Source organism: Populus trichocarpa, chromosome 3, assembly GCF_000002775.5.
Source record: "Populus trichocarpa isolate Nisqually-1 chromosome 3, P.trichocarpa_v4.1, whole genome shotgun sequence".
NCBI lineage: Eukaryota > Viridiplantae > Streptophyta > Magnoliopsida > Malpighiales > Salicaceae > Populus > Populus trichocarpa.
Genome location: NC_037287.2, coordinates 17,101,350 through 17,242,050, shown reverse-complemented (window position 1 = coordinate 17,242,050; position 140,701 = coordinate 17,101,350). Strand labels below are relative to the sequence as shown.

General features: G+C 33.9%; 14 protein-coding genes, 2 long non-coding RNA genes and 1 pseudogene across 33 annotated transcripts in view; 7 read left to right on the top strand and 10 right to left on the bottom strand.

Annotated features, from left to right (window-relative positions):
- Window positions 1-5,677, bottom strand: part of LOC18097103 (histone-lysine N-methyltransferase, H3 lysine-9 specific SUVH4) — a 14,081-nt gene extending 8,404 nt beyond the window's left edge. For both annotated transcript variants that reach the window (XM_052450978.1, XM_024596742.2), the window contains exons 1-7: window positions 5,462-5,677; window positions 4,174-4,913; window positions 3,269-3,334; window positions 2,567-2,629; window positions 2,156-2,210; window positions 1,950-2,059; window positions 139-318 (exon numbers count right to left, since the gene is read on the bottom strand). In XM_052450978.1, the coding sequence (XP_052306938.1) occupies window positions 139-318; window positions 1,950-2,059; window positions 2,156-2,210; window positions 2,567-2,629; window positions 3,269-3,334; window positions 4,174-4,890 (1,191 nt within the window). In that variant the 5' untranslated portion in view covers window positions 4,891-4,913; window positions 5,462-5,677. The remainder of the gene's footprint in view (window positions 1-138; window positions 319-1,949; window positions 2,060-2,155; window positions 2,211-2,566; window positions 2,630-3,268; window positions 3,335-4,173; window positions 4,914-5,461) is intronic.
- A 2,187-nt stretch (window positions 5,678-7,864) lies between these two features.
- Window positions 7,865-9,035, bottom strand: LOC112326812 (uncharacterized). The gene is made up of 2 exons (XR_002980715.2): window positions 8,855-9,035; window positions 7,865-8,181 (listed from the first exon to the last, which is right to left on the bottom strand). It is a non-coding gene; the product is annotated as an uncharacterized LOC112326812 (long non-coding RNA).
- A 5,929-nt stretch (window positions 9,036-14,964) lies between these two features.
- On the top strand, window positions 14,965-23,002 carry LOC7481178 (protein MEI2-like 4). Of its 6 annotated transcripts, none has more exons than XM_024598322.2 (15): window positions 14,965-15,393; window positions 16,075-16,270; window positions 16,455-16,500; window positions 17,462-17,782; window positions 17,957-18,387; window positions 18,501-18,659; window positions 18,834-18,950; window positions 19,035-19,183; window positions 19,581-19,678; window positions 19,752-20,144; window positions 20,530-21,178; window positions 21,442-21,526; window positions 21,655-21,723; window positions 21,963-22,142; window positions 22,401-23,002. In XM_024598322.2, the coding sequence occupies exons 2-15, from the start codon at window positions 16,193-16,195 to the stop codon at window positions 22,557-22,559; spliced, it is 2,934 nt and encodes a 977-aa protein (XP_024454090.2). In that variant the 5' UTR covers window positions 14,965-15,393; window positions 16,075-16,192; the 3' UTR covers window positions 22,560-23,002. The 6 variants fall into 6 exon arrangements, with proteins under 6 accessions (XP_024454090.2, XP_024454086.2, XP_024454087.2 ...); XM_024598318.2 differs by having other exon boundaries at window positions 16,455-16,521; XM_024598319.2 differs by having other exon boundaries at window positions 14,965-15,431; window positions 16,455-16,521.
- Window positions 23,003-24,292: 1,290 nt separating this feature from the next.
- On the bottom strand, window positions 24,293-27,592 carry LOC7496530 (OVARIAN TUMOR DOMAIN-containing deubiquitinating enzyme 1). Of its 4 annotated transcripts, none has more exons than XM_052451816.1 (10): window positions 27,345-27,592; window positions 27,095-27,242; window positions 26,908-26,973; window positions 26,729-26,812; window positions 26,502-26,624; window positions 25,758-25,810; window positions 25,488-25,537; window positions 25,315-25,415; window positions 24,686-24,969; window positions 24,293-24,602 (listed from the first exon to the last, which is right to left on the bottom strand). In XM_052451816.1, the coding sequence occupies exons 2-9, from the start codon at window positions 27,230-27,232 to the stop codon at window positions 24,703-24,705; spliced, it is 882 nt and encodes a 293-aa protein (XP_052307776.1). In that variant the 5' UTR covers window positions 27,233-27,242; window positions 27,345-27,592; the 3' UTR covers window positions 24,293-24,602; window positions 24,686-24,702. The 4 variants fall into 4 exon arrangements, with proteins under 4 accessions (XP_052307776.1, XP_024454094.1, XP_024454093.1 ...); XM_024598326.2 differs by having other exon boundaries at window positions 24,293-24,586; window positions 27,345-27,590; XM_024598325.2 differs by having other exon boundaries at window positions 27,095-27,246; window positions 27,345-27,588.
- A 5,010-nt stretch (window positions 27,593-32,602) lies between these two features.
- LOC112326810 (eukaryotic peptide chain release factor subunit 1-2-like) lies at window positions 32,603-34,300 on the top strand (annotated as a pseudogene).
- Window positions 34,301-41,102: 6,802 nt separating this feature from the next.
- LOC112327039 (uncharacterized) lies at window positions 41,103-43,424 on the bottom strand. Its single transcript, XR_002981114.2, has 2 exons — window positions 43,276-43,424; window positions 41,103-42,529 (listed from the first exon to the last, which is right to left on the bottom strand). It is a non-coding gene; the product is annotated as an uncharacterized LOC112327039 (long non-coding RNA).
- On the top strand, window positions 43,298-46,981 carry LOC7481177 (ethylene-responsive transcription factor ERF113). Its single transcript, XM_024598403.2, has 2 exons — window positions 43,298-43,737; window positions 46,100-46,981. The coding sequence occupies exons 1-2, from the start codon at window positions 43,596-43,598 to the stop codon at window positions 46,660-46,662; spliced, it is 705 nt and encodes a 234-aa protein (XP_024454171.1). The 5' UTR covers window positions 43,298-43,595; the 3' UTR covers window positions 46,663-46,981.
- Window positions 46,982-55,470: 8,489 nt separating this feature from the next.
- LOC7496528 (E3 ubiquitin-protein ligase ORTHRUS 2) lies at window positions 55,471-60,115 on the bottom strand. Its single transcript, XM_002303710.4, has 9 exons — window positions 59,568-60,115; window positions 58,243-58,775; window positions 57,745-57,870; window positions 57,209-57,308; window positions 57,052-57,113; window positions 56,870-56,972; window positions 56,632-56,779; window positions 56,269-56,483; window positions 55,471-56,107 (listed from the first exon to the last, which is right to left on the bottom strand). Exons 1-9 carry the CDS (start codon window positions 60,006-60,008, stop codon window positions 55,814-55,816), a joined length of 2,022 nt encoding a protein of 673 aa, XP_002303746.1. The 5' UTR covers window positions 60,009-60,115; the 3' UTR covers window positions 55,471-55,813.
- Window positions 60,116-67,737: 7,622 nt separating this feature from the next.
- LOC7496527 (glycine--tRNA ligase, mitochondrial 1) lies at window positions 67,738-72,284 on the top strand. The gene is made up of 9 exons (XM_002304603.4): window positions 67,738-68,346; window positions 68,595-68,977; window positions 69,131-69,248; window positions 69,496-69,690; window positions 69,773-69,997; window positions 70,209-70,268; window positions 70,386-70,466; window positions 70,551-70,956; window positions 71,735-72,284. Exons 1-9 carry the CDS (start codon window positions 67,849-67,851, stop codon window positions 71,965-71,967), a joined length of 2,199 nt encoding a protein of 732 aa, XP_002304639.2. The 5' UTR covers window positions 67,738-67,848; the 3' UTR covers window positions 71,968-72,284.
- A 2,971-nt stretch (window positions 72,285-75,255) lies between these two features.
- On the top strand, window positions 75,256-77,531 carry LOC7481176 (cytochrome b-c1 complex subunit Rieske-4, mitochondrial). The gene is made up of 2 exons (XM_002304602.4): window positions 75,256-75,581; window positions 76,693-77,531. The coding sequence occupies exons 1-2, from the start codon at window positions 75,407-75,409 to the stop codon at window positions 77,334-77,336; spliced, it is 819 nt and encodes a 272-aa protein (XP_002304638.1). The 5' UTR covers window positions 75,256-75,406; the 3' UTR covers window positions 77,337-77,531.
- Window positions 77,532-78,153: 622 nt separating this feature from the next.
- Window positions 78,154-81,413, bottom strand: LOC7496526 (uncharacterized). 3 transcript variants are annotated; one of them, XM_052451402.1, is made up of 7 exons: window positions 81,256-81,413; window positions 80,480-80,699; window positions 79,822-80,080; window positions 79,595-79,631; window positions 79,300-79,405; window positions 78,971-79,081; window positions 78,154-78,449 (listed from the first exon to the last, which is right to left on the bottom strand). In XM_052451402.1, exons 2-7 carry the CDS (start codon window positions 80,615-80,617, stop codon window positions 78,333-78,335), a joined length of 768 nt encoding a protein of 255 aa, XP_052307362.1. In that variant the 5' UTR covers window positions 80,618-80,699; window positions 81,256-81,413; the 3' UTR covers window positions 78,154-78,332. The 3 variants fall into 3 exon arrangements, with proteins under 3 accessions (XP_052307362.1, XP_052307363.1, XP_052307364.1); XM_052451403.1 differs by having other exon boundaries at window positions 80,480-80,682; XM_052451404.1 differs by lacking the exons at window positions 80,480-80,699; window positions 81,256-81,413 and adding an exon at window positions 80,222-80,379.
- Window positions 81,414-84,069: 2,656 nt separating this feature from the next.
- LOC7496525 (probable beta-1,4-xylosyltransferase IRX10) lies at window positions 84,070-87,663 on the top strand. The gene is given in 5 exon segments (XM_002304601.4): window positions 84,070-84,343; window positions 85,003-85,391; window positions 86,314-86,555; window positions 86,972-87,416; window positions 87,418-87,663. Coding segments are annotated over 5 exon segments (1,242 nt in total). The 5' UTR covers window positions 84,070-84,246; the 3' UTR covers window positions 87,487-87,663.
- Window positions 87,664-91,457: 3,794 nt separating this feature from the next.
- On the top strand, window positions 91,458-94,455 carry LOC7496524 (uncharacterized). The gene is made up of 7 exons (XM_002304600.4): window positions 91,458-91,776; window positions 92,259-92,430; window positions 92,652-92,701; window positions 92,863-93,163; window positions 93,418-93,606; window positions 93,706-93,888; window positions 94,043-94,455. The coding sequence occupies exons 1-7, from the start codon at window positions 91,607-91,609 to the stop codon at window positions 94,286-94,288; spliced, it is 1,311 nt and encodes a 436-aa protein (XP_002304636.1). The 5' UTR covers window positions 91,458-91,606; the 3' UTR covers window positions 94,289-94,455.
- A 6,753-nt stretch (window positions 94,456-101,208) lies between these two features.
- LOC7481174 (sterol 14-demethylase) lies at window positions 101,209-103,947 on the bottom strand. Its single transcript, XM_002303708.3, has 3 exons — window positions 103,762-103,947; window positions 102,795-103,282; window positions 101,209-102,473 (listed from the first exon to the last, which is right to left on the bottom strand). The coding sequence occupies exons 2-3, from the start codon at window positions 103,260-103,262 to the stop codon at window positions 101,475-101,477; spliced, it is 1,467 nt and encodes a 488-aa protein (XP_002303744.1). The 5' UTR covers window positions 103,263-103,282; window positions 103,762-103,947; the 3' UTR covers window positions 101,209-101,474.
- A 5,426-nt stretch (window positions 103,948-109,373) lies between these two features.
- LOC7497577 (E3 ubiquitin-protein ligase At3g02290) lies at window positions 109,374-112,940 on the bottom strand. Of its 6 annotated transcripts, none has more exons than XM_024598037.2 (6): window positions 112,825-112,938; window positions 112,288-112,336; window positions 111,644-111,866; window positions 110,442-110,874; window positions 110,227-110,336; window positions 109,374-109,722 (listed from the first exon to the last, which is right to left on the bottom strand). In XM_024598037.2, exons 3-6 carry the CDS (start codon window positions 111,761-111,763, stop codon window positions 109,696-109,698), a joined length of 690 nt encoding a protein of 229 aa, XP_024453805.1. In that variant the 5' UTR covers window positions 111,764-111,866; window positions 112,288-112,336; window positions 112,825-112,938; the 3' UTR covers window positions 109,374-109,695. The 6 variants fall into 6 exon arrangements, with proteins under 6 accessions (XP_024453805.1, XP_024453802.1, XP_024453804.1 ...); XM_024598034.2 differs by lacking the exon at window positions 112,825-112,938 and adding an exon at window positions 112,617-112,818 and having other exon boundaries at window positions 112,060-112,336; XM_024598036.2 differs by lacking the exon at window positions 112,825-112,938 and adding an exon at window positions 112,617-112,818.
- A 1,128-nt stretch (window positions 112,941-114,068) lies between these two features.
- LOC7497575 (uncharacterized) lies at window positions 114,069-120,580 on the bottom strand. Its single transcript, XM_024597322.2, has 5 exons — window positions 119,117-120,580; window positions 118,322-118,893; window positions 118,005-118,224; window positions 115,938-117,323; window positions 114,069-114,282 (listed from the first exon to the last, which is right to left on the bottom strand). The coding sequence occupies exons 1-4, from the start codon at window positions 120,344-120,346 to the stop codon at window positions 115,977-115,979; spliced, it is 3,369 nt and encodes a 1,122-aa protein (XP_024453090.1). The 5' UTR covers window positions 120,347-120,580; the 3' UTR covers window positions 114,069-114,282; window positions 115,938-115,976.
- An 8,989-nt stretch (window positions 120,581-129,569) lies between these two features.
- LOC7496523 (indole-3-acetic acid-amido synthetase GH3.17) lies at window positions 129,570-132,453 on the bottom strand. 2 transcript variants are annotated; one of them, XM_024597154.2, is made up of 5 exons: window positions 132,137-132,449; window positions 131,780-131,942; window positions 131,551-131,652; window positions 130,577-131,436; window positions 129,570-130,382 (listed from the first exon to the last, which is right to left on the bottom strand). In XM_024597154.2, exons 3-5 carry the CDS (start codon window positions 131,622-131,624, stop codon window positions 129,796-129,798), a joined length of 1,521 nt encoding a protein of 506 aa, XP_024452922.1. In that variant the 5' UTR covers window positions 131,625-131,652; window positions 131,780-131,942; window positions 132,137-132,449; the 3' UTR covers window positions 129,570-129,795. The 2 variants fall into 2 exon arrangements, with proteins under 2 accessions (XP_024452922.1, XP_024452921.1); XM_024597153.2 differs by having other exon boundaries at window positions 131,780-132,453.
- Between the last annotated feature and the right edge of the window lie 8,248 nt (window positions 132,454-140,701).

The window sequence follows — 140,701 nt, the reverse complement described above, 5'->3', positions numbered from 1 at the left end:
ACCCTAACCGCCCTGTCTCTCTCTTCATATGAAGGCCTTAAAGTTTTACTTTGCGCTCGTTAAAAAACATAAACTAATAATGTAATATAACAAGAATATAGATCAATATCATTTAACTACCATAAACGCTTATAATACCTCAAGAGCCAAATTACTACAATGCATAACTTGATCTTTAGTTTGACTCTTACTACCATTCATGTTGTTTCTGCCTTGGCCTGTATACACTACTTCATTTAAACAATCAACACCATCTTGATATTGTCCAGACAAAACGATTGCTACTGCTACCAGGCTGCTATACTCGTTGTGCTTACCCTGCACATATTACAAGAGATAATTGAACATTAAAGAGGTGCAAAAGTTTGCATTGAGTATAGTTTTCATAAACCCTAATGAAGTTAAAACATCTGGAAAGCAGCAAGCATTAAACCAGAAAAAGGGAGCAGTTTGAACAAAGATTTAAATAGCAAGTAGAAGTGTCCCTTTCTTTTTTCTGCTTTAATGAAGTTAAAACATCTGGAAAGCAGCAAGCATTAAACCAGAAAAAGGGAGCAGTTTGAACAAAGATTTAAATAGCAAGTAGAAGTGTCCCTTTCTTTTTTCTGCTTTAATGAAGTTAAAACATCTGGAAAGCAGCAAGCATTAAACCAGAAAAAGGAAGGAGCAGTTTGAACAAAGATTTAAATAGCTGGTAGAAGTGTCCCTTTCTTTTTTCTGCTTTAATGAAGTTAAAACATCTGGAAAGCAGCAAGCATTAAACCAGAAAAAGGAAGGAGCAGTTTGAACAAAGATTTAAATAGCTGGTAGAAGTGTCCCTTTCTTTTTTCTGCTTTAATGGTTTAATGCTGCTTGTTTTCCAAATATGCTAGTAGTTCGCTTGTACTTGGATTTGACTGAATTTTTGTGCAGAAATTTGGGTTTAGAGGCAAAAGAAGCCCATATTTGTTTATTGGTTCCACTAAAAGTAAGCTTAAAGAAATTTTTTCAGCCAGTTGCAAGAAAACCTTACTTCATTGATGATGATGCTCAATTCATTTGACAAAATGTTTCAGCTGTTGCAATTTTCATTTCGTTAACTATTGGGTGCTATTTCCTATTCCTTGGAGTGCTTTTATCACCTTTAGTTCAGCTTATGTTTACTCTACTGCAAACAGGGTCACAATTTCATGAGCAATCCCAACCAGGACCGCATTTCATGGGCAAGATTGCTTATCACTTTAATTCTTCACTTTGTTTGATAAACTAATCTTCCTGGATGATGAATAAGCAGAGGGAACACAAATAGAATCATAAAGAATTTCTAGCAGATAAATACCTTCAACAAATACAAACATCATCCCTCAAGTAAGCAGAAATTAAAGCATAACCAATTTCTTTTCACATTTTTCACATAGTCATGCATGTTTTGAAATGTTCTAAGCTACTTCACATAGCAATTCAACTATATGCCATGAATTTATGAAGCAATTGTAGATTAATTTTTTTCCTGGACCCACTGCTCTTCATTGATGCATGGACACCTCTCAAGTCTCAACTCTTAAGTGTCTAGGAAAATTCATGTAAAGGGATGTTCTAATCATAGATATAAATATAACTTCCAAAATTTTCTTCAAAACATGTAAGAGATGATAAAACTAATTTGACAAGTCAGTTATTAAAGCACCACAACTTGAACAAAAATGGCAGAAAATGCCATTAAAGCCCTATAATCTTAAAAGGAAAACAATTGATTATTAGGGGATGAGGTTCCAAGAAATAAGGGTGGAGGTTTCATATCACGTATTAAAATGAGAACAGCCAAAATACCACGTTTCACTATGTATGACTTCCTAGCACAGGAAAAATGAATCCAGCAGACCAGAGCTATGAAAATTAAATGAGTATCATAAAGGAAACAGGAAAATGTATTTCTTGCAATCCAAATAAAAAGAAATGTAGATGCAAACCAATTTGCCACAAAGCTTGCGTATGTAATCAATTCCATTCAACCAATGTCCACGGAAACCTGTAGCCACCATATCATCTCGAGAGAAGAATTTATGCCCAACAGTAATACCTGCAAGATGCTCATAGCTAAGATATATTCATGCATATCAAGGCAAATCAATGCAAAAAAAAAAAAAAAAAGCATGATGCAACTATGATTACCCACCAGGTAGATAAGCAACTTGTTTTTCAGTGTATGATTGTTCATTCTTCTTTGACGCCTACCATGAATGACCAAAAAAGAAAGAAATCATCATTGTTCCATACATAATAACAAAAGAGAATGATTCAAAACTCCAACATTATATGAGAGAAATAGACGGAACAGATTTTCAAAATGATTTTGACAAATGGTCAGCTCATGCAGCTGGGAACTAGCATTAGCAACACAACATAGCATATGTGCATGATAAAAGACTAATCGTTCATTATGATTAAATACTTGCACGTCTGCTGGTTATGCGTATTCACCACCTTTACATCAAAATAAAGCAAAACAAATCTTGCAAAGCATTTCATTTTTGTTGGCTAATCCACAGCTATAAACTTGAAGGAAGTAGGATTGCTATAAACTTGCCTCGGAAATTTCCTTCAGAATTGGTTGCTTTGAAGTACACTTAGCAGTGGATGAATTTCCCTTCTGCAAAGTTTTCATAGCATTAGCATAACAATCTCAAAGACCAAGATCTTCCTCCAGAGAGAGAGAGAGAGAGAGAGAGTGGGGAGATGAATGGAGAAAGCTGTCTCTAGAGAAGTGGGCACATGATAGTCAATTTGTTCGACATAAATGGTTCTATTCACCAAATAATTTTTCCAAAAGAAAAGGCATAATTTTTAAAAAATATGAGATATGATAAATTACAAGAGGAAAAAATGGGAAGTTATTAGTAATTTTTACCTCAAATTATAGCAAATACTGTACAGCTTTAGTCATACAAATGGCAAACAAAAAGCATATGGTAGAAGAAGTTTAGTTAAAGGCTTAAGCACAAGAGCACAAATGAACTGCAATGTGCTTCCATTCCATGTTCACCCGTCATCTTTTTATGGAGAAAATGTTAAGTGGAACCAAGGAACAAGAATCTTAACACCTATTTGCATTAGTCCAAAACCTTAATTAAAAACAACAAAAAGGGAAATGCATGTTACCATAACTTTTTGAGTATATTGACTAGCGTCCCAAGTTTAAGATTTGAATATAGTCTTAAAGGAAAAGATCAAAGCCCACCAGAGAGAAAACAGAGGGAGGGAATGAAAATGAGAAGGCTCGCATACTCACATTATCAGTATAATCAGCAACCTGAGGATCTCTGGCCTCTACCTTCTCATATCTCTTCTCTTCTTCCTGCGTTAGCACCAAGTAGCTGTTTAGCATGATCCCAGATTAAATTACTTACAAAGAGAAATCAAGAAATGGAAGCTATCAATTCCCCAAAATAGTGAACTACGGGTTTTCTTGAAAAAATTATATTTCCAAATAAGGTTATGACTATTTATCAAAAATTAATTAGCTATTGAGAAACAAATAATTTTTTTTTTGTAAAGCTAGCTAAAAAAAAGATGCATCGTCACACTTTATCACACAAGCAATGTTACAAGTCAAATTTAGCATTAGTATTGGGATCACGTATTCCAAAGTACAGTATATTCAGAAATTTATCAATGCTGAATGAAACTCTGGATGCCACTCCGTCTTAGACCATTAACACATCAAGCTAAAAGGCTGAGAAGTAAATTTCCTAATTAAGTTAATGAAATGAAACACAGTAATCGGATTATTCTGTAAATGCAAAAGCTACTATTTCAGCGATTTGTTTGAACTTTTCCCCAGGTAAAAGTTTTGAGAGCATCATTAAATCAATGTACACCAGTTATTGTTGCAACATCACTTCCTATTGACAGCATTCCATTTTGTAGTTTAAATCGCAGCTAAAACACAGACCAGCTATTTTTTTTCAGTCCAGTTAAACTACAGTCACTGTTTCATTCTTTTATTTGCATTCCATAAACATTCAAGTCATTGCATTTAAAGTTGCACTGCCACAACAAAACAGTGCCTTACCACTATTTAGCCAAGAGGAGGAAACAGCAAAGGAATATTTCATGTAATTTTTAGGATTACTAAAACAAATACATAAGCACCCACTTATCAGTTCCATAAAAGATCCTTATAAAAGAAATCACCTGAACACAGCTAAGGTGATGATTATTAAAAGTCCTTGCTGTCTCTTTCACTGCTGTACAGGCCTTCTGTTTGATACTATCAGCTACAAAACTTTGATAGTCCGTCCATTTCAGATTAGCATTGTTTTCTAACTCAATTTCTGTGTCATCAAATTTAAAAGGCAAGGAACCAAGGGCCAGACCACTTCTTTTGAGCCCATCTTCTACGCCTTTTCTATCGATATCAGGTAGCCATTCTTGCATTGGATGATTAATGTAGCTCCTTCTCTTGCCAGCATTATCTCCAGGGGATTCTAAATGTCTCTTCCGATTATAATCTCCAGTTTCTTTCTTGCACACATCATGTTTAGGAGCATCTAACTCCCTCCTCTGATCTCCATCATATAATGGCCTGCTCTTATCAGGTATACTTTCAAGTCTTGGACACCATCTTCTCTCTCCAGGCCCTGTTGACTCTCCTTCAACTTCTTTCTTGCAGATATCGAGTTCAGGAGCATCTAACTTCGTGCTCTGACCTTCAAAATAGCACGGCCTTTTCTCTTGAGGCTTATTTTTAAGCCTAGGGCTGCATCTTCTCTCTAGAGACCCCCTGGACTCAACTTTTTGAACTCGCTGTGCAATGTTCTTTGTCACAGAAACGTCAATTGCTTCACTTGAAGGATCTTGCTTAATACATTCATAACTGGGAATCTTGCTTTCTTTGCAAGGACTCTTCATCAGTTAATCCCAATATCCGAATTCTACAGTTAGAAAAACAATCAGCATGTTTTCCAAAGCAGGAATCAGGAACTGGCAACCCTACTAGATCTACCTTCTAATTCACATATTCGGTATTTCGAGACTCTACGCATTTAATCTCTTATAGAGACAAAAAAAAAAAAAAACAATGGCTATATATATATATATATATATATATATATATATATATATATATATATATATATATATATATATATATATATAGTACTTTCAAGAACCCAAAAGAAAAAAGACAGAGAGACTGGATAAAAGAAAAACCCAAGTCCTCAAATATCCTACATTGCATTAAAGTAGTAGTGCCGATTAATTTCCTAAAGAAAATTCCTCCTGCTCAGTGCAGTACATTAACAAGCAAAATCGAAAGAAAAAAATTCTGTATCCAGGATTTGCTGAGATTCAAAAAAGAAAGTTAAGAAACGGATCAATGCAAGTATAAAATTGAGTTGGTCGTCGAAAGTCTGAGACTTTATTTATAATAATAAAAAAAAAATTGCTATGTAAATTGAATTTCAAGTCAAAAGGAACGTACCAGCAGGAGCAATTCCAGAGAGAACACTGGAGAGAGGTACGGAGAGTGGGAGAGAGAGACAGAAAGCAGAAAACCTCGGGACTAACGTAACGTAGGGTTTTTAAAAACCAGCGGAATTTGGATTTGAGGATCATACACGGCAAAAACACCCGGCGGGAATTCTAGCCAAGAAGCAAATACTTACGCTGTCCACTCCACTCCTTGCTGCTAGAAGGAAGGGGCGTTAAATTGTTGTTTTTGGTTGATTTTTAAAATATTTTTAATTTAAAAATATATTAAATAATATTTTTTATTTTAGAATTAAAAATATAAAAAAAATTATTAAAATTCTGGTACAAACACAATCCCAAAAATTATACTAATAAACCTTTATTTTTATTTTTTGACCGGTGTTGGGACTTGGGAGGGTTGATGTAGATCAGTTTATTAATTTTGAGGTCAGGAATTAAACCTGAAATTAACCACAAAAAATAAAAAAAGAAAGTTTTTTATATCAAAAAGATTTGTTACCCGGCCTGTGGTACTAATTTATTTATTTTTTATCATAAAGGTAATCATCATGTTTTCTTAAAATACTCAGAAAATTATTTATAAACATTTTTTTTTGTATTAAAATGTGATGTGAACTGCATGGGCCATGTCTCTTTTAACTAGAGAGGGCATGCCCCTTCGAAATTTTCTATTTTTCGATATTAATTCCTAAAATTAGCTATTTTTAATCACAATCCCTTAAAACATTTTTGTTTTTTTCTCTTTAAACTCGTACACTGTCTTAACTTCCCCACTCTCAGATAAATATATTTAAGCTTTATAATTTTTAAAAAATAAAATAATATTATTTTAATATATTTCTAAATTAAAAGTATTTTAAAAAGTAATCGCAATCACAATACCAAATATATTAGTCCATCCTTGATCAACTTATCATGAATAAAGTATAATAAATGATTGATCTCATATAAATAAAATAATTCTTGTATTTATAAAAATTTTATATAATTTAATTTTTTTTGTTTGTATGAAATTATAATGAAATAATTTAATTTTTTTTATTAATTTCATTACGTGCTATAAAACTTAAATTTTATCATGAAGATTTGATTTATTTATTTATTTTTGTTGATTCAACTTAAAAATCTTTTTTCTTCAGATATATTCATTGTGAGAAAGTAAGGTACATTTTTCAGATTGGTGGCATGCTTGCAACATAGAGCTGACTTCCCATTGAAGCCCACTTGATAGCTTGGGCCGGTCAAGATAAATTCATGCCACCAGTAGATATGCTTGCCCAATAATAAATCCACCCGAGGAGCAAGATAAACTGGATCGAGGTTTTCTATGAATGTTCTGCGCTATATATTTTTTTTTTCCTTGAGAAAATCATCAACATAATGGAATGAAATCTGAGTATAGTGCTAATTAAAAAGAGGATAATAGTTATTACTACATCATTTATCAGCACTACGTTTGCGGGCTTGATTAATTTATAAAAAAATAATATTAAAAATAGCATCTTGTTTTTAAATATTAATATCAATATATTCAATCAAAGTAGTCAATTCAAGTTAATATATAAAATCTATAATCTAAATTATAAGACCATAATAATTTAATTAAAAAATCAAAAAACATTTTAAAATCTAAATTCTCAATTAATCAAATGTTAAAGAATTAAATTAAAAAAAATCAATTAAAAAAAAGAAATGACCCTAGTTAACCCGAGTTAATCTGTCAAACATGAATTATAAGATCGAGATAACCCAATAGAAAACAAATCAAGATAAACTATAAAGTCTAATCCTCAATCAATAAAATATTGAAGGATGGAATTAATAAAAAAATCAGTTAAAAAATTTTAAAATAATAAGATTCGTGTCAACAAGGATTAACCCGCAAAACCCGTGACTCGGGTCATAAAACTATGATAACATCATAGAAAGAAAATTGAAATAAACTATAAAACTTAATTCTCAACCAACCTAATGTTAAAATATGAGATTGAGACAAAAAATTCAATTACAAAAAAAAACCCAAAAAAACCCGAATTAATTTGGTTAACCCATGAAAGTTGCGATCCCAAGTCATGGGATAGCTCTATAAAAAAACAAAATAAAATAAATTATAAAATTCAATCTCCAATAAATTTATTATTAAAGAATAAAATTAAAAAAAATATTATTTATTTAAAAAAAATATTATTTCAATGAAAAATACTCTTAGATTAGACAGAGAAAATGACTCTTTCCTCAATTAGTTTTTTTATAATTTGTAAATTATTCTACCATATCCTTTGCACCTGATAATTTTTTAAAATGTTTTACTCTTCTCTAATACTGAACATAAATTTTTTCAACAACAAAAAAAAGAGAGAGTAAATCCCAGAGAGAGATTAGCCTGCGAAGGTGCGTTAATTAAGCAAGTTTTTAAGTTAGTTGGCTATGAAATGGATCTAACCGGATGAGTACAGGAATATTGACACAATTGCTATCTTAACTCGTCATTCACCTATGCGAAAGCCAACTCTTGTGCTGGTGGACTGGCTAGTGCCGGAGCTGACTTGACCTGGGAAGAATATACATCTTAGAGCCTCCGAGGTTTTCCAGGGAGATCCTCGCGAAGGATTTTTGGTGTGGAGGTGAGCTCAGATCGTGTTTATATGCTCTGCTGAATTCTTTCTCTTTGGGCACTTGGCCATTGTTCATCATCGCTGGCCTCAAGCCCTGTCCATCCATCAGGTGGAAACAAAAATAAAAACAGGTTAATTCGTTTTTTTCATAATTAAAAAGGTGATTCATATAATTTTCAAAGGGAAGAGTATTTTTCTACAAGGTGTTCGATTCAGCGCTGGAAAAAGAGGGGAAAAAAACACAAGGCCATCTCGTGCTCAAATTAAAAGGAAAAGAGAAGTGTAATTATACACCTTGTCCATATCAACACTTCCATTCAGTCAAATATTATACAGCTAAGCATATAGATATAGTAATAATTAATAAAGGCAAAGCATCAATGGCTATCAAAAACCTTAAAAAAAGCTGCTTAATTCAAAAGAGAAACCAATCAAAAGCAGGGAAGTCCCGAAAATCAACGGCTGATGGTCCATGAAAAATAATTGAAAGAACCAATAATTTCCCTGGATTTTTTTATATAGGAAAATATTAAAATGTATTGGGATAGGAGTTAGCAGGGATTAGATATATAAAAACACACGTGAAAGTAAATATAGGAGAGAATCTCATAGGGTGGCCATGGCTAATCGAATAGAGACAGCAACGAACCCTGAGCAATCTATCATTACACTCACATGCTTCCCTCTCTAATCATTCTCTCTATTTTAATTCATCAAGCTCGATTCTTTAAGCCCTTTATTCTGGCAGACAGTAATGTTCCTTGTACCTCAGACAATGTTGTTTGTTGTCCTGGCATTACCACCTGTTTCGTAAATTCACGAAGCTGGCCATCCTTGTCAATTTCTTTTCTTTTCTCACAGAGACCAGGCTGTCTGTGTAGTGGTCATATACAGACATTTTAGACGAGGAAGGAGATGACTTCCATCTGGGAAAAGGTCGTGAAGCAATGAAAGTTGACATCGTCATGTGACTAAACAGCATCGGATAATTAATACTGTCCAAGTCTTCGATCAATTCATTAATTTCAAAGTTTCTACCGCGTCAAATCATCACCCACTTTATTTTTTCAATATTAAAGCGTATTTATCACAACTCTTATTTTTAAAAAAATGTTTTAGTTAAAAAAAATATTAAATTGATATTTTTTAAGTTTTTTTGTGATTTTAATATTTTGATGTAAAAAAATAATTATAATATATTTTCAAATAAAAAAATAATTTACATCATAGTCTCAACCACCCCTGTCACTACAAATTTGATCTACTAAAATAAATAGATTTTCCTGAAATACGCTCTTAGCACAAATGTCAAGTAACCAGTGAAATTTTAAAACAAAAGTTTTCTTACGATATTATTACATACCATGAGTCAAAACAGAGTAGGTAACCATTGGTGTGTATTACGAACACGCGTTATCCATAAAAAATTTTCAGGAAATGTAAAGTAATGGCAAAGATTTTGAAATCTGTATAGCAGGTTTGAGTTCGAATAAGACGTGCATCTTTTATAAGATCCTGCAGGAATAGCCGGGATTTTACTCATTTATCTGAGCCTACAAAGTATATTTTTCAGAAGATGATGTTTTCTCGAATTCAAAAAAAAAAGTTATACAGATAAAATTGTTATCTATTCGGAAGATGATAAAGTATATACGATCATGTGTTTTTATTACTTTGTATTTTCATTAATAAAAATATTTATTGCTATCAAGATATCACAAGAAAAAAGAAAATCAAAGTACAAAATCACTGGAATTGGTCGGAAGGAGTCTTGCGGTGCTGCATCGGGGTTGTATTACATTCATGGTAATAAACCATCTTGTAGACAGTTTAATAATAAAAATTTGTATAAAAAAATTTATTTTCCATGTGATTTTAAGTTTAATCGTTATAATTGTTAATATAATAACCATTAAAAACTTATATAATTGTTAATTTTAGAGTCTATGAAATTAATCGAGATGCATGCAAACTGACCCGGACACCTACATTAATAAAAAAAAAACTAATTACAGTAACAGTACACTAATTTTCTTGGTTAAATATATAAATTTTTTTTTCGTTTGAGTGCTATTTTTTTGAAATTTTTCGACGAATTACTTCTGTCTACCTTCTATCAACTACTCCACTGTACGATAAATTAAATATCCTTTGATATTAACTCATTGTTGCTGCATAGACTTTCACCTAGTCTTAATAGAGTACTCACTTTAATCTTTTTTTTATTTTGTTACCAATTTTTTATTGTGCCAATTATGTACTCTAATCAATTGTTTTTATTTTCCAATGTGTTTTTTTAATAAAAAAATACCCTCCAAATCGATGTTATATTTAATACAAAAATATTTTTAATTAAAAAATTCTTTCAATAATAAAAGCCTTGTAATTGTTGATGAGCTATATAAGTTTTACTTCGAGATTAAAAACTATATATTTAATGACCAGTCAAAACTAGTAAATAAATTTTTTATACGAATTTGAATATTTATTTTTCTAAAGAAAATCAAGCATTTGAAAAATAAATAGAAAAAATAATGAATTTTTATAAAAAGTATTTGATTGGACGTTGGTGTGCTAAAATAAAAAAAATTAACACATTAGAAAATCTGAAAGTTGATGCATTAACACTGCAATTATTCCTTAGTAAAGGTCAAAGAACATATAAGTGAAGCATTAAAATAATTAAGTAATTGATTAGAATTTTTAAAAATGATGTACTAAAAGAAGAAAAATTAAAAATTCATGTATTATATTGAGAAAAAGTCTTGGTGCTTTGTATCTAACATTCGTTGGGCTTCCCTCTTTGTATGAAATTAGTATACTAATAATGTAATTATCTCATAGTAATTAATTAATGTATATGCACGCTGTCTACTTGTATCTTTGAAATAATTATTTCTTCTTTTTTTTACTTGAAAAGGAAGTATTGTTCTCTCGTCCAGTATTTTTTTTTTATTATTAACATGGATATCCGAGCAAGCTTACGTGTACCTCAACTAATCCAATGGGTCCTAAAATTAACGACCATGTAAGTCTCCAGTGACCATGAAGTTTGTGAAACTCAAACTAGTAACCTCTAAAAGAAAAACTTAAATACAAACAAACAATGTAAGGTTACGCGCATCTCTTATATTAACATGATACATCCGAAACAATGGATAATAATAAATTCAAGACCCGTCCTCTATCTTTCCTCTTGCACTGTACGCATGTATAGACTATAGTGATCGACTATTCATATCTTTCCTTGAAAGAGAATATTTCTCACAATATTGACGATAATTTATTTAATTCTATCATGAAGAATAAATTAATTGCTGTGCAATTTTCAACCCGTAAATCTGTTGAAAATTCAGTAGTGAAGTCGTCACGGAAACTTAGGACTACGAATGCGTGCGAACATTTGATTTGAAGGGCATTAATCATCAAGTGCGGCTAGGGATTTTGTATTCCACGGAGAAGATCTGAGCAGGAAAAAGAAAATATGCCGAACCAGGAACTTTTTCCACATGGAAAAGAAAGGAGGAAGCGAATGAGTCCAAATATCAGTAACTGTGTCGGTTTCAAAATCAAGACACGCCTTCCCCTTTCAGGAAAAAACTATATGTGCTTGCATGTAGTTAGGCTGTCATTTTATGCAATGGCCAGCCTAGCTATACGAAGAGTAGGGTTGTTTTTTATATATTTTTGAAAAAATTTAAATTTTTATTTACTTTAATTTTTTTTATTTCAAATCATTTTAATATATTAATGTTAAAAATAAATTTTAAAAAAATAAATAAAAAATTATTTTAATAAATTTTCAAAAAAACAATACATTAAAAAACAAAAAAAAAAACAACTAGACGAAGCTGCTGTGCAGGTCTTCAGGCGTGACACATCATTGGCTGCTTGTGCGCCAAATGGTGATCCAAGATGCATGGTCAGGTGCGAATGATCCGCGACTGCTTGTTCGTGCATGTACTACATCACAAAACCACAGTAGCGCACCTGGCTACATAACCGGTACTAGTCTTGTCATGACAGGTAAGGCAACACCTAAGTATAATGAATTTTATTGTATAATAAGTTCCTTTCACCGTTTCAATTTCATTATAATTTTATTTTAAAATCATAAAAAAAGACTTATGTCTATAACTATTCCTAAGCCGTGGTTTTTCAATTAATATATTACACAGGCTAGTGGGATATAAGCACTCTGTGTGCATGTTATTATTATTTTTAATGTACTTTTAAATTTAAATCCTAGCAAACAAGAATATTTAATCATTTATTGTGTATGATTGTAGATGTAATGAAAAAAAATAAAATCTATGCATACTTGTCTCTAATGAATATATATATATATATATAATACGTTATCTTGAATCAGAAAAAACTATTATTTGTATTCATTAGTGAGATATTATTGAAATTTCATATCTTATCATTATATCTCTGTGATAATAGTGTTTTCTATTCTTCTTATTATTATTATACCATAGGATATAAATAATATTCTTCGTGTTTTTATGTTAGCTTATTAACAATTGTGGCAGGACAGTGTATTTTTCGTTGAAGTTACAGAAAATCATAGGATTGCAAATGTTGCCAAGCATTATATATAATTCTACCCTATTAATAGTTACTATTATGATTTTTCATTGAACATATATAAAAGATTGCGTCGTCGACTCTGATCACACATTTTAAATTAAATATTTATTAATCATACATTTTCAATCTCCTTCGCCATTGAAGACAAGTAAGAACGTGATTAAGTTGAGTTTAGTTTGATGTTGTGATAAATATTGTTTAATTTTAAGTTGTTGAGATTTAAACACAAACCGAAATCAAATTTATAATTAAGTTAAAAAATGTGTACGCAAGCTCAGTGCTCACTCTTTGCACGAGTTTAAATTTGTCCACGAGTATATATAGAAGATTAGAACTAGTTCAAAGACGCATGAGATTTGATAAATGCTTGCAATTTGAATATTTTATAATTTACTTTGATACATATGTATGCTAGAAGTCAATTTTTTTTTTGTTGTCCCATCCGGGCATGCATTTTTTTCCTGAACTTTATCCGTGCACGCATGTTTGCAATTATTATATATGAAGAAATAAATGGCATATTTGTTATTTATTAAAAATAATCAGCAAAAGATACACTCAGCGCTCATCAATGCTTTAAATTGAGTATTAAATTGTTCTAAATTCTATCTTGAAGCCATTGAATCTCAAGGACACGATCATATCAGTTTGTTTCGTGTTAAATTGGTCTAGATTCTATCTTAAAGCCATTGAATCTTAAGGACTCGATCAAATTGAGTTTGCTCCGCTAATTAATTAATTAATAATTAAGCTAAAACAAGTATTAATGAGTAAAAATCTAGCTAAACTCAAGAGGTTCGGTTTGTCTTTTTTTTTTTTTTAGTTTAATGTGGGTGTCCGGGTCAGCTTGCGTGCACCTCGACTAATCCCACGGGCCCTGAAGTTAACGACCATGTAAGCCTCCAGTGACCATCATATGAGCAACCACAGGGCTCGAACCTGAGATCACAGAGGGAGCAAACCTCTTGATCCCAAGCTCTTATCACCAAGCCACCACCTAGATAGTTATTCGGTTGGTCTTTAAGTTTTATGATGATAGATATAAATATATTGATCTGTAATAAAATTCAACTAATGTAATAAAAAAAATTAAGAAAAAAAAAAAAGCAGAGATAACTGGAATTGGTGTCCCCTGTCAAAATAAAGAAGAAAAAAAGTAGGACAAAGTTTTAGCATCCACCCAATATTCGACGATCCGAACTCAGGCCAGCCAATCGATTTTGTCTAATATTCGCTACCCAAAAAGAGAAAAGATATTCTAAAAAAATAAATTGATTTTGCACACGTGCCAACTAATTTTCACAAATCTATTTTTTTTACATTTAACTCTGCGAATGTTCTGTACTGTAATACAGATTTTTTTTTAATTTTAAATTATATTAAAATAATAAATATTAATTTAATATTTTTTAAATAAAAATCATTTTAAAAAAGTACTTCTACGGCAAGAAAAACACTCACGATCATTTCTTAAGGACACGCTCTCCGTTTATCCAGCCACGTTACATCAACCATGATTATTCAAAAAATTCAGGGGAAGTAAAGTTCCTCCACTCTTACTGTACCATCACATTCCCATCCACTCACCAGTCTACGCGTGGCAAATAAAATCTTGAAACTCTTCTTTCTCCGCCACAAGTTTCCCACGCTAATCATCACTGCTTCACAGGATAATTTCTCAATAATAAAAATATTTAAGTATTCTCCGTTTATCTAAGAATTTAAACACCTCACGAATCTCAAGGCCCACTAAATTAAGGAGGAGTTCCAAAACGGTACCGATCCTGTGACCTCAACCATCACACCACCACCAATATTTTACCCCTACCCTGGTAAAGTTTTTTTACCGCAATATTTTGTCCTTGTTATGTATCTTCAAACGAAATATAGGTAAAAGAGTTATTTTTTATTTATGTTTTGAAACAAAAAATATAAAACTAGTGAAAAAATATATATATTTTTATCATTTTTATTTTAAAAATACAGAAAATTATTCTAAAATTTTTATAATATAAAATTTATTTTTTCACATTTTCTTTGACTAATTAAACATATATTTAATTTTTTTATATTTGTATATGTTGTCCAAAAACTAAAGAAACGCAATTTAAAGTGATAACCGTTTCGGAGGCTCAATCACAGCAGACCATGTCCATTCTCGTCATTTCATAATTCAAATTTAAAATTAACCGGCTTTAGAGAAAATGCCAGCGTGGCATTTCAAGTCTTTTTAGTAATAATCTATTCAATCTAATTCTATGCATAGCAAAGACAGAAAGAAGACCTCTCTCTTTCTTTTACTAACAACGGATTATTGGACTTTCATGCTTAACGGCGTTAGAATTAAGTCTTAACGGTCTCCCAGCCTCATCTCTCTCTCATGGTCTCGTGTTTGTAGGAAACTGGTCTAGTTTTTGCAACCACCGTCATTTTATTTTTTTCATTTTTATCTCCGTTAAGGGAAAAAACAACCACGCCCATTCTCTCTCTTTCTGGCGAGAGGTCTCAATCTCGCCGGAAATTCTGTTTCTCACCGCCGGAGAATCTGATTCTTAGCTGAAGAGAGAGGAACTTTGTAATTAAAAAAATTGAAGAAATAAAATATAGGGGAGGTTAACGTGCAATGCAGGGAAATTAAAAGAGAATCAAGGAAGGAAGGCAGTGTTTGGTGGGAGGATCTTACACGGCAAAGATGCTATGCTACTAATAAGTTGATACCTTCTTCCTTCAATTCCCTTTCCTTTAGCCGTAATTTATTCGATCTCTCTCGTTTGAATTCTCTCTGTTTAAATTCTTCTCTTTTCTTCATTTCTCCGCTATGTATTTTTTCCCTCCTCCTCTCTCTCTCTCTCTCTCTCTCCGTGAATTGGAGTCTGTTTCTGTTTTTTAATAATTGAGGTCCGTTTGCTGGTTACATTTGTTTCGCTCCAAGGTGGGCTTTTGTAATTTTGATTATCTGATCGGTTATTTTTCTGGAGTCCAAAAATGTTTAAGGTAACTGGATTTTGTTAAATTTAAGCTGTTTTGGATCTTTTTGAAAATTGCACCTGCAAAATTTGCATTGAATTAACAATTCCGTGTTTAATTTTTATTAATGTTTTAACTTAATTTAATTTATTTTTCTATGTTTGGTTGGTGTGAATCATGAGAGGTTATTATTATTATTATTATTATTATTATCAAATGAAGGAATAATTAATTTTGTTTTTGTTGTTTTGACTTGCTATAATTGCTTACTTTCCAATTAAGAGCTTAAGCTGAAACAACTTGCAGATTTTGGTATAAATGAAATTAATTATTTGTAATCCTATCATCTATACTGTGCTTTTATCAAGTTGCCTAGTTTTGCCTTACTTTGCTATCTATAACTGTCCAAATTTTTGCCTTGCAGAGTTTCCGTAGAAGCATCTGAGATATTTTTTACACAAGTGTTAATGCAACAGCGGAGATCGAGTTTTTTCTTTGGGTGGGGGGGTTTTATATAGTCTTGTTTTAGGCATCAAATCATAATGCCATCTGAAATAATGGACTTACAGGGTTTGTCCTCATCATCATTTTTCTCTGAAGATGCTTCCTTTCCCAGTGAGGTACAACTGGTGGTGCATTTTTGTGTTTCATCCTTTAGTTTAATCATTTCCGATTTTGTTTGATGGTTAGATTGCATGTTTATAAGGGTTTATTTATTGGTGTAGATTGTAGTGCTTAATTGATTTTTTTATGTGGTTTTTGTTTGAATTGTTATTGATTGATTTTGTTTTCTATGTGTGGCAGAGGCAGGTGGGGTTTTGGAAGTCAGACACAATGCCTGATCAACGCGGTCAGTATATTCGAGATACGCGTAGGTTTTACGGTTTTGATTCATCAGATAGACTGCCATTACATGGATCTTTTTTTTTTGTTACCTTTAGATCTTTTTGATTGAGAACTTGCAATTGTTTGTATGGCAGCTAAGCAGTATGTTGGTGAATTCCTAGGACATAACACAAGTGTTTTCTTATAGTCAGCCACTTTTTAACTCTTTATCTTTCTTCCCAAACTGGGATCTGATCGTTTCTAGATTCTCACCTTTTTGTTGACTCATGATTTTGTTGTGTGGTTTAGAAGGTTGGATATATCTTTCAATTCTGTATCCCAGATCCCTAATAAGCCACGTGTACATTAAATAATTTATTAAGCATCTTGAATTGGCAAATGAAGAATTAGCTCCATGGGATGATGTAAGCTGCTATTGATGACGTGTATAGGGTGATGTAAACTGCTATTGATGACATCTATAGGATGACGTATTCTGTTGTTATTGAGAATATAATGGTTTAATTTTGTGAATATGGTTTATTGACCTGCCATAGTTTCTACCATGTTAAAGATATTATTAGTTAATGAATATCTAATCTGATCCGTCAATCAATCATGTGCCTCTAATAATCTTGTAGAAAGAAGGAACCAGAAGGAAACATAAATCGGATACTTAATCGGCTCCTTTCACTTGGATTTTCTGCTGTCCTCGAAAGTGTTTTAATAGAAGCACAATGTAGTCTGTGTGCTCAGTTTCGATTGGTATAGGCGGGGCTGGTTCCATATTGAAATTTAATCAGAATTTTAGAATGTACTCTACCATGGAATTAATTATTGTTGTCTCTAAATTCTGTAGCAAACTAGTCTTTTTAGTGCATGATCAGTTTGTGAAATTATGTCATTGCTAGGTGAGTATAGCTCTTCTATTATGGTAAGCGAGTTTTCTTATGGAATAGAAACTGATATTATTTGTTGAAGAGCAGTTGGGAAATCATATGTCTTGTCACCCAGTGAGAAACTTGTAGCTGTGGAGTCAGTTCAATCGCTTGAACATCCTCAGCCTTCCCTAATGCATGACCAGAAAATGAATCATAGCTTAGATAAGCATGCAGTGGGAGCAGAGAGAGCATTAAACCGGTCCTTCACTTTGTTGAGACCCGTGGACAACGATACTGGTACAGGGACCAGTTTGAATGTACAGCCAACATCTTATTTTGCAGAAGTTGGCAAAGTGAATGCGATGGCAACTCAGCACGAGAATAGTCTCTTCTCAAGCTCGTTATCAGAATTATTTAGTAGGAAGTGTAAGTTTTTTTTTCTCAGTTGGCTTGTTTTTGCACACCTTGTCCGCAAACTTCCATGTAAATTTAAACTGTGTGCCACATGCCAGCCTTTCCCATATCCAGATTTGGTTTCTAGGATGTAGTCTCCTTTTGGGATACCGCAATCTGATCTACAGTTTCATGCTCTTGATGCAGTGAGATTATCTTCAACCAATTCTCTATATGGCCATTCCGTTGATACCATTGCCTCTCACTTTGAGGAAGAGGAACCTTTTCAGTCTCTTGAAGAAATTGAGGCCCAAACCATTGGAAACCTTCTTCCCAATGACGATGACTTGTTTAGTGGGGTGACTGATAGAGTAGAAAATATCAACCATCCCAGTGGTGGAGATGATATGGAGGATTTGGACTTTTTCAGCAGTGTTGGAGGGATGGATTTGGGGGATGATGGTTCTGTGGCCCAGATTGACTCTGAATTTCATGGAGGAGCTTCTAATGGTCAGCTGGGGGCATGCAATCTTTCAGTGGCAGGAGAACACCCTTACGGTGAACACCCTTCTAGAACGCTCTTTGTGAGAAATATAAATAGCAATGTCGAAGAGTCTGAGTTAAGGGCTATATTTGAGGTATGTGTTTGACATGGTGCTTTAATTTGTCTTCCACCCATGTTATTAACTTGAGCTATTTGTCTTCAAAGAATGTTTCACTGATTTTTATTATTTTTATATTGAATGAGCAGCAATATGGTGATATTCGTACACTTTATACGGCTTGCAAGCATCGAGGTTTTGTTATGATATCCTACTACGATATTAGAGCAGCCAAAAACGCGATGAAAGCACTACAGAATAGGCCTTTGAGATGTAGGAAACTTGACATTCATTACTCAATTCCAAAGGTGGATTTTGCTGCCTTTCCTGGTTGTATGGTTGTGCATAGTCCATCATCACTTTACTTTATCAGAATGGCAGTCCCTTTGTTAGGATTTGTACTCTCTTGCATACTTTTGACATTTTTTTACATGCATCAATCTTGTTACGTGACCTGTTTCCTTTCTAATTACTTTTGTCAGGACAACCCTTCAGAGAAAGATTTTAACCAGGGCACTCTTGCTGTGTTCAACCTTGATTCTTCTGTTTCAAACGACGATCTTCGTCGGATATTTGGCGTCTATGGAGAGATCAAGGAGGTGAGCTTGGTTGCTGATTTTCATATATTGTTGTTGAGAAACTCTACAACCAAGGCATGAACCCACATTGCTCTTGCATTGCAGATTCGTGAAACCCCACACAGAAATCATCACAAATTTGTTGAATTTTATGATGTGAGAGCTGCAGAGGCTGCTCTTCATGCATTGAACAAGAGTGATATTGCTGGGAAGCGGATTAAGCTTGAAGCAAGCTGTCCAGGGGGTTTGAGACGGTGGGTATTGTCCAACCATACTAACTCTCCATTTATTTTTCCCCACATACTTTCTTTCTTTCTACTTTTGCTTTTGTTTATTTTGATTACCTATCCAATATAAGTGGGCGAGTAGCAGAAATATTTCCTCTCTTTCCATGTTTGGGTGGGATAAAATAGGCCAAAAACATTAGTTTTAAGCAGACAGAACCAATGGGTTTCCCAGTTCGCATTTACATTTTAATATCTATACTTGCTTGGCAAGATTGAAATGCAAGACCCGCTCCATCCTCACCGTTTATTACTTTTTGTTGTCAATATTCAACTAATAGCTGGTTCATCATTTCTGCTGAATGGACCTAGACTTTTCTTAGGATCTGTTGCTAAAGTCTAGGTTTATTTTGGTTTTTGGCTGCAGTTTATTGCACCAGATTCCTCCTGAGTTGGAACAAGATGAATTTGGGCCTTTCGTGCAGCAGAGCAGCCCTCCCAATAACTCAACTACTGAATTCTCTGGTAAGATTGTTGGAAATGAGATATCCTACTCACTAAATAAATATCCATGTCTCTCATGAAGCATTGTTAACAGGAACAGTTATATCCACTGGCATGGATAATGGGCCTATTTTGGGAGCACACTCTGCAACACAAGCCCCGTTTTTTGAATCTGCATTGCATCATGGAATCTCTTCTAGCGTTCCTAACAGCATGTCCTCACTTTCAAGAGTTGAATCAGCTGGCAATCAAACTGGCTTTGCTGAGCTCAGTCACTCACCAGGTCATTTGAAATTTGATATCCAGAGCACTTTAAATTTTCATCCTCATTCACTTCCCGAGTATGATGGTCTAAATAGTGGTGTTCACTGCAACTCTCCTGGAGCAATGGCTGCAAACATCAATCCAAGGCTACTTGAAAGAATTGATACCCGGCATTTAGCCAGAATTAGCCCAAATGGAAACCCAATTGAATTCAGTGAAGGAGGTAATTGCAAGGGATACCTTGCTGAAGTTGTCTTTTCATTTGTTTTTATCAGTTTTCTGACTCATATAGCTGGCAAAGCCCAGTGGTGCTACTAACAATACTGAAAGTTTTCAGTTGGTTTGACTCACAAAAACTAAAATTTCACACTTCCCTATCTTGTCCATGGAACTCCAGGAATTTCTAGATCAAGGTTTATAGGTTTCGTTGCGTCCATTTGATTCACTTATTTGCTAGTTTCACATGCAGATAATTAAAATTGAGATGTTAGAAAGATATACATGTTAAACGATTGAGTTTCTGGCCCAGAAGAATACTGGTGATTATTTGTTGCAATTTTGAATTCTCACAAAGATTCATTTGTCTGGCCTTTGCTCCATTTTATCAGTTTTTGGATCTGCCCGAAATGGAAGCTGCTCTCGACCTGGACATCACTATACATGGGGTAACTCCTATCATCACCAGCCCCCAGGCATGATTTGGCCAAACTCCCCATCATTTGTCAATGGAATTTCTGTAGCTCATCCTGGACCACGGCTGCATGGACCTCCTAGAGCACCACCTCCTATGCTGAATCCTGTTTTACCCATCAATAACCAACATGTGGGATCTGTGCCAGCTGTCAATCCTTCTCTCTGGGATAGACAACACGCATATGCAGGGGAATCTCCTGATGCTTCTGGTTTCCATCCCTGTTCTCTTGGGAGCATGAGGATTTCCAATAATTCGTTGCACTCCATGGAATTTCTCTCCCCTAAGATGTTTCCTCATGTGGGGGGAAACTGCCTGGAACTTCCAATGCCCCCTCAAAATGTTGGGTTCCAATCACAACAGCAGAGGTCCATGGTGTTTCCTGGCAGAGGCCAAATGATTCCCATGATTAATACATTTGATGCTCCTGGTGAACGTGCTAGAAGCCGTAGAAATGAAGGCAGCACTAGTCAGGCAGACAAGAAACAATACGAGCTTGACATTGATCGCATATTGCAAGGGGAAGACAACCGAACAACACTTATGATAAAGAATATTCCTAACAAGTATGTGGTACCTAACTTCAATACGTGATTATATTCTGCTTTTTGGCTACTATTTATTTATTGCTGGAACTTTGTTTTTGGAACAGTAACTTGTATTCCATGAAAGTGTGAAGTCCTGGCATGCTCAATGATTTCTACTTAGAACAAACTTCAAAAAACAAGAAAGACTTGCACTATTACTACATTTCAATTAAAATGTTGCCAATAATTCTTTTTTGTCTATGTTATTTTTTTGAACACTGACAATGTGGTGTTGGTGGCAGGTATACTTCAAAAATGCTTCTGGCTGCAATCGATGAACGCCATAAAGGAACTTACAATTTTGTTTACCTACCAATTGATTTTAAGGAAAGTGCATTTTTATCTTAGAGAGGTTGCCCTTTAATTTCAAGGTTAAAGATGAATTGTGGGAAAACCATAGTATTCTAATAAACTTTCATTCAATATGCAATGCCTGACATTAACAACTCTTGCAGAACAAATGCAATGTTGGGTATGCGTTTATCAACATGATTGATCCCAGACAAATAATTCCATTCTATCAGGTTTGTGATGTGTAAGCTGTAATGTTGTAACAGATTGGATAAATTACTTTGACCACCCTTGTTATTCTTGACCACTCCAATTACCCTAAATGTTACGGTGAAGTGGTCATCTTGCAACATGATCATGAAGTAGGGGTGGGTAGTGTAGTTATAGAAATAAGAAGGGTGGCCAATGGCAAATTTATCCCTAAAGGTTACATGCAAAGACTAAAGCTAAAAGGAAATTAAAATTATGGCAGGCATTTAATGGAAAGAAATGGGAGAAATTCAATAGTGAAAAAGTAGCATCGCTTGCATATGCCCGCATACAAGGAAAAGCAGCTCTCATTGCACATTTCCAGAATTCAAGCTTGATGAACGAGGATAAGCGATGCAGACCCATTCTCTTCAATACCGACGGACCCAATGCAGGTGACCAGGTATGCACATCACAGAAAGTCAGGCAATTTGGATTTAGTTGTGTTTCATTGTTGACTCGAACATAAAACAGAATGTAGAAATCCTGCTAAATGTGGTTGGAATTTTGTGCTTCTGAAAAATTTTCATTTATTGTGATGCCCAGAAAATGGGCCTCAGTCTTGTAGAGCAACCAAATCCCCCTTATTTAATGGTACTATGGTAGAGTCGTAGAGAAAAGAATGAAAGTAATTTCATGCTGACCCTGTCTTTATTGGCAGGTGCCCTTTCCAATGGGGGTTAATGTAAGAACTAGACCTGGGAAACCCCGAACCATCACCCATGAGGAGAACCAGCAAGGAAGCCCATCAAATCTGGCAGGTGGGGAGGATTCTTCAAATGGGGACGCTTCCTCAGGTTCTGGAAAGGAGTCTGATTAAGCAAGCCACTTGTTTTTGTGGGCTCTAACCTCGTAGGACTGAGTAATTTAAGATCGGCGCCACCCCAAGTCTTTACGGCGCTGTGGTGGCTGATTAAAAAGAGACTTTTTTCATCTTTTGAGAAGCTTCTTAAAAATTATAGAGGACCTAGCCAGACCTAAAGTGAATTTCCAATTTTATTCAGATTTTCATAGAATTCTGAAATGGTTAGACAAAGAAGCATCAGGTGGGGCTTCGAAATTTTGGATGTTGTTGAGAGTAATCTACACACACACACACAACATAGTATGTATAGGAGTTTCTGAGAAAATAAGGGATCTTTTTGCCGAGGTTCCGGAGGCTTCTGTATTTCCCGGGGTTTTGTTTGCTTTTGAATGTTTGCTTGTATCCCATTTGTAATTTCTCGCTGAAATATACCGAAGTCAGGGACCTTTGTTTTTAAATTTTTTGAAGCGGTGAACCCGTGTGTGCCATTGTTGCTTAATGATAGTGCCCATAGCTTTTTATGTCTGTTCCTTTTCTGGAACCACGCAAGTTTATGGGCTGTTTATTGGAACGTGATGTTGCATCCTAGTTTATGTCTATGATTGATTCAGTGAAGGAATTCTTTCTGTTCAGCAAGCACATAGAGGCATAGACTAGGTGGTAGGTTGACCGGCCTATGCTTGCACCGCCGCCTTCTTTGGGGGCCACCGTTCTCGGGATAAGGTGTATTAATTTCTTGTGCTATTTGCTTGGAGTCCTTATTGGCTGGTTGAGTTATCTTCACCTCCAACATGTTGTGAAATGCCATGCCCCATTCTGTTTCACCATTACAGGTTGACCGCGTTGAGAAACCTTTACTCAAAAATACCTTTCCCTTTCCTTTTGTGTTTTTTCTTTTTAAACGAGGACTGAAAAACATGAAGGGATAGGTATCATCCCAAACACTGAGAATATGGCAGAATAAAATATTTTCGACAATTGATTTACCACTGTGATTGAAGGCGTAACAAAAAAAAGAAGAAGATAATAGCAAATCATTACAAGAAATAAAAATAGTATAACAGTTAAAAAGGATGTCGATAATTTACTTGGCAGAACATGGAAGTTAAATTTTCAAAATTAAATTAAAAGACCTTGCATTGTTTGTTGTAACCTAGAAATGTAGAAATAGATTCTTAAAAATAAAGTACTTTGGCGGCATGGAGTGTTTTGTTAGATTATTGTTGGCTCAAATGGATGCCGGAGCATGTTCGAACTCCGACCTTCTTCCACCAGAGTACGATTGCAAATTAACCAAATCAGTTTTTATCTTTGATGTGTTCTCATATTCATAACGAGTTGAAAGCATAAAACTCCCATCGTTTAAAATTTATTGTGCTTGGATTCGAGTTCAAACCAAGACCTTGACAAGCGGAGCTTTGAGCGACTCAAGAGGGAGTCTGGTCATTTGCAGCCCTCCACCATAGGGCGGTTTTAGGAGGCTGCAATTAGCTTCAGATTTAGCTGAATTATTAAAGATTGATAGATTATAACCCTCGGTAAAGCCTCAAATTTCACAGAACCAAAAAGCGAGCACTTTACACCTATATGACAAGCTCCAAAATGGACCAAAGAGGCGAAAGACCATTCCTGCCTCTATGCATGTACTTGAGCCTCCATTATGGCAGCTCAGATTTGCCCATGTTTGATGCCTTTGAAAAAGTGGAGCAGGAAAATAGCGATAGCATGCATCGAACAGAATGAAAAGATTTTCCAGAATCACCAGTGTTTCTTTTCCTTTCTAAGCAAATAAAATTTCACAAAGATGATTAAACACAGGTGAGGACATGCTCAATCCTGAATTGTAACAGATGACTGCCCGCAACTTTCAGGCAGCCTTGCATTTAGGTCTCCACTCAGAGAATTCAGAAGCATTTGAACATTTATCACAAGGTACAGCACAAATACAGATGAGGATAAGTACTTTGCCTTGCAACCTTGTGTTTCTTGTCACCATTCAAATTTACCTTGTCAGCATCCATCACCTGGACATCATTAATGGCCTGCAATATACACAAGCTAGACTCAATAACATAAAAATATGTCCACCCGCCCACCCATACCCAGGCACCATGACGACCAAAAGGATGAGAGCAGCTTACCATAATGGCAAAAGGTATCACTTTGGGTAGAGAATGTCATAGTGACCTGGACGATAAAGCAAGGTAATGAAGGGATTGATGCTCTCAGAACCAGCACCAGTAGCACTTGGGAGATTGCGAGGTGTAGGAATGAAATCATGATGATTTACACTGACACCAGCTGCATCACAAGAGCTGCGGTCGAGATATACAACACGAATTGGTACACCCAATGCATCAGATAGTGCAGTAATGTGCACATGGTCACTTTCTTCACCCATAGGTTCCACTGATGACTTGCAAAACTAAGGCAAAACAGATAAATCAATTGGGAACTCCAATATTTTATGCATTCATTATCAGATTTCTGAAATATATGATACTGAATTTCTTATCATAATAAACTTGTCACCAAGAAAAGCCATCAAAATAGTAATTAAAAAAAATTATGGTTTGAAATGTACAACTTTGAAAAAGTTAACACAAAGGGCCAAGCAAGGAGAGATGTGGACTAGATGTAAAGGACATTGGTTTAAGCTATGCTAGTGAAAGCTAACAATTCATCCTTGTTTTTTAGAAAATGTACAAAACTAAGAAAGCATGGAAAATGTTTGAAAGTAATACCAGAAACTATAGTACATTGAACAGACCTGCTCAACTGTAGTGTTTGTCAATCCAAATACAAAGGGTTCAAAAAACTCTGAGCGTCGTCTTATTTCTCCAGAGGTCACAAATCTGAAAAACATGACAACTAACCAACCGAATTTGTTAGGAGAGGGAGCCAAAACATCAATCCATACCATCACTTTATCAAGTAACTCACCATAGTCTGATACGGACTGATCACGACTCCTATTTAGAAGCTCTTCATGACTGCAAGAGAAAACAGAATTAATATTTAGAAACTCGAAAGGTCAATTGACTAGCATTAATAAACAGAACCTAATATTTTGGCCTTAAGTAGCACTACATCAGCTCATGTTTGTAAATAAAAATGCAGGATCTGGGGAGTAATTAAGAGAGGTTAAAATCCCAAAGTAAGTTGTATTTCCTAAGCTGCTAATGCGCACAGTATAGCAGGGAAAAGGGGCACCTTATTGAAGTTTCATTTCCTTGAAGGACATCATCCAGCTGCTCAAGAAATAACTGCAATTTTTTCACAAAGAAACCAGAGTTGCAGATCATTTGCATAAAAGCCTTGAAGGAAGGTATGATTTTGTAGGAAGCTTTTATGAAGAAAGCTTGATACAACTTAAAATACTTTTGCTTGAAAATTAAAAAAAAAACTAATCTTCTCACATCAGCTTTTCAATGAAACATTAAAACTTTAAAACTTACATTAACTCAACTGAATTCATCTGTGTCTCACACATAGAATAAATATTATACCGGTCAATCTTTGTTTTCCATAATGTTTATGTGACCAAGCTATTCAAGCAGTTCTTAACATCGACGTCCACATTTCCTAATAATCCACCTCATATGAGGTAGAAATAAAAATTCAAGCGAGCATATTCAAGTAAAATGAACAGAACACAGCTCCATCATATCTCAAGGTTGTCAACACTGAAAATATTACTCCAAGTCATCAAATCAATTGAACTTACAAGAATGGAGTTCAAATGTCCACATCATATTCTAAAACTCAGTTTTCTACAAATTTGTTTGTACATTTGCATTAATATTGACTTTGGTTCCCTCTAGGAACTAATTTGTAAACAATGTCTTTGTTGCATAACTGGCACACAGTGAAACATTTTAAGATGTCAAAAAATGCTCAAAAAAGGATAATGCATACATCTTGAATAGAGTAACAGAGTGCAAATGATAAATTTACCGCAAAAAAATCCTCGAACGTGAAGTCCACATAACCCAAACTCTGCAGTGTTTTCCTACATTCTTCAACATTTGCTTTGATACGATCAACTTCCGCACGGTCTTGTTTCTCCAAAATATGCTCCTATCTCAAGAAAACCACGGCTCATTTAAGAGGGTAAATTACAAATATGGTGCTCCCTCCAACAAAAAGCACAAGGATAGAAACCAAAAAATACAATGACATACTAGGTATGAAAACATAAAGCTGCGAAAGAAGCAATTCCCATCTCCACGTGTTCGCCTAATTGCAACATACTTGTCACCAAGCACCTACACAAGCAGCAGCAATCAATCAATCATTAAATTCAAGAAAACCATAAAGAACAAACAAGAAAACGCAATGATGATGATAACAAGAAAACCACCTTTATTTTCTGAAGTAAAATAGGACTGCCTGATTGATATTCAGCAGCCAATGCAGACAAGGGCTCCTGTAGTAGAGTAAAATTCAATCACCCAAAATATCCTTCAATTGAAAAACAAACAAGCTGAACTAATAATACAGGAATTGAAAACAAAAAACAAAAAACAAAAAAGAAGAAGACGAATTGCCTTGTCGCCAACAAATGGAACACTGGATTGCTGCTGCATAATATCATCATCTCCTCCTCCAAAATTTGCCCAATCTTCGATTTCACAAGTCACTTCTGTTTCTCCATCTGCTGCTAACTGTCCTTCCTGATTCTGCATCTTCTTCTTTCTTTCTTTATAACAAAAACAAAACAAAGCAAGTTGATTTTGCAAAAGATGAAAGTGCAGATAGCAATGTTGACGATAATAACACACAAACACACATATATACCTGAAAATCAAGATTCTGGTCAATAGAAGGGAAGAACTTGAAACCCTAACTACAATTAATTCTTTCTCCTAAAAATTGGATTTTATTTTGCTTCGGTGATCTACTTTGAAAGCAAGAAACCGATTTCTCTCTCTCTCGATATCAGTACCTGATTTTTATTTTATTATCGCTCTCTACTTAGATTTTATATTAAGAGGCAAATTCGCTTTTTTATTTTTATTTTATTTGTTAGCAGCAGGGAACAGGCGATTAACTTAGGCATGGATGGCGTTTTTACGTGGGGCTGCTTACCCCTGCCCCCGTCCAAATTATCCTGTAAATAAAACAAAACAATAATAAAGAAAAAATAATTCCACTGCAGTTAATTGTTGCCGATATTGAACCGACGCTTCCTTGCTCATTGAAAAGGCCTTTGTTCCTATGACAGGAGAGTCATGATATTACTGTAAGAAATAGGTCACAGAGAAATTTACTAAGGGTGTGTTTGGTATTGCGGTAGCTGTTGTGGTTGTGGTTTGAAAAAAATTGTTTTATAAAAAGTATTTTTAGTTGAGGTTGGTTTGAAAAAATAGGTGTTTGGTTAAAACTGTGGTTGAAATTGAGGTCGAAGAAAAAATAGTTTTAACGTGTTTGGTTAAGAATGCTTTTGAAATTGAGGTTATAAAATAATTTTAAAAAATATATATTAATATTGATGGTTTTTAATTTAAATATTGTGGATTTAACTATTGCTATTACATCATAAAATAAATCACATTTTATATATAAAAAAAATTACTTCAACAAAAAACTATCTACAATTTTATTACGTACAAAATTCATTCGACAAGAACTATAAAATTAGGTAAAATATTATCAAGAATAAAATTAAGATTACAGTACGAGTAAATTTAATTCACCTTAAACTAATTTAAAAAAAAAATAAAAAAAAATTATTGTTCACGTTTATGTAATAATACGAGTAAAATCAATTAACTACACTGGTTTTTTTTAAAAAAAAAATTTGTTCAGTGAACAGTGGTGTTCTGAATACAACTCGGGCTCCTCCTCTGGCTCTATTTCTGGGTCCACTTCAAGCTCCCCGGTGGTGTCTGGGAGTATCATCAAACATGTCTGGGCGTCGTTCCTTTCTTTCTTACTTGAGTTAAAGGAGCTTGTGCCTTTAGCTTTCTTGTATGCGCCATTCTCTGGCTGGTCCAGATTGAAGTTTCCACTGCTGACATTGTTGGTTTTTTTCTTACCTTGCTCAGTTGAGCTTGGCATGACAGAGGGAAGCAGAGTGGAGAGAGCAGGGGAAGATTGCAGAGAGGAAAATGCAGCAGGAAGGAGATGGTTATGTGTGAGGTTGAGAGAGGGAAGCTGCGTGAAGGAGGACAAATCCATGAGACGAGGGAAGCACAATGGAGGTCAAAGCTGTGGAGGAGGACAGACGATGGAAGCACAGTGGAGGAGGCGAAGCTGTGGAGGAGGACAGACGATGGAAGCCACAGTGGAGGAGGAGACAGTGGAGGAGGACAGATTGGGCTAATTATTTTTTGAATAATGAACATTAATTACAACAACGTTTTCTGAATAGCAGCCACGGCGAAAAGCAAGTCAGACTTGCTTTTGCTACATCTGCATTTCGAACGTATATTTGTGTGGGACCCATATATAAAAAACTGCGGTCTCTGTTAACCAAACACATTGCAACTTATTGACGCATCGTGGACGCAACCACGTAGCCAAACAGGGTCTAAGTCATTCGCTAGTAAAAGTTTGGATTTAAAAGTTTTTTTTTTTTAGTTTTAAGTTTGAGTTCTATGATTATTAATATGATGGTCACTGAAAGGTTGCATGGTCGTTAACTTTAGAATTTATGGGATTAGTCGAGATACGCGCAAACTGACTCAGACACCCACGTTAAAAAAAAAAAAGAATAACAAAGAAATTTAGTGAGAAAAAAAATATTTTTATAAAAAAAATATCATCTTTCCTAGGATTAAGTCTCCCTCCCTCCCTCCCTCCTTTTCCATTATCTCTATTGAAAAAAGAATGCACCGGTAGCTAAAATTTATTCTATTTCAATTACGATTTTATTGTTTCTCAAATAGCAACAAAAAAGAGTTCGAAAAATGTTTCTAGTATTTTGTTTCTTTTGAATCTTAATTTGTTAGCAATATATGCATAGAATTAGGAGGGTATCGTCATTACTGAAGAAATATTGGAGTGGGATATTTTGATGCCTGAAAGTGAACATTTACCCCTAAAAATAGTTTTATTTGTGTTTTATACAACTCAATAAATATTCTGATAAACATTCTAGATATATATATTAACTATTTTAGATATTTATTAAGTTATTTATCTTAAAAAAATCTATATAAAAATAACTTTATATGTCTAGACTTCAAATCTATCGTGGCTCATCTTTTTACATTCTATGTCTAGAAAATACAAAACTCAACACAAGTCTAACACAACACAAGACTTAAACAAGGTTAAGTCTATAGAATATCTTTTATTCTCACTACAAGATTTAACAGTTTTACCGACGGAATTTTTCCGTCGGTGTAAGACACATATTCCATCGGTAATTATATTACCGACGGAATCAAAGACGGAAATGATCCGTCGGTGAATCGTTCGTCGGTAATGTTTTGTCCGTCGGTAAATCCGTTGGTAATAGAATTACCGACGGATTTACTGACGGAACAGACGCGTCGGTAATAATTTTTTTATTACCAACGGAATTACCGAGGGATTTACCGACGAAATTACCGACGGAATTTCCATCGGTAAATCCGTCGGTAATTATTGAAAAACATTTAAAAAAAAATTCATTTTATAAAATTATAAAATAATTAAATTAACATAAATTAACAATGTATAATATATACTCAAAATGCTTGGAAAAAAGAATAAGAAAATCAATTCAAACAAATTTGCAACAAATAAATAAATAAAATAAAAAAATAAATTCAACTAAAAAATTAATTCATATGAAAAAAATGAAGTTGCAATTGCTAAAAATTTTAAAATCCTATAAATAAATCTACTAAAAATTGATCTCATATGAAAAAAAAAAAATCTCACAACAACATTTATACAATTATTAAGAACAAAAACAATTAAAAATAAAATAAAAAACAAATATAGTGAAAAAAATCATGAAAAAGGAAGAAAAAAGAAAAATCTTACCTTAATGTAGTTGCAAGTGAAGCTAAGGAGAGAAAAAAAAATTTCATTAAGCATATTAATTAAAAAAAAAACTAAGAGGATAAAAGAAGAAAGAAGAAGAAGACATACCCAAGCATGGAGGAAAAGAGAAGGAGATGAGGAGAGAAAAGAAGAGAAAGAAATAGATAAGAAATGATGTTTTTTACATAAAGTGAAGAAGAAGAAGAAGACATACCTTAATGATGTTTTTTACATATAGTGAAGAAGAAGAAGAAGAAGAAGAAGTAGAAGAACAAGAAGAAGTAGAAGAACAAGAAGAAACGGCTCTGTCTCTTGTGAAATAAGCGCATTCAGGTTTTTTATTGGGACGATTTACCGACGGATTTACCGACGGATAATTAAATATTAATATTTTTTAATTATTCCGTCGGTAATTCCATCGGTAATATTTAATTTAAATTTTCAATTTCGTAAATTTTTTTCAGAAACCGCCAAAAATTTACCGACGATTTTTCAATCCGTCGGTGATTCCGTCTGTAATATTTAAATGAAAATTTTAAATTAATTGAATTTTTTCAGAAAACCGCCAAATAACACCGACGACTTTTCAATCCGTCGGTGATTTACTCTCTGGAAAATACCGACGGAATTTTCCGTCGGTGATTCCCTTTGTAATTAACATGATGAACAGTGTTCACAATTTACCAACAAATTTACCGACGGAAAAAATTCCGTCGGTAAAAATGACACGTCATCATTTTTTTTTTTGCTTTGTTTTAATTTTTTTTCCCACGGTAATTCCCTCGGTATATACCGAGGGAATATTTCCGTCGGTAAAATCCCTCGGAAATTTACCGACGGAAATATTCCTTCGGTATTTCCGTTTGTATTTATCAATTTTCTGGTAGTGTCTCTTCTTATATAGATGCATCTCACTTTTTCTATTATCTGTACAAACATTATATTAACTTAAGTATTATAGTGTTTTTCTTGCAGGTGTCGTCAGGCTCACCAAATTCTTCAAGTCCAATTTTTTTTGCCCATGAAAAACGCCTTTAATCTTTTTCCTAAGGATTTTTAGCCTTATTATTGGAGATGTTTGTGAAAACTGAACGAAAAGTCAATTTATTTCTATTTCTCAAAAACTCTTTTCATGGTTTACAGAACCTCAACGCATTGATAGCTATGCCAGTGGCTATGTTTGTGGTTACACCAACGACTTGTCAACGACTATGTCCCATGTGACTATGCTAGCGGTTACACCCACGACTACACCTATATAGCTATGTCATTGACTATAAACAATAACACCCACAACAACGCCCAAGCCCACAGCTACGCTCCATGGCTATGCGTTAAGGCTATGCCTACAAACTACTATTATGGCAGCTTGTACACATAAAAGGTGTCACTTGAACTTAGAGGCTCTGATGATACATAAAGTGTAACATTATCTATTGTAAGTATTTTTTTTCTCTATTTTTGCCAAGTCAGGTCTTCCAAACATATTTGTTTATAAAACCTGAGAGATCTGATGATACATGAAAAAACTACACAAGTGTTTTATATAATATAATATACAGATCTCCATAAATATTTTTATAAATACCCTAGATATTTAAATTAAATATCTTAAATATCTACTTTTAAAAAATCTATATAAATTGAGATTTATCTTGTTAAATTCTATATCTGTAGAAAAAACAGAACTCAACACAAATTTAATACAGAACTTAAAAAAAAATTGAGTCCAAGAGAATACCACTTATTCTCTCTCTGGATACAAATACAACTCTTTCTCCGTCATCTATGCATATATTATACTGGCTTAAAAATTCAAAGTGTTTTTCTAACAAGAGTCATCGCCCCCACCAAGTTCTCTGAGTACACTTTTATCTGTCAATGAAAAGCACCTCCATTTTTTCTCTCCAAGATTTTTCCCAGCCTCGTCACGAAGCTTTACACTTCTCTCTTATCAGGTTGGCTCATAGCTTACTTATTTTTCTGCAGTTTAGAATCACACTTTAAATGGAAAGATATTCGAGAAGCTAACGCGAGCATTGAGATGTGGAAAAGGAAAAGACTGGTAAAAGAACGAGATGATTTCACTTCTCGTCCGTCCATGGGATCAGATCTGTAAAGTTACAAAAATGCTTAGCAAGGAATTGTGAATCGCGGCCAACATCAAGAGTAGGATGAGCAGCAAGTTTGTACAGGATGCGATTACTTGCCTACAGAAGCTAAAACTTTACACCGAGGTTCCCACCAATGGACTGGTACTTGACTCTGGATCGGCTGTATGATGATGGAAAAGATAAGCAGTTTACTCTTTCCTTTGCACCTTTTAAGCCTATCCGTCAGTCTCTCTTTCTCTGTGACAAGAAGTTTCATGCAGAAGCATTGCATGAGCTCCTGGTCTGATGGAAAGTTTGGATTTATTGTTATTTATGTGGGACTCTCTTAGGGACATTAAGTGGCAACAGCAGAGAGGTACTTAGCAAGTTAACTGTTGAGCTCCCATAGAAACATGGTAGGGGTGGTCAATCAGCTCTCCGCTTTGATCGTCGACGGACAGAAAGCCGCCACTACCATGTTAATTAGGAAGGCAGCAGAACTTTCTATAAAGCATTTTATAGATCCTTCAGGTGACAGCACAACAAGACAGCACCGGGTATAAGGAGACAGAAAATAGATTGATTTAAGGATAAAACACCAAGAACACTAAAACTCTATTTTATTATTGAAATAATAATTTGATCAAGTCTGCTTTCTAATAAAGTTTATAATGTTTTTTATAGATTTTTCATCTAAACTAGAAAACAAAATCAGTAAAGAAAATCAACACAAAATCCAAAAATAAATAATAACTTCAAAAATAACTAGGGAAATAGTAAAATTGACCCAAACAACAACTTCTAAATTTAATTTCAGGAGATCCAACAATCTAATGAGCAATGCAGTCACTCCCCATACGTAAACGGCCTGTAGAATTAATTTATTGTAAAATTTTAACCCGATTCCATAGTCAAATATTCTGTTATTGTTATTTTTAGTCAATATATTTATCTAACGAGACTTTTTTTTTGTTCAGTCCTGTTAATTCATGAAAGCATCTCTCACATATTCTGTTTAGGGAAAATCCCCGTATAACTATACTACATCACTTCCCAATGTTGCTGGATTAATACTTTCTGCTGAGTTTAAGACAGAGCTGAGCCGATCTGACTTGTTTGATATTCGCCTGCAGGCTGAAGTATTAAAAGTTGAAAGTGTTTCGTGTGGTGGAGAAAAGGGGTTTCGATCAAGCCATTGACTTGTCCTTGGAGATTCTATCCAATGTGAAGTTCGTACTGGAGACGCGCTTGATTGGAAAGTCTTGGAAGAAGTCATTCAGGATAGTGGAAAGTTTGTGTATGGCTTGGAGGATGCCATGAAGGGTCTGGGGATCTGGGAAGATTTCATTGGATATAAATCGGTATGTGTTGAAAAACACCAAGATGGATGAGATTATCATAAAGCATTTGAACAGGGAGCAAGAGGCCGATCAGAGCAACTTCCAGGATTCAATTACTTCATCGACTTCGAGGTACAAGACGAAAAGTTTCTTCTGGAACGGTTTGAGGATGTGTACAAGCCATTCGGTTGCTCACTTGAGACTGTCACAGATAATTCAGAGGAAGATCTCATTTTTGTGAAGGATTTGGTGGCTTTGGAGGGATCCTTCGCTATCAGTTGGACATTAAATCACTTGATTAACCAGAAATTTGTGAAGACTCTGAGTAAGCGTCAAGATTTTCATTGCTTCCGCCAAAAGACAAGCAAAAATCTCTTCAGTGTGATGCTAAATTGCAAATAGTGGAAATTGATGCTTCTATGAGCTGCTTCTTTATGATGTTTTTGTTTTTTCCATGCTTAGTGAGTGGGATAACTAGCAGAAGAATTTATGGAGTAATTTAGATCGTCAAAGTCCAAATAAAAACCTGTTATGCTTAAATTTATGGGATTTTATGTTCTTATATCATGGTATTTAACTTCTTAGTTCTTTCTTGAAAATCCTCTCTTCTCGGAGAAGCTTTCATCTCCTTTGCTGCTAGTTTACATAAATGAACGAGCCACATTTGTGACTGCCAGTGCAGTACTAGACATGCAGAGTTCAAATTTCAAGTTATGCTGTTTAAATTTTAAATCGAATCCAACTATTCTGTTACTTCTCTTATTTGGATGGGCTAATTTACCTTAGAATTAACTATAAATTATAATCTAATCCTTTAGTTTATCAAAATTAAGTAATTAATTATTGTAATATTAAAAATAATTAAATATTCTTTTGATTATTGTCCACTATGTTTTAGTATTTTGTTTCAAAAAATGCTTTGTTTTCTAGTCAAACTTCCCCTTCTACCTACTCATTCTTTATGGTATATAGTTTCTGCTAAAATATGTTACAATCTCTTCATCATTCTTACCAAAAATGACCCTTAATTGAAAAAAAAAATTCTGAAAAGATATGACTGATAATTTAAACCGTGTGAAAAAGGAACTGTTTTGGCACTATGGACCCAGGCTCTCTGGACTGTGGACGTGCTCGATTTGACTTCGCGCATGTTCGTCTATGAGACTCAGGAGTGGTTTGGTCTTTACTGCAATATGGTTTGGGTTTGGGGCTCTCGGCTCTGGTTGCCAAGAACTGTTTTGGCACTATGGACCCAGGCTCTCTGGACTGTGGACGTGCTCGATTTGACTTCGCACATGTTCATCTTTGAGGCTCTAGGGTGGTTTGGTCTTTGCTGCAATATGGTTTGGGTTTGGGGCTCTGAGCTTGGGTTGCCATTACCTTCTCATGGCTTCGGTTCATTCTCCCAGTTCTCGTATATATTATAACATTATTCGACTTTTAACCCACGTTATGTATCCAAAGATTTTAAATTTGAAAAACTTAATACTTGAATCCGTACCCATATCTAATTCTTGTATCCAATCCTGAGCAACATAAATTGAATATAAAAATATAGAAATTAAATGATAGTCTTTGAAAACACAAGAATTAATTAATTGTTTTTGCTGAGCTACAGGGCTCCCCGAGTGATAATTTACTCTTCACAGTATTTGTCCTTTGATATTGCTGCTGAATGATCTGCAGTTAAGCATGATTTTTAATTACGGAAAGCGAATTCTTCTGTCATCACTGCTTCTGTTCTACAGAGGGTCTGCTAAAATTATGGTTGCCAACGCTCTGATGTTGCTGCCACAGTGCTATTGAATTGACAAACTCGATTTGGATTATTGCTGGTAATTATCTGGTTTGCTGCCATGACAAGTCCAGGCTTACAAAAACTTGGTCTGTGCTTGTTTCTTTTGAGCACCTTCATGATTTGCAAGCTTGATCAACTTCACTATCGAAGGCTATCAGTTCCAAACTCTTCTTCCCGTTTGCTATCCTCATAAACCCATCACCACAGCAAAAAAAATCATTTCTTTCTGTAAAATTCGTTCTCTCTTCTTCAATTCCATCTCCTCCACCAAATATCTACACGGTGTAGGCTTGTAACTTGCTTCGTTCTGATTACCTGGAAGGGCCTAAGCTTGGACCGCGTTTCTCCGCATCAAATTCAGCGTGCTCTAGTTTAAGCACTGTTTGCCTTGGGCCGTAAACCATCTTGCTATTCAGTAGAAGGGCTTAACCATTTTGATGGATTATTAAGCTCAAACATCCCTCTTTCTAATTTTCTTGATGCGGCTCTCTAAATACCTTATTTAAATTAGTCTTTTTGTATAAATTAAAATATTAAATGTCGAGTTAGCTTGACAATCAGGATCCATCACTCATTTTCTCTCCTCTATTCCATGTTTAATTTAGCTTGAGCTGTATCCACGTCATGGTTCAATCACAAAAATATAACAAAAAAGAATGTTATAGTTTTCATAATCAATTAATATAATTTTATTAAAATAGGGACAGACAACTCAATGTTAGGTTAAAAGAGAGAGAAACTATGAGATGCATCCCACTCGTGAGACTAATTCAACATTTGAAACGGAAAAACTTGTTTGAATAATATGGGATAAATAGGAGGGTCATATTAAAAAAAAAATCATCAATTGATTGGGACTGCATCAAGAAAACTACAAAAGTAAAGGTAGCCATGAGCTTATTGGCCCCATTTTGCTAAATCCATATAGGTTATAACCTCTGAAAATGACATGGACCGTCTGGAAGGTCGCATTGGGCTTGAGTCATCCAGTATGTAATCGCTCGTCTTAGTCAAATGGGAATATGGTTGCGTAAGTCAGCGACCACCCCAAGCTTGGCTGTATGAAGGTCAGACTCCCTGCGTAAAACCTATCTTCATGGTTGTTTGACAGAATAGCATGGTGGCGATTCGAATTCTAGCCCTTCAGTCGAACTCGATCGTCTCACTTGAAAATAAATTACATTTGATGTATGCACATGTATTGATACTAAAATGTTCTGGGTGTGATTTCTATGTCATAATTCATGTATATTTCATGTATATTTAAGTGGTGTTTGGCAATTGTCACGCTTAGAAATAATAACATTTAGTAAATGTCCCGTTCTAGAAATGCGACAAGGTGAAAATATGTTATTTCATCGAATTCTTTTTTAAATGTATTATTCTAGCAAAACTTTTAATTTATTGTGTTAATTTAAAAAAATTCAAAAAGAAAGGTTGTATATAAATAATTTATTGTCGGTTAATTGACGTGACTTGTGGGATAAAAAAACTATTGGTTTTTTTTTACCATTGTTGGCTAAACTTCACGTTTATATTTGAAATTGTGGTATATTATGTTTTTTAAAATAATTTTTTGTTTGAAAATATATTAAAATAATTTTTTTTATATTTTATATTTTTGATATTATCTCATTAAAACTATTAAAAAACATTAAAAATATCAATTTAATATTTTTTTAATTTAAAAAAAAAACACTCAAAAAAGAAAGAAAAAAAAGACTTTCAAACACTCCCTTCTTTTTCTTAAAAAAAAAAAAAAAAACAAGTGAGGCTTGCACGATGCAGACATAGTTAGAGGTGACACATGGAATTCCCGCAACAAAAGTCACTGCAATGGAGTTTTCTTAAGTCATCGTGAGAATATGTCTCCAATAATGGAAATTAATGTACCAAGTCATCTTAATCAGCTTGCAAATTATTGTCCTTCTTCAAGATTATGACAGAAAGCCAGCATTCAGTCATTCTTGTGTTTTGCGAAAAGAAAACATGCAAATAGCAGTCCATGTCAATCCACCGAACCTCGCCACGAAGAAGATGTATCTTGTCTCTAAACTCGCTCAATACTCGGTGCAATGCATACAATAATAAAAAGGTTTTCGGGATTCCAATATTTTTTTTTAGATATTTTTTAAAGATATATTTATAAGTTTAATTAATATAGTGATATTAAAAATAAAAATATTTTAAAATATTTTTAATTAAAAATCACTGTTAAAAAACCAACATTCTATCATAAAAGCTTTTATTTATTTAATTACTTATGACAAAGTGATAAGTATCCCAAAAGTCAGGATAGTGACAATATTCAATGAAGGATGCCCTGGCGATTATAGTGATAATAAACACTTAATTTGCATGTCTTAGTACTCCTCAACAAACTTTCATGGGAATATCTCTTGCATAAGAACAATTGCAGCCATTAGCATCTGATATTTAGTCTTGAAATTCCCCACTCGATCTAAAACGGGTGGCTATTGTTAGATGAAACTGAGGGGTTTCTGGGCATTGTGTCTCTAGGGGCGGTAAGAGGTTTTTGGTTTTGGACCAGCAAGAATCCTTGAATGAAAGGTTGGAAAATCAAAACCAAGGTTACAGAGTAGTTGAAAGAAGTATTTTTTTTAGGGAAGATGAGAGTTATTTATTGCAATCTATATTCTCATATTAATAAATTTAAATCTTAGAGTATTTATCATATCAAAATAAGTAGAAACACCCATGTTTTTTAAATTAAAAGTTTAGTATCTCATTTATTGCAATCCCTATTAAAAATTACCAATTTTATAATTTAAATGTTTTTAAATCCCATAAAAAAAAAATTGTTTTGTAAGTGCTAGATCTTCAACTACAAATCATCAATCTCGTTAGCTCTAGAGAATGGAATATTAAAGTAAAAATATGATTACAATCATCCAAACATTAACAAAATTTATTTCTGATCATAATGGGTTTTAAACCATCATCACAAAGAATATCAATTTTCCAATCTAACCAGACAAAGTTCGGGTCCAAAACCTTTTTTTTTTTATTTCCTCGAGAAGAAAAAAATCTCACGGAACTGGTCTGTCGAATCGAAACAATTCTACTTAATTAGTGCATTGAATTCCATTATTTATAACTGATTGATGCAAAAAATCAAGATAGTGTGGTGTGATTTTCCCGACCTGATGGGACAAGATCCATGCCATCTAGCTGAAGCTTACACGTCAAACCTCTCTTAATTTTATCAGTGGACTGAACTGCAAGCCCATAATAGATTTGAACTAGAAATATTCAAAAGCAACGTGTTCTTTAGTTATCCCAACGATTGAATGATTGGTTTTATTTGATTTGTGAATATATATATATATATATATATATATATATATATATATATGGCATTGAAGGAGTCAAATATTATTGATTCCTTAGCACACAGTGAAAGACCGAAGGAGGCATGTGCTTACATGAGTCCTTTGTCTTTAGAGGAAACACCCTCGCAAGATCACATGAAAGTTGAGACAAATAATGAGTCCATTTTTGCATATATATATATATATATACACACAACACAGGAGTGCACATCTGACATATCTCGCATGTGTTGAGCTATGGCACATGCACGTAACAGAGAGAGACCAGTAGTATATATATGTGTCAGCAAATACTCAAGAAATTCTGTCGATGACTTTCCATTTTCCCTTTTGATAAAAACTGAAGTGATTGTTCTTGTTGCTGGATCTGTTTTCTAAATTGTTTTTTATTTGACAAAAACATTAAATTAATATTTTTGAATATTTGTCTATTATTTCAAGATATTCTTAATCAAAAATCACTCTTAAACCTCAGGCACACAGAATGAAAGTTGAGAGGTCATCAACTGCATCTCGAGACTGGAAAGTTCGGAGGGTGGATCTTGATGAAATTTTACTTGTGTGTTCTGTTAAGATGAATGTGCCTGCATGTTTCTGTCCTTGCAGCTTGATCTCAGCATCCAAACTAATTCAGGAAAGAAAATTGTTAGCTGTACAAGTCCTACGTAAAGAAAGCAGAACCTCACATTGTAGGTACAGTTAGGGAGTAGCTAGGCACTGAAATGGCACCACGAGGGCTTGTAAAATAATTACTCTATTCACTTGTTAGCTTTTCTGACAGGCTACAGGCTCTCGTCGTATGCAGTTAGTCCTCACCCAAATCCTTTGCATTTTCTAATTCAAGTTCCCAGGCTTGCTTGCCATTGTATATAAATGTTCTTCGAGTAAATGGATGGCAAACAAAATGATGCAAGACTTAAAATCCAATCAGGTATATATAATTTTGGGATGGTGATAAGGTGTTTTTTTAAAAATATTTTTTATTTTTTATATTAATACATCAAAATAATATAATATACAAATATAAAAAAAACTAATTTAAAATAATAAAAAAATTAATTTTTTTAAAATATTTTTGAAACGTGAAATCAAGTCTAGACTCGTTAATTTGACATAGTGGTGGCAGAAATGGATCTCTGTATTACTTTAATTATCAGTAAGATTCATTTAAATGCATTGATTCAGTTACTTCAAGAAAACAATTTCATACGAACTAGGGGGACATAAGCTCATATAACTCATGTTAATTTATGCAAAGGCAACAGCTTCAATTATTTTTGAACTCTTAATTTGGACGCCAAATCCTATATATTCCGGAGCCTCGAAACAGCACACGTTCAAAAATGTATTTTTCAACTCTGGCATCGTCCAAAACAAGTGCTGCTGCCATGCAAAGTTGTAGGCAATCGATCTACCTCGTAGTCATATCCTCTAACGAGATTTTGGTTGCATTCGACCACACTTACTTCACATTTAACAGCAAGGATATCCCCAGTATTTAGAGCATTCGGGCATGGTGTGTGTGTGTGTGTGTGTAAAATGAGATGTTATGTAAGTACTATCGATTTTTCTCTATTTAAATAACACATTAAAAATAGTGTTTATGGTAGCCATAATGTTTGGATTGGTTTGAAAAATCATAATTTTTAGTTTGATTTGATATGGTTCATAAAAAAAACAAGTTAATTTTAAAAAAAATGTGACTAAAAGATGCAACACCCTACTAAAATGCAATGAAAAATCACAACAATAAATATTATCGAAAGTGTAACGTTATAATATTTAAAATTTATAAAAGTAACAGGAACTACATTACTTCTTGATATACTAATTTGATATACCGATCGAATATGATTGTTATAAAAGAATATAAAAATATGAAGAGATATAGCTTTTAATTTTTAATATGATAAGACATGATCTAAAAACATGATTGATTAATTTATTAAAAAAAACTATTAAAAGATATTTTCACTTGATAGAGTATAATGAAAGGATATAAATTAATCTCAATGATATAAGTTAATAGAGCACAAATTTAAAAATAAATGGGTTGAAGATTAAAAATCTGACTAGGAAAAAATGATGGGATAAATATTTGGAAAATGATAGTGGGATAGAACCCATCACTTTTTAGGAGGATAGCCTTTTAACCATAGATTTTAGATCCGGTCTGGTCCAAGATCTGGGTTTCGGGTTTTCAACGAGTCACCGGGTTGCCCCCGGGTTTTTAATTGAGTCTTGCTGGATCACACCAGATTTTTTCTTTTCCTGTTTTTCTTCAACCCGATCCAATTCCAGCCTCAAGTCGGCCCGCCGATCCGGGTTTTAAAATTATGCTTTCAACCCGCTACCATCCGTTCCTGATTCCTCCTCTCGGAATTCTTGTGTCGAACAAAAGGGACTTGTTTGAGGTGAAAAGTTATGAGGAATAATTTAAATTTCTGTACATTTCAGCCCAATTGATTAAAATACAACTAATTTAATTGAAAATATATATCCTTTCTTTAACAATCTATCTAATTTCCTGTTAAATAACACATCAGTTGCGCAGATTGCATTATAAAATATAAAAAATACATGAGATTAAAATCATTAGATCGTTAAAAACTCGTCCCAGTAATTTCAATATAAAAAACATCATTTACAGTATCATAAAATATAACCAAGAAATCAACCCCTAATTTCTTATGATTTTTGAGTCATTCTTTCTGATTCTTAAGAAAAAACAATAGTTCTATATGTATTTATACATAACGTCTAAATAAAATGGATAAAATGTAACAAAAAAGGCTTAAATTAAAAAATTATCTATAATTCAAGGATTACAAGTAAACAATAATTCTGGAGGTTTTGATTAAAAAAAAAAAACAAACGACATAAACTATTTAGTGGTTAATTAGTACCACGTACGTAAAATAGCTCTATTAACTAAACAAACAAGGTGATTCCCATGTTACAGTAAGAACTACATGATTTGCTTAAGATTTGTCGTGGACTGGATTAAAAAATTAATATAAAAATATATTCAGATATTATTAACAAGTTTTATAGTTAAAAAAAAATTTAAATGATGAGTGAATGATCTGATACAATTTAGTTGACTTGACAAATGTCAAAATAACCTAAATAACTAGTAAAAATATAATTTGACTAAAACCAATTCAAGATGATATCTTATTTTTTAAAATAGTAAGACAACATTTTGGATTGTCTCAAGTCAACCTGATAAACCTATGATAAGGTTCATGAGACCATAATATCTTCATGTAAAAAAAATTAAAATAAATTATAAAACACAATTTCTTATCAACTCAATATTGATCAATGAAATTGAAAAAAACTTAATTAAAAAAGGATATAAAATTTACTCGAGTCAATTTGTCAAACCCGTAATTCATGTGATGAGACTAGGATAACCCTGTAAAAAACAAATCGAAACAAAAATCAAGTTTAATTCTCCATCAATCAAATGTTAAAGGATGATATAAAAAAAAAACAATAAAAAACAACACAAAAAATGACCAAAGTTGATATGGGTTAACTAACTAAATTTGTTATCTAAATTATGAGATTGAGATAATTTTATAGAAAATAAACAGAAATAAATTATAAAGTTTAACTCTTAATCAATTCAATGTTGAATGATAAAATTGAAAAATAATTCAATTAAAAAAAATAAAAAAAAAAACTCAAGTTAACTCGTATTAATATGTCAAACTCTCATTCTAGATCATAAAATCAAGATAACTTGAAAATAAAATGAAACATAATGTAAAGATTCATCTCCAATAAATAAGAATAAAAATAAAAAATAATCTGAAAAATAAGAAAAGAAAACAGTGAATTCGTCTCTTCTTTTAGTTCCTGTTAATCGAGAAATAGACCAATTTATAGTGTATATTACTTTCAAAACTCGTTTTTGGGGCATTTGCGCAAATTTTCAAAGTAGAGTAGCAATATCTCTATTTTAGGATACTCAGGGGGGCGTTAAAATAATTTCCATATTAATTAATTTCCGCCGAAATACCACCTGTCACTTTTTTTTTTCTTTGAGAAATACGGAAATACCACCGGTTTAATTGTTACTAAAAAAAAATAAAAACTTTTTTATATTGTGCCAGTGCTAGAGATACAAGAAGATAGACACTGACCAATAAATACTACCTGTCAAACCCTTATTTCTTCCTCTGGCTAGCTCTTTCCCTCTCTCTTGTCACTCCTTGTACAACAAAACCCAGCACCAGCCCTTCGATCTGATTCTTGATGTTCAGGTCTTGATCGGAAGCTACAAATCTAGCGAAGCAACATTCATTTCATGCCCTAGAATCATCATACCAAAACCGAAGAATTTAGTGTATATAAACTATTTTTTAAAGGTGGATCGAAGGCATGGAAAGAGGCCACTTCCACTGGAAGCATCAGAGGAGAAAGAAAAGGAACATGATGACTTCCCTTCTTATGCCTCTACTTGGTCAGAGACAGACATGTCTGCTATGGTTTCAGCTCTCACTCAAGTCATGGGTACTACCGACAATAACCCAACTTCGGTGCAATCCACCCCATATGCTCTGGATCAATCCGTCGTCAAAGACGAACCTGACCAGTCTCAACCAGTGCAAGATCAAGGTAATGGATGCATACATATGTGCTGTGTCTTGGTGATTTTTGCACTTTTATATGTCCTCCCTACATTAATTTGAGTCTATCTCTTTTCAAAAACTTTTATTTATGCCTTAACCAGCTAGTACTAAAAAAGTTTTTTGGCATTATTATTCCAAATGATCCAAAAGATCGATGAAATATGATTGGCACCAAAAATTTGAAGAGGGTTGCAAATGAAGAAAAAAACAAAAAGAAAAACAATCTAGAGTAGCAAGTTAGCTGGGCAAGGTTAATCGTCTGTTTGTATTTAAATCGTCAAAAAGTTTGTGATTCTGGTGCCTTTACATTTTTGTTTCTATAGATATTATCTTGTCAAAGTTGTCACACTCTATCTACCTATCTAACCATGTCGTTCTCTTTATTTTTCTTGATTAAAAGTCCATAAGAAAAAAAAAAAGAAAAAAAAAAGAGGGCCTGCCTAACCCCTTCAATTTGTTTTATTCTGCGGAGATGCACATGTGAAATTAATATGGCGATTTTAGGGTTTCTCGCCAAGTTCATTGTATCTTACTTTCCGTAAAGAAACTCTCTCTCTCTTTCTCTCTTACACACACAGACACACATAAAGTAAATGAGGTGTACCTTACTTGCTCAAAGACGCTCTTTCTTGCTTTACCAAAATCTCACCAAGAAAATACATGTTAGTGATGTCAAAGGTGGTGACCTATCATTTTTCATGTACTCTAGCTAGTTGATTCTGACAAATTTTCCCTATAGAGATAAGCATTGGCTAAAGCTAGCTTCATTGGTGCGAACCTATCACGATTCATGACATTCCTCGTATTAGAAGGGAAAAGAGAGGGAGATGGTCACTTAATTCCGTGAATCACTAGCATTCCTTTTTGTTGGGACATTGACCTCTCGAGCCTTATCCTTTGATAATTTCTTATTGTTCTTCTCGTTGCTTCACCTTGCCTAATCTTGAAAGGGACAGCATCGTTTGTTGGCGTGTAAGACCAAAGTATTTGTCTTTGATGAAAACCACACAATCTATTAATTGTGTGTTGAAGTTTCTTTTACAGGAATTGAATTCCGAGTTTGTTTGCTTTTCAGTTTTAAATACCTTTAACGACTTTTCTCGCATCAAATTATAATTATTCGGATGAAATCATAAGAAACTCTTAAAAAATATATAAATCTCTGACCTTTTATCCAACCCACGTTCCGTTTGCGTGGCTTTGTAGTCTGCATTTTACTTTACCTGTCCAAGAAACCTTCTATTGAAAATTGCACTTCTTTTTTATATATACACAGAAAGAGGGGGGGGGGGGGGGGGGCTCTATATTTTTCATCAAAAAATAAAAACATATAATAACTAATTTACTTCGAGACTTACTTTCATTGATCCAATTAATGATTAGCTAGGCGGGTAGAAGTTTTGAATTAGGCTGTATCTACTCAATATTAGTGTACAATATGTGTGTAAATTTTTCAGAATTTTATGTGCTTACTTTACATTATTATATTTATTTCAAGTGGGATATATTAACTAACAGTATTTCTTTTTTCAACTCATTCTTTAGTGTTGTCAAGTGATTTAGAATCCAAGATTTCAACTTATTTTTTATTTTATATATTTGTGTTCTTATATTAATTCCATATGGATATGTTTATTAAAATCTTTATTGTGGACCGTCTATATCTTTGATAGGATAGGATTATGAATCTAATCTTAGAGTTTAAAACTAATTTGAGGACATCATCTTATGGGGGGGAAAACTAGATATTAATCTCTAAAATAAAACCCCACTTTATTTTGACATGACTAAAGCATACATTCTCTTTTCAATATGAAAAATTAATAAAACTTAATTTCACCTAGTATTTCAATTATTTGAGTTCAATGGTTCTTTGCCATGACAAGATGTCTTAGCTTAGCTTATAGTCAATGTGAATTAAAACCTTAATAATTTACATTTATTTACAAATTAAGCTCAATAAAATATAATAGTGAGATTGTTCAAATTAATTTAATAAATCTTTGTATGATATTGTCATAATAAAAATATAGAAGTTTATCTATAACTTTCCCTGTTGAAAAGTGGAGAATTATTAGTGAACATGACCTAACCATGTACCTGATAATATTAGCATATTACAGAAGAGAGGGGTTGAACGCACGTCCTTACATCACTTGGAACACTATCTCATGCATAATCTTAAAACTATCCAATTGTAGTCTAATCTATATACCTGAGTTACAGTATTCATCTATTTCGAGAATTCTTTTTTATACTTTTTTGACATATTTGTATCCATAATGAGTGGCTGTTAAAATTCAGTTCCTTGTAATTAATCGCTCAGACGATTTAATTTGTTTGTGCAGAAAATACAAGGAGAAGGCATTATAGGGGGGTGAGACAAAGACCTTGGGGTAAATGGGCAGCCGAGATACGTGATCCTAAAAAGGCAGCCCGAGTCTGGCTTGGTACCTTTGACACTGCTGAGGATGCAGCCGTTGCATATGACAAAGCAGCACTTAAGTTCAAAGGCACCAAGGCTAAGCTTAATTTTCCCGAAAGAGTTCAAGGAAGAACCGAGTTCGGCTACTACATGGGTTCTGGGACTTCAACCAATGTCTTGACTGAACAAAGTCCTAGGCCAGTTGCTCCTCCTCCTCCTCCCCCTCCCCCTCCCCCTTCATCATTTGCACCAGATACTTACCCAGACTTGCTTCAATATGCACAAATCCTTTCTAGCAATGATGCCAATTTCCCGTACTACACTTCAAACCTCTTTAATCAGCAACCTTTTGCTCCCCATTATTCATCAAGCTTTTTATCACAACAACAACAACAAGATCTAATGAGATTCTCGTCAAGGTTCGATAGCTCCTCTAGCTCTGATCAACAGGAACATGGGAAGGACTCCAGTAATCCTAGCGAGTGAAATGTTAGATTTTCCGCACCAAGAGGGCAACTTGGAATCCTTAGTTAAGGGAATATAAAGTATGGGTTAATTAGCATCATTCCTTTGAAGCAGTAATACCATTAGATGTCGAGAAGCTCATAATTGATCAAGACCTTCCAAGTATTTTTGTTGTGTTTTGGAAGCTCTTCTCTTTCAATTCCTTTTTCGTTTCAATGCATGGGGTAGACACCCTAATATATATTAGTCACCCCAAGAATCACCTATCAGTTGGCATTTTGCATGCATGGTCTGTAATCTTTGGAGAGATAACTATATATATATGAGAAATTTTGGGTAATGTATCATTTTCTTTAATTTTTTCAAGTATTTGCATGAGGTCTTTATCAAAGTCTTAATCGCTTTTGATTTTGTACTTGTACAATGATGATGGATGTGGTCATCTCTTGGCAAAGTTGAACGATGTGGGGTTTGTTATTTATTGGAAAGACTTGAACGCACGCATGCACAGTACCTATCTATTCATCTACATCCCATCGTTCAAAACTTGTTCATCCCATATATATCTTGCCATTTATTCAATGTGAGGGCATTTTTTATGCCTTCATTTTCAAGCCTACGAAGCTAACTTTGTGGAAAACTTTAAAAATTTGTCACAAGCCACTCATTGCTCGACAAACTTCTGAGCTAAAGATGGTGGAGATCTTCCCGAAGACCTATAGTGCTCATCCAGACCTTGAAAATATAATAATCGTTTTCTGTTGAGTTATGATCTCGTTGAATTCCATATTTCAAATTTGGTTGATCGTATGGATAATTGAACTAATAAATAAAGTCCAAAGTAGACGTCGGTTCATATATTTCTTCAATAGTTAATGCTGATATTGATCGATGCACCAAGTTGCCCTTTGATTAATATTCGAATCAAACACTTCAAAAGTACCATCACTTCATTGATTAAGGATAAGGATAGAATATTATTTGATTCGCCAACATATCTAATCGCAGACAAGTAATTTGGCATTTGCTCTGATCGATTGATCACTAACATTGTCTTCATTTGGTGTCAAATAAAAACAAAGTTTGAGATATACAATCTTGGTTTTTATTTTACATCAAATTATGGCCCAATAAAAAAATTTAAATTTTTTTATTTTTTTATTGTATTAGATTAGTGTTTTTTTTTCTAAGTTTTTTTTTTTTTATCATATCCTTATATTTCATTTCGACTATTAATTAGTTTTATAGCCTTTTTAATATTTTCTCGATAAGTATCCAAAAACAAGTTTGAGATATACAAGTTAAAATGATCATTATTCACACACATACATATATATTTTTTATGTATATTAACAAGATACAATAAAATAGATCATTTTTATGTTTTAAACCTGTGGGTTGTGAAGCAGGAAAAAAAAAAAGGATAATGAGGTTTATAAATATAGGGGAAATTAAAGAGACTAAATCTTGTTTTTATTAATTACATAAAGTGCTCTATTAATTACCTATGATCTATAGTCAATACATAACATTAAAAAAAATCTAATATAATTTGAGAGCAAGTTATCAAAATTAATAAAGTCTCGCGGAATCTATATATATATATAAAATCAATGGTATAAAATTAAGGTGTGAAATTTAAGCTTGAAGATGGCTTCTCCCACCTTTATCATGCTGTAAAGCTCGAAATGATTTTTCTATTGATAATATAGGGATTTTTCGTAAATTGTACTCAAACCAAAAGAGATGCCATTTAAAGTTAGGGTGGCGCTGGACAATCTTTGGATAATCTTCCCAACGAAGTTTTGAATTGTTTGTAATTTACTTGCTAGATGTTTTGCGTGTAGGGTTAGTCACGACTATATATTCATTTATAAAAATTAAAAAAATTTATGGTGTTCAAGTTGTAACTAATAATATTTTATTAGTTATTCACTTCAAAAATAATATATAAATAAAAAAAAATTTAAATAAAAATATTCTTATTACCTCTAATGAGCCATGAATTTAATTTTTTTTCTACATTTTATGTCTGTCTTTTTCTTTGAAGTATAATTATAACTTGAACACAGTAAGATTTTTTACATATTCTTTTGAAATACATGGATTAACAATCCAAAATATTTTGAAAATTTGATAGAAACCTCCTTAGTATTTAAAAAGAATAGAACTATCTTATGACTATTTTTATAACTTTACCTTATATATATAATCTCTTCGTACTCTTGGCTGGCTTTATACTTTCATGGTGTCTAAAAAGAATAAATAATCATAATCTCTCTTAATTATTTTAAGTGTTAGCTAGTGACTACACAGTTGGTATCCCACATTCTAAAATCAAGTTACTTGTTATAATCACACACAATTTCTAATTAAGATGTCCCCGAGGAGCGTAGCGTGATGACAAAAACCTTGAGATCTGCACAGCAGGTCTCGAGTTTGAGTCAGGGCGTGCACCTCTTGTAAGAGTCTGGGACAGCCGGGGTTTTACTAGCTCATCTGAGCCCATAAAATACGTTTTCCGGAGGGTGGAGTTTTCTCGAATCCAAAAAAAAAATTCTAATTAAGATATTTACAATTAGTTTGAATTAGGACTGCTTTAGGCAATTAAATTAAGCTCAAGAATCTTGGCTGAAAGGATAACGACATCTCAAAATGTGACACACTTCGATCGATCGCTCACAATAATGAAAGGAAAAGACAAAACAACATTGCATGTAAGCACATCGGAACCACTTTGAAGAGATCAGTAACACGAATTAATTGAGCTTATCGAGATGCTAAGTTAAATTAACAATATTATATACTTCCTCCAATCGGCAAGCATCTAAACTATGTGAAGGGCTAATGAAGAACAGGGTCACTTAACTTTTTAGCAGGGAAATCATGGCTTCTCATCATTTGTCATCTATCAAGACAACTACTTTAGACACGTTAGAAGCGCAAAACGTTAAAGTGAACCAATTAAGCGACAAAACCTAATGTTTTAGTAAAATATTTAATGATGTACAAGAGAATTATCAGACTGAAACGTGCTTATAATTAAGCATGGCTCCACCGACCAGTACTGACGTAACCTTAAGCTCTTGCTTTCTTATATGCATGAACTTTCATTAGCTTTATCCTTTGTCTCCGTGAGCAAACAATCTCCATTGCCCCTTTCTTTCTTTAATATAGAGGCTTTGTTTTTTTATTTTCCACGTCCAATGATAGAACTTGAACGGCTACAAAATGTTGGCTTGCAAAGCCTGAGATAGCATGCTGATTAGAAGCGGCTACTTTATTAAAAAGAAGATCTTTAACTGTTACGCATGCACGGGCCGTGCCCACTTGCCAAACAAAGCGGCGGGCCAGATTCAGATCATCCAAAGCCCAGAAATGGTTGCGTCATTTTTTTACTTTTTCTATTTCCAATCACAAAGATGGCCACAAAACGACAGTGGTTAACGGAAACGACAAAAGGTGAGGAAACTTCTTTTCCCTCCCCTTTTTTTTTTCTTTCTTTTTAATTTATTAGTGTAATCACCCACGTAAGCCGCGTGAGATCTGACGTGGGCAAGGTCCCAAATCCCAAAGTATAAGCATGAATTAGGGTTCATAATGACAATGACATATGGGCTCTGGGATTGCATGGTAGGGGACCAGGTCTTAGATGGTGACAAGGTTTTGTGTATGCTTTCGGTTTCTCCGTGTCAAATCTTGCGGCTCTGCTTCATGCCTCATTAGACCACTCCTGCGGCTCTTCAAGTACAATCATGGTCCATCTTGAAAAAAATATGTGGTTCGTTGTCAAACATCTCTGAAATGTAATTTATCTGCACATGGAGGTTTGGCCAAGGTGATCTCTTTTGATTCTTTCAGTCGTTTTCTAACCCTTGTTCGTACATGATTTAAGGAGATAGCCTGATTGGGCTCTTACTAGCTATGACTATAATACCTACATAGCTAGCTGATGGGACCATCTAATTAGTGGTGTGATTTTTAATTTAGTTTGTTCCAAATACTCTTGGTGTATACACACACACGTACAGCATGTATTTTTAATTTGAGTTTTGGAAAATATACTCGACCACCACCATGATATGAAGTTACTTTATCCTGGTCTCGAGAAATTATGAATGGCATAAAAGCTCCGAGCTTATCCATCGAGAAAAGAACTTAGTCGGGCTAGATATTGGAATGAATAATGGGATAGATAGCGAGCAATACCCTGAAGCGATGATCATATCTTATTGCATGGTTTTAAGGCTTGAATAATACGTGATCGAGTAAGAGATTTTCCTGTGTCAAACAGCATGAGTGATCAGATGTATGTTCTAATTGTTTTGGCTACGTACTTTGCCTCATCAAAGCATGTATACGAGAATCTTTTGAAGTTTTGGTCAATGAGATATATAGATTTCTGGAGGCTGGCCGGTCACGGAGTGCTCGATCGGTCGAGTACTGGTATGTAGAATTTATGATCGACAAGGACAGAAGTCAAGTTCCCATCATCTGTACTGGCGAATCTTGTTCTTGCTCCTGAATGAAGATGCTTTAATAATGCTTGGAATCAGTTTCTAGCTAGTGCTTGCTAATTCTTTGATGATGAGTTCGGTGATCTTGCAACTTCTTTTAGTAAAGAAAGGAAAAAGAAAAGGATCCCCGCCACTCCTTTTTGTCCTGCTAGTCATTGTCAATGTATCTGACCTTATACATATTTTCTAATTTGATGTTTCTATTTTTATATTTTTACTTGAGTATGTATCTTTATTTTTTATTTCATTTGTTGTTGGGAATGTAGTTACGGTTGTTTTTTAAATTACTTTTTATTCTAAAATATATCAAAATAATTTTATTTTTATTTTTTAAAAATTATTTTTGACATCAACGCATCAAAATGATCTAAAAACACCAAAAAAATATTAATTTTAAACAAAAAAAATAAAATAAAATTTTAATTTTTTTAAAAATCGCTTTTGAAATGCAAAAACAAACAGAACCATATGTATCTGTCTTTATTTTTTAATTTCAATGAATGTACCTTTTTTTCATTAATTTTATGCCTTAAAATATTTTAAATTGTTGATAAAGTATTGATGATGTACTTAAATTTAACATGTTTAGGAATGAAATTTTTTTAGTTTTTTAACAGTGGATAATCACACGTTTACGTTAATATTCTCTTCTAAGGAGTTCATGAAGTTGATGGTTAGTGATAGAAGACCTAACACATGTAAAATAATTTTTTTATGAGATTTAAAGACCATCTAATGATAAGATCAGTGACTTTTAATAAGATATTGAAATAGATAGGAGAATGAGCTCTAAATTTTAAGAACAAGAGTGTTTGTTCTTGTTTGTATATTATAAATGTTATGAGAATAAGAGCATGAATACTTAGATAATAGAAAAATATATACCATTTACTTGGATAGTTTAGTGGGGTATATGTAGCCTCTAAACCTTGTCATATTTGCTTAAATAAAGGGGTTAGGGTGTCATTTCTTCCTAATAACATTAATGAAGTATAATTATCTCTTACACAATATTAATAAATGATAGATATTCTTACACATATTAAAGATGTTCATGGATCGGGTTGGTATCCATAATTGTATCTAACCCAACTTCTGATATTTTACAAATTATAGACCCGACCCATTCAAAAAAAAAATTGAACCCAAACAGTTTGGATATATTGGGTTGAACTAAATTTTGTGTGGATATTACATACATTATTGGGTTTTGCATATAAATCCCCTTATTCATCGATGATTCTAAAAAAATACACTTTTAAAAGCATATAATTATTTGTCTGATATTGCAATATGTATTATAGTATCTCAAACATATAGTTAGCACTAAACATAAAAAAGATATTGAAAAGATAAAAAAAAATTGATACATATTAAAAAAAAATGAAGAGAGAGAAGGACAAAAAAAATATTCATATTGAGTGTTAAGGTTACTCATTAACTAAATGGGTTATATGAGGTCGGGTCGGGTTAGGCAGTTTTTAAAAATCTCAACTCACATCTGACCCGTAATATCTATTTATTTAGTTTTTTGACCTAGTATTATTTATACTATCCATATTAACCAACTTTGATGGGTTGGGTTAAATTAAATAATGCAAATATTACATATGACTTGTTTTTTTGAACACTCCTACACAATATTAATATTGATGAAAATATGATAAACCCTTAAAAATTCTTTATACACATAAGGATGTAAGGAGATGATTATTCTTGACTTTTAATATTTTATGTTAAAAGTCATAAGAATAAATAAATAAAGCATCGTGACCCGACATGGGGCCTATAATGATTGTCAGTTCCACATGCATTTGGACTTGGAATGATCGCAAGTCCAAGGATGTTGAGTCAGACAGTTTATCAAACCTACATGTACTTAGGTTCAGTGCGTAGTTAAACCTAAAGATGTTGAGTATAGCTGAACCTAATAATATTGGGTCTTGAAGCAAATCAGACCTACATGTACTTGGACTCAACGCGTAAATAAACCCTAAAAATATTTGGCTTGAAAGTAAGTTAAACTCGTGTCATCTGGACTTGATATTGTGTCAAGGTTAGGTATGATAAGTTATTACCTTGTCTTTGATCCTTTTACATATGAGCTTAAGCAAAATAATAATATTTATAAAATATATTGATCCATCAAGTATACAAGTTATCTTGTTTTGGGATCATTGTTTAGGAAATTGAAAAAAAAATGAAAAGAAAAGTGAAAAAAACATGAATATAAAATTTGAAAATAATTGAAAAAATAGAAAAGATTATTTTTTTATGTTAAAGGTGTGTTTTTTTCTTAAAGAAAACCTAAAATCCTTAATCCAATAATAACAATAAAAAAGAGAAAGGGGGTAACTATAATATTTTAGGGGGAGGGAATTCTCCTTTTTATTATTATTTTTTATCCCCATGTTTTGGGATTTCAAACAATCCAAAAAAAAATCCCTTCTGAAACACAGTTTACATTTTCATTATTTTCTTTGTTTTATTTTCAAATTTTGACTAAGAATTTCAAGTATTTAATTAACAAACACATCATCACTGATAAAAATATTTTAATAGAGACACTTAACTGAAAAAAGAGTAGAGTTACAAAATTAAAATAGAAAAAATAAAAACACTTGATTAGAGAATATAGACAACTATTTTTATTATTATTATTGGGTTAATCTATCTATTTATTACGATTTGGAAGAAGAGATTTTAACTTAATAGGGCGGTGCATGTCTGACCTGGGCTTTTCGTGCGACGTTATGCGTTTGAATCAGGAAATGAAGGCCTGGAGTTATTCCGTTGAAGCCTATTTTGCTACTACCTTTATGGGCCTAGAAACTTCTGCGGCTTTTCAAACTTAAGCAGGGATCCAACTTAAAAGTTCAAACGAAAGGTGAAAGCATTGTTATAAAACCTATACAAGCACAACAGGTGGATCAAGGACCCGGATGACTCAGTCTCAGGGTATAAATCCCGATTGTTTTGTGAAAAATCCAGTCAAAAACTTTGATAATTTTTTTTAAAAAAAAATTCTCTAGTCAAAGTGATTTCGTTTTCATTCTTTTTAAAAAAATATTCATCAACTTACCTCCCGACCCGTGACCCAAGTCTCTTCTTGAGTTGACCCGTGTTGGGTCTTACAAATAATGGAATAATGGATATGATGTTCTAAGATCTATTAAAATTTGATCTGAAATCAGCTAAAGACCAGCACATCTAAGGTTTTTTCAGTTCAAAATATATTTGTTGGTGTGAAAGAAAAGAAGAATAACATAAGGGCAAAAAAAATGGTTCAAGAGGGTCGATACGGGCCCAATAGCAAGGCCGGTCAACTGGTATTGTACAACGAAGAGCTGGCCCAATACCAGCTCTTGACAGTTTGCAAGCAATCTTCTTAATGCATGGGCAAATACACCAATCGTTAAGACTAAAGTGTTTACACTTTAGTCCATTCGAACAAGTCCAAAAATTGCATGATCAAAACCATCATAAATTCATCGTCTTTTCTTCTTTCATCTCTCTCCAAGAACAGCCGGTGTTTGAAGAGAAATCCTGAGATCGCTATAAAAAGTCACAAGATGGCTTTATTGTGTTTTTGAAGTGAATTCATCAAATTAAGGTCCTACTTGGGATGCACATGACATTTTGGAAAAGATTTTTGCTTAAATTTAATATTTTTTTAATGTTTTTAGATTGGTTTGATATGTTAATATAAAAAAAATAAAAAAAATAAAAAAAAATTATTTTAATGTATTTCTAAATAAAAAACACTTTAAAAACCACTATCACACTCTCAAATATTCTGATAATACTGTTTCTCTGTTTTTGAAAGAAAATGTCATCTATAGATCTTTTTTGTTTGGCAGTGTGGTTGCGGTTGCTTTTCAAATAACTTTTCATGCTAAAATGCATATTAATGATATTTTTTTATTTTTTAAAAATTATTTTTAACATCAGCATATTAAAATGATTTAAAAACATATTAATTTGAAATTAATAAAAAAATAAAATAAATTTAATTTTTTTCAAAAATATTTTTAAATTAAAAAAACAAAAAGACCGTCAGTATCGATAAATGACACCATAAACAATACCTTGCACATTCACGGTGTTTGTCATCGGTTCTACCAGCAGGCCAACCCCATTTACCATCATGGATCATATCTGCAACACAAGCATCTAAATGGTAGTCATGAGAATGTTAAGTAATCTAATGTTTTTTCTTCATTATGCAACACGGTGTCATTAAAAAAATTCTTCTTTAAGAAACAATTACTGGAAGAAAAAAATATTGAAAATTACAGCTAAGAAGCGTTCCTTTTTATAACATAAATATATTAAAAATATAACGTTTTAAATTAACATTTTACATTGGCTTTGCATTTGAAAGACATTGGTTTCCATACGCATGAAAGGCATATGCAACGCCTTTGCCAAAAAATAACTAATGGCTTAAAAAATGCCATTAATTTGGATAAGTTAAAGGATAAATTAACAAGGATAACTCCGCTCATACATAAGGATGAAATTCACAAAATAATACAAATTCAGGGTCATTGTCATTAACCACCGTGCAACCAAAAGCTTTGTAACCAAAAAAAGAAACCAGCTTTCATCCCAGCTCCCTTGCTCCTGGTCTGCGTTCCAGGCTCCAGCATACGTTATTGACTGGCTCTATCAGTAGTGGTTGGGGCTTCTTGCTCCTTCCCTGGACTCATTGTCTGCACATTTGATGATGGATCCATAATGTCATCATCATCAGTTTCTTTTTTCTGCTTCTGTGCATTTTGGGATTCATCCTTTGGCTCTTCGGCAATTTGGTCATCAGCAACCAAATCTCGTTGTTGCTCAGTGGCATCACTCTCTTCACTACACTCTTCTGAATTGTTGTCCAGTTTTTCCTGCTCAGCTTGTTGTTGTAGTGATTCTATGACACCCATCAACTCCCGATTCACCTGTCAAGAAAACTTCCAATGTTCTCAAAGGAGATTTCATGACTCCCACTAAATCTTTTAGAAAACAAAATTGAAAAATGAAACAAAACAAAGAATCCCTGCAGTTTTGCCACAAGAATGCTGTTTCATGTCAAAATGCATGTAATTGACGCACGTGGTACCTGTGGGTTCTGAAGAAAGTCAGCTATGTCAATAGTACATGATGGACATTTCATAACATTCTTTTGCGCTCTTAATGTCCGTCTTCCTTGACCTCTTTGTCTAGTGAGACTTTGGCCAGCAAAGGCACCCTCAAGACATGCTTTGCAGAAATTATGGGCACATGGGGTAGTGATTGGATTGGCCATCACCTTCCGGCAAATTTGACAACTAAACTCTGCTTGATGAACAACCAGAAGCAAAAGAAACTTCCATGAATCCATTGATATTAGTCATGACCATGGTCAAAATGCATTCCATAGAAACTGCATATTTAGAAGAGTGGACATCGAAGGCTTCAAGTTGAAATTGATTAAATACCATACCTTTCAGAAGTTTTTCTCTAACAGATATATTTGCTTTTTGTCGCTTGATTATCCTAATCACTTTGCCATCTTCTGGACCTACACTATCAGCAACTCTTTTTTTACTGGCTGGAGGTGGCTTTTTCCACATCCAGCAACTTTTTTCATCCTGAGAAGCAAATGTTAACATCTTAGGACACTTTAAAATGAATGACTCATTGCCACAATGAACCATTGAAGTGAAAGAGTTTGAACTCACCTCATAGTCCCAGGAAGGGGACCCCTTCCTTTCAGTTATATCAATTGCATTCTTTAATTCCTTGATGACAGGCAGAGGCCTCGGACGGTCCCCTTGAACATCACTGCAATTTGATTTCCATCAAGTCAAGTCATAGAAAGGGAGGGAGGGAGACAGGAAGGAGGGAAGGAAGCAGAACATACCTCGTCCATGGAGCAGGCTCGTTGTCGCATCTGACAAAGAGATACCTGCAAACTTTAAAGCCCTACAATGAAGGGTGGTAGTTAGCAAACACATTTAACAAGTATACAGTCCATGATTTCCCTTTGATGCATTGCAAGATTGTCTCTGGAAATTTACCTGTATTCCATTCTTACGCCAACACTTCTCAATTCTATAAACCCCATCATAACGCACACCTGTTTCTGGAGCATATGATGATCGCTTCTCTTTGTGAGACCTGCTAGCAAACAGAGAAGGTTCACATTGACATTCAAATAGGAAAAGAAAAGAAAACATCCTCAGATAACCTACACAATTCATGACAGAAAAAAGAAGATTTATCAAAGCATCCAGCAAGACATCACAAATAGCAAAGACCAATTAATAAAAAATGTCCCAGAAGGGATGGGAGGGCTACATATGGAAACCAAGCAAACAATGCTAACAGATCTCTAAGCATTAGACAGAACTATCAATGACAAATTTTAACAGAACAAGAGTTTCTCATGTCATGTGGTAGGATGTTTCATTCCCAATTACAAAATCTGCAACTCCACATCACTGTCACTAATCAGTTCAGCAATTAATGTGACAGAAAATATAAGGCCCCATGAAAGGTAACAAGATGCAATGCACACTAATGGGTCATCAGATCATTTCTTAGCACAACTCACCTAACCACTCTTACAGGATAGCCCTTTAGGCAGCTTAATCGTAGTGCCTCGTTCATCTTGTCAAACTTTTGGTCAAAGGACTGGTCCTTGTTTGTGCGTTTATTGCCGCTCAGGTCCCTTCCTCCACTGTCAACCACAAATTAAAATTAAACATCAAATTTGGAAAAGAAAAAAACAAATGCAATATCTAAAATTCAAGCAACAACTACATTTGACATTGCTCATAAATTTCAAACCATATCAGTGCTTTAGCATGCCAAATATAACAGAGCACCACAGTCCATTCCTTCATGCCATACTTGAAGTACATTCATTGAGTATTTAAGGTTAGATCAATCCAAATTAAAAAACTTATTCAGTCTGGCATTTTTTTAAGCAAAAACAAGTCCATTCAACTTTAACAATGAATGAACCACAACTCATGACTAGTGAAAAGCAAACCAATAATGCAGTAAAAAAAAGGACATGAGAACTAATGCAGAGACGCAGACAGCATACCTCCCAGTGTAAAGAAACCATTCACCATGGTCCTCGTCATCAATATAACCTCCAGAAAGAGCCACCGATTGCGCGCCATAAGTAGACTGACCAGCAATTCCTGCAACATGGGGGAGATGGGCACCCCATTGCCTGCATGCCAGCCTATCCTCCCATATCTCTCCCACCAAAACACCCATATTTCTTTCTGGGTCGTTCTCTGCAGGGATTGGCCCAAAGTGATCAGGAGCAACTGTGACAAAGATCTTCCCACTACAAGCATTAGCCTTGCCAGCTTTCTTTGCCCGCTCTGTTGTGTATGCTTTGTCTGGCCTGTTTTGGTTGTGGACAAAATGATATACCTTCGCAGCACCCCCAGCATTGCTGGATCTTGACATCCTTGCCATACGTATGGCAATAACAAGTGTAGAATTGATACGAGGCTGGCTTGCTATCTTGGGTGGGATTTGTACACGGCAATATGCACATGTACGTTTCCCTTGTCCAATCCATCTCTGGAAGCACTTCAAGCAAAAGTTATGACCGCATGGAGTCTGAAACAAGAGAAAAAAAAATATAAGAAATCATGAACATTTTCCAATCCAAGCGCAATGACTAGAGCAACTAAACCAAAAATATACCAAGCACCAGCCTTCAAGAAAATGGTATTGAAAACCCACAAGAAAAAATTTCCCCATTTTGGGTTTTTCTTACTGGTTTCTAACAATCTAAATTGAATCTTCAGCTTCTCCTGGATAATTAATACTAACAATATTTAAAATCCAAGTTTTTTTTCCCATGAAAACAACTAAGGCTCCATAGTTAGTCGCCTGCCACTTCAAATCCAAAAAAAATAAGACTCCTTAGTTAATATCTAGAGACTATTCACAGCAATTGAACTTAATCCAAAAGGCCAAAAAAAAGTTAAAGCTAGAGACAGATACTTTATAGATATTCATAGCAATCTTTTTTCTTTATTTGATCACCGTTGAAAACGACTCTGTTTTCACCTTTTTAACATCCAAAAGAGGTAAAAACTTTATTTCAATAACACAACCAGCAACATCCAAGGACACCACCATCATCTTCTTTTCAAAAATCCCTCAAAACCTTTGCTAAGACAAGCAAACAAACATACAGATGGAAATTTTTTAAAAGAAAGTAAAATCAAGAACATGTCTGAAAATAAAAATCAAATGAGCAGTTATAAGATTTTTAATTTGTGAACAGATTTCACATACAGTAACCGGTATACCAAAACAAAAAAAAAACAAAAACATGTCTATAAAAATAAAAATCAAGCGAGCAATTATAAGATTTTAAATTTGTGAACAGATTTCACATACTGTAACCGGTCTATCAAGCATTTGCATGCAGAAAGAGCAAGTCAACTCCTTATCGAGTATATCAAGGACGTCATTCTTCTCTTTCTTTTCCTCGCCGTCCAATGAGGACGGACCAGCGGCGGCGCCACTCAACAGCTCCTGACGTTTCTTTGCCTTCTCCTGTTCAGTCAACGATTTGTCATCCTCGATCTTCCGAATCGACGCGATGAGATCACCGGAATCCTCCGATCTTCCGGAGGCGAAGGCGGAGGTGGACGGCGGATGAATCATGGAGCAGTCAGGGCACTCCCATTGCAGCGTATCAGATAGCGCCTGAGGGGGGGAGACGAGACACGTGGCGTGCCAGGGGGTGACACATGTTTTGCACGCGAGGGTCTCTTCACTTGGTGGCTTGTTTTTGCAGACCATGCAAATGCCGGCTCCGTCGCACGGGAGTTCCATTTTGTTAAAAGCGACGGCGGCGTACCTGAATGATTTTTTTTGTTTTCGGTTTCTTTTTTGACCTGGATTTTAATAGGGAGTTGGTGTTTGAGAGGAAGGGAGGAGAGTGGGTGGTGGGTGTTTATAAAAAGGTCAAAAGGTGGGGTCCAGGGGAGAGGGACGGAGCTCTCGGTTTTGGATTTTGGATTTGCAAATTTTGGGATTTTGTTTTGAATTTTGTACCTTCCCTCTTTGCTTTTTTTTTTCCCGCTCCTCGCTACATATTCCATGTATGTTCTTCTGTAGCTGATGCATGTATATGTACCTATGTATGGAAGTTATGATGGAGCAAATTTAACGAGATTTACAACCACCATTTCTAAAACATCTTAGATTTTCTTGCCTTTCTTGGATTTTTTTTATTTTTGTCTAAAATTCAACTTAAAAAATCAGGTTTTTCTTATCTATAATATAATAAAGGTGTTCATATTAACTTGGTCGGTAGGGGCGGAATCATGAGAGGCAAGCAGGGACACGGGCCTACAAAACATTTTTTTTTTATTTACTATAGTATGATATTTTTATTTTAAATAAATAAGTTTTTTAAATAATATATCTTATTATATTAATTTTGGCCTACTCTGTCAAAAGCTATCAACTTCATCCCTGTTGGTTGTATTTAAATATAAAATAGTATGATATTTTTATTTTAAATAAATAAATTTTTTAAATAATATATTTTGTTATATTAATTTTGATATTTCCTGTTAAATGCTACCAGCTCCATCCCTGGTCGGTTTTTTATATTTGAATGTCATACAAAGCATGTATTTGTGGAATATAAAATTAGTTTGAATTGTAAATAGTAAATCTTAAAATGTGCAAAGTATGTGTTAGAAGTCTCGATTTTTCAAAATATCTTTAATTTATATAATAAATAAATTTAATTATATTATTTATGGGTTGAAAATTTTCAAAAGAGGTGACTTCACTGCGAAACAGCGGGTGTTGAAAGTATAAGCCCCCGTTTGGAGGGGTCGGACAAATTTTAAAATTAATTTTTGTGTGTAATTAATATTTTTATATTTTATATTATTTTAATGTGCTGATATCAAAAATATTTATTAAAAAATATATATTTTATTTTGATATATTTATGAGTGAAAAACACTTTAAAAAGCAATTATTACCATATTCTTAAACACATTCTGAATTATTTAATAATTTAAAATTAATAGGAAAATTTACTATGTTTAATTAAATATCATGTTTATCAAAACAACTATATATCATTGTCTGGATTAAATGATTCGCTCATTTTTAGCTTGTTTGAGAGTTTTAAAATACTGTTATTAACAGGTAAAACATGTTCAAGAAAGTTTTCAAAATGACGGTTAGAATGAATATGAATTTTAGAATTCATTGACGATGGTTGGGACTTGGGACTTGTTATCAAAGGTTGTCTTGTATGGTTGCATAAAATTCACTTCAAATGGGTAGTTTTTCCTGTAAATAAAATTGAAATGTTAGGTATAAATCTAAAAGGTGTCGGTTTTTTTAATGTGTATGCGTGCATTGATTACTATTTCACACAATATCGTGGATGAACAGTGCAAATTTTTTAATTTTTTAATTTATTCCTCAAACTTCTTCTTGTTTTTGGTGATTTAGTTTTAATTAAAACTGATTAATTTTGATTTTCAATATAAGGGTGGGATTAAGAAAAGAGGGACCGAAATAAAAAAGATGTCGAACATGGATGATGTGCCATGAGTTTTTTAAAAAATACATTTTGGCTCTCGAATTTAAAAAATAACGTAAATTATAAAATTATATCTCAATATTTTTCAAATTTATTTTCTGGCACAAAAGTTTATTTTTATTATTTTTTATTTCCTAATTGAGAGAGGTCGTTGGATTTCAACAATAAAAAAAAGAAATGGATTATATTTGCATCAAATTATTCAAATTGACGAGGGGAGTTCATATTGTATATTTTGTTTTTTACCTTTAAAGTTTATGAAAAAATAGACATGAACCCAAATTGATTTTTGGTTTCTTGGAAGGTTTTTTGAGGTTATTGATAGGTTTATCACGGTTTCCAATGTCTTTTTTTGGACAAAAATTGGTTGAAAAATGGTTTTTTTGTCAAAAAAACTTAAACCCCGATTTTGCAGCAACCACAGTAACTAAAATTCAAGCAAATCAAACGATGCATTGTCTTTTTTTAAAAAAAAAATTGGATTGACGACATGTCATCCATCTCAATTACAACAAAAAAATAGGAGCCTATACGCAGGTCCAAATAAAATAAGTTAGGTGGGCTAGCCTGGCTTGCCAAGCTTAACAACGCATAACCTTTGCTCTCTTTTTTTCTTAATTAATTTTTTATAATTTTGTTTAAATTAATGATTTTTTTATGTTGTTTTCTCTAAAAAAATTAATTTGTATTTAGATTAGAACCTCTTATTTATTTCATTCAGTTTAAAGGGCCTCTTTCAAGTGACGATAGTTTTTTTAGTTAAGCATTTAAATTTGAAGAGTTTTTATGATTTATCTGTAATTTTTTTATCTTTTGTACTGAAAAATTTTAGTTATGAAAATAAAAAATATATTTTTTTTCATATAATATTTCTAATATGTCCAGCATTGCATAATATTTTTTCTTCTTTTATTTTATTCAATCAATTTAATTTATATCTATATTTCTATTATCATTTGCCTGAATAAAAAATTATTTTAATAAACAAATTTAGCAAATATAACCGGGTAAATATCATCGCCTTTCGAAATTAAATATCTTAATCTATATTTATCTCTTGATTTTATATTTTTTATTTTCAGGTGTCGTTTATGATTTTTTATTTATTTATTAGCATGTGTGATTTTTGATTTATTTGATTACTTGTATTTATAAAAAAAATTATCTAACCTTAAATTTTTTTAAACTACAAAAACATGTTGAAAAAACCTATATATATATATATATATATATATATATATATATATATATATATATTTTTATAAGAAATAAAAATATTTAACACGCACCAGAGCATGGTCATATAACTAGCTCATACTTATAACATGTATTCTAATTATTATTTTAAAAAAAAAAAACGTTTAAAGGTTATGCAAGCATGCAGTGGTCGATTATGAAATCAGCCAAGATTACAAAATCTCAAAACACACAGGGTATTTGTTGGAACCCTCGATTTTTTAAAAACATCTCTAATTTATTTAACAAAACATGAAAAATCAGATTTTTTTTGTTTAGTTGAAAATCTTAAAAGAGGGCGAGAAGGCAATAAATATCTTATTTTTTTTAAGTATTTTTTATGTTGAAATGTATTAAAATTATATTTTTTGATTTTTTAAAAATTATTTTTGTCATCAGTGCATTAAAATGATTTGAAAACACTAAAACATATTAATTTAAAGTAAATAAATAAAGTTTAATTTTTTTCAAAATTATTTTTGAAATACAAAAACAAACATTTAAGTCAATTGTTTTCAATTAAGCACTTTCTAATTATTTATCAAAAAATTTACATTGCCGTCTATATTAAATGGCCTGCTCAATTTTCGTTCGTCTTGGAGTTTTAAAGCATGGTTATTGACATTTTACCTCAACTATGGAATTTAAAAATTGAATTGGTTTTGTATTTAAATTAATTAAGTTTTTGTTATTGAACAACGTTATTCTTTTTTCCATATTCTTGAAGGTCTCAAATAATTGTTTCTAACTAAGAAAAAAAAGAAGAGAAATCAACTTCGTTTCTTATTTTTTTATTATAATTTTTTTTATTAATACAAAATAACTTGATATTAATATTAATTTTTAAATAGGTGGCATTGTTGAAACAAATTCTGACAACGACACAATGTTCATGACGAACCCATGTCAGTGCTATGCCCTTTAAAACCTAGATAGCTAAGACCTAGACCGCTAAAGAATTGTTTAGGTCTCGTTTATTTACTGAAATTTTTTTTTTAAAAAAGTAAATTTCAAAAAAAGTAAATTTTGAGGAAGTATTTTTTGATATTTGATGGTGTAATGAAAAATAAGTTGGAAAACACTTTCCAGTTTTTTGTCATGTCATGGAAAATGAGCTGGAAAATAACTTATTAATGTTTTATTTTTCTTAAGTTTATTAAAATAATGAGGAACAAATCTTACAAATTAAAAAATTAAATGAGAATGAAATTGAAAAAAAATATAATTTTATAAATTATCTCAAATAAAATAATTAATAATCAAAATAATAGAGATCAAATCTAAAAAATTAAAAAAAATAAAAGATGAAGAAATTAAAATAATAATAATTAACATTTCATAAATTATTTCAAATAAAATAAGTAACAATCAAAAGAATTAGGACCAAATTTGATAGATAAAAAATTTCAATAAAAAAATGATAATGATAAAGCAAATAGCAATTATAAAAACAATGACCAAAGTTAATATAAAAATTAAATTTTAAGAGATGAAATTGAAAAATAAATATTCAAAACAAATTATATATAGAAATCAAAAGTTTGAAGATCAAATTTGATATAATCAGCAAATAATGATATTTCTAAATTTTTCACAACTTCCAGAAAGTGTTTTCCGCCCAAATTTTACAGGAAAACACTTTCCTGAAAACCAAGCAAAATTTTCTTTTGACTGGAAAGTGTTTTCCGTTGACCAACTTTTCTAATGGCAAACAAACACATGAAAGTTTGGAAAGTGATTTCCTGGAAACCACTTTTCGGAAAACAAACACAACCAAAAAGAAAAACACTTTCCTGGAAACCAAGCAAAATTTTTTGTTGACCGGAAAGTGTTTTCCGTCGACTAACTTTTCTAAAGGCAAACAAACACAGGAAAGTTTGGAAAATGATTTTCCGGAAATTACTTTCCGAGAAACAAATATGGTCCTTAGTATTGTGATAAATATTATTTTTAAATTAAATTTTATTACGAAATATAGTAATATTGTTTTTAAAAAGTTAATATTAATATATTAAAACAATAAAATAAACACTGTAAAGCAAAACAAAAAAAAAAAATACAGCTAGGCCTCGCAAACAAATAAACAAACAGTGACAAAATATCCTTCAAGTTTTTTATGGGAGATACAGGAATCATTCTTACTTCTCTCATCTACTTGAAAATTGTTATTTTTTAATTCTTTCTCGCATGTTTATTTTTTTGTATTTTTTAACATCATCTTATATTATTCAATAGTTACAACTTGATTTAATAAAAAATAAAAAATAAATTAAAAAGAAAAGGGATTAAAACATTGTTTTTTACAACAGATTTAAACTCAGTTTTCACTATGCATTGTAACAGTGAAATTGTAATTTTATCTCACGCGGCATAAAAATTTACCCTACTTGGTGATGATAGCTTTTAGTCTTTTTGTGATTCCGAGTGATGAAGATACCAAAATGTCATTGAAACCATCAAAATTAGGCATGCACGCGGGGCATCATGCCCTTTTCAACTTTAAATGCATAGTTAAATTACTATAATATCTTTTAGGTTAAAAAATAGCGTTGGTCATGGGTTATTTTGTCATTTTTATTTTAGTGTTTTTTTTTTAATTATTAGGTGAGATCCATAACATATTTGCACCTTAATATTTAATAAATATTAAAAAAAGATTGACATATGCATTGCAACAATGTGTGAAGGATTGTCGTGATTTTTTAACGTCAATGCCCAAAGATCAAAAGACAACTTCTGGGGCAACGATCGAATCCTTTTGACGGCCTCTTTGTGTGTGAATGGTGTGCTTGCTTTGAGCAAACCTCTATTCTGGTGCTATAAGCTCTTTTTCCCCTCTTGTTCCTTCTCTTTTTTTACTTACCATCCATTTAATTTGATCGTGTTTTTTTTTTAATTTTATCACTGAAATTTTGTAAAGGTTTGGTTTTTTTAAAATTTTATTATTTAATCCTAATTTATCACGTGTTGTTTTTTTCACTTTAATCCTATTATGTATTTTTCACTATTTTTCAATTTCATATCTCAATTTAAATTTATGGTGCACTATATTTTCTCAATTTCATCCTTAATCTTCTAGTTTGTTTTGTCATTTTGTTAAGGTTTTTTTCTTTATGATCCCACCCTTCAATTGGTTTTTTTTTTGTGCTCTTTTTAATTTATTTTTTATTTTAATTTTTATCATCACCCTTTAATATTTGATTTATTGAGAATTTTGTTTCATAATTTTTCCATATATGATGCTCATAGCCTAATGACCCATGCACAAGTTTAAAAATTTAACACAGGTCGACATATTTCTTTTTAGCTTATTTCATTTTTCATCCTCATTATTCAACTTAATTATTATTTTTAAAAAATTAACTTTGTGATTTTTTTTAATTTCTTTAATGTCAGGTTACTCCAATGTCATGGCATGGACTATGAGTTTTATGGGTTAATCCAGGTTTGGCTTGCTATTTATTTTTCAGGTTATATATTTATCATACTATCTTAACTTGACTTGAATTGACTTTTTTTTTTGTTAATTTCTATGCAATTTCATACCTTCAACTATTTTTTTCTTCGAGTTATTATGGATGTTTTTTATTTTAATATCATTATGATGTTGAGCCCGTTTGGCTACGCGGCTGCGGCTGCGTTTTAATTAAAACACAGTTTGCATCCGTTTGGTAAAAGGAAATACACACTTTATTGTACATGGGGCCTACACAGCAGCAAAATGCTGCTTTTTCCTTACTGTGCATGCTATTGCACTGTTCACTGAACAGTGCAATAGCATGAACAGTGTATATTGAACTGTTCACGTGTGAATTGTACTGTTCACGTGAACAGTGCAATTCACTTGCACTATTCACGTGACTTTTTTTTTTAACTGGTTTTTTTTAAAAAAATTAGTGTAAAATGAATTAAATTCACTCGCACTGTGATGTGAACAATATTTGTTTTCCCGAAAAACTAGTATAGAGTGAATTAAATTCATTCGCATTGTAATATCAATTGTATACTTGATAATATTTTATCTACGCTCAAAAAATTATGAAAACTGTAATTCTTATCGGATGGAATTATAAATAGTATAATGGAATAATAAAAAATATTTTATATAAAGTATTTTTTATTTCATGATGTAATAGGAGTAATTAATTTTACAATATTTAAATTTAAAACTATCAATATTAATATATATTTTTTTAAATTATTTTATAACCTCAATTTCAAAAGCATTCTTAACCAAACACAATAAACTACTTTTTCTTCGACCTCAATTTCAACCACAGTTTTAACCAAACACCTATTTTTTCAAACCAACCTCAACTAAAAATACTTTTTATAAAATTACTTTTTTCAAACCACAACCATAACAGCTACCGCAATACAAAACACATTCGTTATCTAATTAAAATAAAATTACTCTACTATAAGCGAACGAAACTATAACCCAGTTCTTTAGTTTTTTTTTCTCTTTTTAAATCATGTTTACATCACCTAATCAACATTTTTTCTTAAAAAAGAATACGAACCCGTTGGCTCAAGTCTTAGTTTTTTTCCATCCATGACTGAATGGATGAAAGGTTGGCAAACAGGCAACAGCTTCCGTGGGCCACCATTTAAATAGCTTCCGTGGGCCACCATTTAAATATTAATTGTTGGACTGGGCTTGAAAGAAACACACACCTCCACCTCCAACGTCCAACCACATAGTAATTATTCGACAATCCACAGCAAAACCTAGAATAGGTTTTGCATTAACCAGCATAACAAACACCCCTCGTTAAAAACCACTGAACTAATAATAAAATCCCCCTTTAAACCCTAGTGACATCAAAAAACACAAGAACCTCTCCCTCTCACCAATCTCGCATGCGCATTCTCATTTCTCTGGTTTCCTCGTCAACTCTAATCGATTTACTCTCTTTCTCTCGCCGCCTACACACCAAAATATCCCCTTTCTCAACCCTAATCCACCACAAACCTTCACCAGCCATGGCCGCCTCCGAGGACTCGCTTCGACGCGCTCTCGCCGAGAAACAATCCTCGATCGAATCTCAAGGCAACACTGTCCGCGCACTCAAAGCCTCTAATGCTGAAAAGGCTACCGTCGACGAGGCAATTGAAAAATTGAACGCGTTGAAACTAGACAAGTCCGTGATGGAGAAACAACTTCAAGCTGCCGTTAATGGTAACGGTCCTGATGGTTCTGTTAATAAGGAAGCATTCCGTCAAGCTGTGGTAAATACGCTTGAACGGAGGTTGTTTTATATCCCTTCTTTTAAGATTTATCGTGGTGTCGCTGGGCTTTATGATTATGGGCCTCCTGGTTGCGCCGTCAAGTCTAATGTTCTTTCTTTTTGGCGCCAGGTAAAGATGATTGATCGCTCTGTCACTGTCTTGCTTTGATTGTTGAAAACTGAATCGACCAATGTTGGATTTTAGATTACAGCAAATAATTGCAATGCAATTAGGCCTAGAAGGTTAAATTTTGATTTGATTTTTTTTTATTGATTTCCAAGCGAAGGTAAAACGACCCAATTGGAGTAAAAGGTTAAATGAATTAGAATATTTGGCATTTCCGTAGTGCTAACAGGAATTTCGGTGATGTTTGCCAGCATTTTGTTCTTGAGGAGAATATGTTGGAGGTTGATTGCCCATGTGTGACGCCTGAGGTTGTCCTTAAAGCATCTGGTCACGTGGATAAATTCACGGACCTTATGGTTAAGGATGAAAAAACTGGGACTTGCTGTCGTGCGGATCACTTGCTTAAGGACTTTTGTAATGAGAAGATTCAGAAAGATCTTAGCATAAGTGCAGAGAAGGCTGCAGAACTGAAACATGTACTTGCTATCCTGGATGATCTCTCTGCTGAAGAGCTGGGGGCGAAGATCAAGGAGTATGGTATTACAGCACCAGACACGAAGAATCCACTTTCCGATCCTTATCCATTCAACTTGATGTTTCAAACATCAATCGGTCCTTCTGGTTTGAGCCCTGGGTGAGTGTTTTACATAAATTTGATTCTTTTTATGTAATTTCCATAATGATGATGTGCTGAATCTGCATTTTGAGTTTGCGGTATTTCAGTTTATATGCGGCATGGTAATTTGTTACTAGGTACTGAAACCATCTCCCACTTTTTCTGTTAAAGGTATATGCGCCCTGAAACAGCTCAGGGCATATTTGTTAATTTTAAGGATTTGTACTATTACAATGGGAACAAGCTCCCCTTTGCTGCTGCTCAAATTGGTCAGGCTTTCAGAAATGAGGTTTTAATTCTTTCCTTAGTCATATAATGCATGCGCAAGTTCTTTATGCAGTACTTGTTTTCAAATGCCAATAGCAATGCTGTTTTGAGCCAAGAATATTTCATAATATAGCCTTGTGTTTGTCGCAATTGTTTGTTTCACTGCTTTTGATGATGATGATGAAAGTTGTCTTGATGGTCTTGATTTCCTTGGCTGTTATGATGATTTTTCCTCACAGATCTGACTATATGCTTTCTCTCATGTATAGATTTCTCCCCGCCAAGGCCTTTTAAGAGTCCGTGAATTCACATTAGCAGAGATTGAGCACTTTGTCGATCCTGAGTACAAATCTCACCCAAAATACTCTGAAGTTGCAGATCTTGAATTCCTGATGTTCCCAAGAGAACTACAAATCTCTGCCCAGTCTGCAAAGAAAATTCAGCTTGGTGAAGCTGTTTCTAAGGTTAGTCTGGTGGTAATTTCTTTCAGTTACCATTTTGTCTTCCGCATCTACCTCTTTGTCACGATGGACCTGTTTCATCTAGGGAATTGTCAACAATGAAACTCTCGGCTATTTCATTGGGAGAGTGTATCTTTTCCTAACTCGTCTTGGTATAGACAAAGACCGATTGCGATTCCGGCAGCATCTTGCAAATGAAATGGCCCACTATGCCGCAGACTGTTGGGATGCTGAGATTGAGTCTTCATATGGTTGGATTGAGTGTGTTGGTATTGCAGATAGATCTGCATATGACTTGCATGCTCACTCGGTGAGAATCTCTCTGATACATACATGTCTAAATTTGCTTATTTATAAACTATTGTCACCTTAAACACAGCATGCATCATATGTGAAATTGTATCTGCTTGTGCTATCAAGAGACAGAACATGTACAGCAAGGAAGTGCTAATTATTTACCTGTTTTAATTTTTTAAAACTAAAAATGGTAAATAGTTATGAGCATTTTATTTCTTTGTCAGGAAAAAAGTGGAGTTCCTCTTGTAGCCCACGAAAAATTTTCAGAACCGAAGGAGGTGGAGGTAATCACACTCCCTGTCGCCAATCTATTTTTCTATTTTCTCCAAACTCTGTAATTCCTTATATTTCAACTGCTCATGGCAAACCCTTGCAATATAACCTTTAATGTTGGATATCAGAAATTGGTTATAGCACCAGTGAAGAAAGAGCTGGGGCTTGCTTTTAAGGGTAACCAAAAAAAGGTGGTTGAAGCTTTGGAGGTAAAGCTGAAATTTATCAGTGAACCTAACTATCATGAAACTATTTGTGGTTGTTCAATGTGTGATTCCCCCCCTTTGTGTTAGGCAATGAACGAAAAAGAAGCTTTGGACATGAAGGCCTCTCTGGAAACCAAAGGAGAGGTAGAATTTTATGTTTGCACTCTTGGGGAAAAGGTAACAATTAAGAAGAACATGGTGTCAATTTCAAAGGAGAAGAAGAAGGAACACCAAAGAACTTTCACGCCATCAGTAATCGAACCATCTTTTGGCATTGGGCGTATAATCTATTGTCTCTATGAGCACTCTTTCTACATGAGGCCCAGTAAAGCTGGGGATGAGCAGCTGAATGTTTTCCGTTTTCCTCCTCTTGTGGCACCTATAAAGTGCACTGTGTTTCCACTCGTCCAGAATCAGCAGTATGAGGATGTTGCCAAAATCATTTCTAAGACGTTGACTGCTGCTGGAATCTCTCATAAGATTGACATTACAGGTGAGTGTAGATAAATCATCTTGTTGTTAAGTTGTAGGCATCTTTGTGAGATTACTAAGAAATATGTTAGGTTGTAATTATTGACATGATTCAGGTTTAGGGATGTTTTGTTGAAAGAATGCATGTATGCTACGGTTCATGCATTTTATCTGCAAAAATCAAAGGTCTGAAGTGTGCCTGTTTGAAAAACAAAGAAAAAAGAAAGAAGAGGGAAAGTTTAATGAAAAAGAGCAGCATTATTTATCTATGATGCTCTTAAAAGGGATTTTTTTGTCATTGCCAAGAGTGACAACTAAACAGTACATTATTAAATGAAGGGTTGTATGTATTGCTTGATTGGATAAATTTCCATGCCAAGGTGAGACTTGGAGCCTCAGGGCAATGTTTCTGAAATGCATGATATCTCCACAACCTATGTGTTTTTTTAATTGCAAATCATGGCTTTGAATTTATTTTTGGTTTTGTCTTGTGTGTTTGGAGGGAGGGCACTGGTCACAGTAATTAGGATAATCTAAAAAAGGTATGCAATAACACTAAAATTGCTGGGTGCTTGCATGTGCATCTTCTTATACCATTCCCAGGCATTTTGATCCTCCTTACCGTCTAAAGTGTTTGAACCTTGCTGCCATGTTGCTCTTGGACACATTTTTCTCTGTTTTGGTAGTAAGGATTCTAATATAGAGCACCAATACATTCTTAATTGTATTATGATGTCGCTTAAATTTCTGCACTGCACAATCTTGCTCTGCTTGACTGACTGTAAGAATGCTCTTCATAGGTACCTCAATCGGTAAACGATATGCAAGAACAGATGAACTGGGGGTTCCCTTTGCGATAACAGTTGATTCAATATCCTCTGTGACAATCAGGGAGAGGGATAGCAAGGATCAAATCCGTGTTGATGTGGAAGAAGCGGCACCAGTTGTGAAGTCGGTAACTGATGGACACAAGACATGGGCTGATGTGTGGGCTAATTTCCCTCATCACTCCTCTGGATCTGTAGAGGATTAGAGTCTGGGTGATCCCCTAATGTGTTAGGCATGCGACGATGCCCATGTATTGGATTTTTGGCTAATTTTCCTCACCACTCCCGTGTCTTTTGCACTACACAATGCTGCAATGTCTTGCCCTACAAATCTGACAGTTCTCTCTGCACAAAACCGATGAATTACAGAAAAATCTACTTGTGATTTGTGAACTGAATTTCTTTAGCTGTGATAGACATTGATCATCGTGTCATTTGTTTTTTAGGAATGATAAGTTGAGCTGAACCTGGTAGGTTCATTTTTTTAGGTACATACATATATACACATTGGTCTTCAGATGAATATCCTTTTGTCCGCTTGTGTGCTCATCCATTTAAAATAAGACAGAACCACTAGCGACACCGATTAGTAAAGTAGGGGGATGAGAAGAAAATTAAAGGTACATACGGGTGATGAACAGTTAAACAAGAAGAGTTTAGTTATAATGTGATGGGTTAAAGCTCTAAAATATACTTGTATTATATCAATTTGGTTCATTATATTCTTGTGATTTTTTTGGCTTGTTATGTTTTGCAAAATGTTTGGGTTATTAAAGCTCAAAAAACTTTTTTATCAAATCACCTTTTTTCCTTTTTCTTACTCTTTCCTTTTATCTTCTTTTCGAGTTCCCAGTTAATCACGTCTTATAGCTGAGAACTGATTTTTTCAGTTAGCTATTGTGTCCACATGAGGTATATAGCCACTGCAACAACACCCTTGTGGAATACGGTGATCAGATAATCCTCGTAATAGTAGTGATCTTAATGTTTTAAGAACACTTGCCCGCAATGATGTTCAGGCTTTGGCTTTTTGTCAACTCGTGTTGCGTTTACTCCATGTTTTGCTCGACCTGCCCCTCCACCATTCAAGTCTCTTCCTGCCCAGGTTTCTGCTTTATCGTTTTGAAATCTACTTCACTATTCTCCATTGCTTATTGGATTCAAATGGCAGGAAATGGTGGATTTTCTTGTTGATGTATGGAAACAGGGAGGCTTGTGTGATTGGATAAACAGGGAGAGATTTTAATGAATCCTCTTCCATTCGTCTTGGTCTGGATACCGTTCCTTTGTGCAGATAGATTTACTGGTGCTTGCCCTTTTCTTCCTTATTGCCAGGCCTTTTGGATGACCAGACAAAAAAACGGTGTTACTTTTGGTATTTTCCATTACTCATAAATACTCGTCTTCATCTCTGAATTGCCACACTCACCATTGATTGTGAAGGCTTGTTTGCGGGTCCATCAAGTTTTCTTAATGACTCCAATGAAAGTGCTCATGCATGCATGCAACTTTGCATGAAGCTATAGCAATCCTCGCTGCAACCGCATGCCACAGGAAAAAAGTTGAATCGTTTTTGCACGTATATATCTAAAATGAAATAAAGTTCCTATGTCTGTTGATCTTTGCTGTTAATTTTCGATGATCCTTCTAGTTCCAGGTTTATGACTTGCCCTTGTTGCGAGGAGGCTCCTCTTAGAGAGAGATTAACGACCCCATGAGTTTACAAAGTGTGGCGAAATGATTTGAGTTGGAGATCGCATCACGCTAAAAATTGCAATTATCTGTGTATGATTGCTCCTTGTATTAAAGAGATGAAGGAGAAAAAAATAAAAAATAAGGAGATTTGAAGGAAAGAAAGAAAAAATACACGCGTTGTAATTAAATTAGTTATAACTAGTCTTATCACCAGCATTTCATTGCATTACGAGTAGAATCCAGGTTATTTTCGAAACATGATAAAAGAATATATTAATGACGTGGATGCATTTTAAAATCTCATGATTTTTTTTAAATTTAAAAATATAGATATGTTGTTTATATTTCGGGTAGAATTTCAAATCAATTTCTTTTATGAAAAAATAACTATGTTTTCATGTATTATAATTTATTTAATTGAGAAGCCAAAATAAATTGTTTATACTTAGTAAAATAAAATAAGATATGCATGAATTGATGAATTATAAAAGAGTTGTTAATACTAATTAGATTTTAAAGTGAAAAGACGTAGAAATAAAAAATAGATACACATAAAAGTATTTACATTGACCATCCTTTTATTTTAAATATTTTATTTATTTTATTTTAGTGGCTCAATATTGTTGTTAATAACAAATGATTTATATTTTTTATAAAATCTTTAAGCAAATAAAGCTGATTCATATAAAAATAAAATAAAAGGAGAGAAATTTTATAGAAATCAAACTAATATTTTCAAAGTATGGTGTCTTAAAAAAGTAAAAAGTTTAATTATTATTTTAAAAAAAAAATTTAATTTTTTTACAAAATAAAAAAGGATATAAATCAATATTTAAATAGAAACAACTAATAAAAAATTTTAAAACAAAATTTTTTAAAAAACCATGTGTTAATGGGCCAGACCCATACTCCTAGCTTTCATAAAAAAACCTAAAATTATGCCTGTATTTTTTTTTACAAGAGAAGGACGATGCGTTGGGATCCATGTTTTTTGACCGTCAAAATCTAATTTTTAACTTGTTTATACCTGAAAATACATTTAAAAATCAATATAAAATCTTAAAAACTTCAAAACATCATAAAATCATATTAAAAACAAAAATCAATCAAATAAAAAAACTAAAAGAACCTGATCAACTTTTCTCACCTTATTTATGATGAAAAAACATATTTATTGTACTCCTTTTTAGAAGAGAAACTTATTGACACAAATATTATTTTTTTGTATATCGAAATGTGACCAACTGAAAACTCTCTCTTTTCTTTATCAATTTTCAACAATATTATTTATTATCTCTTAAATTTAGGGTCTGAAAAGTAAATAAAATGATTTTTTAAATCAAAATTAAAATTCTAAGAATTTTAAAATTAACTACTCATTTTTCCATTTTTCCATTGTGATCATTTCTTTTAATTTTGTATTTATACTATTATCTTAAATTTTATTTTGTGAGATTAGATAAATATAGTTAGAGGATATTGTTTTTTGAAAAAAAAATGAAAAATGAAAAGGAAAAAAAGTGGGGTAGCAACTTCCCTATTTATATAAATAGTCCACGCCAATTATGTTAGTTGTATTAGTAATTTCTTATATAAAAAATCATAAATATGTTATAAAATGATATAATAAGATTTTTAAAAATTATAATAATACGACTATTTTAATAATAAAAAAGCACGCGTCATAATTCACAAATAAAATGAAATAAAAAGAAGAAACCAAAGCAACGATGTCGTTTTAACGAAATGACCAGGCAATGAACGACTCCTCGCTGTAGCTGTGAATTAACATTTGTCAAAAAAAGAAAAAGAGAGAGAGAGAGAGAAATCCAACCTATAAACCTCTCTCCCAATCTCCCTGTCTCTCTCTGCCCCCCCCTATTTGTAGACTCCAGAGAAAATAAACCCAAGGCTAAAAGCAAAGAGGAAGAGAAGAATAATACGAAGAAGATGCTAAGAGTAGCAGGGAGGAGGCTCTCATCTTTACCATGGAGGTGCTCGCAGACGACCTCCGCCTTCGTTTCTCAAAACAGTCCTTTCCTCAGCGATGGTCGTGATTCTGCCGCCTCTTCCAGATCCATCCTCTCCCCTTATCATTTATCCTTCACTCCAGATCTAATCAGAGGTCACCTCTTTCTTTCCTCAGATTTAGACCTCGCCTCTTCCTGTTTTTGATTCCTCGCGCTTGATTCTGTTTTGTTCTATTATTAATTTGTAACATGTTTATTCGATGACCGAGGAGATTTTTAAATTGAAAGAGATGAATATAAAGGTTTTTACCCTACTTTTTTGAATAAAATATCTTTATCATTTCGTTGTCTTCAATTAAATGTAAAATTGCTGGAAGCAACTGTGAAAATTCTTTTTTTTTTTGGGTGTTACTACGCGAGCATACCTTGATTGTTGGATGTCCCATTACCAAATTTAGTGTTTTGTGTTTGGTATGACTTGGAGTGAATTGAAAATCTCTGATGAATGTGTCATGGAATTTTATATTTTTCTTTTACTTTTTATTGGGATTTATTGAGAATTTTGAGAATGAATATCTGTTCAAATATTTAGTTTTTTGTAGTTGCGAGCCACACTTTTGGTAATTGGCGTGCATAACAAAGCTTAGTAGAAAAAAATTAAGAATTCGTTAAGTGTTATATTCATTGATGCTCAGTCTCAAAGCTCAAAACCTGAATCAAATAGTGTAAATACTCATTTGGAGGAAGGCCTGTGCTGCTTCTTCTATTTTTTGCTCTTATAATCATTGGTGCATCGAGCAGCTGCAGTTGATAACTGCTGGGACATTGTTTTGGTAGCTCTAATGAAGTACATTCTGATAAATATATTTTGGGAGTTATCATGTCTATGATCTGTGTTGTTGGTGTAACAAGGCACCAATGGAATGGCAGGCTAGGTATCCATATATCTGTGTTGTGTGTGTAAGCATTCACTGCTACTAATAACAGATAAGAAAATAAAAAATTCATCTAGAGAAGTAGAAACAGGGGATGGGGGTGTCAGGTAGCGGATTCTTACTTGGTTAATGTGCTACAAGTGCCTTTTATTTACCCTATATTTCCTTTGCTTCTCAACCGATAGTTTTTTGAATGGAAAGATCTTACCCTTCTTACATCAATGGCAATGTCTTTACAAGCTTGATGCCCATTGTTTCTTGTTATTTGATGTTGTTTGTCTAAAATTCGGCGGTTTGTAATGAATTTGCTAATGGCTTATAACTATTACAGGTTTTTCTTCTGGAGCCCTTACTCCAGGACAGGATATGGGTATCATCTCAGATCTCCCGGCTACTGTAGCAGCTGTGAAGAACCCTACCTCAAAAATTGTCTATGACGAGCACAATCATGAGCGTTATCCACCGGGTGACCCCAGCAAGCGTGCCTTTGCCTATTTTGTCTTAACTGGTGGCAGGTTTGTGTATGCCTCCTTAATTCGTCTTTTGGTCCTCAAGTTTGTTCTGAGCATGTCTGCTAGCAAAGATGTCCTTGCCATGGCCTCCCTTGAGGTTGATCTCTCTAGCATTGAGCCTGGCTCTACTGTTACAGTCAAGTGGCGTGGAAAGCCAGTTTTTATCAGAAGACGAACTGAAGATGATATCAAGCTGGCTAACAGTGTTGATGTTGCATCCCTTCGCGACCCACAGGAGGATGCTGCCAGGGTTAAGGACCCAGAATGGCTTGTGGTGGTAGGGGTCTGCACCCACCTGGGGTGCATTCCATTACCCAATGCTGGTGACTTTGGTGGCTGGTTTTGCCCATGCCATGGCTCACACTATGACATCTCTGGCAGGATTCGCAAGGGTCCAGCGCCCTTTAATTTAGAGGTCCCCACTTACAGTTTCTTGGAGGAGAACAAGTTACTCGTTGGGTGAGAAAAGCTACTCATTGGGTGAGAAATTCGGCGGGAATTCTTTTATAATAGATATTGTTGTGACATTTTTGCAAATTTGTTTTGTTTTACTGTTGGCATTTTCATTTAATGCTATCAATTCGGATTGTGTATCTGCTGCATTCAATTGGCGGGGCATTGTTTTGCTGAATAATACACCTGGATATTTGTTGGGGAATTTTCAGTGTAGCTGTACTTGGAATTCATTCTACCAAATAATCAGAACTTGGGATTGTTGATGTCCTATTAGCTGTTAAGATATCTCCCTATGGACACTTCTCAAGCTAGCTGCAGTTAGAAAGATGCCATCTGCATTTGAATTATGGTTGCTGAACATGCCTGAAACATCCTGCTCTTGGAGGAATAAACGTGCAGGGCTTACCACCGTTCTGAAAACACAGGGAGGAATTTGGGTGCCAAAAACTACATGGATTCTATATGGGTACTTAATTTTAACACCGTCATGCTGTCCTGCTTGGAGAAGAAACTCGCATCGATAATAATTAGTGTCTGCTGGGAATCACCGATTTAGTTAATATTTTAAAAGCTAATATCACAAGTCCATGTGTGTGGTTGATAACCTAAATTTGAATCGGTGGCTCCTATTGCATTAAATAATGTCATTATCATATCAAGTGGCTGATCGATACCGCCAGTTCGTTCTAAAGTTTCACCGGCAAATGGATTGAAAAATCATCCGTCAGAATTTCCAGTTATTATTGTGGATTTATTTATTTTAATCTGCTATGCAGGCAATTTAAGAGGTCATATAGGCTATAGCATCATCCAATTCCGGAAAAAAAAGAAAAAGAAAAGAGTTTATATAACATAAAAGTAACGCAGATAAACATTGCTCTCGTGTCCAATTCTCAAATGTACAGAAGAAATAGGTTATCTTGTCTACTCCTCAATGCCTACAAGTTGTAGAGCTGAGAACCGAAACTAAGCGAGTAATACAAGTAATAAATCAACTAGTTAGTTAGTCGTCTTGGATAGGAACTAAAGATAGTTTGCCTCCGTAAACATCTGGGAGCTGGCTCTCATCAATGTCCTCAAGCAGAGTGGATTTCAGTTTTTTGTTCTCAACAAAGATTATCTGCAGAAAGTTCAGAGGAAAAGAGATGGATTCAGGCAAACAATAGACAGACAACGACTGCCAACCTACATACATGGCTCGCAGTGTAAATCCAAAGTTCTGTAGATCATAACCAAACATCAAAAGATTCTGGAATTTCTGGCATTTTGTGGTTTTGGCAATGCTGAAACTTGAGATAGACAGCACTCAAACATTGATTTTTGAACACTCAGAATCGATTGTGTATTCCTTGAATTATAAACCACACTACAGCACAAAATAACGATAATAAAATAAAAAAAATGACTCCGTCTTTTTGAAATGGTTTCAGGTAAAAAAGTTGGATGGTTTCCCATGGTACATTTTCATTAAGTAAAGTTCCAGGCACCATCCAGATCTCTTCTTACTCTTTAATTTTTGGATTTGTGGAAAGTTTCAAGAAAATATAAAGCTAGTGGAACTGTTTCCATAAAGTCCACCCGTTTGCTGGTCCAATCAAAACATAGAAAAGTGCGTATTTAGCAAGGAAAGAGATTCTGTACCTTGTTTTTGGTTTTTCTGTCAATAAACGGGGACACAACCTTCCATGCAGTCATAAAAATGTAAGGCACATGAACTATGAACAATTTGCCTAACCTCTCTGGGTAGCAATCCTGTAAAAAACACATTCAGGCTGCTGATATAAGCATCTCAGCCACAGCAACAATTTAGTACAACTACACACTGCTGGTGTATCTTATGTTCACCTAAATGCTTTTTTTTTTAAAGATGCATAAGAGCGAGTGAGATATGATCAGCATGACTCTTTAGTCCGCAAACACAACAAATTGAAAATTGCTATATGGGAATATTGCATGGTGGGACATCAAACCTGCAATATCGATAATGCTGCTAGATACCCACGTATATCACTATTGGAGTATCCCCACCCTTTAAGATCTGCAATGGACACAAACTTTTCCTCTCCAGCTGGCATTCTGAAAAAACCAAGACGTTGCACAAGCATGATTGGCTTGCTTAAAACAACAATGAATAACAAAATCAACCTTGTTCTTTGAAACTTTTGAGCTCGAAAGAGAATTCTTAGATTGGATTCTATTAGAAATTGCCTTTTCCATGATAGAAAAAAAGCATTGGAGATGAATAATTGTGACTGATAGAATTACATGGCACATATTCTCTCGAGAGTGTAGACAACAAAACCTGCAAGGATAAGAAACTTTCCAAGTTAGTTGAACACAGGTCTACTTTGCCATGCCAGATCTATTAAAAAAACAAAATTGTTGTCTCTTATGGTCTATGATAGAGAACAAGGCAATTTTGAAACCCAGTTCTCATCTGTGTACCACAGGATTCAACAATAAAATATGCAGCTTCCAGGGTTACTACATACGCTTGAACTCCTCGAAACTTCCTTTGTAAGGCTTATGTCTGGCGCCGAAAACCACCACCACGGGACGGTTCTGCTTATCAGCACCCTGCATAAAAAACTTGTTTTGGGCAAGTTCATTTGGAATCTCTGATGGAGCTATGAAGCCATTAGGGATAAACGATCGCCTCCAGCTTAGGTATTTTTGGAATAAGGTCGATGCCTTCTCAATGTCTAGTTCTCGAGCACGCAGAAATCTCCGGATCATCAAATCATCCACTTCCTGAAAAATCAAATAAACACACATAACCCAGGGTGTAAATGAAGTGGATAACTGGATTCAAACACAACTTCAATCAAGATAAGAAAGTTGAGAATCAAACTAAAGTACAAAATCTAGTTACAACTTGGCTAAAGCTTAGACCTTTCTTTTGTGAGATTTGGTAATACTGCAACTCTAAGCCTAATACTGCATTTTGACTCTGCTCTGTTCTTCCGCTAACATGAAAATCTAAAGCACAATCAACATGTAATTTTCTCTAATCTAATTCGGAAAAATATATACAAAAAGAACACATGATCAAGTACAAGTCAGCTGTCATATCTCTCACCAATCCTGGTGAGAACAAAAACCCATTAATCATATTGCTTCAAAAGAAGAGAAGGAGGAAAAAGACAGAACCTTGACAGAGGGATCTTCTCTTTCAACAAAGGCTCTCATGAGACGCACTTTGCTTTGTTCAATCTCATTGATTTCATTTCCATTCTCTTTCTCTTCTGTGATCACCCCATTTGATTCCTCTATGTTACTGAATTCCATTTTCTAAATTCTGCCTACTCTCTAAGACTCAATTGCTCATCAACAAATGAGAGCAACTGACTTCTCTGCTCACAAAAATTGTCTTCGATTCGAGGAGATGAAAAGAGAGAATAATATTAACTGACTTCTCTGCTCACAAAAATTGTCTTCGATTCGAGGAGATGAAAAGAGAGAATAATATTAAATGACTTAGTATGCGTTTGAAATTGTACTACAGGTAATTTTTAAAATATTTTTCATAATCATCACAGAAAAAAAATAAAAATTTAATGTTCCTTTTATATCAATATCAAGCAAGTGTTTGAGTAATACTCAAAGTATTTTTTATTTAAAAATATATTAAAATAATATTTTTTACTTTAAAAGAAAGTTTACATCACAGTATAGAACAATAGTAGATCCCTTCAATATCAAGGAGCTTCAAAGAACACAATGCTCGGTTACATTATGCTGGCGGTCTAGACAGAAGGACATCCATTGTACGAGGAAAAAACAAAAGACAGATAGATCTATGATACATTTATGATCTTAGACTTTACGAGTTATTAAGATATCCATCAATGTTTCAGACATTTTTAAGAACGGAATTTCTATAGCAGGAGCTCTTAACATGATCGAGGAAAGTGGAATGAAAATACCGAGAGTTCTTCCTTGTTCAAACTTCAAATCAGTTAGGCGCTTGAATTTGCGTGTTCCTAAAATGATTAGTTCTCTCGCAACCATCCAAGGGATTAGAAAGAAAATGAAAAGCAATAATAATAACTTGAAAGCTAATACCCTATCTTTCTCAACCACCTCGTTGATTCTGCCATGTCTTTTTTGTGCTTTGTTCATAGAAATATGAATCGTGGGAATCCAACAACTTTTTCTACTGCGGGTTTGGTGGACAAGTTGTAAATATAAAAATATACAAATGTATTAAAATAATATTTTATTTTTATTTTTTAAAAATTTAATTTTGATATTAATAAATTAAAATGATTTAAAAACATGTAAAGAAATAATTAAAAAAAACGAGAATACATTTTTTTCAAGATTCTGGTTCAACCGCGGGCCGAACACCCCACGAGTTCTTAATTTATTTTTCAGGGAGGAAAGGTGGGAAAACATCTAATTTCTCGATTAGGCGTGAGTGCAAGTAGACCAATTGTTGGTGTTCGGCGCTGATAATATTTTTTATAAAAAAAGAGAAACTTAATATTCCAGTTATTGATTTGACTACATTAAATAAAGTGATAAAAAAGAATGTAAATATGGTCGCCAAATCAAAGGTCAATAAACTGCTCGTGCTATCTAGAAAGTAGAAAGAGAGGGTCCACTAAAACTCTTTCAGTAACATCAATGGAGGCCATCCTTGGCCACCGCAGTCCGCCGCAAGTGTGGTTTGAAAACAGCGGAGCACGAGTTCCTTAGTTTTGATTTTTAAATTATATTTTATTTATTTTAAAATATCAAATTTTCTCTCATTTAACTTAGTTTTAATTATAATTAGAAAATCTAAATGAAAATTCCAAAAAGCCTTTAGAATCCGATTAAATAAATTTTGTTATCAATTACAATCATTTAGTCATTTCACTGTAGGTTGAAAATTAGAAAATATTATTATATTTCTAATTAATTTAATTAAACCTGATAGTCACACATAGTGTAACAAGTCTGTATCCACGAAGAATTCCTAGCTCTTTTATTTATTTATTTATTTTTTTAACATTAGCCAGAGTTACACTTTAAATTTCCTCGATTTAGAACTTTTCTACTATTAAACCTGTAATCTGTGAAAAGTTTTGATTAGTAGGCTCTTGACCGGTAATTAGCCTACTAAACACCGATTATTTCCTCTATCCTTATAAAAGCAACAATTTCCCTCAAAATTCTAAAATCCTAGAACAAAGTTTCCTATATGTAGCTCTTGTTTGGCTATTTTATGGTCAAGGACGACATTGGAATTTTTAAAAAACTAGAAATAAAATTATAATTTATAGGACATAGAAGATTTCCAACCAGAAATAGATGTGCTCGCTCATTGATTAGGAAAAATAATATACTGCGAGACCATTAGCTCCATATGTTTGCGCACGTGCTTTTATCCATTGAAAAGAAATTATATTGTAATTTTAAAGGGCCGGTCTTGTGATTAAATAATTAAATAGGTTTTATTTCTTATTTTTTTATATGCAAATCATGGGAACAATATTTTTAAAAAATTATGAATCAATGATATTTATTCTCTTTTCTCTTTGTGATGGACGAGGAGAAGCTGGAAAGGCTACAAGAGAAAAATATGCTATGCTATAAATGTAGTTTTTCTTTGAAAATAGCAATTTTTAAAAATAACCCAGCAAATCAGCACAACTCAAAAAATAATTGAGAAAATAACATATTTTCATAAGTTATACTATTGAAGATATAACGTGTCTTAAGATCTAATTTTGATCGGATTTAAAATTAAACCAATCAAAAAATTGATCCAATTAGATTTATAATTAATTTTAACCCGATGAATTCCAAAACAATGTTGTTTTGATTCTCTTTACATATATTTCACGGCTCACTTGTAGAAGCAACCCTTTTATTATTTTATATTTAAATTCCAATTCAAATCTTTATTGTTGAATTTTTTTTTATATAGCTTGTTTTAAGGTTTACAATTTCTTTATGAAACCCACAACTCGATCTAAATAAATTATAAAAAAAATAAAAATAAAAGGAAACAAAATAAAAATCTTAAAAAAACTATAAAATCTAAAAATAAAAATAAAAAATAACAAAACTAGATTAAACAATACTTTTTAAATTTAATTTGAAGATCATTACAACCAACCAACCTTTTATAGAACTGAACATTTAAAACTTCTTGACAAAAATTAAGCATGATTTGATAATGAGCTTTTTCACTAAGCCAATCACAACATGAAACCTAAATTTCCTTTTGAAATTAACCATTGCTCAATCGGTTCATAAGAATTCATATCAAACTATTCACGTAACCTAATTATAACATATCAACTAATTAGTCAAAACCACCCGCATCACAGTGAAAATCTTCCATTGAAATCTCATAAAGACAATGATTGATTACAATTATACTGTAATTTAGTTTTGTTGATAGAATTAAAAAAAAAAAATAAAAAAGAAAGAAGAGAAGAAGCTTCAAAACGGCGCCGCATATAGGCTATTAGAAAAGAAACCACCGCAGGTTTAAAAAATTGGAGCCAAAGAGGTAAGAGGTCTTTGTTAGTTAATCAAAGGCAACGAGATGGACCTGTCATCAAACCGGCAAAACAACCAAAGCTTTCACTTAACCCACAAATATACTGTAAGATTTGTTGTCTGCTGCATTTACATGTCAAAAGAAATTAAAAAAAAAATGCTGTCTTTCTCTGTTTCTTCAAGCAAATTCTTCTCTGCTTCTTTCCCTTTCAATCTTTACCTGAAGAAACGACCCTTCTTCTCCTTTCTTTTCATATTCAGTCCCATAACCCAAACTCTAAGTAAACTCCTCAACTACTCATCAATATGACTTATCAACCATAGACTCTTCATAAACATTACATTTTGCTTATTTTTTGGACTCACCCTGAACACCCATTTCGGTTTTTAGTCGAGATTTTGGGCCGGGGGTTGGAAAAATGAGGGTGTGCTTGTGGTTTTTTGTTGTGGTTATTGTTTTCGGTTTTGGTGATGGAAAAAATGCTGATCAAAGGCTACGCACAGAGAGGATTTCAGGTGCAATTCTTTTATCTCCTTCACGTCTCACTTTATATTGGAATTTAAGCTGTTTTCATTTTTTGTAGTTTAGGTTTTATTTGTTTTTGTTAGACTTCATTTTGTTTTGTTTGATTGTTGCTGTTGCTTTTTTACGATGCTTTAGTTTTAGTTTGATCTTTCAACTTGAAGTTTTGCAAGATTGCAATATAGAGAATGGGGGCTTCTGTGCTCATGCTAGTACAGAATCAGAATGGATATGGACATAAAGAGTACAAGCTCTAACACATTTGGTTTTAGCTAGGTGCAAATTAATTCTTGGAGCTTCTGGGAATTTGTTCATACTTAGTTCAGTGCTACGGTAATATGGATTATTTCCTTTTTAATTTGAAGTTACAGGACACGTTCACCTAATTCTCCCGGATTTTCATGCTTTATGAATCGTAATGGCCCTATCATAAACATAGTGCCTGCCAGTGAATGCATTTTCTTTGCTTCTGATAATGCTCAAGAAACATTTTACAAGATGTTCATATCTATCCTTGGATGATTTTTCATCTTTCTGCAAAAATGAGCCCTACAGAATTGTTCAATTAGTCTAATTTCTCTTGAGCAGTTGGCTATGTTGGCCGTGAGTATGATATGACTAACAAAATGCACTTTGGGTTTCAATAATGCAGGAAGTGCTGGGGATGTGTTGGAAGATAATCCAGTGGGAAGATTGAAAGTCTATGTTTATGAGCTTCCTAGTAAATACAACAAGAAATTACTGCAGAAGGACCCCAGATGTCTCACTCATATGTTTGCTGCTGAAATTTTCATGCATAGATTTCTCTTATCCAGCCCAGTCCGAACCCTTAATCCAGAAGAAGCAGATTGGTTTTATACCCCTATATACCCCACTTGTGACCTCACACCTACTGGCTTGCCGTTGCCCTTCAATTCTCCAAGGATGATGAGAAGTGCAATACAGCTTCTCTCCTCCAATTGGCCTTACTGGAATCGTACAGAAGGGGCTGATCACTTCTTTGTTGTGCCCCATGACTTTGGAGCCTGCTTCCACTATCAGGTAGGACTGTTAAATGCTGCTGGGTCACACTTTCTTAGTAACCATATCTTGCCCCATTTTGGAAGAACAAAAGTATCCTGATGTCATCGAGCTACATTATACATGCTTAAGTTAACATCTTCTGTCCTTTTTAGTGTGACTTCCCAGTTTCCTTAGGCACTGATCCTGTAGTCTCATTGAGATGATGCCATTGGTAGCCTAGTTAGGTATGGAGATTTTGATAAGTGTGGCTTTGGTTTCATGGTGATTAGATTTTGACTAGTGAGTTTGTGCTCGAAGGGCCTTGATAAAACATGGTTAATGCTAATATAAACTCAAGAACGGGCACCTTTAAAATTTCTTAATTCATTATTGGACCTCTAAATGGGGAGAAGAAAAAAAGAAGATTTAACTTTAAAACTTTTAAACACTCATGTTCTACATATACCGGGTGACTGTTCCAGGCAGTCCCCCATGCTTCTCTCAGTTGTTTCAAATAGGGCTGTAGCTTGCAGTTTTTTCTACGCCCTTGCTGCTACAACCTCTTTTCTTTTGTTTTTTTGGGTGGGTAAAACCCGACTCTCTCGTGCTGGCCACACAGGCCGGCCACCAATCCACCCAATGCTATCAATCCTCCTAAGGGGGGATTGGTAATGCTTATGATAAATGAAGCTCGATGACATTATCAGTTTTAACTGAACATGCCAACAGAATTAAGATTTTATTACTCATCTAAATCGTTTCTGCTTCCATGCATCATAGACATGTCAAAAAGGTTTTATGGGTTTAGTAACGTTAATCTGATTCCCCGCTGGAACCATTTAAAATCAAGACCTCCTTAGTGATATGAATTTTTTGATCCTCTAATTTGCATTAATCTAGCAAACAATTTGTACCAGCTGTGACTAATTTATCATGGTTTATTTTCGCTCAAATACTGTAGGAAGAGAAAGCCATTGAGCGGGGCATTCTTCCACTACTCCGGCGTGCTACTTTAGTTCAAACTTTTGGGCAGCGAAACCATGTGTGCTTGAATGAGGGGTCAATTACAATTCCTCCGTATGCTCCTCCTCAAAAGATGCAGGCCCACCAGATTCCCCTTGACACTCCGCGGTCAATTTTTGTTTACTTCCGCGGATTGTTTTATGATGTAAATAATGATCCGGAAGGTGGTTATTATGCAAGGTATGCTTGTGCTCATCTTCCGAAAGGAATGAATTTCAATATGCCTAACCTAATATAGTTTGTTTTATAGTCAAGACCGGGAAACAGTACTCTCATGGAATAATAGATAACACAGTGTCTATGTAATGAAGTACAGAATTTATGAACTATGATTATTAAACAGCCATGAAACCCTCTTGGACCCAAGTAGTATCCAATTTTTGCCTCAAATCCTCCTTTGAGCTTAAGACTTTTGGTGAATTTCAGATTCAAGAGACCTCTTTCCTCTGATAATTATGTGCTTTGAGACTTTATAGTCTGTATCTAAGAATTTGTGGATGATCTTGTTGCGAATCTGCTGGCTACGACATCTTGTATGGCTCCTGTGAGGCTGCTGGGCTTGTATTAGTTAGTTAACCTTTTTGTTTGACTGACAGAGGAGCAAGGGCTGCAGTTTGGGAGAATTTCAAAAACAATCCACTCTTTGACATCTCCACCGATCATCCAACAACATATTATGAAGACATGCAACGAGCTATATTTTGCTTGTGCCCACTCGGTTGGGCCCCATGGAGTCCTAGACTGGTCGAAGCAGTGGTATTCGGATGCATTCCTGTAATTATAGCAGATGATATTGTTTTACCATTTGCCGATGCTATCCCATGGGAGGAGATTGGAGTGTTTGTAGCAGAGGAAGATGTCCCTCACCTGGACACATTCCTGACATCTATACCACCAGAAGTGATTTTAAGGAAACAAAGGCTTCTTGCAAACCCTTCCATGAAACGTGCAATGTTATTCCCACAACCTGCACAACCTGGTGATGCTTTCCACCAAATACTGAATGGGTTGGCTCGTAAGTTGCCGCATGACAGGACTGTCTTACTTGAAACCTGGTCAGAAGGTTTTGAATTGGACAGCAGGACCAGCTGGGGACCTGAAACCTTGGTAAGAGAAGTGTCTTTTTCTCAAAAGAGATGGTTGTAGTGTATCTGCTGTTTCATCTAATCCCGCGAGAGAATCCAAGGAATGTAAACTTCGCTTTGAAATTTTGTAGAGATAATTCAATTTTACATGTACATCTGGGACATAGTTCGATGCATTAAATAGCTTCATATTTTCCCGGACACACTTGAGTTTTCGTGTCATTTTTAGTCTTTTTGTTAGGGCATTGATGAACGATTCCCAGTTTCCATCAGAGAAATCAAATAAACGAACTAAAGAATCTGCGATAATTCAAGGGGTATCTTGGATTTTTGAGGATTTTATAGGAATAGAATCGAGAGAAATCAATACAATGTTTTAGCCTGTATACAGAGCACCCAATAACTGCTTCTCAACCAACTTTCCCGCCAAGGCTAACAGAACTAACTAATTTGTCCACATAATCATAACTAACTCTCCTGGACGCTTATTTTGTACACCAGTTTCTATTGAAATAATGGCCAAACTAAGTTCATCTCCTTTAGCAGTTAGCACCATTTGATCAACCGTTACTGTCTTGATGATCAGCCCTGCTTCCATTGTCAGAGCACAATCCACGTGGCAACATCCTGTTATCTTCAGCTTCATTAATATTCCCACAGACACTCGAACTTACAGCAGCTTCAATGGTTGGGCTCAAACCCGAACCCAACCATTCAATGGTGGGTTCGGGCTAGGGCCTTCATGAGCCCACTATATATATGGTTGGGCTTGTTCGAGCGCCCACCAATCCGAGCCCTCAAGGGCACACAAAACGAATCAGCTACTAAAAATAGAAACAAGAGGGGAACTCTGATATCATCCAAACTACCAAAACAGTTGAGACTTGAGAGAGGAGAGGCTTGTTTTGAAAGAGAATCAGCCACAGCAAATCCACCTAACTGAAGATAATTAACATTATTGAAGAATTTATACATTGTGGTGTCATATATTTTGATGGGATTTTAAAAGGAGCTGCCTATATATATAACGTGCAAGAACAGCAGTTTCAGAGCGCCTTCCGCTTTCCTTCGTTTCCTTGTATTTTTCCAGAAATGCAAGAGAAGAGAATTTCTTAAACAACTGGGTGATCAGGGTCTCAGGCTGCTGGGCCTTGAATTACAGAGTAGCATGGCTTCATCCCATCCCATTAAATTCTTCATCCAGTTTCGGAGATGGCTGATAGGCAAACCACGGGTGCCGAGTTTCTTCGTTTGTTTATTTTTATACAGTCCGCATTTGAGACAGCAACCATTGCTGATGCTTAAAAAAAATATACTCTCTCTAAGCCAGTCACTACATGAAACCTAAATTCCCTTATTTTTCAATAGGGCATTTGAAAATATAATATCAATTATTTTTCAAAATATTTTCACTTAAAAATACATTAAACAACTCCATTTAAAAGCAATACCTAACAATGGTAGGTTTCCAACTACCAAGTTAAGCCAGGATATCGAGAGAAACCCATCCTAACGCTATTCATTTGTGTTTTGATTTGAGATTAAAAATTGGAAGTTATACGCTAGAGTTAAGTGTTAAAGGACGAAGAGTTTAAAAATGTGATTGGATGATATAATGCTAAAGATATGGGATATATATTTTAAAATTATTTGTAATGGCGATCCAATAATTTTCATACCAATATTAAAATAAAATATAATAATTAAATAGTAAATAAAATGACATGGTGATGCCAGAAATTTTTATGATATACCATGTTCACTTTGAAAATATATATATATATATATATATATAGAAATCAAATTTATAACCCACAAAAAAATAATAATCTATCTAGGCTTTTCCTTTCATCTTTGTATTTGCATGTTTTTATTTTAATGGATTTATTGTAATAACCAATAAAATATCACTAATAACTTCATGATAATTATTTTTAAAGAAGTGTTTAAGAATGATGTAATTTCTACTTTTGGATGCGTTTCATTTGAAAAAATATTAATTTTATGTATTTTATAATGATTTTAATATGCAAATGTTAATAATAAAAAATTAAAAAAATTATTTTAATATATTTCTAAATAAAAAATAATTTTAAAATAACCTGCATCGCAATATAAAATACACACATCATAGAATTACACTGATGATACTTAGATGGTGTGAGTAAATGAGGGGTATAACCAATATTAAATTTGGAAAAAAAGAAGGAACATGCATAAATCCCAAAATTCACTCCCCTCTTAACTATTTTTTCAAATAAGGGTTCAGTGTTAAATTCTTGAACCTTTATTGAAATTTTCAATAAAATTACTTAAAAATTTAAATTATTAAATAATATTTTACTGATAATTTTATTTTATTTTATAATATATCTCTCAAGTGTTATAAACATTATTAATATACTATTATCTCGTGTTAAAATATACTATTTAATGAGAGTAAAAATCAAATTCAGACTGTTTGATTATTTAAATTATAATGAGGTCAAAATGTTATTTAAAAAAAAACAAAGACCAACTAAAATAAGAAGTTGCTTTCGGATACAGCAGTCTTATACCCATTTTGACCTCAACAACCCACGAAGGGCCAAGAACTTCCAGTGCCATGATTATCGACTTGTCTTTCTCAAATCTTGGAGGAGGCATGCAGTGATCCTGGCCAGAAAAGAAAAGAAAACAATAAATACAATACCTGGGTGCGGTATCGTTAATGTCTTTTCTTCGAATTGGAGCTACCATGTGATGTGACTTCTTCCAGTTTAACATAACAAACACAGTTGCTTAGCTCATTAATTATCAGTAGAAAATGATCGAACTGTGAGAGAATAATATCTGCAATGCATCTCCGAAGAAAATAGTTTTTTTCTGTATTATTTACTCGGTTTTGCTCACCCAGTTGTGATCAGGGGAGGGGGTTTACATGCTCCTTTTCTCGTCAGCAATTATCTCACAGCTAGCGACCCTAGCTCTTCAATGGTTTATGAAGCAAGCAATTGCAAGCAAGGAATGGCGGACAATATCCTTTGAGCTATAACAGTGGTCAGATTAGAAAGGTTAAGTAACTTTTCTAATCTGACGAGGACAGGCCAAGTTGAGGGTAGTTGTCCCACCATCCTCTCTTGACCCTAACTACAAACAATGATCAAAATAATGGGATTATGGTTTCACCTACCATCACACCGCATAAATAATCGCTGTCAAGATTTCACACTGGTCTTCCTTGTATATATATTTATTTTAAGGAAAAAATCAAGATTCTTGTCATTTAAATACACCAAGAACAAAAGCAGGAGGAAGAGGGATGCTTAAATCTTAAAAAACTAATTTAATTCTATCACTGACGAGTAACAAAATCTGGGGGTAGATGAAAGAAGTCGCAAAGTTTTTGTTCGCGTGTTGGCTGGCTGGCTGGCTGGCGTTACCAAAAAAAAATAAAAAATAAAAAAATTGCCAATTGACCTCTTGGTTGAATAGGCGTTAGCTCACAAATCTGCTTCTCGGTTCCAACTATTAATGACATTAGTTAGTTCTGCATCCTACAAATTATTTTTTATATTTTTAAATCATTTTTATATGATAATATAAAAATAAAAATTTAAAAATAATTTTTTTATTTTAATATAATTTCTAGTAAAACAAATATTTAAAAACGACCGTTATTATATTTTAAAAAACCATCTAAATATTTTCAACTTAATCTCTACCTACAAATAAGATTAAAAAGAATTGAATTTGAATGGTTGTATAACTTAAGATACAAAAGCCTAATTCTAAAAAAAAAAAAAAAAAAAAAAAAAATTCAGCAAAAACAAATACCTCAGATCTCAAGAGGCAGCAGTGCACCACCAACTTTCGAGCACAAAAAAAATTGTAGACTTCACCACTAACTATATGATGACAACAAAATGAGAAATAGCGACGTCAGTATACTGTTTTCTTCCCACCTGCCCCGTCAAATGAGAGACAAAACGACGGTCATCCAATTTCCCATCGTTTTTATCGTTTCGTATCGTATCGTGTCTCCTGAAATAGTACTGCTCTATCAGAAATACTAAAACCCTCGCTCTCTTCTTTTAATCTCCCCTTCTCCTCGCCAACCCACCAACCAACCCAGCCCTCTCTGCCTCTCTCTCTCTCTGAATCACCATGGCTACCATTTCAAAGCTCTCAAATCCAAGCCCCGCAGCCTCCCTCTCAGCTCCTTCTAGATCTTCTTCCTTGCCTAAAGTCTTCCTCGGTTTCAGTACCAAAACTTCTCTCTCCAAAGTTAGGCTGTCCTTGAAGAACACCCAACCGTCCCCCAGGACCTCCTTGGTGTAAGTATTTTTACTTCAATATCTATGTTCTCTTCATGATCTTTCCTTTTTCATCTGGGTTTATTTGGCGGTGATCATCCTAGCTTTCATGTCTTTGCTTGGTTTCGCCTTCTGATCTTTCTTTTTATATGCCGATGATCAACTTTTTGATTTTTGGTTTCTTATGAAAACATGACACAGTTCCTAGTTTCATATGCTTTATTATACCTTGCTTAATGCATCTTCCAGGGATCTGTCTCTTATTTAAGCCAAGAAGTACTATCATGTACAAAGTGATGCTGGAACTGATGCTTAAATAATACATTGTCGATATGTTCTAATATTGCGATATGGAATTTCTTGGTCTTCGATCTGATGCTTAAATAAGAAAGGATTGGGTTATATTGTATGCATGGCTTTTGCTGGTTATTCAATCTCTTTCCTTTTCTGTTTTGATGATTATGGACCCTGCTCAGTTTCCATTTAACGAGATCTTATCACAGTGTCAGGTGTTCTCAATCCAGTGGAAATGGTAGCCCAATAAAGAGAACCACTCTTCATGATCTTTATGAACGGGAGGGGCAGAGTCCATGGTATGACAACCTCTGCAGGCCTGTGACGGACCTGATTCCTCTGATCGAGAGTGGAGTTAGAGGCGTAACAAGCAACCCAGCGGTAATAACCATTATCTTTTCTATCAAATTTTTTTTGCAAAACTTGTCTAAACTGTATATAAAAAAATCACTTTCTTTGAATTAAGCTAGAGAAAGTTCAGTGGATGAGATTGAAAATAAATGGCGGAATTAATATGAAAGTGTGTCTGGAACACTTCTTGTGGTTTTTCTTCACTAGCCTTTGGTCCTGTATAATAAGCTGTTCAAAATATACGACTGCAGATTTTCCAGAAGGCAATATCATCTTCAAATGCTTACAATGACCAATTCAGGTGAATGCAATCTGTTACAAGTAATTGTTATTATTCATAATCAATTAATTGTTTTTTGATGGTGTCTGATGTATGTGAAATTTATTTGATTTGCCAAGTGGGAAAACAAAATGAAGTCTTCATATTTTTCTACTCTGATTTTATACTGTTGATACCTTCAGGGAACTTGTGCAATCAGGAAAAGACATTGAAACTGCTTACTGGGAACTTGTGGTGAAGGACATACAAGATGCATGCAAACTTTTTGAGTCAATTTATGATCAAACAGATGGTGGTGATGGCTATGTTTCTGTTGAAGTGTCTCCCAGATTAGCTGATGACACTCAAGGGACTGTTGAGGCTGCCAAGTGGCTTCATAAAGTGGTTGATCGCCCCAATGTGTACATTAAAATCCCTGCTACTGCTCCTTGCATCCCCTCAATCAAGGAAGTTATTTCGCTTGGCATCAGTGTCAATGTGACTGTAAGTTCTTTCTGCGCATTCTTTCTTGGCTTAGGCATCTTGATGGGTACTGATTTTGTCACTGTAAATGATGTGCATGCATTGTGTCTTCTTCCATGATCATACTGATGAACTGATCCTAATGACCTGCTAGTTGTAGTCAGTCATGGTTAAACAATTTTGGGAAAAGTAATCTTAAATGATTATGTAGTTTTAACAAGTGGCTCTTTCATTAAATCAGATTATGACTGTCCTCCTTTTTTCTGTCTGCACAGCTGATATTCTCTCTCACAAGATACGAAGCAGTCATTGATGCCTACTTGGATGGCCTTGAGGCATCTGGACTAAGTGATCTCTCCAGAGTTACAAGTGTTGCTTCCTTCTTTGTCAGCAGGGTGGACACTCTCATTGACAAAATGCTGGAAAAGATCGGAACCCCTGAAGCCCTTGATCTACGAGGAAAGGTAGCCAGCTCCAAATTCTAATTCTTGTTCCAATAATTCTCATTATTTCCAGTGAATCTGTAACCTAGTTTGTAAAATCTCGTTCATGAATTGTTTTAGGCTGCGGTGGCTCAAGCAGCCCTAGCATACAAGCTCTACCAAAAGAAATTCTCTGGTCCAAGATGGGAGGCTTTGGTGAAAAAAGGTGCTAAGAAGCAGAGGTTGCTGTGGGCATCAACCAGTGTCAAGAACCCTGCCTACCCAGACACTTTATACGTTGCTCCCCTCATTGGACCTGACACTGTAAGCCATCTTGTATCTCAGAAGCCTGTCTGTTGGATTTATGTGGATGCTCTTTCATGATATCTCTGGCAATGATATCTCAAGTTCACGAGGATTATTCACAGTTTGAACTTTAATTTATTATTTAACGTTTCTCCTTTGTGTCTTATGGTAGGTCTCAACCATGCCTGACCAAGCTCTCCAAGCATTTGTTGACCATGGAATTGTTGCAAGGACAATCGACTCAAATGTTTCTGAAGCCGAAGGAATCTACAACGCACTTGAGAAGTTGGGAATTGATTGGGGCTACGTGGGCAATCAGCTTGAAGTTGAAGGAGTGGATTCTTTCAAGAAGAGCTTTGATAGTCTGCTTGATACCCTGCAAGAGAAGGCAAATTCTCTGAAACTGGTTAGCCTGTAAGCCTTTATGATCTGCCTGTCAGTATGAATTCAATGTAATAAAAGCGGGTGTCAATCTTGCCGTAGAAAAAGCCCACGGTGGTGAGTGTTGTGTAAGAAGTTAATGATGTATCATAAGATTCTGATTACGCCAAGAGATTTTTATCAACAGTTGCTTTGATCTCTTTATATTGTGGGAATGTGGCCGGTCTAGCATAAATCATCAAGTTGATGACATGTAAATATATTGACCATACTGCCGGAACATGATAGGATGATAGGTAGGTGAAAGTATCACTCCTTGTGCATTGTGGTCATATTGACATTGGGCCTAGCGTCCAAGGCACATATACTTTACAGCTGCTTCATTGGGCCAAGAGTTCTATTGGTAATTTAGATGGCTTAAGCAGAATGGTCAGCCTATAAAAATCGTTCCTTCTTGAAAATGATGATTAAATTTTCTTTCTGATTCGAGATCCAAAAAAAAAAGAAGAACCCTCTCTAATTTCTATCTGCCTTTGTCCTCTGTTTAATTATCTGTAAATTCCATCGAGCACCTCCAATCCAAATTTTACTCGCATGACGGGATCAGCAAGGGCTAGGTTAATTCTACTTATTTTCTATCCATGAACAGGCCTGAATGCTTTAATTGTTATTTCCTGATAAGAGCAAAAGTTGCTTGCCACCATTCTGGGGCCATCCATTTAATTTCTACGCTAAGTTTACTTGCATCATTTGGCCTGGAATGTAAAATTTCGGAATGCATTAGTGTTTTTCAAATCCACGAATTGGCTTCCTTTCTCTCTCTTTAGAAAACAAATTCCCATCCCTCCCTATTAAAACAAATTAGGAGTTTTTCAAATCCACAAATTTTGCAGAGGTAACCATGGCTTCCGATTCAATCAACGCTTCAATTCTTGGCAAGAAGAAGAGGGTTTGAAGATGACTCCTTTCTTTTCATTTTTAATTTTTAAATTTTTTTCCTCTCCCTCTCTAGAACTTGATTTCTTTCTTAAAAAAAATAAAAATCAACCATGGTGAGAAATGCTTGAGAAATCAGGCATCGAAGCGTTTTCATGCCATAATGAGAAAAGGAGGCATTAGTCCGCTCCTGGCCAATCTTTGCATTCGAGCGATTCGTGCCATCCTTGGTTCTGGCTCTAGTTGTCGGACTAGGAGCGGCTCTTTCATCCACAGCAGATCTTATAGAAGAAGAAGCTGTTGATGTTTTTGGACGTCTTTGCTTGGCACGAAGGCTATAAGCATCAATTTTGCCTTGATGTTAACCCGAGGAGCGGTAGACGAGGCTTTCTCAGTTCACGTGTTGATTCTGCCTACACCATGAGCATTGTGGGCTTGTTACTTGAATGCGTGGAATTGTCATATAGACAAGGTAATTTGGCCATCAGTTTTACTTCTTGAATTGCATAAGATCAATAGATCAAAATTACGTGGTCCTGACTGTTAAAATGAGATGTAAAAGATATTAATTTATGGTTCCATAATGATCGGGAATTCAAATCATTTTGAGCTTTAAAATTGTGAGAAGTATGTCACTGCTATTTTTTTTTCCTGTACAATTTTGAATCGCAGGAGCTGGTGATGTCAGGCTCAGGGAAGATATACATAATGCCCATGGCTATCAGTTCCTTCTGCAGTTTGCAATGGTTTTGTCCTGCCTTTGATGGTACAGCAGATGGTTCTCATGCAATGAATGATGAACACGGACATGATTTAACATTAAAAAAGACCCCTCACGAGCTCAATTATCACACGCATTGTCTAGGTTGCTTGATGTTCTTGTTAATCTATCTCAATCTGGTCCTGCTGAATCTACATCATGGTCTAGAGGCAAAAGTTCCAAATCTTCTCACACTCGCCACAGCAGAAGTCGCAGGTCATCTTTAGATTGAGTTGCTGATGAAAATTGGGAGAAAGACAACAGGCAAAAGACCTTGAAGCAATCCAGATGTTGCAAGACATTTGGCTATAGACAGACAGTATAGTACTGTAGGCAGAAGTATTAAATAGAATGTTTAAGATATTCTCAAGTAATCTTGAAAACAATAATTTGTGTCAGCAATTACGGACCGTTCCACTTTTCATAAATATGGTTGGTTTCCCGCCATCATTGCAGGAGATAATCCTTAATCTCATCCTGAACTCAACGTTGTTGTTTTTTTTTTAATTATTATTAATATGATGTTTGGTTAGTTTACGCGTACTTTGATTAATTCTATAGGCCCTAAAATTAATGATTATATAAACCTTTAATAATTTTAAAATTTGTAAGACTCGAACTGCTGATATTTAAAAAAACAAACTTAAAGCAACATTTTTGTTTGATTGTACCATGTTGCAATTTTAGAGCCAGAGATAGATACGTGAGTTTTTGTGTTTCTTAAATTTCATGTAGTCCTGATTCTTTTGCTTCTGCAGGAATCGATCAACATCAGCGAGGTGAGGAAGAGCATAGGCAACTAGGGTAATGGCCAGGGTTTTTTTTTATTTAATAACAAATTTGTAATATTAGTTTAATGATAAAGCTGTGATATTAATATTATAAGGGTTTTTTTAAAGATAATCTTGTAAATAATTAAATATATTTTTTTGTTGGTATTTTTGGATAGAATATTAAGTTTTAGATTGTGTATAAATATCAGGATATAAATTATAATTTAAACCGTACTATGTTAAAATAATTCTCCATTTTTTATGTCATGTTTTAGAATATGGCATAAGAAACCGTCATGATCTTTGCTTTCTATGCTTTACTTGACATTATTATTTTGAACATTTTCTTAAAAAAAATATAGAATTTTGCGGCATGCTCTGGAGAAATTATTGCGTGGAAGAACATTTTCTTTAAGAAAAAAAAGGTAGTAGAATTTTGCAACACACCAAGGATAAAAACCTAAACATATATTGAATTTTTTTTTTTTTTTGTAGTAAGATAAAAGTTAAAAACCATCACCATCTAAGAGTAATTGTATTAAAAAGAGAAAATTGTATAGGGAAACAAGGGACATGTCCCAAGAAGTACAAAAGGTTGTTACCCTGGTTTATCTGATAAAATATAACAAGAAAAAAAAGCAAAAAATAAAAAAGAAACTAAAAATAAAAACAAAAGCAGACTGTAAATAAATAGTAGATGAGCTGATCGATCAATTTTTGAAAATTTATTAACCAATCGACCGGTTGATTACATATGAAATTGTGCTAAATACAATCTCGAAAACAACAAGAACAATGGTATCTCATGACTTTCAGAGGCACCAAATAGATCTAAAAGTAGCTGAGATATGAAACCTTAGTTCGAGCTCTACCAAACGGGACCAGAACAAATAAAAAATGTCCTCGCAAACATCTTGATGAGATCGGTAAATTTGATGAAATACTTTGTTATTTCTCTTATGCTAGATGAAGTAAACCGAGGTTGAAAGGGCTAATCGAGAAAAGGAGACGCGTAAATTCCTTCTTCTTTTCAAGTGTGTGTATGTATACTGAAGTAGTTGACGTCATGTCGAAGAAGGCCAACCCATAAGAGTCATGCTCGTGATAGCACCTCAAGCTGTAGCGGAGAAAGGACACTAAAAGAATAAATATTCATGTGTTTCAACCGGCGACCCATAAATGATACATGTCGAAGAGGGAATAATCTGAAAAACATGTAGTATGTCCATAATGTTAAGACAACCCATAGAGACAAGCCATATGATAAATGAGTGTCTTGAGATGAAACATAGAACCATAGAAGATGGTGTATAGAGTTTGTGGATCTGAAATCTCTAAGAATCTCTCATGCAGGGTTAATAGAGAACCTCCTCGATAAGTGACCATTCCAGACATAGTGGTCTAGTAAGGCACTCCTGAGAGACTACCTGATAGAAAAGCCCAAGTATCTCTTTCAATAATATTTGAGACCTTAACATTCTACGACAACTCAATAGAAATGAGCACCCTAAACACTAGGTCGCATAATTGTTGCTCACCTTGCAAGCAATAATCTAATGATAGAAAGGTAGTAGTCTCATTACTAATACCGGAATTCTACACCAATATTTGCTGAGTAGAATCTTCCCCCATGATCAAGAGAACATTGAAGGAGGCCTAACATGACAGATGAGCAAACTCACTGACAGGAAAATAAATAACTTTCTATCGCTCTTTTCGCTCTTTGTGGAATTAGAAGGTGTTTCATCTCCTTTTCCCAAAATATGTTTGAAGTTCTCTATTACAGAAATCTTCGATGAATAAATTGTAATAACATCTACAATCCTTGTAAGATTGTCCGTGCAGATTTCACAGTTTGCTTCACAGCGATGGGAGATCATTGAGCACCCAGAACTAGGATATCCTGAGAAGGATCACAACAAGAGTGGGCCAAGACCTAAAACATTTTCGGTAATTGTTAGGAAATTGCCATTATTGTGGCAAATGCCCTACCCACCACTATGCTTAATGGAATACTTAGTGGAAGCTTCATTCATGCCATAATTAGTGGCAGGATTTCAGGACCCATTGTCCCCTTGATGTGCTGGAGAAGGCTGCTAAGAAATGCATATAAAGGAGGCTTATATTTAAGAGCAAGATTGAGAGAATTATGAGAGTGCAGAGAGTGAAGTGACGAGAAGAAGAGAGAAAGAAGAGTTGCTGCCCCTGCTGCCATTGCAGCAGCTTCAACAGCTGTGTGTGAGAGCTGGGAGTAGAGTAGAGTGGATATAATCCTCCTCCTCCATGTATTTATTGTATCATTTCTCTATCTCTAATAAAATGAACCTCTCCCGTGGATGTAGGCAATTTGTCGAACCACGTAAAATATTGTGTCAGTGTGCTTAGCCTCCTATGGGCAACTATCAGAACACCACCGGTCCGCACATGGGGAGCCGGGATTCCCCAACAGTAATGCCATGTAAGATTTCTAGTGCTTGCATTGCACTTATATATGATTCCAAAATGATAAATGATTGTGTTTGACAGGGTCAACGAGCCTTGAATTTTGTGCTGAGGAACCAAGAGCTGATAGACAAAACTTTGCTGTTTGATAATGAGCTCCTTAAAATCATCCCAAGCCAACTCCAAACAGTTTCCTCTGCAGGCTGTACGTCCTCCACTATTCTTTTGTTTCGAGTAGTTGAGATAGAGGCCTATGATTTCCTTGTGTGAAGTGTTGAAAGTTTATTCTGCTCCAGGCGAGGAAGGAGAATTGGCGTTCAAACCATAGTTATTAAACCCGGCCCGGGGGTTGACCCGGCCAAGGGGCCGGGTCCCGGGTTTCAGGGGTCAACCCGGGTCAACTCGGGTCAACCCGGATTAACTCGGAAAAATTAAAAAAAAATAAAGTTTTAATATTTCATATGAAAAAATCCATGTAAATATAGATTATACATATTATGAAGTTTAAAAGAATATTTTAAAAAGTTTTTTATCCCACATTAAAAAGATATTATGTTAAGCTTTTAAGTTAAAGTATTTAAACTAAAAAAGTTTTTTATCCCACATTGAAAAAACATAACTTTTTCCTTGGAAACATAGAGTATATATACTAATGGGTTTCGAATCCCACATTGAAAAAACATAACTTTTTTCATGGGAACATGAAGTATATATATGAAAGGGCTTCAAATCCCACATTGAAAAGATACTATGTTATCCTTTTAAGTTGAAGTATTTAAACCAAAAGGTTTTTTATCCCACATTGAAAAAACATAACTTTTTTCATGGGAACATGGAGTATATATATGAAAGGGCTTCAAATCCCACATTGAAAAGATACTATGTTATCCTTTTAAGTTGAAGTATTTAAACCAAAAGGTTTTTTATCCCACATTGAAAAAACATGGTTTTTTTCATGGGAACATAGTGTATATATATGAAAGGGCTTCAAACCTCACATTGAAAAGATACTATGTTATCCTTTTAAGTTGAAGTATTTAAACCAAAAGGTTTTTTATCCCACATTGAAAAGACATGGTTTTTTTCATGGGAACATAGTGTATATATATATGAAAGGACTTCAAACCCCACATTGAAAAAAATACTATGTTATCTTTTTAAGTTGAAGTATTTAAATCAAAAGGTTTTTTATCCCACATTGAAAAAACATGACTTTTTTCTTGGGAACATAGAGTATATATACTAATGTGTTTCAAATCCCACATTTGAAAAAAAAAAAAAAAAACCAAAACCGGGTCTCGTCCGGGTTCGCCCGGGTCGCCCGGGTCCCGGGTCAACCCACCGGGTCGCCCGGGTTTGGCCGGGCTGTTGCCACAGCCGGTCTTTTGTTAAACCCGGACCGGTCCAGCCACCGGGTCGACCGGGTCCCGGGTCGACCCGCCGGGCCGGGCCGGGTTTAATAACAGTGGTTCAAACAATCCAATTTAAGATAACACCACGATTCGTCCCACTTGGGGAATTAGTTCAAGAGGCTAGAGAATGCTCATTTGTAAATTTATGTAATATTTTACTATGTTTTTACACCAAAATCTGAAAGGAAGTTTTGAATCTGACCTTGTTCCTCGAGAAGGTCCTTTTTTTTCTGGTTTTTATTAGTGCAGCATCATTGCAAAAGTATATTCGGTGAAAGATAGAATTGTATCTCGGTTTGTCAGCTGTAAACAAGGATTAATCTTCTTGTTTAATTTCTGCAGCTTCAATTGGAAATTATTGGAAGTCAATTATTTGCATGATCGATTCTGGTTTTCATATATGTCATGACCATACGACTGAATTATTTGAGTTCAGTGTATTGAAAGTGTGATTTCTACTTGAAATATATTAAAATAATATTTTTTTATTTTTTAAAAAATATTTTTAATATTAATATATCAAAATAATTTAAAAATATTAATTTAAATTAAAAAAAAATAAAAAAATTTAATTTTTTTTTAAAAGCACTTTTAACACCCAAAAACAATCCATACCCAAATGTTGTGCTTGAGAGGACGGAATTTCCACTTGCTTTATTGTTACTGAAGACGATAGGTCCAGTGGCTAGACTACTAATTTCACTGCTGCTTATAAAAAAACTCAACTGGATTACTAACATATCACAGGTCTACAGCCCCAAATTCAAACAAAACCTTGCAACAACCTAAAGTAATCACCGGGCAGGGACCTCGGATGCACAAATAAAACAAAGCACAGATGGGGAAAATTCATTCGACAGAAATTCAAGTCGTTCTCCAAACTTCCACAAAGTTGTTCCCCTAATTAACTGAAAGCTCACGCCGCTTGTAGCGCACCATCACCTTGTCCTTCACACCAACGACCATTGCATTCCAGTCTGTCTCAGGGAAAGGAGATATGAGCTCAAATTCAAAATTCCTCAGCAAATGACTCCATATAGCCTTTATCTGCAAGTAAGCAAATGGTTCGCCAAGGCACCCATGCCTGCCACCTCCAAAAGAAATATATGAAAATGCCCCTGCCGCTTTGTCTTCTTCTCTCCCAGCAGCAAATCTGTCAGGATCATACCTTTCTGGGTCCTTGAAGACATGAGGAAGACGGTTAGCAAATGCTGGAGATGTCGCGACTATGTGGCCCTTTGGGATGTCATATTCTTTCCCATCTCGTGTTGTCACGCTAAAGTCACTATGTGAGCTCCGTAAAAGCATAATTAGTGGAGGATGGAGTCTGAGGGCCTCCTTGATGCACCGATGCAAGACACCCATCTCGGATAAAATATCTTGATCAACTTTGTTCCCGTGCTTTTTCATCAAGTTCTTCTGCTCCTCCAACACAGCAGATAGGTATTCATTATGTCGCAGAAGATAGGCTCCTGTCCAAGTGGAGGTGATGGAACTGGTGTGCTGCCCAGCAAAGAGAGCAGCAATGAGCAAGCCTGTGATCTCAGACTCGGTTGTTGGGCGACCATCTTTATACTTCGAGTCAATGAAGCACTGCAACATGTCATTCTCTGATTTTCCAGCAAGCTTACGGGAATTTATGATATTTGCAAAGATTTCTGCAAGCTTCTTGCGTGCCCGATCACGGCGGCGATGAGCTGGGATGGGCAAGTATGGGAATAAAACACTGATTGGGAGCATTCCATTGTCAAGGTCATGGAATAGAGCAGACACATCATCAAAAAGCTTATCACGAACTTCTCGTCCAAGTAGACATCTACTGGCTGTCAAAATGATCAGATGCTCAAGCTCATACTTTATGTCTACCACCCCACTGTCTCCCCATTTTGAGAAGTAGTCCTGCCAGTTTCAAAATGACAGTAAAATGATTAGCACCATGAATTTGTACATCCTGAGCACAGCATGGTAATTCTGGAAATTATACAAGGGTAACAATCTAAAGTAACATTATGCACACTGTGCTGAACAAAACCAGTAATAAATGATGATTCTCTAGAATGATAGATGGAAGCATGGCCACCAGACTTAAATTTAAAATCCAAAATAACTATTTGTGCTTAAATATAAGCCAACATTAAAGAAAACACACAAGAATTGATTGCATAGAACTTAAACAGTAGTAAACAACAGAAAGAGCTGGCTGGTAAGAAACTCGATCACCTCTGCTTCTACCACCATCTGATCCACGTATCCCTTGAGTTTGCTCACTCTTAAAGACTCTGTAAAGAATCGAAATTGCTCTTGCCTTATAGAGTAATCCACATCAAACACAACACCAGGACCAAAAGTAGGCACATTGAACTGATACACCTCCTGCTGGCTCAAATCTGCTTCGGAGGCCTTGAAGAAGTGAGCAGACACCTCAGGGCCAATCAAGAAAGTAATCTTCCAGTTAGCTAGGTTCACTGTAAAAACACTGCCAAGTTTTGGGTACTCTTCACGAAGCATAACGATGGGTCCTTTAAGGAATCGAATGAGCCCTCCTATCAAAGGCCAACCCTTCATAACCGGAGGCAACCGCTTTTGAGATCTAGGCATTATAAGTGCAGAGATAAGCTTGGCCACTAGTAGAGTGGCCAAAATGAGCAGACCCACGTTCAAGAACTTGTTATCCGTATCTTTAGTCATTGTAAAGTCAGTAGATTTAGCTGAAAATCCAAACAGGAAACAGAAATATCAGTCAAATAGTACCCACATCACATAAAACAGCTTAAACACAATATGAATTTCTAAAAGTTAAATTAAAAGCAGATCTAAAGGTTCCATTTTTAGTTAACATTGGAATCAAATAACAGTAAGAAAAAAATTCGCAATCAGTTCATTTCACAACACCACACTATGCAGTGCTTGGAAGCTGAGAATGCAACTAAAAAACGGAAATAACTTCGAATAGCAAAGCTTCAGAATTTCAAAAAAAATGACAGTCCCAAACTGGAAATCTCAAATCAGAGAAAACCCAGTATTCAGTTCATGAAAAGAAAAGAAAAACTCCAAAAACAACTGCTAGCACATGCAGGCGGAGAAAACAAGAAAATGCAATAATATCAACAAAATCAGAAACTCCAAGATTAATAAATTAAACCTTTTTTCAAGAGAGAGGTTGGAAAATGGAGTGAAGAAGTAGTACCTGATTTCAGATTGAAAAGGAGAGGACTGACAGAGAAAAGGATTCAGAGGATCATGTGGATTTCAGGATCGGACAGATGCATAAACGAGAGGCAAAGTGTTCTTTTTTTCTTCACTTTCTCATTGTTTTCTCAAAAGTAGCAACTAGTAGAAGAAGACTCTGTGTGGTGGGTTACTAAAAGGTGTGTGGCATTAGGATTTTATGGAAGAGTTAGAATGTGGTTGTAGTTAAAAAAAAAAATTAAAAATTATATTTAAAAAAAATTAAAAACTCATAAAAAATAGTCGTGATATACATTTAAAATTATAATATATATTAATTAATTAAATATTTTTTAAATTAAGATAGCTGTAAAATGTTGTTTCACCATGACTTTTAGTATTATTAAAATACTATTTGGTATTGTAATAATAATTATTTTTTAAAATATTTTTAAATTTAAAAAATTATTTTTAATTTTTAAAATTTATTTGAGATTAACACATTAAAATAATCTAAAAATAAAAAATAATTTTAAATAAAAAAATAAATTATTATAGAACAGCATTTGTAGCATTTGTGTCGTGTTGTTCCCAAAAGCTAGCCAAATGTATGGTTAATAATGATGGGTTAAGTTAAGTTAAGTTAAGCAAAGGAGGTTTGAGTAAACAAGGATGGATTACGATTTACATGGGGCTCGTTGGATCTGGAAAACAAAACAGTGGGTGTTGCTGTCTTTGTTTAGTGTTGTTGTCCAGATGGTTTTGTCGTTTAGTGTGGTGTTTTTTTTTTTATTGGTGGAGGAGTTTGGAAAAATCTCCATTAACACGTGCCAAGTTGGAGACAGGCAAAACTAGCTTATCTGGACCTGACTAATTTGAACCACGGGAGGGACCTTCTTGATTTTGGATTCAAGGTCCAATGAATATCACCTTTTCCAGTTAAGATTAATGCTAATATAATTTAAATAGATGGTTATAATATTTTTGGTGAAGTGAATTACGTAAGTTTGAGAAGATTATCCTTTCCAATTTATAATGTAATATATATATATATATATATATATATATATATATGTGTGTGTGTGTGTGTGTGTGTGTGTGTGTGTGTGTGTGTTTTTGTTTAAATAATGTAATATTTATTTATTGACGTGAAGAATTCACTCTATAAAAAAAAACACATGGAAAAGGCATTCGGTTCAAGAATGCAATTCTTTTTCCAAAAAAAATAAAATAAAGAGAGAGAGAGGATAATTTCTCTTTGACTTGCCTTCGAGATTCCTATTTTTATTAGATCTCCACGTTTAAGAAACAACTTTATCTGTGGAGACGCTCCGATAAAAAAAAAATCTATAAAATAAATACGATGAAATTTTTAAATAAAATAAATACAAAATGCATGGTAGCGCAGAGAAATTATGGGTTTACATACTTTTTCAAAATAATCTGAGTTTAAAGACTGCGGTTACAAAAAAAAAAGTTGGAGTTTACAAAAAAACATTATTTTTTTTGTTTTAAATTATTTTTTATATATTTTTAAATTCTCTTTATTGTATTGATGTTAAAAAATATTATTTTAATATATTTTCAAATAAAAAACACTTTAAAAAATAACTATTATTAAGTCCTAAACATTCTATAAATACTAGCTTATCCCTGCTAACCACTGACATCAACCCCAGTGGCGGAGGCGGGGGGCTGGCAGGGGCCCCGGCCCCTGCAAGACATATTTTTTCCCAGCCCCTTCCTTATAAATATTTTAAAAATAACTGAAAGGCCTCCCTTAATTTTTAATTTGGCCCTCCTAACTTTTTTTTTCTTGCTCCGCCCCTTATCAACCCCTTGATGCCATAGCTATTGATGTGGAAAAGAAATTGCTATATCATAGCATAAATAATAGATGTTAAAAAACCATTTCAGAAAAAAAAATAATTAATGGTTTTTTTATTAGTTTCTTATAAATGACGCGAATTAATAAAGTTTCAAATTCCAATATGCTAAGAAGTGAGGTTTTTAAGTGTTTGGATAGTGAATAATCATACATTCACACCAATACTTCCTTCTTCAAAGTTCATAAAGTTGATAGTAAATGGCCTAACACATGTAAAACATTTTTTTTGTGAGGTTTAAGAACTTTTCGACGATAAAGTTAGTGATTTTAAGTAAGAGATTGCAATAAATAAGAGAATGAAATTTAAATTCTAAAAATAAGAGTGTTTGTTATTGTTTTTGTATAATAAATGCTCTAAAAAGTAAAGTATGAAAACTTAGAGAATAGAAATTATGAACCCTTTATCTAGGTGGTTCATGGGGAATATATAGCCCTCGAACCTTATCATACTTTACTTGAATTGAAAGGTTGGAGTGTCATATCCTCGTGATAACATTAATGAGAGATAAATATATGTTAAAATTATAAAAATAAACAAACAAGGCCTCATAACCCAACATGAGGCTTATAATGATCGTCAGTTTCATACCCCACTTGGACTTGGAATGATGCACAAGGGTGATGAGAGTTTGACAGCTTGTCAAATCTATATGTACCCAGGCTCAGCACGTCGTAGAACCCAAGGATGTTAGGTCTGACAACTCACCAGACCCATATGTACTTGAGTTTGACGCATAGCTGAACCCAATGATATTGGGTTTGCTAGCTTGTCAGACCCACATGTACTTGGGCTTAGTGCATAGCTGAACCCAAAGATATGAGGTATGACAACTCATCATACTCATATGTACTTAAGTTTAACATGTAGTCGACAGAAGGATATTGAGTTTGACAGCGCGTCATACCTTCATGTACTTAGGCTCAATGCATAATTAAACCCAAAGATATTAGGTATGGGAACTCTCTAGATTCATATGTACTGGGTTTAACATGTAGTCGACCAAAGGATATTGGATCTGACAACTTACCATACTCATATATATATATTTGGGCTCAGCATATGAATGAGTCTAAGAATGTTGGGTCTGATAACTTACTAGACCCGCGTTTATTTGGGTTCAACGCATAACCGATCCCAAGAAATGTTGGGTCTGATACTTTGTCAACCTCATATGTACTGACTCAGCATGTAACTGAACCTAAGAATATTGAGTTTGGAAACTCACCAGACTCATATGTATTTGGGCTCAACGTGTGGCTAAACCCAATGATGTTGGGTTTGACACCTCGCCAGATCCATATGTTTTTTTGCTCAACATATAACTAAACTTAAGGATATTGGGTCTGGAAACTCACCAAATCCTTATGCACTTGGGCTCAAAACTCAATGATGTTGGATTTGATAGTTCGCCAACGCCACATATATTTAGGCTCGGCGCATAGTTGAGATATTAGGTTTAACAACTCGTCAAACTCATATGCACTTGGACTTAGTATGTAGTTGAACCCAAAGATATTGGGTCTGGCAAATCACCAAACTTATATGTATATAGGCTCAGTATAAAGCTGAAGTTAAGGTTATTGGGCTTGGAAGTAAGTCAGACTCATGTTATCTAGGCTTAATATTTTACCCAACCTAGGTATATTGTATTATCACCCTGTCTTTGGCCTTTTTAAACATGGACTAAGGCAAAAAAATATATATATAACATACGTCGATACATCAATGAAAATTCAATAATATTATATAACATGTTAAATTAAAATATGAATACCATAAGTAATTTTGACCTATCATGAAAAAAATAATAGAAATTTTTTTAATAAGATCTTATTGTATTTTCCTTGTAAATTGATTGTTTATGATAAAAGCTTTCCAACTAGTTAGGATATTGAAGTTTCGAAATTATTTTTCCTATTCCATTTTAAAAGAAGTAATTCATTTTCCTGTTTTAAAAAACAGTACTGTGAGCTAGGGGTACTAATAGGCACACTTACCATCTCTAGATTAAACAAAATATATTATAAACTATCAAATATTATTGATGTAGTGTTTTACTATTCATATAAAAAAACTGTAACATTATAAATTCATTAAAAAAGATCTATTGATGCTTAGGTTTTAATTGTGGACCAAGACTAAATTTATTATGAATTATATTAGTGAAGTGATGATTTTGCTCTTCATTTCAAAATTATTAAGCCTTGTATTTAGGGTAGAATAATCTTTGCTAAATTATCAAAAAATCATTTAAGAATTAGACAGGGATAATAAGATCTTTACACTTTTATTCAACACGATAAAATTAATTAATCGCCCTTAAAAGTAAAATTTTGTAAACTTGGATTTATAATCTTTTTTTTCTTTGTACTTTTTTTTAACGGTTAAATGACGTGTTTGCCCTTAAAGTCAAGATTTTTATAGCTTTGGTCCAGGGGCATTTCCGTCTTTTCATATTGATTTTTTTTTAATAATATGGATGTTAAAGGGGTTGTTTGGTAATTGACTTAGTTTAAATATTATTAAAAAAGAGGCTTACGCATGGTGCACACGCACCGACTTGTGAAATGTCCTTGCACCATTTGGACAACGCATGAGATATCGTGTGGTGGTTATATAATGGCTTTTATAGCAGTGTTTGATTTGTCTAGGCTTTTTCTCCATCTAGGTGTAGCACATGTGTCAAATAGCCGTCATGTTTAGTGCACGCAACCTTTTATTCTTCTTTTTTTTTCTTTTCTCTTTTTTCCCTCTCTCTTCTTTGATTTTCATACTGACCCTATAAAAAAATAAAAGCAGCTCATTATTTTGTTATTTCTTCATATTTAATCCCTGTCCTTTTGATTACAATTAGTTTTATTTGAGATGATTTATGAAATTGAATTTTTTTTTCAATTTATCCCCCTTCATTTTTTTTTCTACCAATTTGCTTCTCATTATTTAATTGCTATTTTTTTTTTGCCTTGGAATTTTTTTTTAAATTGATAAAAAAAAATTCAATTTCATGCTCCAACATTTAATTTGTTTGAAATCAAGCTTCTTGATTAAATCTAGGTCTAAAATTTTATAGAATGTGAGTTTGAAAAATTAATTCAGATTTAGAAAATTTATCTAAGTTCACTTGTTTTTTTTTTTTTAATTTATATTTTTTCAATTTTACCTCTCAATATTTTTTTATTTGTTTTCTATAGAATTTTTCACTAATTTTAATAATAACCTAAATTATATAGAGTCTTTTTATCTATATTCAATTTAGCTTTTTTTTAGAAATTTTGTTTCGAAATAAATAAAATTAATATAAGAATGATATGCTATTCTGATTAATTTGCCTTTTTGATTTGTTACTCCAACGGCATGAGCAGCTTTTGCTTATAAAAAAATATCGGGGCAGAATTTCAATCTTGTTGGTGAAATCAAAGATCTAAAAATATATATATTACTTTCATGTGATTTAATTGGTCCAAATATTCTGTTCGAGTGGCATTTACTGTGGCAGAACCACAGTATCTCACAAGTAGTCCCATGAAAATCAATCACAAGTAGCCCCATGAAAATCAATGTAGCTTCTTAACCCACCATCTCATCCAACAGTCTCATGCCCATGACCAACAATATAGTAATTACTTGAGACCAGCCTGCTAGAAAGTGCATGCGAAGGGTTTCCATTCTTTCATGCTGGAACTGATTATTACATTATTCTACGGCTTCCACCAATACTGTATCGTAACCAAACATCATCCTATTGGTGGAAGCACGGATTAACATTAGCAATACTTGAGCAACTTATACGAGCCGGCATAATGTTCATGAATCAGTTTATACAAGCTATACACTGATAAGTAAAAATCTATACAGAAAGCATCGAGTATTTGACCATCAGGTACATTAGGAAATTACAAGGTTTGAGAAAATGAAAAATCGGTTTCCTCTATGCAAGAACCTTCTTTATTTTCTTCTCTTTAGAGAAACTCTATGCAAGACTCCTTTAAACAAAGTTCAGGGAGCTTTTATTTACACTCCGGCCAGCTCTTCCCCCATTACTTGACAATCAGACGCTGAACAACTTAAGGGCTTTCACAAAACTCCATCTCCTAACATTCCAAATGGAAGTGATTCATCAGGAACACCTCAAAAAATCTGGTGCTATTATTAGGATTTCCATATGAAGGACCAGTTATAACATTATTTTGTGAGCAATTACTCCCAAAAAGAAAATGAACACAATACTTTACAGTGACAATCCAAGATTGAGATAAATTCAGATGAACATGTAGGTGCAAAAAGCAGAGTGATGGTGAAGTTTTGATGGCAGTAATTCTCTCAAATATGTGATGGGAGAGAGTGTTCTGAAGTTATCGGTACCCATCTCCACATCAACAGGATGATTAAAGGCTTGACAATATATCTCTAGGCTACCTGACAAACTGGCCATAGTTTTAGCAGCTATTAATACTAAATTGGTCCATACAGACAAAATTAAGCCTGCATATCACCTTTCCAGAGATCAGTGCCTTTCCAGGAAGGTTCAAGACTTGAGATTTTTTTTTCTTTTAGGATGAAATTGAATTTGTTATCTAAGAGGAAATTCAGCATACCTTGCCGCATATTGGACAACTTTCACTTCTTTCCAACCATTCATAAATACAACCGAGGTGAAAATGGTGAGAGCATCGTGTCATGATTTTAGGATTTTCTGGAGTGTACTCTGCAACATGACCATTCAAAAACTGCTTACTGAAGGGAATAAGAAGATCCTCACAAGTTAAAGGTCACAATTGGAATGCAGCGCAGCATAAGCACATTAAATTACCATCAAGACAAGTAGGGCAGACATCTTCATCTGCAGTAGACGGTTGCACATAAGTTAGTCCATGTGCAACTTTTGTTGCCAAAGATTTCTCTGAGGACTCTGAATAGCCAAGTTTATTGTCATCTTCGGAATCAACCCCATTTCTTTTTTTTACAGAGCCCAATGATTCCATGCCAGAACTGCTCACATTTCTTCTCAGTGATTGTGATTCTTCTTGGAAGTGAGTCATCGACTTCCTAGAGACTAAACCATAACGCTGCAAACGATCATACCTCTGATCATTATCGGAAGGGACTGGCCTGGATGATGAGAGTTGAGTGTCATTTGCAGAACTATCAGGTAATCCTGTGCCAACTCCAGTTGATGCCAAAAAATTACCTCCTTGGGTTGGCGATACAGTGCGACCTTCAAGTCTGTGAAACATTGTACCATACTGCAAGCACATGGCAGAAGGTAATAAGTACATCAGATAACTGGAATGAAGTATAAAAACAGAAAGTATGGTGAATGGGTCATACCAGCACCAAGGAACCCTTCTCAAAAAAATAAGGGGAAATTTATTATGACAATAGCTTTAGAAATTAGGATCTTTTCATGATCAAGAATATGGTCCCAGGAATATAGGTGATTGTATAATTTAGTTAATCGGTTTTTAAGCTAATTTTATGAAACAACACCTGATATAGAGAGTATTATAAGAGCCATATTAAGTTACCTTATCCTTGCCCCACCTTTATCAAATCACAATGCATGCATGGGAAATAATGTTATTAGAATGCAAAACATGAGTATAACTTTAATCAGAATGCATATGAAAATACTGATAGAGCACACCACGAAATTGGAATTGCACCCAAAAAAATGGTACCAAGTAATCATCTTTTTGCTCTGGGTACCTAAAGAGTTCATAATGACTATTCTGCATATACTTCAAATTCTCTCAGTGAAACATTTATTTCATGTTTTCATAAAATTTGAGCTCTATGCAATCACAAGATTATAAACAGTACCTTGAAGTAGAAATTGGCAAACCACTAAAAGGCCTAACTCCTAGATTTAGACCAAATTCGTTGGTTACATGATGTTATACAAGCAAAGGAAGCAAACAATTGTCCACAACAACCTGCCTCAAGTTTACAAACATCTAGGAAAGAAAATAAACAAAGTCAAGTGCGTTGAGTTGCTTGCACTTCAATGCTTACCCCACCGAGTAACTGGTGGAAAAAGAATCTTAGGCAAATGCAGTGCCTGTATATTGAACTCCCTGGGTAAGCATGTTCTTCATGTTCATCACTGCTAAGACAGCAGCAGAAGGCACCCATCTTTGTACTTCAAAAATAAAACCCAAAGGAATTGGCTGCTGACAACTAGGAAGCAACAAGCTAGGAATAAAGGATGCTAAATCTTCAACAAACCTGTACGAAACTAACACATTTGAAGCACCCCATAAGAACAAGTATCAGTATAAATGGAATGATGAGAAGAACGAGTTGTGAATGACATAAATCATCTGCCAAAGAGAAAGAATCTAGAGTTCATAGTAGAGAAACTCCTATAGGGATTTCCAAAGCCCACCACGTAAAGTTCTTCAATTAAAATTTTTGAAAGAAACATATACATTAAAATGCCACAAAACATCTCAAGGGTACTTCACACAGTTCTGCGTTCTGGGAATGGCAAACAAGTGCAGATGCAGAGTGCCGAATGACACCAATTCCAGAAAGTCACAACAGGCATAAAATTCCTCTGAAACCACGAGCAGTGTCGTGGCAATCAATCTAAACTACAAAATGATTGCTTTCTTTGCCTATCATTGAAGGTTTGAAAGGGTTTTTGGATGAAAAACCTGTTCCAAGAAGTATTTTATTTTGTCAAGTTGCCATGGACAGTAATTCCTGCACAATGGAATAATAAATCAATAAATTAGCGATGAGAGATTTTTATTTTTGAAGAGAAATAGCAATGTACCAAATACAAACTAAGAAAAAAAAACCCTTAATCTCACTGTAAAATAAAATAACAAAGTGTAAATTCTTTATTTTTTTTTCATTTTAAATGGGAAGCAAAGACACAAAATTGAACAAAAAAAAGAGAAGAATAAAAAGGAGCAAATTAAGCAAGCAGAAGCAATAAATAAAGCAGAATGAAATGAAAAGAAACAGCAACCAGTCTAACCTTAAACAACAGAGACACTAATTTCTTACCAAAAAAAAAAAAAACACTCGCCCTAACAATTGTATGAATCGTGACGATCGCGGGTCGTGTTGTGAGAACTGAAAGTGTCCCACCTAGGGTTTGTTTTACGCGTAAAATAAAAGGAAAGGAGAGGAATAGAGAGAGAGAGAGAGAGAGAGAGAGAGAGAGGAAGTTTCTTTCTACTTACCTTCAGTACAAGCGAAGAGAAAAAGGAGAAAAGGAATAATGTAACCCTAACATGATTAAGATCATAATTTTTTCAACAGAAAAAAAAAAATAGAATCAATAAAATTTTGTTGACTATTCTACGTTAAGACGTAATATTTTGAAAGTAGTATTGCATCAGATCTAAAGAGAAAATACTGAGCAGATAATTATCCACATATTGCATGTGAGTTTCACCATATTGAAAGGGCAATTTTTCACGCATGTTATGCACTTGTAATGGCCCGACAGTTTAACCAGTTTAACTAGAAACCTGATGTAATTACTAATTAGGGTGTATACTGGTTCAGATTTCAGATTAAAAAGAAATTTAAAAAAATAATTTAATTTGACGGTTCAAAACCATAGCATTATATTAATCTGTTTAACTCAAGATAAAACTCAACTTTTAACTTATTGTTTTTTTAAAAAATATTAATCAAAATAACTTTATTTTAATCCTTTTAAAAAAATTATGGATCATCCCGGATTAATATTTCTAACCCGTGACCCCGAGCCTATCCTTTAGAACCATGGTCATGCATGATAATGCATAACTTTATTTTATAAATTAACAACAACATCATTTCTATGCATTACTTTTTAGCCATAGATTTTTCTTTTTGGATAATCTGCTGTTCTTTCAAATCCAAATGCTGGTGAGTTTGGAGATGAATTCGCATTGCTTTCGCTAAATAAAAGTCTCGGTAGATTATAGCCTAAAATTAGGTGTATTTCTAAAATGTGATATGAAAAGGACTGCATAACTTAATGGTATCTTAGGAGCCCTCCATGATCCATCGTACAATGTTTTTCAATGATAAGAAGTGTTTTCATACTCCACAAATGATCATCATTGTGCTTGTTGTCCTGAAGACAAAGGCTAAAGTATAAGGTAAGTTTTTGTTTTCTTCTTCTTAGTAATCTTTTCTTTGCTCGTTTTGGAGTTGTTGGTTTTAGACTGGCTGGCTATGATTCATAGGAAAGCAACTTCGCCTGCCTCCACTGGGAAATAAGCAAGCAGAGCCATCCCTAGCGGGCAGAAGCCCCATTCACTAAAGAAAGATGTGGCCTGAGGCTCTACAGAAGTCTGATGCTTCCCGAGCAGCTCGAGTCTTGCCTTTCAATGCAACTACGCTTTCTCCCTAAGCAAACTGAAGGCAGAAGTCTGCATTCTCTATGGAAAAAAAAGGGATCCATCTTGCTGAAAGCTCTCATCGACTGGTGTGATATAAAAAGAGTTGCTTGATTATTAGTGAGATGAACGTCATTACACTCATCTTGCAATATATACAGACACACACACCATCACTCATTTACGCTCGAAGTGCCATGGAAAATCTTTGCCATTTTTTGCTGTCGAAGCAGTACACATGAGCTTGCCATTTTGCATCCTCAAGTGCAGCTCCCACTTCAAAGGTCATGACATGAGCCTCCCTCCCTGCGAACATCTTACAACATAAGAAAACAAACACAATTTGCAACATCCCTTCGAAATTCCTATGGCATGTCAATTTAATTTCAGTAACATTGAATTAAATATACAGAATCCCATAAACCAAAGACAAATGCTACTGACCCACTTACCATGAGATACACTATCACGCTGATCTGGTTCATGTGTGAAACTAGACCAATAACATAATAAAGAATGATGTTCATTTACATTAAAAATGTTTGGAAACTAAATAGTTTCAAACTATATTGTTCTACATTCTCATAAATTAATTGCATTCCACATGCAACTATGTGCGCCAAAACAGTAATTTCTTATTTAGAAAGAAAAAAAAAAGGGTCGCTGCCCTGAAGAGAATGGTTATTTAAATCCATTTCAAGATAGTAAAAAAACCTTGAAAGAGTGAAATAGTAAGCAAAATCGTTTTTTTTTTCATTTCAAAAACCTTTTTGAAAAAATTTAAAAATTTTTAATTTTTTTCTTTGCTTCAAATTAATATTTTTTTTAATATTTTCAGCTCATTTTAATATGCTAATATCAAAAATAATTTTTAAAAAATAAAAAAATATATTATTTTAATACTTTTCTGAATGAAAAGCAACCGCAACCACACTTTCAAGCACAATCGAAAGCTTGTTGATGTTACTATCCTTCCGCATGCTGATCTTTCATCCATGCTTGACTATAACAAATAACCCGGTTTTGATCGGGTTGCAGGTAGATCTGGCTAAAAGTGAAACTGGTCTCAACTTTCAACTCTATGCAATTCATGCTCCTTGTTTTTCTATCTGGGAGGGACATCACTAGAAAGAAAAGAGCCTAGAAATCACGTTAGGTTTCCCAGTTTTCATTGTAGAGCAAATTCCTTTTTATTTCACAAGCAAGAACGAAGGTGATCTTTCATATCATAGGACCCCCTTTTTAAGTGAATTATAGGAGCCATTTTATATTTCACATGTGCCATGGAAGTTCAACTATTCGGATCTCTTTTGTTTTATTTTGTTTTTGTAATTTTGAGTACTATTTCCTGCTCGATCATATTGTTTTTATATTTATAGTTTGCACTCAAACTATAAATAAACTTGCAAGAAAAATTCAACCAAAAAAACACTTGCAAGAAAGATAGCTCGCAACTGAAAATTTACAGCAAACAACCCTCCTAAGTGAGATTACAAAGCTTATGGGTTTCTTGTAAATATTAACATAGCCTAAGCCTTTAATTGCCGTGAATTGACATCTTTGTCCTTCACAAAAAAATCACACAATATTATCTCAGGTTTTTTGCTAGGTTCATTTCTGATTTTAGATTTGTTTAATTTTTTACACATTAAATTACTTGGTTATCTTAAAAAAAAAAAAACTTTGGTATAGAGGCGTTTTCCATTTTGGCATGCACAGTATAACTACTCTATTGCCCTTGAAATGAAAAATTCTTAGGCCTGGGTTTAGAGACATGTTAGTCATTTCACTTTGGGAAAAAGTAAAAGAATACATACCATGCCCTTCAGTTTCTGTGAATGCTTGCTATAGAAATTAGAAACGGCCAATAAAAGTGGCCATGCATTTCCAGGGCATATTGACTACGCAAATGAAGTAGAGGAAAAGAATTGCAAATCAAACCTGGAACTTCAGCAACTCACTTGAAAATTACGGAAACACATTGCACAACATGTATCTGCCTAAATATACTTCATTCCTGAGATATATTGCTGTCTAGAAACAAGGGTCTGGGCTATGGTATAAACAATTCCTAAGCATCCCAATATCCTGATCTTCATAATATCTGATATTATAATGGATGGCAGGTTAAGGGGAAGCGTGATCAGTGGTGACGAGTTCGTCTGCTTTGTGTAACTCCAAACAAACCGGTTGAAGAGTATATGACTGGGGAACGTAAGAATGAGGATGGCTAAATTCTTGACTGCAAAGAACCAATCAGGACCCCCAATTTCAATGCCCCAACCAGTATTACCATGCCATGTATCTTCCCATATGCTGTAAAGGGATGTCAAGACCAAGTAGGCCGATATAGCCACTGTAACAGGGAAATATCTTTGTTTGTCCCCAAAACCAGCGACAAAATCTGAGTCCTGGTTGAGAAGCAGTAGGATAGGAGCCAGGAAGAAGATAGCTTGGTTTGATCCCCCGGTCAGATTGATGTTCAATATCAGGCAAATGGCGAAGCACATTATAGTGGCGACATTACCAACTGCAGGCATCCAAGCTCCCTCGGCAGCCATTCTCTTAATTGTAAAGGTTGGCACAGTAGAGGCACGCCTTTGCTGCATGAACCTCATTCGTGGAGCAAAATTTGAAGAACTACTTTGACTAGCTTGACTATGTCTAATTCCACCCCTTTCAAGAGCCTTTTCCCGGGTAAGTGAGGCAACCTCAAACTTAACCTCCAGAGCTATGAGCATGAAGATTGCTGCATATAAACCAAGAAGAGATGTCCTTGCCCCCTCAACAGCCAATAGAGTAGTGAGCTTCCTGTCTTCCTCTGCCAGATCTCCAACTTCATCTCCAAGGATGCTTTTGATTCTCACCTGACCCTCCAACAGATATGTCACAGGAAAGAGGGCTACCAGCAAAGCAAAAAACCATGGTAGCAGCTTTGTGCTTGAAGCGGATGGAAAATGAGTGAAGACCACAAACACAGAGGTGCAGACCATGGTTACAACAATGAGGGCATGCAGAACAGCAGCTTGAAGAAAATACTCAGCAGATATGTATACTCCAAGAGCAAACCCTATTGCAATAGAGTAAAAAGTTCTTAGCTCTACCACATACTTAATGGGTATGATGGATGTCACTGCTGCTAAAGTGAGCAGAATCGCCACAATAAGCAACCATGATGGCCAGGTCGGTTTTGATGCCATGAAGCCATAGATGGAAATGTCATCAGAAGACTGACGAGCTGCTCTGATTATGTCAGATCGATAAGTCCATGCTATTGAGATTGGTGGCTGCATCAGGATAAACAGTAAACCTGTTGCCACCACCAGTACTAGGCATCTCTTAGCAGACTGCAGAAAAGAAGATAAGATCAAATCAGTAATCAGAATAACTGGCTGTTAGACAGTTCAAAATTTCAAATCAAAACTCTTGGAGTGCCTTGAATAACATCCTAACATTTTATTGGCAGGAGGAAATGGAACCTAAAAAAAAAGTACTATTATAGTCAAGTTGTCTAAGTCTTACAATAACTACCTTCACATTCAAGTGAAATTAGCTTACATAGCATACAAAAAGCTTTCAATTAGTGCTGCTTCAGTTCATTACTTATCTAATTCTTACTATTTTCCTCCACGGAACGATCAAGTTGATATTAAACTCGAATGAACAAACATAAATCCTCTTCTTTCATCCATTCTTTGAATTTTTAGGCCAAACTTTCTATGAACTATGGTGATAATGTATCATTAACTTAACAAATTCAAATTATTTCCAAAATTTTGCACTGATTTATGAGCTTTCTTGTTAGAAGGACAATAAGGACCACAATTTTATAAATTGCTTGATTTCAGTGAGTTCATCAAACACAGAAAATTTGTTGTAAAGGAGAAGGAAATGAATATATCTGATAAAATATGTTGGTTGATTAATAGGTTAGTTGGTTTAACTACTTATTGATTTACTAAAATATTATGCCAGAAAGAGCAAATTTATGCAAAAAAAAAATAAGGACATAACAAGAGAAAACAGACCAGGACATGAGAGAAGTGCAAGGCAACAATGGGTACACAAGCCAATCCAGTCAAGGCAATGCAGAAACCCAAAAGCAAACCATCAGATGGAGCCCTCCCATTCCACCACTGAAGGGCTTCAAAAATTGCTTCACGGAAGAACCAGACTGAAAGAGCTACCACACCAGCATGTACATAACCTTGCCATGGTTTCATCTTTGAGCCTGTTTGTGATTTCTCCCTGCGAAGTCGAACATGCAGAGAATAAATGAATGCCTAAATTGAAGTAGATAAGGAGGAACTTATGTCTTGAGATAGGAAAATATGCCAATACACACTTGTAAAGAAGCAACGGGGGAGTAACAGCAAGTAAAAGTACAGCTGAAACCCATACAACAGGCTTTGATGAAATAAACAGCATGGATAACTTTGAAGAATACAAGCAAGTCAATATCCAAACTGCCTTCGGTCCAATCCGATGATCCGCAGATAGTCTTCTTACAAGAGCCAAACCCACAAAGGTTGTCAGAATAACCATATAGCTTGGATACATCACATCCTCCTCCATTCCATAGAAATAAAGACCCGGGTAATTGAAAAAACGATTCTCAATATGGCACAACAGCAATGCATGGCTGATCAAACCAATCTCGGCTAAAAAATGAAGTTTCAGTGGTAGCAGAGCTAAACCTGGAACAGCCATTGCAAGAATAACATTTGCGACTATAAGTTTGCAAAACGACCTCAGGGGCATGCCAGACAACCAAATATTTAGATCCCAGAAATTGTGCAGCACAAACCATGTAACCATCAGGCTCCCGAGCACAAAAAAGGCAAAATATGATGGCAGACTTTTCTTTGTGACAAAACAAGCAAAATAAAATCCGGCAACCGCAGGCAGGGGAAGAAACTGCAAAATAAGGGTAAATGAAATTTATTTATTTTTTTGAACATGTAAATTTCTTTTCATTTTTCCCATTCAATATCTGTTAAACATTAATTGTGAAGACACAACAGCCTGAACATGAAATAAGTATAAATTATAAAAGAGAGGATCCTATATAATTAAGCTAGAAATAAGTACTAATGAAGTATGAATTGGAGTGAAGACTTAGAAAATTCAAGATGCATACCAGCACAGGAAAACCCACAACAAGTGCTCCAGCAGAACTGACGATTACAGCCAAAGCAGTGAAAGCCGCTGAACTAAAAGCATCAGAAATCATTCCAAGGGCTGAAGCACCAGCACCAGCTGCCCCTCCAAGCATTGTCACAGTCACAAGCAGATAATTCAATGGCGAAGGAACCTGAATATACCTTCCAAACGAATGGAAAACAACTCTAAACTCCAAACAAATCACAACAACAATCAGTGCAACAGCTCCATTCACTACACGAATACTATGCAACTGATTCGCATTCTTGGTCACCCACCAAAGTGCACCCCTAGTAGATGCGTACAGTTGAAACAGAAAGGGAATAAAAAACAACAGCAACAAATCGCATACTGACGCAGCAGATGAGAAAATCACTGAGTAATGCGACGCAACATGAAATACCAACGGAAAGAAGAGCAAATTTAATGTATGAAAACAACCCTCTAGTGGACTGAGTATAAAATTATCATCGGGAACCTCTCCACCATGATATTTCACTTCTTGCTTCGCTTTAAATGAAGAAGTACGAGGAATTGCAAACATCCAATAGAAAACACAATTTAAAATCATCAGATAATACGCAGCATGTTGCATACCGACAGCAGCGGTTGCAGCCCAAGTGAAAATCGAAGAAGCAGCAAAAGGAACGCAAGCGAATAACAAACGTTCAAGCGCGATCACGATACTAGGGTTTTCTAATTGGATCCATTTGAACTGAAGCGAAGCCCAGGCGCCAATTAAGAAATTCGTTTGTGCACAGAGGAGAGCGGCGAGCAAACCAAGAGGAATCGAATTGAAAGTGAAGATCGATGAGGAGCTAAAAAAGAAGGCGACCTGAGCTGCAATTAGAGAAGCCCAAACACCGAAGAACGCACCGGATTTGAAATTGAGTGAGTCGAGGATGTACGCGATCATTAGCCCTAGGGTTAGGGTTGCGACGACGGGAGCGCCACCGAGGTCAAGGAGGAAAGCGGCGCAAGGAACGAGAGCGAGGGCAATGCGAGAATTGTGAGCGAAAGAAGAAGCAGAGAAACGAGATCTAGAAGAGGAGGTAGAGGGGGAAGGGAAGTGAGAGTTACGATTAGGGTTTTGGTTAGGGGAGTAAGGAGAAGCAGAGGGGAATGAGGAGGAGGCAAAGGAAGGGGAGGAGATGGAGGCAGCGATATAAGGGCGGAATGACCGCGATTGGATCTCCGGCGGCAACATTTTGGCTGTCGCCGGAAAAGTTGAGATGGTGCAAAGAGATAGTAGTAATGGGGATGACGGGGAGGAAAGAGGTGGGATTCTGAGGGGAATCACGGGAGAGTTTGGGTTTGGGTTTGGGAAATAGGTGACGTGTTGGAGGAGTTAGAGCCGTCGGATCATGGATTAAGTGGGTCCTATCACTATAACGGAGCAGACTTCAATTGTTTCAGCGATAGAAGAATTGGATTTGGAGATAACAGGCACGTGAGTGTCTGAATTCTTGTGTGACTGTTCTTTAATTGTTTAAGCTTGCTTAGTAATTACGATTATTTTTTAAAATATTTTTTATTTAAAAATATATAAAAATAATATTTTTTTTATTTTTAAAAAATTATTTTTAATATTAATACATTAAAATAATTTAAAAATATCAAAAAAATATTAATTTAAAAATAAAAAAATTTTAAATTTTAAATTTTAAATTTTTTTAAAAATATTTTTAAAATATAAAAATAAATAACGACGAATTAAAATATAGAAATTAAATGCTTATTTTAGATGTATTTCAGTGTTAGGAATGTTCTTGTTAAAATTAAAACAAAAGTGTCCGCGGCATTTTCACTATAGACTCTCTCTGCAAACATTGTGTACCACAACAATGTTTCTTTTTTTATTTAATTTTATGTTATTTACCTCAATTTCTCAATTTTTTTTATTTTATCTTTTATGACTCATTGTTTTGGGTTTGGGTCTAGCAAATTATTTTAGTTTATTTTCTGTAACCTAATATAAAAGACTAGATACAGCAAACGGGAATTTATCTTATTCATTTATTTTTTTTACTTTCTTTTCTTCTCTCTTATATTTTTTTTATTATCTCTCAACTGTTCACGTTATTTTTCTCTTCTCATCCCAAGATATATTGTTTTTCTTCATATTTTTCTCTTTTTTTTGGTTTTTTAACAATCTCTTTTTATTTTTTTTATTATCAGCGAAACTAATCACGTCATAAATATAAGAAATTTTCATTCCCTTTTCTTCTTTATTTGTGTGTTTTTTTTTTGTATTATTTTTAAGGTCATTATTTTTGTATTATTTTGTATTTATAAATTTTGGGTAGTCTCTCGTATAGGAAAGGTGCTGCTGATTTTTTTTTAAATAAAAATTGTTTACTTATTTTTTTGTTAATTTATGTAGAAGCCTAAGGGAAAGTTTATTGCATGTCGTGAGGATAGGATCACTGATAGTTCTTCTAGCAACAATGTTGACGATTACAAGTCATTAGGTGCTGATCAAGAACAGACACTTGAGGCACAAGCATTGACTTACGACGTGAGGTTGTCGAGTGCAATGTCGCAATGTCGAGGGGGGTCCCTTCACAACGAGATCTATTTACCTGCAAATACGAGGCCCAATGAAAAAGCAACATTTCAGTGTAAGTTTGTTTTGCTTTCACAACATGTTTAATAATTTTTAAAAAAATTATTTTATTTAACGAATATAATTTTAGGTTTACAAACATTAAGGTTGTAAGAACAATAACATCAACCTTTAAATCATCAATGGAAATATTATTGTTTTAATGGAGTCGGGTTTCCAAACATCCTGAATGGAAACTACATGTCGATGCACGGTTTTCAAGGTTTAAGGTTGGTATTAACTTAAATATTTTGTTTTATTATGTTAATTCAATTAATTTATTGAAATTACTAAAAAATTCCTTTTGTAATTTTTTACTTTGGATGGAATTTTGAGTAAGAGAGAGCTGATGATAATGTTGCGATGAGAGTTTTGGAGAATCACGTTGCAACTAGATAAGATTGAAATAAGGATAAATTTTTGTTCAAATATTTTTTTTTTCATTTACTAACAGATAATATATCAGTAACATATAGGTTGTGTAATTTTTGGTATGAGGTTCGGAAGAAAGCAAAAAAATATAAGAGAGAAAGCGAGCTTCCAGCTTGGAATGACATGACGGTTTGAAATGATTTCAACCGTTAGATGCTTGCAATCAATTCTGAGCACTCAAACTTTAGAGTTCATGGTACAAAATTAGACAACTCTCTACGGATCATGAAGAACTCCGTCGAGTGGTAATGGAGATGGGATCACATATGGGTGATCTATGTGCTCCTCCTTATTGGCCTTACAGTCCCGGTGACGATCAGCCTCCCCCTTCCTCCAGCGCCTCCTCTATTTTAAATTTATTGTATTTGAACCTAATTTCTTTAAAATTTGTAATAAATATTTATTTTTTATATTATTTTAATTTCTTTTTATATATTTGATTTTTATATAATTTTTATATATTTAAATTAATTTTCTACTTATGTTCAATATATTTTCTTAAAAAAATATTTTAAATTATTATTGACAGGGTTACCTATGGAACACTTCCATTGGTATATTCCAGAGAGTTGAAAAATAATTACTGCAAATGTCACTGCTACTGCTAACTCTCCGATAGAATTACAAATGGTATTCCTTCGGTGATAAGTTATATTTATCAATGGATATACCGATTGAAAAATAAAAACACCAATGGAATTATTTTCATGTTAATAATATGTTAAATTTACCGATAGATTTACAAACGAAATGAAGCGAGTAGATTTGTTTTTGTGCACTTTGTTAATCTGTAAATCTATCAATAAATTTATTACTGACATACCATAAAGTATCGATGAAGGTTTTTTTGACGGATTGTTTTTATCCATGATCCCGTCAGCAAAATACATACTGATAGACTGTGAGAGAAAATACTGACATAAAGTTTCGTTGATAAAACTGTTAAATCAGGTAGCATTAACATGTTCTTATTTGACATATATATAAGCATGTCTCTAATGGACATCCGCAAATATATTTATCGTTGTTACACTTTAAAATATTAAACATCGATTTAAAAAAATTATCAAATGATGAGTTTTTTAAAAAATAAAAAGTTAAGGTAAATAAGAGAAAAAATTATATTAGATATTTATAGTGTAAGAGAGATATATATATAAAAAAAAAGAGGAAAAATCATATATAGCTGTATATAAAATGATAAAAATATTTTTTTCCTTCTTGTTTCTTTAATTCTCTCTCTTTCTTATATTTATTTCTTCTATAATGTAAATATTACAAGGAACAAAAACTAAAGCTTATGGCAAAATTATTATGGAACAAGATACAAAACACTATGGATTGTAATAATGTTCCACAGTGTTTTCTCTCTTGCTTTTTTATTTTTATTTCTTGTTTTTTTATTTAATCCTTCAAGGTTGTGATTATTTGGGATTGGACTTGGTAGTTTGTTTTCGCTACTTAGGTTATGAAATATCAGGGTGTCGAGGAAAAACATTGTCACTCGGTTGATACTCATTTTAGCAAAATTAAATATTTTTTTATTTATTTAAAATAATTGAAGCTATGAGAACCAAATCTAAATAATAGACAAATATTCAACTCTTTTTATTGAGAGAAAAAGGAACTGAATTGCACAATCAAGGAAAATATCAGCCTAATTTTTTTTCTTTGGTCACTATTTTTTTTCTTCCAATTTGATCATTTCACATTAAGTTTATATGGGTTTAGACTTAATAGTATTTTTTAGTTGCCTAACATGGACTTCATAGGGATCCAATTATGTCAAGGAAAAATTCCAAGACATGATTGGTGCTTGGTTTTGAAAAATAAAGTTCATTTTCATTGATTTAAAACAATTAAAACTTAAATGATCAAATTTTAAAATTTAAATAATTACATGGACAGGGTTAACAAGCAATGATAAAAAGATTGACGTGTGGATTATACATACCAGTATGTGATTAAAGTTATTGTGCTTTGGTGGTGTGCAAGACGTCTTTTGGTTACCAATTGTCACCTTCCTTAGTGGTGTTTGATGCGTGTCAGTGGCCACTTTCCAATAAGGCGACATGCATGCATGTTTGATATACGTGAATGTCTTTTTTTTTCTTCTCCCCCCCCTCTCTCTCCTTGGTTTTCATGCAAATTCTCCACAAAACAGCTTTGTGTTTTGTCATTTTATTTTTATATCAAATTTAGTCGTCATTATTTTGATTGTAATTTATTTTGTTTTGGATCCATTTTTATTTCAAAAAAACATCATCCCTTAACATTACATTAATTGGAGATTGGGCTATGTCATTTTTTCTGGTTTATCTTTTATAGGGTAATACTGACCTTGTGACTCGGTTCATGTGACTAAAACTCTAAAAGGTTACTCCAAGTTGACTTTGGCTCTTTTTTTTTATAATTTATTTTTTATCTTTTAACATTAGGTTGGTTGTGGATTGAGCTTTTATTTTTTTTCTTTAAATAGAATTATCTCGATCTCATGACTTAAGACTGTGAGTTTATTGAGTTAACTTGAGTTGACTCAGTTTTTCTTCATATCGCTTTTTCATCAGTATTTTTTTCAATTTCTCCTTTCATTATTAGGTTGGCTTGAGAATTAAGTTTTATAATTTTTTTAATTTGCTTTTATGGGGTTATCGCGGTTTTACAATCCGGGTTGCAGGCTTAACAATTTGCCTTGGGGCAACTCAAGTTGTTTTTTTGTTATTTTTTAAAATTATTATTTTTTTCTAATTTTATCATTCAATATTAGATTGACTATGGACCAAACATTAAATTTTTTTTTTCATATTTATTTTTTATCATATTGCTATCACAATCTTATAACCCGGGTCATAAGTTTTATATGTTAACTAAGGCTGGTTTGAATAAATTAAATATGTTGCCTTTTAAATATTTCTAAGAAAAGACGTTCAGTATTTAAAAAAATATAATCTAATACACATTGGATTTTCTTGTTCATGGTTAAATTTTTTTTATATAGTAGATAACATGCTAGCAATTCCTTTATATTTCTTTATGTTTTAATAAAAAGTAGATCAAACCTGCAGTGAATGACGGGCAAAAAATCTAGTTAATACACAGGGTTAAAATGGTATAATTTCTCAAATAAGAACACGTTCCTAACGGCAATAGCAATTAAAAGTTGAAGTCTGCGGTCTCAGAGTTTAACCATAAATGTAGCTATGAGCTAAATACCCAAAAACGGCGAGTTCAAAGAGGGAATATCTAAATGAGCTGGAGCCCTCAGCCTCTTGAAGGCCTATCAGCACCTTTTACACTGCAAAGTCGTAAGAAAGGCAATGGAGGTTCGATTGGAGGCCCAATTTCAAACAATTGCTGCAGCTGCGAAGCCCAAACTTCTTCAAAACGGCCCATAATTAACTCCGACCAGTGCCCTCAATGGCCTGTAAAGTGTGTCTTCAGAAGGTCAAGCCGAGTAAATTCCCGGTGTGTTTTTCTTTGCTGTATTTTTAAAAAAACTTATTTTATCTTCCACCCGCACACTTCTGTTGCCGACTGCTTGGAAATTTATTTTAATTAAATAAATTATAAATAAATAAAAAATTTATTTTTTAAAATTTAATTCTTAATTTATAATGATTAATTAAAAATTAATAATGATGAAAATAATTTTTTTTTAATATTTTAACTTTTAAAATTCACTATATAAAAAAAAATGAAGAAAGAATTTCTAATTTATATTTTTCAGATTTTACATACTCTTTCTCATTTTATTTTTTATGTTTTTCTTTTCTTTTCATGCTTTGATTTTTCTTTTAAATCTAGAACTTGAATTCATCTTGTTGGAAGATATTTATATTATATAATTTTTTTATTTAAAAATCTTATTTAGAAGTGCATCTAAATCAGGGTTATGTTATTTGGATCTTGAGATTGCAAACATCCCAGTTGCACAGGGTGAAGAGCAATAAAGTTTTAAAAAAATATTTATAATTAAAAACAATAAAAAAATTATTATTTTAAAATGTTTCAACAAGTAATTACCATTCATGTTTTAATTTAAGCATAATTAATTTTATTATTAGTATACATGTTAGGTTTGCTGATTTTATATTAATTTTAAATTTGAATATATACTTACATACATGCTAATATTATATTATTATTTTTTTGTTGAAAGCATATTTACTATTAGTTATATTTTTACATGTTTATAGATTTAAATTTATATAAACACTAGATATTTTTAAAAATTTTCTTATATTTAACGTATCTAATAATAAACTAAACATTATTGTTCTATATTCTAATATATATATATCTGCAAACAATAGTACCAGCAGGCCAAGAAAGACCGATTTTGAATTACATCCACACGTATATTTGAATCTCTATTGATCCAACATATAATTAAATTAAAAAAATAAAATTATATTAAAATAAAAAAATACATGAAATTTAAAAATATTGTCTCTTGTTATCTTTGATATTTTTTTTTTATTACAAGTGCCTAGGAGGGGGATTGACACTTTGAGCACAACTCTGTAACAAGATATGCTCGCTGATTTCGTGGCAACCGATCATATTCAGATGCCATCCACACAAACTCTATTCGTCAAGACCGTGGCTGCGCAGCCGCCACAACACCCCAGATTTTAACGTGGTTTTCAGAATACTGCAAGCTGGTTAACAGTAACAGTCCCCAGAAGGTGTTTCACGACGAGAGAGTTATCTCGCCAGCCCTCTCACAAAGCTGTAATTGACGCATCAATCCAAACAAAGAGCCGAAGAAAGCTCGACATGTTCACCGTAGTGGTCTGTTCTCATTGTCTCAGCTACGTACGCATTCAATCCCTTGAAACCATGCGTGCCACTGTCATACTCTTGTTTAGCAGCCTGCTGAGACAAAGTCCTTGTCTTATCCTGATACCTGGACTGCTTTGCAAGGCTTGGAAAAGCAGCAATGGCCCACAGTTAAGGTCCTCTCACTTTCACTACTGAGAGCAAAGACAGGACCTCATCTCGAAGAAGAAGGGCACCGGAAAAGTCCCCATCTCAATTCTATTTTGCGCTGTTAATTAATTGGAAGTAGGGTCTTAACACAATTAAAAGGGGAAGACTCGGCAATTAGCATATAAAATAAAAAGATACGGAGAATTAACATATTTTTGGATATTATAGTTTTAAATCGTGATATTTAATTGATAGTTAGATTTAAAAACATGATATTTATTTAAATATCATGATTTAGAATTGTGACATCAATTAAAATTTCTTGACAGTTTAAAACTACGATATTTAATCAAATATCATGTTTTTAAAACATGATATCAATTAAATATTGCGGTTGTGAGCTACGAGATAAATTAATTTTCAGTACAATTAAGAAAGACAAACTGGTCGACCAGTTTGTAATGATTAGTTAAATCGGCTGATCGATTGACACTGAAAAACAAAGAGCAACTACTGTGTGAACAATAAATTTTTAAGGTTTTAATTGGAGTTTGTTTTTTGAGTCTACAGGTTGAACATATATGTATATTCTAACTCATAAAATATATTTGAAAGAAAAAATTCATATAATTATGATTTTTTTGTGAACTGGTCGACTTTCATTCAATAAGTTTAACCGACTGATCGATTGAGTTAGAGGATTGATAGTGATGATATTGTCTCTTCCAACAACAAATTTCTCCAACATGTAAATTTAACAAAAAAATATTTCTTATGAGATTTATTATTTAGTTTGTTAATTTGACATTTAATTTAGTTAATGATTTTAGAGAGTTAAAAATCTTTTAATTTTAACAAAATTTGAGCAGAGCTTCTCCTATATAGAAACTATACCCAAGATTTTGTTTCGTTTTAAAAATTTTATAAAGAATCACAATAACCAAACTCAACAAATTCTCACAATTTATAATTATAAGTAGCCTAAGAATACAAATAAAAAAACATATATACATGCAAAATGATACAAACCAGATCACAATAAAATATATGTATTCATATTGTATTTAAATGACATGTTAAATTTTAAGATATGTTTCAAGATTGATATCAAAAGTGATTATCATCAAATCATAATCAAATCGGAGAATGTATGGAAGAAAATATTTTGATTTGATTGTTGGGTTGTAATTGAATTTTTATAAGAGTTTTTAAAAATTATTTTCCTTACAGTAATTATGAAATGACTATGATTGTTAGTTAGATTTTAAAAATATCATTCCGGGACGTCGGTTTTGACCATTTTTATGATTTGCTTTGTTATTTTTGGGTTTGACGCTTTTTTCTTTATTTTTATTTGATGATCTTTTTTAACTTCCACGTACATCAATAACCCTCCCTGATGGGGGTAGTGCTGGGATCAGTTGTTAAGGCCACATGTTTCCCATAAATGCAAGAGACAAAGCCAAAAGGCCTCTGCTTATACAGACGTCTCCCTATTGCTTGTACAGTTTTATCTGTCTCCTTGGGTTGCTCTCATTGTCTCCCTTCCATGTCCATGGCTCATGGATCTCCGCCTAACTTCCTGTACTATTGTCCGCATGTTGGCCTTTGCCTGCATGCTATAAAAAGGACTCCTCCATCTTGCTTAAAGTTAACGACATGCGTGGATATTCCTTTGTTAAATTGCTGGCTAGTTCTATACGTACTGTAGTAATTAATTTGTTTCAACCATTACAGCTAAAGTTTGGCCAAGAAACTGGGCCCTGAGTCCTTGACCGAGGGAAAAGAAATTTAAAGATTTCCTTGAGATTTATACCAATATTTGCTGGACTCCAAACTCTGCTGTTACTTTAAACTGATCATACGTACCAAACTCACATTATCATTTTTTATTGGGTGAATGAGAGCATCATTCTTATGTTCTATTTTAAAAGCTAATGCTATATAAAGTGCTTAATTATGATACTGTCCATGAAGGAAAGTTGTTAGTTTTTCCTCACCTGGATGACTAAGAGCATCATCATTTCTTGCTATAATGGTCTGCAGCACCAACTCCTCAATATTTTATCCTTCCACTTGACAAGTCTTTGATATTTTGTTTCCCACAAGCAAGCAATTCTCTTTCTTATACAGTATCACTCATGCAGGCTGTTAGACAGTGACACTTTTTGAAAGTGATAGTGCAAATGTGTAATGGCACTTTCCAAGCAGATCTTAGCCTCATCTGAATTTAATGGAGGCCGAAAGACATCATCTTTCTCTTCCACGTTACAAATTTGAACCTCAGGTTAATGAGAACAAAGTTATCATCTTCCCCTTTCCTTGTTTTTGGGTTTCCTGATAATATATCACATTTTCAGCGTGTCGGCAAGCTAGTTTATTATAGTTATGGAAGTGATTATTTGCTTTATCATGGACTAATTCAATGATTATAACAACATTGGTGAAAAGCTATCCTTAATTGTCGAAAAAGAAAGGAAGTTAATTAGTTTGAACTTTGACAAGTAAATTAAGACATGGTTGGCTAAATAGTCTGATTTCAAAACAAATTCAGCGTACAGAGAAGGAAAAGGACGGAACAAACTAGGCTAGAAATCAAAACGTAGAGGATATGAAGAGGATCCCCAGAAACAAAGCTCCATGCCAGAGAGTGCCATTAAAGACAACGAACAGCTAGCCATAATTCACTAATTAGTTTCAATTCTGAACGGCTCCCAGAAAGGAGTTTTCTTGCTGAAAAATCTTCCCACCACCCTGGAATGCAAAATCTTGAAGGCCTCCTCGGATTTAATGCATCTTGTAGTCTTGTACTGGTTAACTGATGACCCTTGAGATACACAAAAATCCATGAGTGCATCGAAAGTTCCATGTGTCACCACTCTTATTTCCAGTGGTCCAATTGATTTGTCTTTCTTCCTACACCTTCTATAAATAGAATCGAGCGATTCTTCAACAGTGGAACAGCACTTTTCCATTGTAATTGGATCAAGCTCCGGCAGATCATTAGTTCCTTGCGTCTTAAGTTCCCAAAATAGCACATAATGACCTGGGATTGAGGAAGTGTCAGCGAAGCTCGTGTACTCCGTTAGAAGGAAACCGAGTGGCTCAAGGAGGACTTTAGCTTGTGTCACCGCCTTTAAGAGGTCTTCTTCATTGGTCTTGTCAGTATCGATACTTAAAACCACATTTCGCCGGTGCACAAAACGAAATTGAGGAGCATTATTGTAGAAGCCAGTTACCATAAGAATGTCTCCAACTCTATACCTATATAATCCTGAGAAAAGAATAAACAAAAAAGTGAGAAACTGATCAGCTATGAACTAGGCACGATCTTTCAACTGCAATCCATAACCAAAAGCAACTATAAAACTTATTACTCCATTTTTATGATTGATTGGGATTGACGAGTTCAAAATCAATTATAAAGCAAGTAGATGGGCAAAACAAAGCATGTTACGAAAACCTCACCTGTAAAAGTGGTGACAACTAGTTCATAGTAGTGACCAAGCTTGACGTCCTCAAGATCAACAGCTTCAACGTCCTTTTCCTTGCCATCCTCCTCTTGTTTGCCATTATGATCGGTAGCACCATTGCACTGGACAGCCTGTATCACTTTTTTGTTGTCTTTATCAACGGGCAAGAATTCAAAGTAAGCCATATTTGGAATGAGTGTGTAAGAGACATCAGAAGGGTTGCTTAGTGGTTTGAAGTTGATTCCCAAGTAACATTCAGAAGAGCCATACATTGTTGAAACTAATGGGAGCCCACCGCTATAGAATTCAAGGGTTGGAATGTATTGTGCCATAGAACCTGTAACAATAACTTCAATGTACTTTGTTCTCGGCCAAAGCTTCTTAATTATCCCTTCGCAAGATTTGCCGCTACATTCAACCTCGATTAAATCAGCCAATTCTGAATTGGGTTTGCTCAGAAATGACGAGACGGCATTTCTGCAATTGGGGTCAGTGATCCAATCACTGAGACGACCTGTTCTTATATTGGAGCATAATTCTTTCTGATATTCCTCCAAAAATTTGATAGCGCGCAGGAAAGCTGATGCAAAAACTGCACCAACTCTTAGAACCTCTTCGCGTTGTACTAAGCCACATAGCAATTGGCAGTACATGCTCTGCTTGCTATCAGGACACAAGATGGTCTCATCAGGGCTTGTATAAACGTTATATCGATTGAAAGCACGGTTTCTGAAGTTGCTGCTCTTGTAGTAGCTTGTTAGAACAGGTCTTGCCATCAAGCCCGAAGGGGTGCTAATTTCGGGTTTGGTAAACAAAAGATACATTCCTTTTCCCTGGTCCAAGCCATCAACATACCTGAAAAAGAAAAATAAAGTTGTTTAACTCTACTCACCCTGCTTACACTGTTCCATTATCTTATAAGCAGTTGTAAAATTCAAAAGCACAAGAATATGGAGAGAGTTTTCTTACTTGTTCATTATAGGCATAAGGAGGTTATAAAAGAATGTCTTTCTTTCCAATTCTTCAGCAGTCGAAGGCATCATTTTTGGCTGTCCTCCAGAAGTACCCGAGCTGCATATAATACGAATAATTAATAAAAATGATCAATTTCTGAGGATAAAAAGATTAACATGATCAAGAATTTCAAGGGAATTTATTTATGAAGAAATATGAGAAAATAAATGATAAATTTATATACCTTGTGAGGAGCTCAGTTATTGGTTGAGCTGAAATGATGGATGAAGGCTCTCCATTGGCAATTCGCTCGATACAAGGCTTGATATCCTCATAATTCACGATGGGAACTTTATTCTTGAAGTTTTCCTTACTAGAATCGCCGTTGAGAAAGCTTTTAAGATACCCTGTATGCAAATTTGTGGTCAGTATATACTCCAATACCTGTCGCTGTATTTGACATGCATTGTTGGTTAGGTCCTCCAAAAGCTTCAAGCCAGCTTCATTATCATTTGGATCAAAGATTGGCAACATTTTTTGAAATAATGGAAAGCTGGAATATAAAATGCAAGTTTTTGGTAAGAGTTTTTGCTGTTCTTACAACATCATACGACTCTTTGTCTAAATGGTAACCCAAATAAAGCTTCACAAGGGTATGCTCTCTTTCTATTCAACTGGATAAAAAAAAAAAAGTAGCTTGGCAGCTAAAGGCAAGAGCAAAGAGAATGGCGAGGACAAAACAGAAAGAGAACAACTTAATGGGAATCAATGCTTCTCCCCTCTCTCTCACTCACAAGTTACAACTGGAATGTGTTTCTTGGTAGCTGAGAGGTGGAGAGGAAGCGAATAAATAACAGATTCTGGAGGGGATTTTGGGAAATGATGTATATTCAAAATTTCTAAAAAATAAAAAGAAGAGGAAATGAAAGGGAGGTAGAGGCTATGGAGGTCCTACACACGTGCCCTTGTCTGGTAAACTGTGCTTAGATGTAGCCCTTATTGGTCAAAGTACCTATATAAGCTAAATGTGTGTACTTGTTTTTTAAATCAGCCTATAACACAAAGTAATTTAATAAGAATAAAATTGTTGCAGAGCTTCAAACCCAATACTGGCTTTTGTATGTATGCTTAAGATAAGCTTGGTCAGCAATTAAGTATATCCAATCATTAATGCCAATGTTGCTAAGAGTCCACCTCTCGTACTATATAATAAGATTAGGCAGATGGAATGAGGCAAAATATGATGATTAACAATAATAAAGTGATGCATTAAACCTGAGTAGTCAGCCTATGGGAGAATAGGGCAATGTTGTGATCAATTGACAATCATGCAGAAGCTTGCTTTACAGCTCTTTTGTTGTGCAAAAAAACCCAGCAGGGAAACAAACACCATTTCTAGAGGGAGGGGGGGCGCTCTACACGTATTAATTGATCAAGAATTAGTCAATGATGTTAGATTGTTAGGACAGCACCACGTACACATGGAAATTTGCACGAAAACAAAATAGATTACACACCGCATGACCACTCTTATTAAGCCTTTGCTTGTCACAATTTGGGATAAACGTCGGATTAGACAACAAGGACGGGTCTGCTTGGCTGCCACTTCCATTAATCTTAAGCAAAAGAGAGTGTCTTCAATGGGACATGGAACCAAGCTTCCACAACCAAGCATGTTGCTGAGACCCACATTAATTATAGACTTCTGTGCCTCTAGGAACTTTCAAGCTAATGACATTCATTTCCTCATTGTTTATACTCTCAGGATCAATCATTTATGCTAAATCTAAAACTACAAGGTATCATCAATTTGTTACTCAAAGAAGATGACATGAATATAATTTAGTGAAAGGCCTAGCCTCCAGGAGTTGATATATACCAATTGCCATCATTCAACCATGTAAAATTCATCTTGGGATGGTGAACCGTAAATGAGGTGTATGGTCATTACTATCCTTTCCGAACTTAGAGGAGAAATGTGTTTATATAAACCGCGATACCATTTTAAGATAATACTAGCCAGTTTTCAGGTTACTCTGTGGGCATCAACTTGGCATAATCACAAAATTTTCAAAATATTATATGTTATTCATTAATTTGCTAATAATTTGTTTTTTTTTTTTTTAAGAAAAGGAATCGGAAGAAGAAGAAAGTAGAAGAATGAGACAAGGGTTTGTTATAGCAGTGAATCATGTGTCTTTTCAAGGACCCCCAAATTTATGACCAATGGAACCAAAACGTTATCGGGATCCAAACCTGGAGCTCGCATTCAAGCCATGTTGGATTTGATTATATATTAATTTCGGGGCTACAAGTCAAGAAAGTCCTCCATGCATGCCTTGCATGATGTGAACCCTCCGTGTCATTTTTAAGGATTTGAGGACGAGAGCAAAGAAAAGACCAGCAGTATCACCGTTAGAGAACAATATAAAACTGTTGTTTGACAATCACTACTAGTATTTTAAGTAAAATCAAGCTACCACATAAAATTAACCATGCTTTACAGCTATACGTGACTCGTCTTTCCAGGCTTCACTACTGATCTCCCCGGATTGTAAGCCAAAATCCCTCCTCGTTCTTTTACGGGGAAGCCAACACGCCATGAAAAAACAGCTTGCTAGAACAAAATTGGTACGCTGTTTCTATTATACGACAAGAATATTTGTAGTTTTATCAGCCACAAGTTTCATTATATTCATCAGAAAGAAAAAAAAAGTTCCAACACATCAACCTACTAAAGCACAGACGTTACAGCAGTTGTTTGCTTGCGTGATCTGTAAACAGTGAAATACTTGTATGAATCTCACAAGAAATATAACCCAACTGGCTATGATGTGAAGTTGTGAATCCAGAAACGCCCAAGGGGCAAGAAAAGATAGGTAGCAGAACAGGCAGTTTATTTATTATTAATTCTTGGTTGGAGGTCTCAGCCTTGAGCAAAAACTGAATTCTTCATTTGGCGTGTAAATGCCCACGTCTCCACCTGGAATTGGCCCTATATTAATTATATGCAACACAGGTACAACATGCGATGGTTTAGCTAGCACGCAAGTGGAACTTTAAGTGCACCAGTTAATTCTCTGCATTGCGTTGCATGACATGACAAAATAAGTTCAGCGATGTAGTTCCTTCCATGCCCATTATTAAATATTTGAAGCTGGATTATCACAAACTTTAATGAATGAAGTTTCTTGTGTGTTCGCTAGCTAGCGTAGTCAAAAAGCTTCACTTAAATAGCACTATTCAAGGTTCATATATATATATATATATATATATATATATATATATATAGGTACTGTTGAAATATCATTAATTCACACATGCGACATTAACTGGGGCGATTAATTTGTGCTGAACACCGAAAAGTGAAAAAACAGAAAGAAAGAAAAACTAAAATATGCAGCCTTCAATATTTCTTGCAAATTGCAAACTCCACATAAAAGTCTCAAGATTCTTTCCCTATTTGCACTGGAGATTGAACATATCATCCTGATGTGTGTGTAAAGAAGTACCTTATGAACCCACTGGTAATTAGAACGTGAATGACTTTAAATCCAGTTAAAACGGACTTAGTCTAGACATGCAAACTGGCATAAAAGTCACTCTGACTGCTAAGAACGCACAACAAAAGATGTGTATCCACAGTTTGTTGTAATTCTGTAATGATTACAGGCACGGTGGAGATCGGAGAAAACATGTCAATAGTTGAACTAGTCCTGTTTGTGACCTTACTGGATACAGCTAGTGCAGAAAGCATAGAGCAATTAATTAAGCAATGTTACTTAAGAAAAAATTAGGCAGCCATCTAGGCACCGATCCCGATGAAGATATGCGAAACGATGTTCGATAAGATCATCGAATTAGAGATGAAAAATAGTACTTTAATCCTTTATGAAAGATATTAGGGCGTATATCGGGATTTGCTAGAATTGGTTTCAGAGCTCTTCATATTCAAAGGAATAAAACAATGCAGGCGTCTTCAGGAGGGGGCAGAATACCCTTGAAATGGGCTGATGAAGAGGAGCAAACAAGGGCAAGAAGGCCGAGTTTCATTTCTTTGCCTCTTTATTTGAAATAATTATCATTGTTGACTAGCTAGCAAAACATTAAGTTTGGGTTCTCTAGAGTAGCCACAAGTTTTGAGATAAAGGATTAGACCCAGGCTTACAAATTTGTTGATAGTAAATGCCTAATCTCAATAAATGATGCATTAGATTTTTTTACTGTTTAATTGGATATAATTTTTTTATTTAACTATTGGATGAGGCTGAAACTTTATTAAGAGATTCTAATTTCTTATAGAGTTATAATTTTGTAGCAATTAGAAAATAGAAAGGTCTTCCAATGAGACCTATAAGTTATTATTTGTGATTTGTAATAATTTTTCCTAGTTGGTCATAATTTTTTTGCAGTTTAATTGAACAATTTTTTTATTCAATCGATCGTTCGAATTAGGCTGGAACTTTGTTAAAAAATTCTAAAAATCTTGTTTTTTATAAAGTTAAAATTTTATAGCAATTAGAAAATAAAAAGGCCTCTCGATTAGGCTTATAAGTTACCATTTGTGATTTGCGATATTTTTCCTAGTTGGTTTAAAATTTATTTTCTTATTTGGTTTAGAAATCTTTTATTATTTTTCTAGATTTTCTTAGGAAATTTCTACTAGTATAAATAGAGTTATTTAACTTGTATTTTAATAAACTACATAAACATAAATTATTAAGTAATAAAATTTTGAATTAGAGTTTTAATGTAGTCCATGTTCAACATAATTCTATGTTTTTATGCTTGTTGTCTTTCTTGTATTACTTTTGTTAGCGTTAGTTGATATTACAACTTAACGACCTCAGGTTATTGCCCTGCAACTCCAAGTTGTTTTGTTTGTTATGTGTATCTAAATAATTGTGGTTGGAAAAGATCACATAGGAGAACATATTCATGTAAGAGGGGATGATGAGATTCTTTTCGGGATATAAACGTTTAGGAATTAGTGATAAAAAACATGCATAAACATATTATAAAATTCAAAAGAAGTGTTCATGAACTGATGATAGAAGATATGTAAAGATAAATTACAAAGTTAACCTATTAGTTAATGAATGTAAGGAGCTTGAAAGATCATAAGAATAGTTATCATGGATCTATAATTAGTTTTGAAAACATGTTTCAACGAAGATAACTATTTGACTAGGATTGGCCTTCAAATACATAACCTATTACACCTAGATTACACATTCCTGCGTACCTCTTTTTCAATAAAAATAAAGATACTTTAGTATAAAAGATCAAGTTACAACAATACTATAATATAATAACCTAGTTGGAATACAACTTGTTAATTATATTATTTTATTCCATGTTTAAAACCATCAATTAAATAGGTTAGGTTGTGTGTTAATGAAAACTAAAATTCATTTTATAGAGAATTTTAAAAATAAGCATCATGTGTAATTTAATACATCCAAAAAATAAATTTCTCTTAATGTTATTCTCAAAACTCAAACTATAAACATGAAGAGAGTGGGAAAATCTCTTCAACCATTAGGCAATGGCCTAAACTTAATTTTTGTTTTCAATTACATGGCAAGGGGTAATCTCGGGGCATTTTGTGCAATGATAGAGATCTCAGAATAATTATAATCGAATCAAAACTAATTTTTTTTCTTAAATAATCTAAAAATATATATACTTATACATAAATTCCAAAAAATATAAAATTCAAGACAAATATAATTAAACAACGAGAGGCAGCCTCTTATTGTTGGGTGCCTAACGAGACGGAGTCAGGACCAGAAAAAAAAACGTTGGGCTAGGGCCCAATCAAGAGTGGCTAATTTTATCAGCTTTTAGCTCATAAAAGCCTTTTTTTTTTCTCTCACACTATGACGTACATGAATTAGTTTTCTGGTGAAAAAAAATGTTGTGTAAATAGATATATATATTATATACTCGGTAAAGAATATTGTATTTTTACATCTATATACACAACGGGCTAAATAAATAGATGATTTATGATTATACATACATATATATGATATTGGTAATCTTAAAAAGTACGTTGGATGGTTAAGAAAGTTTGTTATCTTTCTTTTTAGTTTCAACTTGAAAATCTTAGAGAAAAGAAATCGAATTTTTAGACATCAACGTGCTATGCTTATTGGCTATATTGCATGTGCCATTACAATGCTTTTTAGGGGTAAGTAAAAAAAATAAAAAAAACCCGATTAAACCAAGAAAATAAAAAAATAACTGAAAAAACCGAACCGTGAAAAAAAACCGATTAAAATTTTGAAAAAACTGGCCGGTTCGGTTCAGTTTCGGTTTTATAAGCCTGAAATTGAAAAAACCGAACCGAACTTAAACAAAAAAAATTGGAAAAAATTGAGTTAATCTGAAAAAACCGAGCAAAAACCGAGCCAAACCGGAAAAACCAATCCAAAACCGAAAAAACAGAGCCAAACCGGTTTTTATTCTAAAAAACCAAACCGAACCGAAACTGGTCGGTTTGAACCGGTTTCGGTTTCTTTTTTATTTTTAAAAAAATTAGTTTAATTACTTTAAAAATAAAAAAAATCAAACCAAACCAAAAATAATCATCCCTAATACACTTCTGTTTCACGAGAATCATGAAATTTTAAGACATTCAGTTAATTATGGAATCATTTAAAATACTGGGCTTATATGTGTTTTTGTAAATGGGCAGACAATAGGACATGGTTTTTAGGGCATGTTCTGTTGATAAAGCCCAGAAGCAGGGAGCCTGAAATTCTTTTTTAAGGATATTACAAGGATGATGCACTCGGTTCATTCTTGACATCCACGACAAACAAACAACTACAAGTTGTGTTTTTCTTGAGGCTCTCTGATCATCAAAGAGTTGTCAACCATATGTGTTGATTTTGTATTTCGATATGTTCTTCGAGATTAAGTCAGAGCTGTTAGAGATGAAATAATAAAAAAGAATAAAAATTTAAAAACTAAATGCTTATTATTTTTTAAAACATAATTGAATCAAAAGTACATATTACTGAAGTACTGGTTTGCTGGGAATTGTAGATGGATACTTGTTGGATCATTTATTGTGTTTGTATGAAGATTATAAATATTTTAAACGTCTTTTTTTTTCTTTTCTGCAAGCAACTTTAAGTCCTGTCATGACCGTTATTTGTGTTTCCTGAAGAAACTCTCATAATAACATGATTTAAACCTCGTCGTTTTGGATTGAAAATGGGTAATAGTTTGTTGTTTTATTCAAATGAATACATAGTCACTTGCAAACTGCCGGTGGGTGTTATGCCAACCAACATGTAGTTGTGCCAAGCTTACAGAGGGGTGATTTCTTAGGAAGAAGAGCGAGTTAAGATTATGATATATAGTCTATTGTCTTCTTATATCATCTCCCTGCCCTGCTAGGTAAATTGTTATGGAGTTCTCGTGATGATGTACTGATTAGCAAAAGGGTTTTGATTTTGATGTTAATTGTTTTGGGTTCTTTATGACTGTAAGATTTCGGATTTCATGTGATGAGAAATGTTTTGAATATCAATCCAAGTGTGTGTCTCTCTCTCTCTCTCTCTCTCTCTCTCTCTCTCTCTCTCTCTCTCTCTCTCTCTCTCTATATATATATATATATATATATATATATATATATATATATATATTGATAACAATGAGTGTCCAGGTCAATTTATGTGTATCCTGATTAATATTTTGAAATCCTGAAATTAACGATCATGGAAGCTTTCAGTGGTCCTGAAGTCTGTAATACTCGAACTAGTGACTTTTGAAAAACAAACCCAGAATCTGACTAGTTAAGCTACACCCCTCATAATTATTTTTATTGTATATTTGATTGTTGTTGTAGTCTGATTTTCTAATGATCTGTTTGTTTTTGCGTTTTAAAAGTGTTTTTGAAAAAAATTAAATTTTTTTTATTTTTTTCTTTGTTTCAATTAATATTTTTTTGATGTTTTTAGATTATTTTGGTGTGCTGATATCAAAAATAATTTTTAACAAATAAAAAAAAATTATTTTAATATATTTTTAAATGAAAAACACTTAAAATTTCATTACTGAAGGATGGAGTTGCAGGAAGTATATTTGGAGGGTTTGGTGTTCCGTCCTGTGTTAAACGGGTGGTATTTCGTGGCTAGTGTTATGTCATGAAGTGGAATATTTCATTTATGTACATTTTGATCTCTAATATTTTTCAAACATTTTATTTTGGTTTTTATGTTTTATTTCTTATAAATAAGTCCTTTATTAAAGTTTTTGGTCCCAAATGTAATTTAAATAAAATATTAACTTTCCAAAATCTCAACTTAAAAAAAATTGAATCAAAACATACAAGAAAAAAAAGGAAAAAAATGTTCTCGTGATAGATATATCATATTATAGAAATTTATTGTCAAAACTAGTTTTGGGTAAATACCTAGCAAATCATGATTAGTCTTGGACATGTTTCATGTTTTTATGTGTAGTTTTGTTTCTTTTAAGTTTCTTTCTCTCCCCTCCTTTTTTTTCTTCCTTTTTTTTTTTTTTTTCCTTTTCCCTTTTTATTCTCCCCCTTCATTTCCCCCTTCCTTTTATTTCCAATAGTTATTTCCAATAGCCATCACATTATCCCCTCTCTCAAAGATTGCTATGTTTCTGATTACTTCTTGAAGAATTATTTGAGATATTGACATAAATAAAAAATGATATTATAAGAAAAATAGCATCCAATATATATTATATTTTGAGTTTATTATTATATATTTTTTTAATTAGAAAATAAGTTAGCAATACCTGATACTTTTTACTTTAAAAAATGATCTGACTCGCAATACAATCTAATGTTAGCATGTTATACTTTTTTTTATTCCTAGTTAATTGTTATATTTGCTTGAGTTAAAAAAATAATCTGACTTACAATGCAGTTTATTGTTAGCATGTCATATGTTTTTTTTCCTAGTTAATGGTTATATTTACTTGAGTCTTGGACTGGTGTTTGTTTGTGTGTTTTTTTTTTAATATTCTTAGATGTAGTGTCTTATTATTTATTTTTTTATATATTTTATTTAATCTATGTTTTATTTTTTCAGATTCATTGTTTGATAAAAAAAAAAATGTTGATATGTTTAAATAATTGTTCGCAGTTTTCATGATAATAAAATTAGTAGTAGCA

Bases quoted from the DNA above. Each gene is read 5' to 3' on its own strand.
- LOC7496523 (XM_024597153.2), bottom strand. From the start codon at position 132,069: ATGTTGCCAATCTTTGATCCAAATGATAATGAAGCTGGCTTGAAGCTT. The intron at 131,653-131,779 runs GTATATAAATTT...TATTATATGCAG, and splicing joins ATAACTGAGCTCCTCACAAG to CTCGGGTACTTCTGGAGGAC. The intron at 130,383-130,576 runs GTGAGGTTTTCG...TTCTTTTCTCAG, and splicing joins AGTTGTCACCACTTTTACAG to GATTATATAGGTATAGAGTT.
- LOC7496527 (XM_002304603.4), top strand. From the start codon at position 67,849: ATGCGCATTCTCATTTCTCTGGTTTCCTCGTCAACTCTAATCGATTTA. The intron at 69,691-69,772 runs GTTAGTCTGGTG...TGTTTCATCTAG, and splicing joins TTGGTGAAGCTGTTTCTAAG to GGAATTGTCAACAATGAAAC. The intron at 69,998-70,208 runs GTGAGAATCTCT...TTTCTTTGTCAG, and splicing joins ATGACTTGCATGCTCACTCG to GAAAAAAGTGGAGTTCCTCT.
- LOC7496526 (XM_052451402.1), bottom strand. From the start codon at position 80,617: ATGGAATTCAGTAACATAGAGGAATCAAATGGGGTGATCACAGAAGAG. The intron at 79,632-79,821 runs GTATGTAGTAAC...TTATCCTTGCAG, and splicing joins AAGTTTCGAGGAGTTCAAGC to GTTTTGTTGTCTACACTCTC. The intron at 79,406-79,594 runs GTAATTCTATCA...TGGTTTTTTCAG, and splicing joins CTCGAGAGAATATGTGCCAT to AATGCCAGCTGGAGAGGAAA.
- LOC7497575 (XM_024597322.2), bottom strand. From the start codon at position 120,346: ATGTTGCCGCCGGAGATCCAATCGCGGTCATTCCGCCCTTATATCGCT. The intron at 118,894-119,116 runs GTATGCATCTTG...CTTATTTTGCAG, and splicing joins TTGTGGGTTTTCCTGTGCTG to TTTCTTCCCCTGCCTGCGGT. The intron at 118,225-118,321 runs GTGTGTATTGGC...TCGACTTCGCAG, and splicing joins CCCCCGTTGCTTCTTTACAA to GGAGAAATCACAAACAGGCT.
- LOC7496528 (XM_002303710.4), bottom strand. From the start codon at position 60,008: ATGGAACTCCCGTGCGACGGAGCCGGCATTTGCATGGTCTGCAAAAAC. The intron at 57,114-57,208 runs GTAAATTTCCAG...CCTTCATTGTAG, and splicing joins GGCGTAAGAATGGAATACAG to GGCTTTAAAGTTTGCAGGTA. The intron at 56,780-56,869 runs GTGAGTTCAAAC...TTTGCTTCTCAG, and splicing joins CCCCTTCCTGGGACTATGAG to GATGAAAAAAGTTGCTGGAT.
- LOC7481174 (XM_002303708.3), bottom strand. From the start codon at position 103,262: ATGACTAAAGATACGGATAACAAGTTCTTGAACGTGGGTCTGCTCATT. The intron at 102,474-102,794 runs GTGATCGAGTTT...TGAAACTGGCAG, and splicing joins AGATGGTGGTAGAAGCAGAG to GACTACTTCTCAAAATGGGG.
- LOC7497577 (XM_024598033.2), bottom strand. From the start codon at position 111,763: ATGGGTGCCTTCTGCTGCTGTCTTAGCAGTGATGAACATGAAGAACAT. The intron at 110,875-111,643 runs GTAAGCATTGAA...ATGTGCTTGCAG, and splicing joins TCCACCAGTTACTCGGTGGG to TATGGTACAATGTTTCACAG. The intron at 109,723-110,226 runs GTATGCTGAATT...TTGGAATGTTAG, and splicing joins GTTGTCCAATATGCGGCAAG to GAGATGGAGTTTTGTGAAAG.
- LOC7496530 (XM_052451816.1), bottom strand. From the start codon at position 27,232: ATGCAGAATCAGGAAGGACAGTTAGCAGCAGATGGAGAAACAGAAGTG. The intron at 26,974-27,094 runs GCAATTCGTCTT...ACTCTACTACAG, and splicing joins TTCCATTTGTTGGCGACAAG to GAGCCCTTGTCTGCATTGGC. The intron at 25,811-26,501 runs GTAAATTTATCA...AAAAAATTGCAG, and splicing joins CGTTCGAGGATTTTTTTGCG to TTATTTCTTGAGCAGCTGGA.
- LOC7481177 (XM_024598403.2), top strand. From the start codon at position 43,596: ATGTCTGCTATGGTTTCAGCTCTCACTCAAGTCATGGGTACTACCGAC. The intron at 43,738-46,099 runs GTAATGGATGCA...TTGTTTGTGCAG, and splicing joins TCAACCAGTGCAAGATCAAG to AAAATACAAGGAGAAGGCAT.
- LOC7496524 (XM_002304600.4), top strand. From the start codon at position 91,607: ATGGCTACCATTTCAAAGCTCTCAAATCCAAGCCCCGCAGCCTCCCTC. The intron at 91,777-92,258 runs GTAAGTATTTTT...ATCTTATCACAG, and splicing joins TCCCCCAGGACCTCCTTGGT to TGTCAGGTGTTCTCAATCCA. The intron at 93,164-93,417 runs GTAAGTTCTTTC...CTGTCTGCACAG, and splicing joins GCATCAGTGTCAATGTGACT to CTGATATTCTCTCTCACAAG.
- LOC7481178 (XM_024598318.2), top strand. From the start codon at position 16,193: ATGCCATCTGAAATAATGGACTTACAGGGTTTGTCCTCATCATCATTT. The intron at 16,271-16,454 runs GTACAACTGGTG...TATGTGTGGCAG, and splicing joins ATGCTTCCTTTCCCAGTGAG to AGGCAGGTGGGGTTTTGGAA. The intron at 18,951-19,034 runs GTGAGCTTGGTT...CTTGCATTGCAG, and splicing joins TCTATGGAGAGATCAAGGAG to ATTCGTGAAACCCCACACAG.
- LOC7481176 (XM_002304602.4), top strand. From the start codon at position 75,407: ATGCTAAGAGTAGCAGGGAGGAGGCTCTCATCTTTACCATGGAGGTGC. The intron at 75,582-76,692 runs GTCACCTCTTTC...TAACTATTACAG, and splicing joins CACTCCAGATCTAATCAGAG to GTTTTTCTTCTGGAGCCCTT.